Genomic DNA, 134,180 nt, shown 5'->3' on the forward strand with positions numbered 1-134,180 from the left:
AAAATAATAATAAAAAAAAAAAAAGTAAAAGAATTTTTTAAAGTGCAGCAGAAAAAATAATTTTTTAAATGCTATGTGATGCTAATCATCTCCACATGAGCAGTTTATCTCTCCAGTAAATTATGTATTACAGTAAAAAGTGATCTCTTGTGGTTCTCCTGTGTTCTTTATTGTGTTTAGTGCAATACTGTAAGCCTTGTATAACACCATGGGACCCACGTGAAGTGCCAGTAGTAATGCTGGAAGTGCTTCTAAGAAGCAGGGAAAAGTCATGACATTACAAAAAAAAGTTCAACTGCTTGACATGTAATGTGGATTGGGGTCTGCAGCTGTGGCTGCCCACCATTTCAGACAGATGATTCATCTTATAAACATACGACATAAACTTATGGTATGCATAATACAGTACAGTACCATAAATATATTTTCTCTTCCTATGATTTTCCTAATAACATTTTCTTTTCTCTACTTTACTTTGTTGTAAGACTACAGTATATAATATATAAAACATGCAGAGTATGTGTTAATTGACTGTTTCTGTTATTGGTAAGGCTTCTGGTTCACAGTAGGCTATTGGTAGTTAAGTTTGGGGGGAGTCAAAAGTTATATGAGGCCAAGGCCAGGGGCAGTGGCTCACACCTGTAATCCCAGCACTTTGAAAGGCAGAGGTGGGCAGATCACTTGTGGTCAGAGTTCAAGACCAGCCTGGCCAACATGGTGAAACCCCATCTCTATTAAAAATACTAAAATTAGCTGGGTGTGGTGGCGGACACCTGTAATCCCAGCTATTTGGGAGGCTGGAGCAAGAGAAGCACTTGAACCCAGGAGGCGGAGGTTGCAGTGAGCTGAGATCACACCACTGCACTCCAGCCTGGGTGACAGATCGAGGCTCTGTCAAAAAAAAAAAAAAAAAAAAAAGGCTGAGGTGGGAGGATTGCTTGAGGCCAGGAGTACAAGACCAGCCCAGGCAACATATTAAGACCTTATCTCTACAAAAGAAAAATAGTTATACATGGATTTTCAACTGTGTTGGGGTTGGCACCCCTAACCCCCACAATGTTCAAGGGTCAACTGCAGGAAGACTTGAAAATTGAAATTACTCCTTGGCTTATGGGCTGAAGAACAGATACTGCATTAGTAGGCAGGAAAACAGCATTAATTTCCTTGTACATCTCCATTAGAGCTCTTGGATGACCAGAGGAACTGTCATAATATTTTGAAAGGAATCTCTTTTTCTGAGCACTAGGTCTCAACAGTGGGCTTAAAATATTCCATGAACCATGCTATAAACAGACATGTGGCCATTCAGGCTTTTTTGTTCCATTAATAGGGGACAGGCAGAATGGATTTAGCATAATTCCTCAGGGCCCTAGGACTTTCAAAATGGTTAATGAGCATTGGCTTCAACTTAAAGTCACCAGACCAGTTGCATTAGTCCCTGACAAGAGAGTCAACCTGTCCTTCAAAGCTTTGACTTCTCCTCTCTAGCTATAAAATTCCTAGATGGCATCTTCTTCCAATAGAAGGCTGTTTTGTCTACATTGGAAATCTGTTGTTTAGTAAACCATCTTCATCAATTATCTTACTAGATCTTCTGGATAACTTGCTGCAGCTTCTACACAGCACTTGCTGCTTCATCTTGCACTTTTATGTTCTGCAGATGGCTCATTTCCTTAAATCTCATGAACTAGCCTCTGCTACCTTCAAATTTTTCTCCTGCAGCTTCCTAATCCCTCTCAGTCTTCATAGTAATGAAGACATTTAGAGCTGTTGTGGCTGTTTTGATCTATTCAGGCCACTAAAACTTTCTCCATATCAGCAATCAGGCTGTTCCAGTTTTTTTTTTTTCTTTTGAGACAGAGTCTTGCTCTGTTGCCCAGGCTGGAGTGCAGTGATGCAATCTTGGCTCACTGTAACCTCTGTCTCCTGGATTCAAGTGATTCTCCTGCCTCAGCCTCCTGAGCAAGACTCCACCGCAAAAACAAACAAACAAACAAACAAACAAAAAACACTTGCTCAACACAGGGTTGCCACACATCTTCAATTTGTAAGAAATGCAATATCTGTGAAGAGCAATAAAGTGAGGTGTAATAAAACAAGGAGTGCCTGTGTATAATTTTCATTTAAACAATTTATGAAAACCATCACAATTTACTTAACTCATAAGATCAACATAAATACATTGAGAAGGCTTAAATCATGAGGGCCAGGAGCAGTGAGTGGTTCATGTCTGTAATCACAACACTTTGGGAGGCCAAGGTGGGAGAACTGCTTGAGCCCAGGAGCTCAAGATCAGCCTGGGTAACATGTGAGACCCTGTCTATATAACAACAACAAAAAAATTAGCTGGGCATGGTGGTGTGTGCCTGGGGTCCCAGCTACTTGGGAGGCTGAGAGAGGAGGATCTCTTGAGCCCGAAGGTTGAGGCTGCAGTGAACCATGATCATGCCACTGCAGTCCAGATGGGGTGACAGAGTGGGACCCTGTCTCAGAGAGAGAGAGAGAGAGAAAGAGAATTAACCCTGTTCTTGTACAAACCAAAATATCACACTGGCATCATTTTTACATGAGTGAATAAAAAATTTAACTGAATCATGCCAAAAGCTCTTCTTTTGTCTTGGAACTAAGACCTTTTTTTTTTTTTTTTGAGATGGAGTTTTTGCTCTTGTTGCCCAGGCTGCAGTGCAGTGGCAAAATCTCGGCTCACAGCAACCTCCACCTCCTGGGTTCAAGCGATTCTCCTGCCTCAGCCTCCCGAGTAGCCGGGATTACAGGCACCCGCCACCATGCCTGGCTAATTTTTTTGTATTTTTTTTAGTAGAGACGGGGTTTCCCCGTGTTAGCCAGGATGGTCTCGATCTCCTGACCTCGTGATCCGCCCTCCTCGGCCTCCCAAAGTGCTGGGACTACAGGCGTGATAGATCTTTTCTTCTAACTGGAAGAGCAAAGGCTATTACATAAATATACTTTTTAGTGCCTGTATGTACAGACACTATATATATATACGTATATACATGTATTTTTTTTTGTATAGACAGGGTCTCACATGTTACCCAGGCTGATCTTGATATACATGTATATACGTATATATATATGATTTTCTGTTTCTTTTAGCATTTTAGGCATTTCTATTTCTTTTAGGACTGGATTTACCTAGACTGTGCACATACAACTGAAAAATTTTTTGATTAGTTAATCTTTAAAGCTTTCCAAGAGAGGTGAGGAAAAAGAGAATGAAATGGACAGCAGGAAAATGTGAGAAGACAATGAGATACCATCTCACACCAGTTAGAATGGCGATCATTAAAAAGTCAGGAAACAACAGGTGCTGGAGAGGATGTGGAGAAATAGGAACACTTTTACACTGTTGGTGGGACTGTAAACTACTTCAACCATTGTGGAAGCCGGTGTGGCGATTCCTCAGTGATCTAGAATTAGAAATACCATTTGACCCGGCCATTCCATTACTGGGTATATACCCAAAGGATTATAAATCATGCTGCTATAAAGACACATGCACACATATGTTTATTGTGGCACCATTCACAATAGCAAAGACTTGGAACCAAGCCAAATGTCCAACAATGATAGACTGGATTAAGAAAATGTGGCACATATACACCATGGAATACTATGCAGCCATAAAAAATGATGAATTCATGTCCTTCGTAGAGACATGGATGAAGCTGGAAACCATCATTCTCAGCAAACTATGGCAAGGACAAAAAACCAAATACCGCATGTTCTCACTCATAGGTGGGAATTGAACAATGAGAACACATGGACACAGAAAGAGGAACATTACACACTGGGGACTGTTGTGGGGTGGGGGGAGGGGGGAGGGATAGCATTAGGAGATATACCTAATGCTAAATAACGAGTTAATGGGTGCAGCACACCAACATGGCACATGTATACATATGTAACAAACCTGCACGTTGTGCAAATGTACCCTAAAACTTAAAGTATAATAATTAAAAAATTAAAAATAAAACTAAATTCCTAGAAATAAAAGCACTTTGAACATAAAAAAAAAAAAAGAAAATGTGAGAAGAAGCTACTTCAGACAAACATGAAATTATCACTCCAAAAGGCTAAGGTTATATTCCCTCTGCAAGGAGAAGGAAGGCAGTTTAAACATAGGAAAATATATTTTGACATATAAACACTGTCTTAGTCCATTCTGTGTTGCAATAGAATACCTGAGGGGCTGGGTACTTTATTTTTAAAAATTTATTTCTTACAGTTCTGGAGGGTGGGAATTCCAAAGTCAAGCAGCCACATCTGGTGAGGGCCTTCTTTTTTTTTTAGATGGAGTTTTGCTCTTGTTGCCCAGGCTGGAGTACAATGGCACGATCTCAGTTCACTGTAGCCTCCACTTCATGGACTCAAACAATTCTCCTGCCTCAGCCTCCAAAATAGCTGGGATTACAGGCACGCACCACCAAGCCTGGCTGATTTTTGTATATTTAGTAGAGACGGGGTTTCACCATGTTGGCCAGGCTGGTCTCAAACTCCTGACCTCAAGTGATTCGCCTGCCTCAGCCTCCCAAAGTGCTGGGATTACAGGTGTCAGCCACTGTGCCTGGCTGACAGCATTTATTAATATGCAAAATAGGTAAATGAAATATTGCCTATGTTAAACAAAATAATCTTTGTTTTTAACAAACAAGGCAAACAATCTCACAAAGGTTTCTTCCCTTTGTGTTCTGAGGCACCTCCCAAACGAACAATCTTGTTATTATCAAAAGTTCCACCAAATGGCTACGGCAATTACAAACTGTCCCTGGTGAAATTGTGTCAGTTACAGATATATGGGTACAAGTTATTGCAATCGTGAGAAAACATGAAGGGAGCAGGTCTTTGGCCCAATTTTAGTTGTGACTGGGGTCTAAAAGAATGGTGCTTATACAACTTCGTATCTCTAGAATGTGGCCAAACACCATCGCTGATCAGAGGCCAGAGAAAGCCCCCTGATACTGAGCAGAAGAAATGAAACAAAGCAGTTTGCAAGGACATAGACAAAACCAAAGAAATCCTTTTCAAGGCTTTGAAATGGTGACCTGGGGCCGGGCGTGGTGGCTCATGCCTGTAATCCCAACACTTTGGGAGCCAGAGGTGGGTGGATCACCTGAGGTCAGGAGTTCGAGACTAACCTGGCCAACATGGTGAAACCCTGTCTCTATCAAAAATACAAAAATTAGCCGGACATGGTAGCAGGCACCTGTAATCCCAGCTACTCAGGAGGCTGAGGCATGAGAATCACTTGAACCCGGGAGGTGGAGGTTGCAGCTGAGCTGAGATTGTCCTTTTGCACTTCAGCAGGCAACAAGAGTAAAACTCTGTCTCAAAAAACAAAAACAAAAAAGAAATGGTGACCTGGGCAAAGTTTACCCAAAGGACATTAGTCTGAGAATACCTTCCGAATTGTACAGTCTCTGGAGCTGGTTATAGGACACACTTACTGGCTCTTGGTTGCTGGAGTGATTTCTCTGGTTAATTCTGATAACAAATAAGACTCTCGGATGCTAACTAGTTGCACAACCCCTCAACAGTTGGCATCCCTACCTTCCTAGAGGGATAAGTTGTGTTCGGTCACCAGAGATTCAGCAATAATAGGTTTGTGATGCCCTTAGACATCCGAGGCTACACATCCATCCTTTTCTTTTCTTTTTTTTTTTTTTTTTGAGACAGAGACTTTTTTTTTTTTTCTCTGTCGCCCAGGCTGGAGTGCCATGGCACGAACTCGGCTCACTGCAACCTCTGCCTCCCGAGTTCAAGCGATTCTCCTGCCTTGGCCTCCCAAGTAGCTGGGATTACAGGCACCTGCCACCACACCCAGCTAATTTTTTGCATTTTTAGTAGTCAGGGTTTCACCATTTTGGCCAGGCTGGTCTTGAACTCCTGATCTCAGGTGATCCACCCACCTCAGCCTCCCAAAGTTGCTGGGATTACAGGCCTGAGCCACCTCGCCCAGCCTACATCCATCCTTTTTATATCGACTTTGCCTCTTATAGACAAACAATATTCAAAATACTAGACAAGAAAACACCATAGGAATGAGTGTAGAAGGACAGAAAACAATTGCACCAAGGACAAAATAAATATCTGATCAGATAACCAAAAATCCAGTGTGGGGGCCTTATTCCAGGAGTAAAAAAACTGAAAAACCAAATAAACCCAATGCTTGGCAGGGCATGGTGGCTCACATCTATAATCCCAGCACTTTGGGAAACCAAGGTGGGAGGATTGCTTTGAGCTCAGGAGTTTGAGACCAGCCTGGGTAACATAGTGAAACCCTATCTCTACAAAAAAATATATATATAAAACTTAACCGGCATTCCTGGGTGTGGTGGCTCATGCCTGTAATCCCAGAACTTTGGGAGGCCAAGGCGAGCAGATCATGGGGTCAGGAGTTTGAGACCAGCCTGACCAACATGGCGAAACCCCATCTTTACTAAAAATACAAAACTTAGCCAGGTGTGGTGGCGCATGCCTGTAATCCCAGCTACTCAGAAGGCTGAGGCAGGAGAATTGCTTGAACCCGGGAGGCAGAGCTTGCAGGGAGCAGAGATAGTGCCACGGCACTCCACTCTGGGAGACAGAGCGAGACTCTGTCCCCCGCCAAAAAAAAAAAAAAAAAAAATTAACCGGCATTGGTTAATTTTAGTGCCAGCTACTCAGGAGGCTGAGACTGGAGAATCACTTGAGCTGGGAAGCAGAGGTTGCAGTGAGCTGAGTCGTACCACTGCACTCCAGCCTGGTCAACAGAGTGAGACCCTATCTCAAAAAGTAAAAAATGAAAAATAAAAAATATGGCCAGGCATGGTGGCTCACGCCTGTAATCCTAGCACTTTGGGAGGCCGAGGCGGGTGGATCACCTGAGGTCAGGAGTTTGAGACCAGCCTGACAAACATGGAGAAACTGTCTCTACTACAAATATAAAATTAGCCAGGTGTGGTGGTGCATGCCTGTAATCCCAGCTACTCAAGAGGCTGAGGCAGAAGAATTGCTTGAACCCAGGAGGCGGAGGTTGCGGTGAGCCGAGATCGCGCCATTGCACTTCAGCCTGGGCAACAAGAGCGAAACTCCGTCTCAAAAATTAATTAATTAATTAAAATAAAAAGTAAACCCAATGCTTAAGGGTATCAACACAATATCAGAACTCAATTAGCTTCCAACCATCAGCAGGTTGGCACCTCAGCGACATAAGCAGTTTCAGGTGTGCATACAATGACGAGTCAAGGGTCCCAGTCCCAGGCAGTGAGGGCTTCAGCTGAATCTTTGTTGCTCCTCCATTTCTGATAGTACCCTCCAACCAAGGACCACCAGGAAGCACCTGTAGTTGAACAAGGGAGGCTGAACACCAAGGACATCTCAGCAAGAACATGTGTGAAAGGACTTATTACAGGATTGGAACTTTCGTTAGGGGACTTCCTAGGCGGGTCCAAAAAGGGGGGCATTTGCTCTGGGTTGGATGCTATCAGGAAGTAGGGATAATTCTTTTTGGTTATCTTAATAATTCTTATCTAGAAGATGGGAGGAATGAATCAAGCTAAAACTGTACTTGGTAAAGAAGCAGCAGTGGCCAGGTGCAGTGGCTCACGCCTGTAGTCCCAGCACTTTGGGAGGCCAAGGTGGGCATATCACCGGAGGTCAAGAGTTCGAGACTCACCTGGGCAACTTGGTGAATCCCCATCTCTACTAAAAATACAGAAATGATCTGGGCATGATGGTGGGTGCCTGTAATCCCAGATACTCTGGAAGCTGAGGCAGGAGAATCGCTTGAACCTGGAGGTGGAGGTTGTGGTGAGCCAAGATTGCATCACTGCACTCCAGCCTGGGTAACAGAGCAAGACTTCATTTCAAAAACAAAACAAAACAAACAAAAACAACAACCAAAAAAAAAGCAGCAGTAACTTACGCTGTGGGAGAGAGGATTGTGTTGGTAATTTTTGTGGTTTGGACAATGTTCTTGTTTCTGTATTGAGGCTTTATTATGGAATGGTCTTTTTCTAGATAATCAGTCAGAGAGTGACCTTGTCTGATGTTTTTTGTGAAATTATTTTGCTCAACAGGACACCACCATGGCCGCGCTGTTGGTGCCAGGCCAGCTCCTAGCAACATCAAGGCTTCTGGAGTGAGGGTGCAAACCAGCTCCCAGCTGGCAGCAGTTGCTTTTCTCTTTTACACCGCCACACTCGAAATCAGAAAATTGGCAACCCCTTTGGTAGAACATGAGCTCCCGGTCACTACAGGCCCATTTATACCCAGTAACAGGCCCACGTCACACATTTACACTCCGACCTTCCTCCTGCGTGTGCATCCCTTACACCAACCACGCCCAGAGAAAAGTCACTCGTCTAGCATCTCCCAGGGACCTGCTGGCAGGGCTGAAGATAGAACTCTGACTCTGTGTTTTCCCTCCAGCAACCCCCCTTGCTAGACATTAAGGCAGATTGTTAAATCCCTGATGTATCGGCTTCTAAACTGGATGCAGATCGGGTCAGATAAAAACACTTCTCAGTGCACCTTCTTGTCAACAGTGGGTTCCTATCTATTCTTCTTTCTTTTGGGATTGGGTGCTAGGTCCCACGACATTAGCTGGGATTCTAAGACCTTTGCTCAGCTGCTGCGGCCACCACTGACACGCCCTCTGCTCCTCAAATACGGAGAACAGTTCAGTGTTCCTGCCTGAGGATCTCTGCATTTGCCTTCCCTCTGCCTGGAACTCTTCCCTCACATCCGCTTCCCAGCTTCAGCTCGGCATCACCTCCTCAGAGAGGCCTTCCATCCTTGGTGCCCGGGCACCACTGCTACCCGTTTTGGCCTCTGTTTTTTTTTTTTTTTTTTTTTTTCAAAGGACGTTATGTTGCCCAGGCTAGAGTGCAACGGTCCGATCACGGATTACTGCAGCTTCCAACTCCTGGCTTCAAGCGCTCCTTCTGCCTCGGCCTCCCGAGTAGCTAGGCTTACAGGCTGGGGTTACAGGTGTGAGCCACAGCGCCCGGCCGCTTTGGCCTCCTTTAGGAGCTTCCCTCCGCGCTTTGTTCGCAGTTCTGGTCACGGTCTGTTCAGTGCGCGGGGCTGGGAGGCGGGAAACTGCCCAATGCCCAGACCTCTCTGTCTGTTTCCCCTCAAGCTCGTGAAGCTCTCTGACAGCAGAGACCCAATCACGAGGTGGAGACTTCGCTTTCCACATCGGGCAGGGGGTCGGCCGCATCCTCGATCTGGTCCTGGTGACTCGAGACCAGAGAGGAGCGCACGTCGACGTGCCCGGGGAACCCGCAGGCCACACGCCAAACCTCTACGGGATCCCCCCCAGCAAGGCCACTGCGCATGCTCCATACTCGCAGCCCCGCCCCCATTCAGGGGCGGGGCCGCGCCTGCGCAGCTGCCCGGCGCCGGTTTCCGGGTGGTGCGAGCGAGATGGGGCGGAGGGCAAGTCTTGCAGAGTAGCTGCGGTGAGTGGGCGTGTGCGCCGAGCGGTCTGGCCCAAGGGCTGGGGGCCGGCCGAGGGTCTTCGGGAGCAGGCCGCAGGGCGCGGAGACATCCTGGGATCGCCGTCCGCCGCTGCTACCCGGCATGTCGGCGGAGGCCTCGGGCCCGGCGGCCGCCGCGGCGCCGTCCCTGGAAGCCCCCAAGCCCTCGGGTCTCGAGCCTGGCCCCGCCGCCTACGGTCTCAAGCCGCTGACCCCGAACAGCAAATACGTGAAGCTGAACGTGGGCGGCTCGTTGCACTACACCACGCTGCGCACCCTCACGGGACAGGACACCATGCTCAAAGCCATGTTCAGCGGCCGCGTGGAGGTGCTGACCGATGCCGGAGGTACGAGCGGCGCCCCTACCGTGCCCCCATCCCCAGACCCCCAACTCCCGTTCCCCGCAGTCTCTCACCACCGGGGCTCCTCATGCCCCTTCTCTCTGCCCGCTACTGTCCAGTCAACTCATTCTCAGCTCCCTCCAGCCCCCACATCCCATCTCCTCCCCTTTCTCATTCATAATTTCTCTTCTCCTCCCCCAATCCTTTACCCCCAGCAATAACCAACACTTACGGAACCCCTAACTGCCAGGCGCTGTGGTAAGTGATTGAACGTGTCAGTTCATAATCCTCATGACCACCTCTCCCACCCTTCACCCCTCAGCTCAAGACTTGGGAACCAGCCCTGCTGCCTGCATTACTACTCCTGGCAGCCTTCCTCAGTTTCTTCCGACTGCCCAGCCTTTTGTTTCCCTCTCTGCTTCAGAACTGCTCACAGCCAGCCAGGAGAGCTGGGAGATCTTGTCTGCCTCTGTGTTCCCCTGACACAGGTCCCTGTACACTCTAGGAATCCACCTGTATACACACATTGCAGAAGGAGGCTGCTTTGGGTTTGCCAGGGACACCAGAGTGGAGGGTGGACAGGTCTCCTTGGCAGGTGAACCTTACCTTCTTGGAGTGTTGCATTCAAGTATGGACCCTTCGTGCCCAAGTGAGACTTTGAAGTTTTGGAGTTTGGGAGTGGGAGAGTCTTAAGGGAGGGGTTAACGAGGACTGTGAGAGCAGGAGAATAAAAATTTGGGAGGCGGAGATCTGCCTTCAAGTATCAAAGGTGAAGAATTCGGCCAGGTGCGGTGGCTCACGCCTTTAATCCCAGCACTTTGGGAGGCCGAGGAGGTGGATCACCTGAGGTCAGGAGTTCGAGACCAGCCTGACCAATATGGCGAAACCCCGTCTCTACTAAAAATACAAAAATTAGCTGGGCGTGGTGGTGTGCGCCTGTAGCCCAGCTACTCAGGAGGCTGAGACAGGAGAATCGCTTGAACCTGGGAGGCGGAGGTTGCAGTGAGCCGAGACAGCACCACTGCACTCCAGCCTGGGCGACAGAGAGAGACTGTCTCAAAAAAAAAAAAAAAAAAAAAAAAGGGAAGAATTCATTTGTCCAATAAGTATTTGTAAAATATCAGTTAGTGCTGGAGATAGGTAAATGAACCTGACAAAATTATGGAAATTCCCTTTTTTTAGGGAAGTGGGAGATCAGAACACCAATAAGCAAGTAAACAAAATGTATATGCATATGCAATTGCAGATAGTAGTAAGTTCTTTCTTTTTTCTTTTTTTGATAGTAAGTTCTATGAAGAATATAAAAGTTAAAATGGCAGTGAACTGGACGGGGGGAGGTAGACATTTTAATTAAATAGGATGGTGAGAATTAACTTTGGGGGTTAGCAGTTTATTGATAAGGTAATTCTGCAAGAACTTTCTCATGGTGAGAGCCTTCTGACTGTAGACCAGATATGGATGAGTTAATTATCTGGTTGAATATGTATAAAAACTTAAGGGAGAACTCGCTGGAGATGTTTTAAAGAGATTTCTTGGCTGTGGCACAGGTTTGAGACAGATCAGTATTCAGACTTTTTTGTGGCTTTGGAATCCTTTTTCTTTTCTTTTCTTTTTTTTTTTTTTTTTTTTTTTTTTGAGATGGAGTTTCACTCTTGTTGCCCAGGCTGGAGTGCAATGGCACGATCTCGGCTCACCGCAACCTCCACCTCCCAGGTTCAAGCAATTCTCCTGCCTCAGCCTCCTGAGTAGCTGGGATTACAGGCATGCGCCACCATGCCCGGCTAATTTTGTGTTTTTAGTAAAGACGGGATTTCTCCATGTTGGTCAGGCTGGTCTCCAACTCCTGACCTCAGGTGATCCGCCCACCTCGGCCTCCCAAAGTGCTGGGATTACAGGCGTCAGTCACCGTGCCCGGCCTTCTTTTCTTTACTTTTCTTTTTTTATTTTTTTGTTTTGAGACGGAGTTTCCCTCTTATTACCAGGCTGGAGTGCGATCTCGGCTCACTGCAAACTCCACCTCCCGGGTTCAAGCGATTCTCCTGCCTTGCCCTCCCGAGTAGCTGGCACGAGCCACCAAGCCCAGCTAATTTTGTATTTTTAGTAGAGATGGGGTTTCTCCGTGTTGGTCAGGCTAGTCTCAAACTCCTGACCTCAGGTGATCTGCCTGCCTCAGCCTCCTAAGGTGCTGGGATTATAGGCATGAGCCACCGCGCCTGGCTGGAATCCTTTTTTCTTATAATTTAGGCCAGGTTTGGTGGCTCACACCTATAATCCAAGTACTTGGGAGGCCGAGATGGGAGGATCACTTGAGCCCAGGAGTTCAAGACCAGCCTGGGCAACATAGTGAGACTCCATCTCTACAAATTTTTTTTTTTAATTTAGTAGCTCCAGGTCCCGCAGCAAAGCCATCTTTCCCCCTGCCTCTCCCCACCCCACTAGGTTGGGTGCTGATTGACCGGAGCGGCCGTCACTTTGGTACAATCCTCAATTACCTGCGGGATGGGTCTGTGCCACTGCCGGAGAGTACGAGAGAACTGGGGGAGCTGCTGGGCGAAGCACGCTACTACCTGGTGCAGGGCCTGATTGAGGACTGCCAGCTGGCGCTGCAGGTGAGGGCCTTCGGAGTCCCCATGCCTATGTTCCTGGGAGAGCTGCCCAAGCAGGTATTAGAGCAGAAAAAAGGAGATATGGGGTATGGCTTGGAGAGCCTGGCTTTGGCTGGCCATAACCCCAGAGAATTTGAGGTGCCATCTTCTGCATCCCTGCTGCCTCAGGCAGCACCCCCACCCCAGCCTCATGCCAGGACCTTTGCAATGGTTAAATAGCTGCTCTCTGCTTCCCACTGTTCTTATGCAGCCAGTCCAGCTGTTACACTCGCACCTGAGTAATTATCTTTCAGCACAACCCCGATCTATTCTCTCTCTTGCTCAGAAATCCTAAATAGCTCCCTCATGTCACTAGGGAAAAACATCTAAATTTAAATTGAAATATAATAACCTCTGCGATCTGGCCCTATCCTGGGAGGCAGCATTCTCCCATGGCTTCCGCCCCCCAGGGGCTTTCTAATTCTTTTTTTTTTTTAAAACAGTGAAATTCTTTATTCAAATGAAATCTCACAGAAGCAGGGCCACTCCCAGTAAAACAGGGTTGGGGATTCTAGAGACCCCACCTGCTGGGCTCCACTTTTGTGGACCCCTTAGGGTTCTGAGGAGCAGAGCTTGGAAAGTGAAGCCAGGACATAAGGGTTCTGTGTCACCTCTGTCACAGCTGACTCAGTGACCTTCAGTGAGTCCATTCCTACCTCTGGGATTCTGTCCTCGGGTTCTGAAAGACAGGGAAGGGAGAAAAATAAGTACAAAGTAGTGAGTTTTACATAAAGCCTGTTATTCTGTTCTATTTTTACAATGTTAAAAATGTCCTTTCTTTTATGTTACAATAGTAAGAGAAGATTATAAAAGTTTCTTTTTGAATGCCCTTTATAGATTAAAAGGTGGCCTCCCTGAACAACTTTTGTCTCAGGGAATACTTACTGGTTCTTGAAGCCCAAAGGTGTAGAACTCCTTTGGACAATATCCATGTTTTTCAAACTTTTTGATTGCCTGCCATAGGGAAAAAATGCATTTTAGTACTCATTATATATAACTGAAATAACAGTTCTATAAAAAGATACTTTTAGTGAAATGTACTCTGATAATCTTTCTTTTTAATGCTGTTTGGGACCCATTACTTATTTCATGACCCATTAATAAATTACCACTTGCATTTGAGAAACATTCATTGTACTAGATCTTGGAAGTGCATTCCTGCTCTGTAGCATTTTTGTTTTGTTTTGTTTTGTTTTGTTTTGAGACAGAGTCTCTCTGTCGCCCAGGCTGGAGTGCAATGGCGTGATCTTGGCTCACCGCAACCTCTGCCTCCCAGGTTCAAGCAATTCTCCTGCCTCAGCCTCCCAAGTAGCTAGAATTACAGGCGCCTGCCGCCACGCTTTGCTACTTTTTTGTATTTTTAGTAGAGACGGGGTTTCACCATGTTTGCTAGGCTGGTGTCGAACTCCTGACCTCACGTGATCCATCCGCCTTGGCCCCCCAAAGTGCTGGGATTACAGGCGTGAGCCACCGGCCTGTAGTTTTAAATTTACTAATGTTAAAACTAAAGTTTTAAAACCTGGCCTGTAGTTTTAAATTTACTAATGTCATCATGTACCCACTGTGTGTCAGGAGCAATTCTGCTATCTGCTTGTGTATACGTCTTGTATCCTTGTTTGACATAAAAAGAAACGCGAGGGAGCTTGGAAGACGTGTCCAAGGTCAAAGAGCTGGGAAGCAGCAGAGCTCAGATTTGACCCCAGGCTACCTGACTATCTGACCTTCAGCCTCCCAAGAGCTGTACTTTTCTATACTCCTGCTCTGCACCTCACACAGCTCAGCACACTCCTCAGTGTGTGGCGCTTCATCAATATTGGTCTATGCAAACCTTTTGTCTTTTAGTTTTATTTCTTTCCCTCCATTCCCAGTCCCCTGCCTACTTTCCTTTTCCCCAGGGGCACCCATCCAATTTTAATGTTTTGATACATATGCTCGAAAAGCTAAAGCATTGTTCTGCATATGTGTGCATTTTAAATGTCCATAAATGGCATTGAAGCTGTGAATCAGTTTCTGTTGCATTGTGTTTTTTTAATTCAGCACTTTTTTTCAAGATCTATTCATGCTGCTCCAAGTACATCTAGTTCTTTGCTTCTAACAGCTGCAGAGAAATCTGCGGTGTTCATTCACCATATTTTGTTCATACATTCCCCTGAGGTTGGAGACATAGATTGCCTTCCAGTTCCTGCCCCTACAAACCGTGTCACCATGAGCATCCTGGTACATGCTCCCTTCTGATTCTGTGCCAGTCTCCTGTCATTGTAGCTGGGAGTAGAATTGCTGGATAACAGGACACCTGCAAACGGCGTTTTAGTAAATATCATCTAATTGCTCTCCCGAATGGTTATAATACTTTATCCTCATAATGAGCAGTGCATAAGAGATTCCATTTCTGCATGTCCTCATCAAAACATGGCATCATCCAGCTTTCTAATTTTGCCAATCCAATGAGTGTAGCGTGATCTCATTTTCATTTGCATGCCTCTGATTACTAATGAGGTTCAGCATCTTTTCATATACTCACTAGTGTTTTTTTGTTTCCCTTCCTGTGAATTGCTTATTCATGTTCTTTACCAGATTTTCTGCTTTTTTCTTTTTCATGTTGCTTAGCAGGAGATCCTTGCATATTTTAGTTTAGTTCCTAGGGATAATTAAGCCCTACTGCATATGGGTATGTCTTATACATGCCCTAGGGCATGGATTATACATAACAAATTAACCTCTAAGCCTGTAGCATGGGACTATTTACCTACTGTTCTCAGCAAAGTTCAGAAAACACTCAAATTATTTGCTGTTTTTTTGTTTTTGTTTTTCTTTTTTTGAGGTGGAGTCTTGCTCTGTCGCCCAGGGTGGAGTGCAGTGGCGCGATCTTGCCTCACTGCAACCTCCCTCTCTGGGGTTCAAGTGATTCTCCTGCCTCAGCTTCCCGGGTAGCTGGGACTACATGTGTGCACTACAATGCCTGGCTAATTTTATCATATTTTTGGTAGAGATGGAGTTTCGCCATGTTGGCCAGGCTGGTCTCGAACTCCTGACCTCAAGTGATCCACCTGCCTTGGCCTCCCAAAGTGCTGGGATTCAGGCGTGAGCCACCGTGCCTGGCCATATTTGCTGGTTTTTGAGATTCAGATTAGGAACTTCAGTTGAAAAAGTCTGTTCTAGATAAAAATTTCTAGTCAATGTAGATATTGCCAATATTTTTTCTTAGAATGTCACCCGCTTGTGGCATCTAGCATTGAATGGAAATCCTTGATTTTTTAAAATTACAAATAACCATTGATTATTTTAAAGCAGTATTTTTTAATTGTAGAAATTTCAGAAACACAAATAATCTAAAAAATAAAAGCACCAAATATTCTTCCAGGTCGTTTCCTGTGTGAGAGTATGTGTGTGTGTGTGTGTGTGTGTGTGTGTGTGTGTTTGCTTGCCAAAATACAATCGTGTTGTATGAAATGTTTTATAATCTGTTTTTTGTTGTTGTTAATAATTGCCATCTTTACATGTCAATAAATTTTTATTTAATATCCAGTCCAGGGCATACTCCGGTTTCTCCAGTTGTTCCAGAAATGTGTTTTTACAGCTGGTTCATCAAACCAGGGTCCAGTCTAGATCTTCACGTTGCATCTGGTTATCTGCAAGTTAACAATGGAAAGCATGACTTTACAAATAGTTTCATGTAATAATGTTGAAGAGATGTTAAGAGTTATAGGTATTCTATGGCACGAATGTAATTACTGGTTCAGGTAAGGATTATCATTGATAGGTAACTGCCTTAATACAGTGGCCAAATAATACCATAAGCATTACTTTATTACAATCCAAGGGGTCCCTTTTTCCTCACGATGCTGGCTTGTTAAAGAGACTGCCAGTTGTCCTGCACAATGACCCGCTTTCCAACTTTGCCTGGTTGTTTACTCCCGGTATCGTTTGGTTTATTACCCAGCCTTATCCTTAATTTCCTGTAAACCAGACTGTAGATTTTAAATGACTGATATTGGGTGGGCACGGTGGCTCATGCCTATAATCCCAGCACTTTGGGAGGCCAAGGCAGGTGGATCACTTGAGGTCAGGAGTTTGAGACCAGCCTGGTCAGCATGGTGAAACCCCATCTCTATTAAAAATACAAAAATTATGCCAAGTGCGGTGGCTCATGCCTGTAATCCCAGCACTTTGGGAGGCTGAGGCAGGTGGATCACAAGGTCAGGAGTTCAAGACCAGCCTGGCCAACATGGTGAAACCCTGTCTCTACTAAAAATACAAAAAAATTAGCCAGGCCTGGTGGTGGGCATCTGTAATCCCAGCTACTCAGGAGGCTGAGGCAGGAGAATCGCTTGAACCTGGGAGGCAGAGGTTGCAGTGAGCCGAGATCGTGCCACTGCACTCCAGCCTGGGTGACAGTGCGAGACTCCATCTCAAAAATAAATAAATAAATAAATAAATAAATAAAAAATTACAAAAATTAGCTGGGAGTGGTGGTGGGTGCCTGTAGTCCCAGTTACTCAGGAGGCTGAGGCAGAAGAATTATATGAACCTGGGAGGCAGAGGTTGCAGTGAGTCAAGGTTGCACCACTGCACTCCAGCCTGGTCAACAGAGCAAGACTCTGTCTCAAAATAAATGAATAAATAACAAAATAAATAAAATGACTGATATTAAACATTTTGTTTAGAATACATTTTAGGTAATATTATGTATGTATTTCACGTTGGGCCACATCAAGCAACCCGTAATATTGTTAATATGACTCGTCATTAATGACGTTCATAATTGGCCCCTGGATCTAGGGGATGGTGGTTTGATTTCTCTATCATTGTTACATTTCCTTGTTGCTAACTATAAAATAATGCATATGGTATTATTTGGCCACTGTATTAAGGCAGTTACCTATCAATGACACACAAATTGATAATCCTTACCTGAACCAGTAATTACATTTGTGCCACAGAATACCTATAAGTCTTTTCTCTTCAACATTATTACATGAGATTATTTGTAAAGTCATGCTTTCCATTGTCAACTTGAAAAATTCTTGATTTGGATGTAGTCCAATTCCTCACCATTTTTTGCCTAATGCTGTATCCTTATGGTCTTGTTTTAAAATGTTTTTCTGATTTTCTATTACCTGTGAGCTTTGTAGTTTTATTTTTATTTTTTGAGGCAGAGTCTTGATCTGTCACCCAGGTTAGAGTTCAGTGGTGTCATCTCGGCTCACTGCAACCTCCACCTCCCAGGTTCAAACAATTTTCATGTCTCAGCCTCCCGAGTAGCTGCGATTACAGGCGTGCACCATGACACCTGGCTGATTTTTTATTTTTCTAAATGGAGTCTCACTCTATTGCCCAGACTGGAGTGCAGTGGCATGATCTCGGCTCACTGCAACCTCTGCCTCCCGGGTTCAAGCGATTCTCCTGCCCTAACCTCCTGAGTAGCTGGGATTACAGGCGTGCACCACCATGCCTGGCTAATTTTTGTATTTTAGCAGAGATGGGGTTTCACGACGTTGGCCAGACTGGTCTCGAACTCCTGACCTCGTGATCCGCCCGCCTTGGTCTCCCAAAGTGCTGGGATTACAAGCATGAGCCACCACACCCGTCTAATTTTTGTATTTTTTGTAGAAAGGGGGTTTCGCCATGTTGGTCAGGCTGGTCTCAAACTCCTGAGCTCAAGCGATCTGCCCACTTCGGCCTCCCAAAGTGCTGGGATTACAGGTGTGAGCCGCTATACCTGACCTATAGTTTTAAATATGGATTTTTTTCATATATGGGTATTTTAATCTAAATGGAACTCACTTTTGTAAATATGATTGTGAAGGGATTTAGCTCATTTTTGTCTTCCATAGGGTGAGGTAGTTTTCCCAGTGCCAGGTATTAAACAGTCCAGAGGTAGCCAGCACCCAAGACAGCCACCAGGGGTTCTTGCCTCCTGGTTTCCAGGCTCTTGTTCAGTCCCCTCCCACACCAAATAGGGCAGACCTTTTCAGATCCTCACCAAGGAGACCCTTGTGTATGACCAATAGGACATTGCAGAAATGACAGCATGTGACTTTGAAGCTAGGTCATAAAAGACATTACAGCTTCTGCCTCTCTTTGAGATCACTCACTCTATGTGAATGCTATGTGAGGACACTCAGGCATCCCTAAGCAGAGGTCCACTTGGTGAGGAACTGAAGCCCCTGCCGACAGCAAGCACAGACTCCCCGCCATAGTGGTGACCTGTCTCAGGACCAGAGCTTCTAGGCCCAGGCAAACCTTCTGATGACTGCAGCCCTAGCCAAAATCCAGACTGCAGCTTCATGACAGACTCTGGGCCAGGGCCACCCAGCTAAGCCCATCCCAAATTCCTGACCCACAGAAACTATGTGAGATAATGTTTATTTTTATTTATTTATTTTTAAATAGAGACAGAGTCTTGCTCTGTCAGCCAGGCTGGTCTCGAACTCCTGACCTCAAGCAGTCCTCCAGCCTTGGCCTCCCAAAATGCTGAGATTACAGGCATGAGCCTCCACACCTGGACTGTTGTTTTAAGCTGCTGAGTTTGTAGTAATTTGTTACCCAGTAACAGAGAACAGACTTTGGTTTCTGGAATGGGGGTCTGCCATAACAGAAACCTCAAATGTAGAAATAACTTTACAACTGAGAAGTGGGAAGAAGCTGGAAGGACTTTGAGGAGATTGTTAGTAAAAGCTTAAGGAGTGTTAAAAAGTATTGGCTGGGCACAGTGGTTCACACTTGTAATACCATAACTTTTGGAGGCCAAGGTGGGAGGATCACTTGAGTTCAGGAGTTCGAGACCAGCCTGGGCAATATAGTGAGATCTTGTCTCTAAAAAAATTAAAAGAAAAAAGGTGAGAAAGTCTGTTAATAAGAGTCCAGTGACCTTTAAGACAGCTGCAATAAGGGCTTGAAGAACAGTTAGGAAAATGCTATTGGAAACTGATGGAAAGGAGATCCTTGTGTAGCGGCAGAAAGTTTAGCAACACTGTCTCCTGCATTAGTGTGGAGGGTAGGAAATATACCTAAGGAACGGATGGTCTAGCTAAGGAGCTTTCCAGACAGAATGTTGAAGGTGCCACCTGGCTTCTTGCTGCTTATAGTAAAACTGAAGAGGAGAGAGTAAGTTAAAGAAAAAAAACACTTAAATGAAAAGGAGCCTGAAATTGTTGGGTTTGAAAATTCCCAGCCTTTCCAGATAACAAGTGATGTTAAAATTAACAAATGGCTTCCGTGCAAAGATTAAATACAAGGCATTAAATACAGGAAATGTGGTCTAAAGGTCAAGCTGAGGATGTGATGAAAAAGTCCTTTGTTAAGACCTCAGAAATACCAACAAGATGCCTCAGAGGGGACTTCCAGTCGAATGAAATACTAATCACGCTTCTGAGAAGGTTAAAGGTGTTGTCTTTCAGCATCTCAGCACAAGCCCAAAGTAGAGAAGGGCTTACCTTGCAGAGATTTTCTTTTTTCTTTTTCTTTTCTTTTTTCTTTTTTTTTTTTTTTGAGATAGCTCACTGCAACCTCCTCCTCCTGGGTTCAAGTGATTCTCCTGTCTCAGCCTCCTGAGTAGCTGCGATTACAGGTGCCCACCACCACGCCCAGCTAATTTTTGTATTTTTAGTAGAGATGGGGTTTCACCATGTTGGTCAGGCTAGTCTCAAACTCCTGACCTCAGGTGATCCACCCGCCTCGGCCTCCCAAAGTGCTGGGATTACAGGCGTGAGCCACTGTGCCTGGCCACTTGCAGAGATTTCTAGGTGTGGCTTTTTTCTAATGTAGTGAACCCTAAGACATGCAAGATACCCAATAAGTTATGAAGAGAATTATATTGGCAGAGACACTGCCAGCTTGGACTGAAAGGGACAGAGCCAGTGCAAAAGGACAAGACGGCTTTGCACACCCAAACTTTTACAGGCAGGAAGCAGGCAGATGAAACTGTGGAGCTGCAAACATCTTTCATGGAAGAGGTAGGACGACTCAGGGAGAGCCATGGAGAATCATTCATGAACAGGAGTAGGCATCAAAGAGTTCCTAGCATTTCTCCAACTGGATTACAGAATTTCCACACACCAGTGACTTATATGTGCGACTTATATGTGCCTCCTGTCCCCTGCCCCACTTTTTTTTTTTTTTTTGAGACAGAGTCTTGCTATGTTGCCCAGGCTGGTCTCGAACTCCTGGGCTCAAGTAATCCTCCCACCTTGGCCTCCTGAGTAGCTGGGATGACAGGCACACGCTACCACGCCCGGCTTCCCCTGCTTTTGAGCAAGAATGTCCTTACTGGTTATCCTGTGCCTGCCTCTACCACTGCACACTGGGAGTGTGGAGATTACCTGTCTCTTTAGCTCACAGGTCTGCAGATAGGAAATGCACTTAAGGGCTGGATGCGGTGGCTCACGCCTGTAATCCCAACACTTTGGGAGGCCAAGGCAAGTGGATCACCTGAGGTCAGGAGTTCAAGACGAGCCTGGCCAACATGGTGAAATCCCGTCTCTACTAAAGAAAATTAGCTGGGATGGTGGTGCATGCCTGTAGTCCCAGCTACTTGGGATGCTAAGGCAGGAGAATCACTTGAACCTGGGAGGCAGAGTTTTCAGTGAGGTGAGATGGTGGTGGCTCTGCACTTCAGCTTGGGAGACAGAGCAAGACTCCATTTCAAAAAAAAAAAAAAAAAAAAAAAAAAGAAATGCACTTAAGGAGCCATAGTTACGGAACTGCATGCTAGAGCCACATCCCCACCTGGACCTGACTGAGATGATGAGATTCTGTACTTTGAGCTGATGCTGTAATGGGATGATGGGGGATCCTGGAAGGTGGTGAGTATATTTGGCATGTGGGAGGGGGGAAATCACTGAGGGCCAGCGGTGGCCTGTGGAGCCAGCCACCAAGGCAGCCTGATGATTCTCGTCCCCTGGTGCTCGTTCCTGTGTGTCATCTCCTTCCTCACTGGATAGGACCAACAGACCTAGGTCATAAAAGACAATGGAGGGGCCCGGCGCTGTGGCTCACGTCTGTAATCCCAGCACTTTGGGAGGCTGAGGCGAGTGGATCACCTGAGGTCGGGAGTTTGAGACCAGCCTGGCCAACATGGTGAAACCCTGTCTCTACTAAAAATACAAAAATTAGCTGGGCGTGATGGCACACTTCGGTAATCCCAGCTACTTGGGTGGTTGAGGCAGGAAAATCGCTTGAACCTGGGAGGCGGAGGTTGCAGTGAGCCGATATCACGCCACTGCACTCCAGCCTGGGCGACACAGTGAGACTCCATCTCAAAAATAAAAAAGACAGTGAGGCTTCCACCTTGCCCTCTCTGGAATTATTTGCTCTGGAGAAGCCAGTTGCCATGCTGCGAGGATACTCAAGCAACCCTGTGGAGAGATCTACATGGCAGGGATTTGTTGTTTCCTGCCAGCAGCTAGTGCGAACTTGCCAGCCACATGAACAAGCTTTCTCAGAGTGCATCCTCTAGGGGCGGTCATGCCTTTGATGCCCACAGCCCCACTGACATCTTGGCCACAGCCTCAGAAGAGACCCCGTGCCGGAGCCACCCAGCCGAGCCACTGCTGAGATCCTGACCCTCAGAAACAGAAGTAATAAATACTGTTAATTTAAGCTCCTAAATTGGGGGCAGTTTGTTACACAGTGATAGATAACGAATTCATACTCCGTAATTCCCCTCGCACATTTGTGGTGTCTTTTTAAAAATACCAGTTCTCATATACACAGTGGCCTGTTTCTGATCGTTCTGTTGTGTTTCTCAGGTATTTTTGTTTCTGTGCCCGAACTGATACCGTTCTCACTGTTGTGGTTTTGCAGCCTATCTTAATATCTGGCAGGGTCGGCCTTTCCTCTTTGCTCTTATTTTTAAAAACTGACCTAAGTTTGGGAGGATGGCTTGAGCCCAGGAGGTCAAGGCTGCTGTAAGCTGTGGTCACGCCACTGCACTCAGCCTGGATGACAGCAAGACCCTGTCTCAAAAAAAAAAAAAAAATGGCCTCAGTAATTGTAGACTTTTATTCTTCTCTGTTAATTTTAGAGAGTCTTATGAGTTTCTGCAAAAAACAAATCTGGAATTTGTATTAGAATTGCGCATTGAGTTTTCAAGGTTGGGAGAAGTGAGAGGGATTTTGGCATGAAGATTCTAGAAGACAGAAGAGAAAGAAGCCCATGGGTTTGCTTCACATTTCTTTCTCCAACGTCATCCCACCCAATGAAGTTCATTCACTCAACAAATATGTTCATTCATTCAACAAATACAGAGCATCAGCTATATACTAGGTAGTTATTCCTAGGTGGGAAGAGACAGATCATAAACAAATACAAAAAGTTAGAAAAAGTCAGGCACTAACTGCTGTGTAGAAAATGAACTGATAGGCCTGGTGCAGTGGCTCACGCCTGTAATCCCAGCACTTTGGGAGGCTGAGGCGGGCTGATCACCTGAGTTCGGGAGTTCACGACCAGCCTGACCAACATGGAGAAACCTCGTCTCTACTAAAAATACAAAATTAGCTGGGTGTGGTGGCACATGCCTGTAATCCCAGCTACTCAGGAGGCTGAGGCAGGAGAATTGCTTTAACCCAGGAGGTGGAGGTTGCAGTGAGCCGAGATGGCGCCATTGCATTCCAGCCTGGGCAACGAGCGAAACTCTGTCTCAAAAAAAAAAAGAAAAAGAAAAAGAAAAAGAAAACTGATAACACAAAAGGCAGGATGTAGAGGAGGCTGTTTTAGCCAGGGGGGCTGGGGAGGGCTGGCCCTGAGGAGGCACTGTGTGACCTGCGATCTGAATGGATGACGGACACGCCACGCTGACAGCTGAGCAAGGAAGCATCCCGGGCAGGGGCACAGCCAGTGGCCGGGGCAGGCACGAGCTGGATGTGTGAAGCAGCAAGGTGTCCGTGGGACCAAGGCCCAGCAAGCAAAGGGAGAGTGGCAGAGAGGTTGGCGGAGCTTGGAGCCTGCAGAGCCCTGCGGACCACTGAGGAGTCTGGAGTTGTTCCCAACCAGCTTTTGAAGGCTTTTAAGTGGGGGAGTACGTGGCCTTTGGTTGTGCTGTTAACCACCTTCCGCTTCTTCCCCAGCAAAAAAGGGAGACGCTGTCCCCGCTGTGCCTCATCCCCATGGTGACATCTCCCCGGGAGGAGCAGCAGCTCCTGGCCAGCACCTCCAAGGTGAGGCCCCCAAGCCCTGCAGGGTGGAGGCTCACTGGGGGGGCCTCTCCCTGCAGCCTCACCCCTCTCATCCATCCTCTCTCCCCCGCCAGCCCGTGGTGAAGCTCCTGCACAACCGCAGTAACAACAAGTACTCCTACACCAGGTGACCGCCGGGGTGCGGGGCACTGGGCGGGACCCTGGGATGCAGCACAGCCCTGCTTCTGCCCAAGGCGAGGGCCACGGCCACACGGGGGGCCTACAAGAACATCTGTGCCTGCTCGCAGATTCGGCTTCACCTCTTACCCCTGACACTCTAGGCAGGTCCTTTCTGCTTCTCAGCTTCAGCTCAGTCATCAGTAAATGGGTTTGGGTGAGGACGAAGTGATAGTGGCGAGCCTGTCCCAAGTGCTCTCATTCTAGGAACTGGCAGAGTCCTCCCCCTTGAGGTCAGTACTGTTGTGAGCTCCATTTTACAGATGAGGAGGTCGGGACACCAAGAGGTGAAGTAACTTGCCTAGTGTCACCCAGTTAAAAAATGGGGACACCAGGACCCCCGGGGAGGCGGCCTGGCTCCCGGTCCCTCACTGGAGCTGCTGTGCTGTGCTGTGCTGTGCTGTGCTGGGATTTGCTCAGCGCATGTGGCTTCCCTTCTGAGACCCGTTTAGCCTGGCCCCAGGGGTGGAGGAGGCTCTCTGTTGAGCACCAAAGCCCTGGGCAGGAGCAGAGGACTGGGAATGCATCCAGGCCCGTGTTCTGGGGGTACAGAGGGAGGGGTGCCAACTGCGCTGAGGCCTCCTGGTCCCCTGGTCCCCAGCACTTCAGATGACAACCTACTTAAGAACATCGAGCTGTTCGACAAGCTGGCCCTGCGCTTCCACGGGCGGCTACTCTTCCTCAAGGATGTCCTGGGGGATGAGATCTGCTGCTGGTCTTTCTACGGGCAGGGCCGCAAAATCGCCGAGGTGTGCTGCACCTCCATTGTCTATGCTACGGAGAAGAAGCAGACCAAGGTCAGAGGGGCTCCAGAGCCTACGTTGGGGGCTGGGGTTGGCCAGGACCAGGACCCTGGACAAAAGCAGGTTGGCAGGGGAAGGAGCCCACCACCAGGAGGCAGGAGCCAGATCCTGGGGTCTGGGGTGCACAACAGTGGGCAAGCCACCCTATCCCTGTGGGTCTCTGTTTCTCTGTGAAATGGGGGTCATGGGTTAGAGCAGGGTGCTTAGCCTAGGCCTGTTGGATGGGTTTCAAGGCTGTTTGCAACTCCTGAAATGGGGGTGTATGCATTTTTCTGTATAGGAGGTCCATAGTTGCCATTAGAAACTCAGAAGGGGTGAGGCATAGTGGCTTACGCCTGTAACCCCAGGACTCTGGGAGGCCAAGGCAGGAGGATCACTTGAGCCCAGGAGTTCGAGACCAGCCTGGGCAACATCGTGGGACCTGATCTCTGTAAGAAGTCAAAAAATTTAGCCAGGTGTGGTGGCTTGGTGACATGATGGCATGCACCTGTAATCCCAGCTACTCAGGAAGCTAAGGCAGGAGGATTGCTTGAGCCCAGTAATTTATTTATTTATTATTATTATTATTATTTGAGATGGAGTCTCGTTGTGTCACCAGGCTGGAGTGCAGTGGCACAATCTCCGCTCACCGCAACCTCCACCTCCCAGGTTCAAGCGATTCTTCTGCCTCAGCCTCCCCAGTAGCTAGGACTACAGGCACGTGCCACCATGCCCAGCTAATTTTTGTATTTTTAGTAGAAACGGGGTTTCACCATGTTGGCCAGGATGGTCTCAATCTCTTGACCTCGTGATCCACCCACCTCAGCCTCCCAAAGTGCTGGGATTACAAGCGTGAGCCACTGCCCCCAGCCTATTTTTTTTTTTTTTTTTAGACAGAGTCTCACTCTGTTGCCCAAGCTGCAGTGCAATGGTGTGATCTCAGCTCACTTAACCTCCGCCTCCCAAATTCAAGTGATTCTCCTGCCTCAGCCTCCCAAGTAGCTAGCACTACAGGCACCCGCCTCCATGCCCGGCTAATTTTTGTATTTTTTAGTAGAGACTAAATGTAGTAGAGAAGTCTCTTTAGTAGAGACTTCACCATGTTGGTCAGGCTGGTATTGAACCCCTGACCTCAAGTGATCTGCCCTCCTCGGCCTCCCAAAGTTCTTGGATTATAGGTGTGAGCCACCGGGCCCGCCCTAGCCCAGGAATTTGGGGCAGCAGGGAGCTATGATCATGCCACTGCACTCCATCCTAGAAGACAGAGTGAGCCCAAACTCTAATTAAAAAAAAAAAAAGGAAACTCAGAAAGGCCCATTGCCAAAAATAGATTCTTAAAACCTCAGAATCAGATGTCTCTTAGAACATCCTCTGAGTTTGTAGATCCTGAGTCATTAATGTGGCAATCATCAAGATATTCCCCAAGCCCCTGCTCTGTGCTAAGTACTGTACCGGGCTGGAAATCAAGGGGAATGAAGTGCTGAGCAAAATACAAGCCCTTCCTCATCTGGTCCCTTCCGAGCTTACTATGAGCCACATGCCTCAGGTACACCACAGTCATCACAAGTCTCTAAGCACTCAGTGCTATTTCTTACCTCTTACCTCTGCACACACTGTTGCCTCTTGGAATTCTTTCCTTCTATCTGCCTAATGAACTTGTACTTAATCTTAAGACTCAAGCTAAGCATCACTTTCTTTGGGTCACCTTCACTCATGAACTTTCAATCCAGCAACCCCAAAGTTGGTCACACTCCCTTCATAGCTAAAGACAGTGTTTTATCATGTGTGGTGGAGGGGAGGGGGTTTGCATCAGCAGTGAGGTGTTAGTTCCTTGAGGGCAGGGCCATGTCTTTTTCTTTCCTATCTCCCATTAGCTGGGCCCTTTTCACACAGTGGAAGCTAGGAAACATTTATTGAATGAATGAATGAATGAATCAGTGACCCAGCTTCCAAGAAACATCCTCTAATTGGGAAGATAGGAAGATAAACCAATAATTAGAGTACATGGCTCACACCTGTAATCCCAATACTTTAGGAGGCTGAGGCAGGGGACCATTAAGGCTAGGAGTTTGAGGCCAGCCTGGGCAACACAGCAAGACCCCATCTCTACAAAAAATAAAAAAAAAATTAACTGGACATAGTGGTACACCCAGGTACTCAGGAAGCTGAGGTGGGAGGATCACTTGAGCCCAGGAGGTTGAGGCTGCAGGGATACATGATCACACCACTGCTCTCCAGCCTAGGCAACAGAGTGAGATCTTGTCTTAGAAACAAACAAACAACGATTAAAAAAAAAAAAAAAAAAAAGGCCGGGCATGGTGGCTCACACCTGTAATCCCAGCACTTTGGGAGGCTGAGGCGGGCAGATCACGAGGTCAGGAGTTCGAGACCAGCCTGTACAACATGGTGAAACCCTGTCTCTACTAAAAATCAAAAAATCAGCTGGGCATAATGGCACATGCCTGTAATCCCAGCTACTCCGGGAGGCTGAAGCAGGAAAATCGCTTGAACTTGGGAAGCGGAGGTTGCAGTGAGCTGAGATTGTGCCATTGCGCTGCAGCCTGGGTGACAGAGCAAGACTCTGTCTCAGGAAAAAATAAAAAATAAAAATAAAAATAAATAAAAAATTAAAAAAACAGTTTGCTAAGAGCTGTGTTAGATGCTTCCAAGGCCACACAAGGGAACACCCCAGTCACCTCTTCGACTTCATCCCTTTCCATTCCCTCTCATCTCTGCCTCAATTGCATTGGCCTCCCTTTTGATCTTCCAGTAAGACACTGGGTGCACTCCTGACCCACAGCTCTCACGCTGGCCCTGGCCCTCTCCAGGCTGCTCTTTCTGCTCTGTGTGCCTTGTCCCCTCCCCAACTCCTTTGGTCAAATATCACCTTCTCAGTGAGGCCTTCCCTGGAGTCCTTCTTAAAGTTGTAACACTCCTGGCTCTGGCTATCACATCCCCTTTTCCTGATGTATCTCTTTCTCTCTCTCTCTCTTTTTTTTTCTTTTTTAAATAGATGAGGTCTTGCTACATTGCCCAGGCTGGCTTTGAACTTGAACTCCTGGGCTCTAACGATGCTCCTGCCTTAGCCTCCCAATGTGCTGGGATTACAGTCAGGAGACACCACACCCAGCTTATATCGTTTCCTAAACATCATCATTTGACTGCATTTATATTTTATTTTATTTATTTATTTATTTATTTTGAGATGGGGTCTCACTGTCACCCAGGTTGGAGTGCAGTGGTACAATCTTGGCTCACTGCAACCTCCACCTCCCATGCTCAGGTGATCCTCCCACCTCAGTCTCCCGAGTAGCTGGGAACACAGGTGTGGGCCACCACACCTAGCTAATTTTTTGTATTTTTGGTAGAGATGGGGTTACACCATGTTGCCCAGACTAGACTCAAACTCCTGGCCTCAAGCTGTCCTCCCACCTTGGCCTCCCAAAGTGCTGGGATTACAGGCGTGAGTCACTGCGCCAGGCTAGTTTATATTTTCTTAAGTGTATGACTGAGTCCTCCCACTAGAATGTAACCTCCTGAGGACAGAACTCTTGTTTTGTTCACTGCTATTTTTGCAGTGCCTAGAACAATACCTGGTGCAGTGCACTCACTCAGTATTTGTCAAATGAAAAAATATACCAAGAGGCTAGGCAGGGAAGGAGATGAAGGAGAGAAAACAAATAATTCTGCCTGCCTGACTTCAGAGCTGAGCCTTGAAGTATGACTTTGCTGAGTAAAGGAGTGGCAGAGAGGCCAGGCCAGGCCCAAGGACCTGACTGCAGGGCTAGGAGGTGTGTTGGTGCAGGGGCCCTAGGCAGGGGGATGGCCCTGCGTGACTGCACCAGAAGGAAGGAGCTGGGGCCGGCTGGCCTTTTGCAGGTGGAATTTCCAGAGGCCCGGATCTTCGAGGAGACCCTGAACATCCTCATCTACGAGACTCCCCGGGGCCCAGACCCAGCCCTCCTGGAGGCCACAGGGGGAGCAGCTGGAGCTGGTGGGGCTGGCCGTGGGGAGGATGAAGAGAACCGAGAGCACCGTGTCCGCAGGATCCATGTCCGGCGCCATATCACCCACGACGAGCGTCCTCATGGCCAACAAATTGTCTTCAAGGACTGACCTCTGACCCTCCCCCTGTCTTCCTCTTGCCTTGGGACCCAGTCCCTCTCTCTTTCCCTCCCCTTCCCAGACTTTTGCCCCGGCTCTGCTGGCCAAGTCGTGGGTCCTCCTCTGTCCCTTCATTGCATGGCACAGCTCACTTTGGCCCTTCTCCACCCATCCCAACCCCATTGCTAACAACATGGTACATTCCGGCCCCACCGCTCAGAGCCTTCCGAAGCCAACACTTGTCCCCACCCTGGCCCTGCGTCCTTCCCTCTCCAGCTGGTTAAGAGGGATTTAGAATTCCCTTTCTCTTTTTTTAGTGCGTCGTCCATGCCAAAGTGTGCGGCCCTTCCTGACATCACCACAGTCTGAGCCGCCTCCCGCGTCCTGCAGGGTAGTCCGCCCCCTCCTCCCCACCATCCTCCCTACCTCCTTAACTTTGTACTAGACTGGCCTGGGCCTGCCCAGCTCAGCGTTATCAGTCTGTTTCATATTATTTATTATTTTAATTTTCTATTAAATTATTGAAATAAAGTTAAGTTGAGAAACTGGTGCTGGCTCCTGGGGAGAGGGACGGGGAGATGCCTGTGTTAGGAGGTATCTGGCCGGGCGTGGTGGCTCACACGTGTAATCCCAACTACTCAGGAGGTTGAGGCAGAAGGATCACTTGAGCCCAGGAGTTCAAGACCAGCCTGGGCAACAAAGCAAGACCCTGACTCTACAAAAAAAAAAAAAAAAAAGAGAAAAAAAAGGAGGTACCTGTTTGGTTGTACTAGGAGAAGACATAAGGCCCTGCCCCAGCCTCTGCCTGCGAAGGAAGTAGTCAGGAGTTAGGAGAGGATTCAGAATTTATATTTCAGTGCTCACTAGCCAGTTCCCATCCTCCGCCCCCGCCCACCCCCCGCAGTAGAGAGGAGGTCCTGGCTACCATCAAGCCGTCCCTGAGCGCAGTGTCTCTCCAGCCTGGGTGTGTGAAGGGAGCACCTTCCTTCAAGGGTCTGGTGCGAAGACAAAGTCGAGGGCCTGGCGCTCAGCCCCTGCCACGTTGGGGTGCCAGAGGTCCACGATGAAGACCACTCGAGGCCCATCTTCGGGGGAGCCTAGGGCACATGGGACAGGAATAGCAGAGCCGCTGACATTAGGTACTTGCACACCAGAGCACTCACCAAACACCATAAAAGCAAACAGTAAATAAGTGGCAGGCCTTGTTCTAACCCTTTAAATGTATCAAATCTTTTTTTTTTTTTTTTTTTTTCCTGAGATGGAGTCTTGCTCCGTCACCAGGCTGGAGTGCAGTGGCGCAATTTCGGCTCACTGCAACCTTGGCCTCCCAGGTTCAAGCAATTCTCCTGCCTCAGTCTCCCTAGTAGCTGGGATTTCAGGTGCTCATCACCACACCTGGGTAATTTCTTTGTGTGTTTAATAGAGACAGGGTTTCACCATGTTGGCCAGGCTGGTCTCGAACTCCTGGCATCAGGTGATCCGCCCACCTCAGCCTCCCAAAGTGCTGGGATTACAGGCGTGAGCCACCATGCCCGGCCGATATGTATCAACTCTTAATCATCAAAACAAACTGTGGTATTACCATAATTATCCCTATTTTATACAAAGCAACAGAGGCATAAGGAGGTTAAGTCCTTTGCCCAAGTGCAAGAGGTAGGACAGGAACCCAGAGTCCTGTGCTGGTAACCGCTTTTCTGTGTACGTAATATTATCTAATTTAATCCTTGCAGTTACTTGATGAAGAAGGTGGTGGTCCTAGGGCATTGGAGAAGTTATGTGGCTTGTTCAAGGTCATGCAGCTGGAAGATGGTGGTGGTAGGACAGGAAGTCCGTTGGGCCTGATTCTGCTGCCTTCTAGTCAACGCTCCTTTGCTCCTGAGTCCCTCATCCCCCCTGCAGAATGGGCACCCCGTTACCATTGTGAGCCACTGTGTGTAGAAAAGAGTCGTCCACCAGTAGACAGTGCCCCTCAGCCCAGCACTGGGGCTCACCGCCGACCACCAGCTCACAGCCAGGAGGGATCTTTAGGCCTGTAAGAAGAGACGCGGGCATCCAGCACTCCTGCCTCCATCCCAGGGGCCCATCCTGGCCAGTCAATTAGCAACTAGCTCTAAGTGTCTTAAATGCCAGGTTTTGTGGTCGTCCTCCTTTCTTTCCAGAAAGTGGCCACAGTATAATTACAATACAGTCCTGGAGGAGGGAAGTGCTAGGAGATTAGGGAAACGCTGCTGTGGGTAGTGTGACCCATCTTTTTTTTTTTTTTTTTTTTTTTTTTTTGAGACAAAGTCTCACTCTGTCACCCAGGCTGGAGTGGAGTGGTGTGATCTCAGCTCACTCTGCTTCCCAGGTTCAAGTGATTCTCGTGTCTCAGCCTCCTGAGTAGCTGCTGGGATTACAGGCATGTGCTACAACGCAGGGTTAATTTTTTGTTTTTTTTTTTTTGGAGATGTAGTCTTGCTCCGTCGCCAGGTTGGAGTGCAGTGGCATGATCTTGGCTCACTGCAACCTCCGCCTCCCAGGTTCAAGCAATTCTCCTGCCTCAGCCTCCCGAGTAGCTAGGATTACAGCTGCCTGCCATCACGCCTGGCTAATTTTTGTATTTTTAGTAGAGATGGGGTTTCGCCATGTTGGCCAGGCTGGTCTCGAACCCCTGAGCTCAAGTGATCTGCCTACCTCAGCCTCCCAAAATGCTGGGATTACAGGTGTGAGCCACTGCACCTGGCCAGACCCGTTATTTTATTTTATTTTATTTTATTTTATTCTTATACAGACAGTGCTGGTCTTGAACTCCTGGCCTCAAGCAATCCTCCTGCTTTGGCCTCCCAAAGTGCTGGTATTTCAGGGATGAGCCACGGCACCTGGCAGCAACCTCTCATTTCGAGAAAAGAGAAGGCTTCCTGGAGGAAATGGCTTTTCCTCCTGGGCTTTCTGACAGTTTGACTCAAGAGCTTACTGTGTGATAGGCACTGTCTCACTGAGAGGTATAAGATTAAAGACGATCCTGGCCCAAGGACCACATGGCTGAGTGCTGTGAGGAAAGTGAGCAGCCAACTCAACTGATGGGGGAACAGGAAGCCAACCCAGAGGAAGTGTGGCACTTGAAAACTTGAGTACTGAAGGCTGAGTAGGAGTTTTTCAGGAGGTGGTACGGGGGAAGGGGATTCTAGGTTGAAAAGAACAGCACATGTGGCATCTGTCAGGATTGGCCAGAAGGCTTTCATGATTTAGAGCACAGAGAGAGGGAAGAGAGGAAGGATTGGGAACTGATCCTGAGGCTAGTGTGCCCTGAAGTGTCGGACACATCCAGCTGGCAGCACAGGAGATGACTGGGGGCAAAACAAGGTCATGGCATGGAATAACAGAAAATTATTTCCTTTTCCATTTTCTTCCAGTCTTTAAGACATCAAAAAGTGCCAGGTGCGGTGGCTCACGCCTGTAATCTCAGCACTTTGGGAGGCCAAGGCAGGAGGATCACTTGAGTTCAGGAGTTCAGGTCCAGCCTGTCTTTACACAATTTTTTTTTCTTGTTTTTGAGATGAAGTTTCGCTCTTGTTGCCCAGGCTGGAGTGCAATGTTGTGATCTCGGCTCACTGCAACCTCCGCCTCCCGAGTTCAAGTGATTCTCCTGCCTCGGCCTCCCGAGTAGCTGGGATTACAGGCATGCGACACCACACCCAGCTAATTTTCTGTAATTTTAGTAGAGACGGGATTTCTCCATGTTGGTCAGCTGGTCTCGAACTCCCAGCTTCAGGTGATCCGCCCGCCTCGGCCTCCCAAAGTGCTGGGATTACAGGCGTGAGCCACCGCGCCTGGCCTACGTAAATTTTTAAAAAATCAGCCAAGCATGGTGGTGGGCACCTGTGGTCCCAGCTACTCAGGAGGCTGAGGTGAGAGGATCCTTTGATCTCAGGAGGTTAAGGCTGTAGTGAGCCATGTTTGTGCCACTGCACTCCAGCCTGGGTGACAGAGTGAGACCCTGTCTCAAAAAAAGAAAAAAGAAAAAAGAAAAAAAATCTCAGTTTGGTGCTGCTGTAACTTTGACACCCCACCAACCCTTTTAAAAAAGAAAGTGTAGGGCTAGGCACGGTGGCTCATGCCTGTAATCCCAGCACTTTGGGAGGCTGAGGCGGATGGATCACGAGGTCAGGACATGGAGACCATCCTGGCTAACATGGTGAAACCCCGTCTTCACTAAAAATACAAAAAAAAAAAAAAAAAAAAAAAAAAAAAATTAGCCGGGTGTAGTGGCGGGTGCCTGTAGTCCCAGATACTCGGGAGGCTGAGGCAGGAGAATGGTATGAACCCGGGAGGTGGAGCTTGCAGTGAGCTAAGATCGTGCCACTGCACTCTCGCCTGGGCGACAGAGCGAGACTCCTCAAAAAAGAAAAAAGTGTAGGCTTCAGGATCGGAGAGACTAGAGCACTTAACTAGAATGTTCTAGACTGTTGAAAGCTTTCTTTTTAAAATTTCAGCTTGTGTTTATGAGTACTTTCTTGTCACCCAGGCTGGAGTGCAGTAGCACAATCTCAGCTCACTGCAGCCTCAAACTGCTGAGCTCCAGTGAACCTCCCACCTCACCCTCTCCAGTAGCTGGGACCATAGGCATGGGCCACCGCGCCCGGCTAATTGTTTTATTATTTGTAGAGACAAGGTCTCACTGTGTTGTCCAGGCTTTTTATGAGTACTATTTAGGGCAAGTAATACTGATGATAGTGCTATAAATATTTCTTTTAAATACGTAGAACAAAAGGTCGGGGGGAGAGCCAAGGTGAAGAAACGCAGTACAGATGGGAATGACCACGGCAAAGCTTATGAAGGTGGTGTGCAGATAACCGAGGCTGAGGAAATGCTGCTGTGGGTGGCAACAGGGAGCCATGGAAGAAGAGAGGCACAATGAGAACCAGACAGCAGACGGCTCTGGCGGAGAGAAGGGTCTGGGGGGGAAATCATCGAGGCAAGGAGGTTGTCAGTAGGCGGCAGCTACTTACCCAGATGGCATCTGACCCGGGCATTGGTGGGCCCACAGCGGCCCTCGAGCCGGGCCCCAGGCAGGAGAACGGAAAAGCCGGCATTGCCGAAGGTGTTGGCACTCATAAAGCTTCGAAGCCCCCTCAGTGCCCGATAGGCCCCCGGGCACCGGCGGCAGTTGCTGGGTTGGCACCGGCCTGCTTGGTACAGCAGGAGCTGGTAGCACCCGGGGGCCAGAGGTGGGGACCAGCCCCGAGGCGGAGGGGTAGTCCCTGAGAAGTCCCAGCTCACAGCCCCGAAGTCCCGCAAAATGGCAGGGAAGCTGCTTTCCAGGAGCTCCACGTCGTGCCGCTGGGCGTCCCGCGGCACAAAGGGGGCTGAAGGCAGGTCTGGTAGGAAAAGCAGGCCTGGGCGCTGAATACCTAGGACCCCTGGCCGTCTCCCAGGGCCTGGGCCACCCTGAGCTGCCCGCCTCACTCTACCCATCCCAGCCCAGGAGTAGCGCCTTGCGTAGGCCCGAAGCCGCCGGCTCACTAGGCCTTCCGTCCTAGGTCCTTCCCCGGGATCCCCAGGACCCCCTGGGCTTGGCCCGCCGGCCTCCGAGCATCCCACAGGCCCACCACGAACACCCCCAGCTCGGCTCCCAGCCCCTAGGGCCTGCATGTCTTGGGAGCCCAGGCGGTAGCAGTACCAGAGGAACAGGGAAGTGAGGGCCCCGAAGAGCAAGGTGAGGGCCGAGGAGGCCAGGGGTAGTGGCCACGGGAGCATGATCAGGGAGGCCCTGGCCAAGAGGCCTGGGGCGTCCTCCGGACCCCAGTTCCCCTGTCCCCCCAGCTCCCCACCTGTCCCTTCCATGGCTGCCCCCTGGCTCCCCGCTGGACTGTTTCCCTTCCACATTTCACTCTGGGCTGTCTCTCTCTCCTTCCGCGCTCCTCTCTCCACGCTGAAGCTCCCTCTCCCCTCCTTCATGCACCTCCAACCCTCCTCTCTCCTTTCTCTCCCCTTTCTCTCTCCTTCTACCTCTTCTTCCTCCTCTCCCTCTGTCGCCTCCTCACCCTCTTCTTTCTCCTTCCAGCAGCCTCCTCTCTCTCGCTCTGCTTCTCTCTCCCACCTCAATCTCCCCCTTTCCTCCCCACCCCCGCTTTTCGCTCGCTCTCTCTCCCCGCTTCCTCCTAGCTCCCCTGGGCAGCGGTTCCTACCCTGCCTGGACCTGCAGTCCCGGGAACCCGCAGCCTGTCTTCCTCCGCGGCAGCTTCTTTCTCTCCGGCCTCACTGCTCTCTCCTTGCCCTCGCTCCTCACTAGCCCCGACCCTGCGGTCCTGCCTGGCTCTCGCTCCCTCTCTCCTACTCGCTCCTTCCTGGGCTCCCACTCACCCTGACGTCACTCCTTCCCGGAGCCCTCTCAGCTCAGCCACCCCCGAACCCTCCCAGTGGCACAGCAAATCAGCCGGGGGCCGGGGGAGGGGGGAGAGTCGTCGCTGGAGGTGCCTCCCCACCCCCCCCGCCCGGAAAGGGCGCCACGTGGGGCGCAGGGGCCACGGTGCCAGCCTCCAGCCGTCCCGCAATGCGAAAGAAGGGGCGGGTCGTATCGGGCGGGGCCTGAGGGGCGGGGCCTGAGGGGCGGGGCGAGCGCGGACTGACGGCTGGGCAGGCGCCCGGGATTGCGGGCAAGGATGCTGAGGCCAGTCCGTCGGGCGGCTGGTCCGTCGGTCGGTCGGCCTGTGACTCCCGCTGGCCCTAGGCAGCCCGGGAGCCCGCGAGCCCGGCAAACACCGAAAGCGGCCTCAGCCAATCGCGGGCGGCGTCGGGCCGGGCCCGCCCCGGCGGGGCGAGGGGAGCTGTCCGCGCGCCGCTGGTGCTGAAAAGGGCGCTCCGGAGGGAAAATCAGAGCCGAGGCCGCTTGTTAGCTGGCCGGGGTCAGGGTTTATGGAAGAGGAGGGGTCTGTCTCTCCTCCCCAAACCCCGGCCCGTCACCCACGAGACTTGTCACAATCGTGGAAGCTCGCCATTCCCCTGGAGGAGGGAGAGCCCATTCCACTCGAGCTACTGTAAAAGGGGAAGGGAAGCCCCTTGGGAGGTCTGAATGTGAACAGGGGGCATAATGGGGGGCCTAGCAGGCGCGAACCAAGCTATGCAGCCCCTTGGCACCCTGGGAAGAGGAGATTCAGATTCCAGATGTGCTGGAATAGCAGGCGGAGGGGGCTAATTACTGCTGGGACCAGAGAGTTTCCTTTGCCTCCCCTAGGGGCCGCGGGAGTGAGGATTACGGCCCTGGCTCGTAAGATCCCTCCCTCCTCCATCTGCACTTCCTCCTCCTCCCTCCCCGTCAAATAAATCCCAGGCCCCTCCCTCCGCCCGTCCCCAGGATCTGACGTGGGCTCGATACCTTTCTCAGCTTCTCCCTCCCGCAGCTCCAGTGCCCGAGCTTCGGCTCTCCCAGTTCCCCAACCCACCCCTTCCCCTCCCCGACAAGCCCCGCTAGAGCCCAGTGGAGACCCCCTCGATCCTCGACCCCACCCTAAACCCCCAGAAGCTGCCTTTCTCCTCCCCAGTCCCCTAGCTTGGGGTCCAGACAGCCCAGTGGACCCAGGCGCCTGAGCAGGAGGGTAACCCAGGCCACCCGGCCCCTTCGGCCCTCTCGGCCCCACCCCCTGCAGCCGGAGCCGCGCCCCCTCCACCACAGAGCCGGGAGAAGAGGACAGAGGAGACTGAGCAAAGGGGGGTGGGCTCCAGGCGACCCCTAGCCCAATTCTGCCCCTCCATCCCAAGGGGCAGAGAAATTGTCTTTCTTTGCTGACTCCTACGAGGAAAAAAAAAAAAAAAAAGAATTAAAGGGAAAGATAAACGGAGACCGAGGAAAGGTGGCAGCCAGATTACTTAGAGAGGCACAGAGGAGAGAGATCGGGGTGAGTCGCCATGGGGACTCCCAGGGCCCAGCACCCGCCGCCTCCCCAGCTGCTGTTCCTAATTCTGCTGAGCTGTCCCTGGATCCAGGGTAAGGACATGAGACTGTGGGGGTGGGCCCCAGGAAGGCGTCCAGCGGGGTCCTCCACCCTCCTTTCTCTTAACATCCTGGGTCTTCCGAGCACATGGGGGAGGGGAGAGGCACAGCTGATGGGGAAGGGGCAAGCCAGAGCTTTCAGGCTTGAACCCGAAGCCCCTTAACCCTCAATATTGAGAAGGCAGAGAAATGAATGAGAGAAGCTTTTAGCAGTGTCTCAGGGGCTAGATCCAAGAAGGAGGGCTGGAAAAGTTGGGGGGATGTCTGCGGAGGCGGCAGAAGCACGGAGGGACCTGGGTGGGAGATGGAGGTGCTGAGAGAGATGCCAGGCGCTGTACACACAACTGTTCTTGGATGAATGGACAAAGACAGATGAGCAGAGGCAGGGCTCAAAGACCAGATTTTCAGTCCCCCACTCTGACCCCCAGCCAGACTCCAGGGAAGGAGGCAGAGACTGCAGAGGACCAGAGAGAGAGAGGGTTGGGGGGGGGGAGAGAGAGAGAGAGAGAGAGAGAGAAAAGACAGCCACACTGCAGAGACAGAAACCCAGAGAGAAAGCCAGGCACTGCGGAAGCAAGGGCTGGGAGGTGCGGCCAGACCCTCTGCAGAGCCCCAGGGTTGGGGGGAGATCACCACTGAGGTGAAAGGGAAGGCAGCACCGGCGACCCCTCTGCCTTGCTGGCGCTGTCCAGGGTCCATAAGAGCTAAGGTGTTCAATGAAGGCCCACACAGCCCAGGGAGAAGGGAGAGGGGAGGGGAGAGAAGAGGTGTGGGAGTGGGAGTATGAGGGCAGCTGGGAGCCCCTCCTCCGATCTTGGCCCTCAGTCGAGCCTGGGACCATCTGAGCCCCTGCAGGCCCAGCTGATGGAGGAGGGAGGAAGAGTTCTAGAAAATATCTCTCTGGAGAAGGAAGGGGTGTGGGGAAGTGGAGAAGCTCACACAACTTCACCTCCTAGGTCTGCCCCTGAAGGAGGAGGAGATATTGCCAGAGCCTGGAAGTGAGACCCCCACGGTGGCCTCCGAGGCCCTGGCTGAACTGCTTCATGGGGCCCTGCTGAGGAGGGGCCCAGAGATGGGCTACCTGCCAGGTGAGGCCCCAAGAGTGGCAGGAGTGGCCTAGAGGCAGAGGGAGGGATATGGGCTCAGGGAGATGGGGAGCCAGGCTAGAGAAGAGCAGGCAGAGAGAGACTGCAGTGGAAAGAGCCTGCATTCCTGTGAGATTCAGGGAACACAGAACGAGACTGTCAGAGAAAGTCAAACCTGGGCACAGACAGAACCAGAGAGACAGAGACAGAATGATTAGGCGACGGTCAGACAGAAAAACAGACACATAGAAACAGAGATGGAAATTCAGAGAACCAGACTCAGAGAAATGGTGGAAGACAGAGACAGAGAGAATGAAACACAAAAACTAGTGGATCTCGAATCATGAAATCAGAATGCAATCAGAATACTAAACAGGGAAATGGGGAAATAAAGAGTTCCAGAGAGAATGAGACAGAGGAGAGAGGAGATAACCAGAGAGAGAACGTGATCTGAGTGAGGAGGCAGAGAGAGAGGCTCAGGGAGAGGAGTATCAGGGTGGAAGGGGCTGGGTGGAGAGAAGGGACCAGAAGAGAAAGAGGGGGGACTCAGGCTGTGGAAGCCTTGGGAGGAGGTAGGGGCTGGGGTGGGGAAGGGAAAGGTGGGGGGTGCTGTACCTTGTGCGGGAGGCTTTTGTGGTATGGCAGGGGAACCCCTAGCTTCCCTCAGCCCTGCTCCCCACCCAAGGTCCTCCATGTGCTCCTCCTGTGCTCTGACATTCCCTGCACTGTCCCAGGATCTGATCCGGACCCCACGCTAGCCACCCCTCCGGCCGGCCAGACTCTCGCAGTGCCCTCCCTGCCACGGGCCACTGAGCCGGGGACAGGGCCTCTGACAACAGCCGTCACCCCTAACGGGGTCAGGGGGGCAGGCCCCACCGCGCCAGAACTGCTGACCCCGCCCCCAGGAACCACAGCCCCACCCCCACCCAGCCCTGCCTCCCCAGGGCCTCCCCTTGGGCCTGAGGGAGGAGAGGAGGAGACGACGACCACCATCATCACCACGACAACTGTTACCACTACGGTGACCAGCCCAGGTGAGGCGACAGCAAGGGGATGGGGGTGGGAGGACCGGAGAGGTACACGCTGGGGATGGATGGGAGAGAGGCTGCTGGGAACTGTGGAAGGAGTCCTGGGTACAGATGGGAGAATAATAATAACAAAGGTAGCATTTCTGTACCCTTACTATGTACCAGGCAGTGTTCCAATTGTTTCAGCTATATAACAGTTGGGAAAGGGAGTTCTGGCTCAGGTGGGAGAGGGAGCATTGCTTAAAGATGGTGACGGACATGGTGGCTCTAGCTTGTAATCCCAGCACTTTGGGAGGCCAGGCGGACGGATCACCTGAGGTCGGGAGTTCGAGACCAGCCTGACCAACATGGAGAAACCCTGTCTCTACTAAAAATACAAAATTAGCCAGGCGTGGTGGCGCATGCCTGTAATCCCAGCTACTCAGAAGGCTGAGGCAGGAGAATTGCTTGAACCCGGGAGGTGGAGGTTGTGGTGAGCTGAGATCCAGCCATTGCACTCTAGCCTAGGCAACAAGAGCAAAACTCCATCTTAAAAAAATAAAAATAAAAAAATAAAAGATGGTGAGGGGGGCACAGCAGCGCACAGCTGTAATCCCAGTGATTTGGGAGGCCAAGGCAGGGGGATCGCTTGAGGCCAGGAGTTTGAGTCCAGCCTGGGAAATGTGGCAAGACCCCATTTCTACAAAAAGTTTTAAAAATTGTCTCACCATGGTGATGCGCACCTGTGGGCCCAGCTACTCGGGAGGCTGAGGAGGGAGGATCACTTGAGCCCAGGAATTTGAGACTGCAGTGAGCCATGACTGCACCACTGCACTCCAGCCTGGGTGACAGAGCGAGACCCTGTCTCAAAACAAAACAAAAAGATGATGAGAAGTGCTAAGGAGAAGGGAGATGAAGGCCTTCAGAGTTGCTTGGCTGGGAGGGCAAGAGCACAGGCATTCCTTCCATCCCAGCCATTTGTATCTCCTCAGTTCTGTGTAATAACAACATCTCCGAGGGCGAAGGGTATGTGGAGTCTCCAGATCTGGGGAGCCCCGTCAGCCGCACCCTGGGGCTCCTGGACTGCACTTACAGCATCCATGTCTACCCTGGCTACGGCATTGAGATCCAGGTAACTGGACCAAAGCATGTGACTGTGCAGCTTCCAAGCCTTTTCCTCTGGGCTGTGGGTGTGCACGGGTTTGGCCTGGGAGCCAAAGAACCTGTCTGATGACTTAGGTGACCTCAAAAACTCTTCTAGATTTCTACAACTTGGGCAGCAGCGTGGTGCCTTTTGGGCTGCTACACACAGGGCAAAGGCACAGGACAGGGGCTTTGGAAGTCAAACACCTGGCTGACTTGCCCTGGCGGGTCTGTGTCTGGCTTCTCTAGGTACAGACGCTGAACCTGTCACAGGAAGAGGAGCTCCTGGTGCTGGCTGGTGGGGGATCCCCAGGCCTGGCCCCCCGACTCCTGGCCAACTCATCCATGCTTGGAGAAGGACAAGTCCTTCGGAGCCCAACCAACCGGCTGCTTCTGCACTTCCAGAGCCCACGGGTCCCAAGGGGCGGTGGCTTCAGGATCCACTATCAGGGTGAGGAGTTTGAGGGTGCTGCTGGAAGGGCAGGGGCCATACTGCATACATGGGACATCTTTTTTTTTTTTTTTTTTTTTGAGACAGAGTCTTGCTCTGTCGCCCAGACTGGAGGTCAGTAGCGTGATCTCAGCTCACTGCAAGCTCTGCCTCCCAGGTTCACGCCATTCTCCTGCCTCAGCCTCTCAAGTAGCTGGGACTACAGACGCCCGCCACCATGCCCAGCTAATTTTTTGTATTTTTAGTAGAGATGGGATTTCATCGCGTTAGCCAGGATGGTCTCGATCTCCTGACTTTGTGATCCACCTGCCTCAGCCTCCCAAAGTGCTGGGATTACAGGCAAGAGCCACTGTGCCCGGCCTATAGAGGGGACATCTTTAAGAACCATCGAAGCACAGGGTGCTGAAGGGGGCTTTTCCTCCTGACTGCGACCCTGGGGGGCAGGGCCCTCAGAGGAGACCCATGCATACTTATCTCACACACTCACAGATCTGTGCACACATCCGAGGGACAATTCATCCATTGAATCCAACAAATGTTTATCAAGTGCTTGCTTCATACCAGGCCCTGTGTTAGCCTTGAAGGAGGAATGAACAAACCAGGTGTAAATCTGGCTTCAACGAGCTCAGAATCTAGGTAGGAAGACAGATGAGTAATCAGGATGGTTATAATTCAAGGAGATAAGGAATATGATGGCGGAAACGCCAGCGGGGGCAGCACATAGCCAAGGGACCTAAATTTCTCCCAAGGAATATGGGGACATCTTCTTGGAGGAGATGATGACTAAGCTGAGACCTGAAGGATAAATTCGCCAGGGAAAGGGTGGGAGGGAGGGAGAGAAGGAGGGAGGCAGATGGCTAAGTGGATGAAAAAGCACACTCCAAGACCCAGAGAGAGAAGACGTGACCCCCAGATGAGGTGAAGGAATTCAGCATGGAAGATAGAATTGTCCTAGCTGTGTGACCTGGGACAAGTTACTTAACTTTTCTGTGCCTCATGATCTCATCTGAAAAATAGGGATCACAATACTTGGTATTATGGGGAAGATCAAATGAATTAATACATGTCAAGTGTTTAAAACAGTGTGTGGCCTGGCGTGGTGGCTCACGCCTATAATCTCAGCACTTTGGGAGGCCAAGGCTGGTGGATCACCTGAGGTCAGGAGTTCAAGACCAGCCTGGCCAACATGGTGAAACCCCATCTCTACTAAAAATACAAAAATTAGCCAGGCATGGTCGCAAGCACCTGTAATCCCAGTTACTTGGGAGGCTGAGGCAAGAGAATTGTTTGAACCCAGGAGGCGGAGGTTGCATTGAGCTGAGATTGCGCCATTGTACTCCAGGCTAGGTGACAAAAGTGAAACTCTGTCTCAAAAACAAACAAATAAAAACACAAACAGCGTGTGGTACACAGTGAGAGCTCAAAACTGTCAGTCACTGCTATTACTTTCAAAGCACAGAAGGGGGTGAAGGGGAAATGGGCCAGAGACCAGGCTGGGAGGCAGGTCAGATTCAGACCATAAAGAGCCTTATCTGCTTCAGTAAACAGTCCAGACTACTTCAACCTGCAGGTGTGACAGGGAGATATTTGAATTTTTTTTTTTTTTTTTTGAGACAGAGTCTCACTTTGTTGCCCAGGCTGGAGTGCAGTGGTGATGACCTCAGCTCACTGCAACCTCTGCCTCCCAGCTTCAAATGATTCTTCTGTCTCAGCCTCCCCAGTATCTGGGATTACAGGCACCTGCCACCACGCCTGGCTAATTTTTGTATTTTTAGTAGAGATGGGGTTTCACCATGTTGGCCAGGCTGGTCTCGAACTCCTGACCTCAAGTGATCCACCCGCCTTGGCCTCCCAAAGTGCTGGGATTACAGGCATGAGCCACCATGCCAGGCCTCCTAATTTGAATTTTATTTATTTATTTATTTATTTATTTATTTATTTTTTGAGATGGAGTTTTGCTCTTGTTGCCCAGGCTGGAATGCAATGGCGCAATCTTGGCTCACCACAGCCTCTGCCTCCCGGGTTCAAGCGATTCTCCTGCCTCAGCCTCCTGAGTAGCTGGGATTACAAGCATGTGCCACCACTCCCGGCTAACTTTGTATTTTTAGTAGAGACGGGGTTTCTCCATGTTGGTCAGGCTGGTCTCGAACTCCCGACCTCAGGAAATCCTCCTGCCTTGACCTCCCAAAGTGCTGGGATTACAGGCGTGAGCCATGGTGCCTGGCCTGAAATGTTTTAAGCAGGAAAGTGAAAGCCTCAGATTTGCAATTTAGAAAGATCCTTCTGACTTCTGGGGGCAGGAAAGGGGGGCTGTATTCACGGACGACTGCATTTGTTAGGACCTATGACAGATGACCTGCACATGTGTGTACATCCATGCTTACCTGTGTGTGCGGGAACCTTCCCACAGTACAAGGGTGTGTTCTAGCAGACATGTGTGCATGAGGAAAGGGGCCCAGCCAGTGCCCTGTTCCAGACCCCACTGTCTTCCTATGCTTCATGGAGACAGAGAGAACTGTGTGTCGGGCCAATGCCCCCTTCACATCACCGCATGGCCTTGGCTGGTGTCATGCACTCTGCCCTCCTTGAAAGCTCTGCTGACCGCAGATGCCTTGTGTGCCTCATGCAGGGTACACCCTGAATCCTGTTCTCACGTCCTCTCCAGCCTCTTTTGAGGCCTCTGCTCAGGACCTGCCTTAGGGGCTCATGTGTGCATAGCAGAGGTGCCTATTCATCGGGGGCCAGCAAGCTGGGGGACGTGTATTTGGCAGTAGGGACCTGGTTATTGGGGAGCAAGAGCATTCCTGGAGGGCCTGGGCCAAGTGCTGGATTTCAGATATTGTGAAATCTGAAGATATGGCTCCCCACTGGCTCCTTTAAGCAGCCACTTCCCCAGGGTACTGAAAATAGGACTCCTTAGGCTAAGTGGAACATTTGGGGAAGCAGGACTATTGCACAAATTGGCCTTCATTGCTCAGTCTTCCCTGCTTCGCAGCTGCACTGGGTACCTTTGGGACCGAGGCCCTGTTTCAGCCCTTCCCAACCTGCACTAGCTGGGGCCTCTGGTCCTGAGTGGCCTCATTAGCTTCTCTGAAAAGCCAAAGTCTCCTTCACCCCTCACCCCAAGTTCAGCAAACTTTCCCATTACAAAGCCCTTTCACCAACCTTAGTTTCATTTGCTTCTCACAGAAACCCTGAGAGTGGCCATTGTCAGTTCTATCTCTCAAAGGAAGGAAAAGACTCAAAGGTTATGTAGATTGCTCAACCATCTGCACGTTTATTGCAGCCAGACAACAGATCCCCGAGTCCCTGGCTCCCAGTCATTCATTAATTGAGGCTGAGGGGTGGGTGATTAACATTTTCTCAGCAGCTTCTATGTGCCAGGTGCTTTGCGTGTTTCTTTTATTTAATTTTCAGGCCAATCTTCCCTGATAGGAATTATTATTGCCGTTAATAGGTGAGAGGCCCCTAGAGATGAAGTCACCTGCTCAAAGGCATGTAGTTAGTAAGTTCTGGAGCTAGAACTGGAACTCAGGTCTGCCTGATGACAAATCCAGTGGTCTTTGCACCGTTCCATGCTGCCTCTTGGCTGCACCCATTGATCAGCCGGGCTAGCCCTTTTTTTTTTTTTTTTGAGACGGAGTCTCACTCTGCTGCCCAGGCTGGAGTGCAATGGCACAATCTCAGCTCCCTGCAACCTCCGCCCCCTTGGTTCAAGCGATTCTCCTGTCTCAGCCTCCTGAGTAGCTGGGATTATAGGCGTGTGCCACCATGCCCAGCTAATTTTTTGTATTTTTATTAGAGACAGGGTTTCACCATATTGGCCAGGCTGGTCTGGAACTCCTGACCTCATAGACTAGCCTTTTAGGACACAAAATAAATAAGGCTTGGGCCAGTGTAGACAGTGGTTAGGCCAGGTATGGTGGCTCACGCCTGTAATCCCAGCACTTTGGGAGGCCAAGGTAGGTGGATCACCTGAGGTCAGGAGTTCAAGACCAGCCTGGCCAACATAGTGAAACACTGTCTGTACTGAAAATACCAGCACAGTGGTTCACGCCTGTAATCACAGCACTTTGGGAGGCCGAGGCGGGCAGATCACGAGGTCAGGAGTTCGAGACCAGCCTGACCAACATGGTGAAACACCGTCTCTACTAAAAATACAGAAATTAGCTGGGCATGGTGGCACATGCCTGTAATCCCAGCTACTCAGGAGGCTGAGGCCGGAGAATTGCTTGAACCTGGGAGACGGAGGTTGCAGTAAGCCAAGATCGTGTCACTGCACTCCAGCCTGGGTGACAGAGCAATACTCCGTCTCAAAAAATAATAATAATAAAATAAATAATAATAAAAATACCAAAATTAGCCAGGAGTCGTGGCACACGCCTATAACCCCAGCTACTTGGGAGGCTGAGGGAGGAGAATTACTTGAACCCGGGAGGTAAAAGTTGCAATGAGCTGAGATCAAGCCACTGCACTCCAGACTGGGTGACAGAGTGAGACCCTCTCAAAAAAAAAAAAAAAAAAAAAAGACAATGGTTAATGTGATGACAAAATCATGCATGCAGGACTGTGTATAGGTAAGAGAACAAGTAACTGTTGGAGAGATGTAGAGTCAGGAAGGCTTCCTGGAAGAGGTGGTACATAAGCCCCCCAGTCTGATCTCTTAAAAGATGAGAAAGTAGGGGGAGAGCACAAGCGAAAATATGGAGGTGGAAAATTAAGGAGTCACAAAACTGTGTTGTGTAGGCTATATCGGTCTTGGGAGATCAACCCTGAACCTGGAATGTGCTGGGCTGCATTTAACTGTGGAAGGGGCTTGAATGTCAAACTAAAGCATTCAGACTTGATTCTGTTGGGCATGGGCAGCCATTCCCAAAGCTACCATTTATTGAAACCACTTTGTTCTAGAAGGTTGTTCTTATGTTCATCTCAGTAGACAATGGACTCCTGAGGACAAGGCCTGGGTCTTTTTCCTGACCTCAGGTGATCCACCCGCCTCAGCCTCCCAAAGTGCTAGGATTACAGGTGTGAGCCACTGTGCCTTTAAAGACTATTTTGTCTTTAAAGATCTTAATACTCAGTGGCCTGTAAATGAATCCCCCAGTGAAAGTGAAGTCAGGAGGTCTGAAGAGATCAGGAGTTCGAGACCACCCTGGCCAACATGGTAAAATCCCATCTCTACTAAAAATACAAAAATTAGCTAGGCATGGTCGCACACACCTGTAATCCCAGCTACTTGGGAGGCTGAGGCAGGAGAACCGCTTGAACCCAGGAGACGGAGGTTGCAGTGAGCCGAGATGGCATGCCATTGCACTCCAGCCTGGGCAACAGAGACTTCTCCTCAAAAACAAAAACAAAAAAAATAAAGACAAAATAGTCAAATTTCCTCAACAAGTTTCATGTTTGCTTGAGGCCAGGAGTTCAAGACCAGTCTGGGCAACATACTGAGATGTCATCTCTACAAAAAATTTAAAAATTAGCGGGGCATGGTGGCACAAACCTGTAGTCCCAGCTACTTGGGAGGCTGGGTCAGGAGGATTGCTTGAGGCCAGGAGTTCAAGGTTCCAGTGAGCTATGATCACACCACTGCACTCCAGCCTGGGCAACAGAGTGAGACCCTGTCTCAAAAAAAAAAAAAAAGAAGTTTCAAGTGGTTCTTCTGGATGGAAGCTGAGGAGCTGAGGGTATACCACAGGGCACCTTGGTGGAAGAAAGGCTGTGTGTGTGGAGGGAAGAAAAATCAAAAGAGACATTTAATAACTTGGAGCCTCAGTGTTCACACCTGCGAAACAGGCCACATAATCTTTTTTTTTTTTGAGACAGAGTTTTGCTCTTGTCGCCCAGGCTGGAGTGCAATGGGACGATCTCAGCTCACTGCAACCTCTGCCTCCTGGGTTCAAGTGATTCTCCTGCCTCAGCCTCCCAAGTAGCTGGGATTACAGGCACCTACCACCATGCCTGGCTAATTTTCGTATTTTTTAGAGACGCGGTTTTACCATGTTGGCCAGGCTGGTCTCGAACTCCTGACTTCGTGATCCACCTGCCTCGGCCTCCAAAAGTGCTGGGATTACAGGCGTGAGCCAGCATGCCTAGCCAGGTCACATAATCTTTGTCTGCTGACCTCAAAATCTCTGTGTGGACTCACTTTGGGAGCTGAACAAGCTCTGCAAATACTATCTGTTATTACAGCTGGATGAAGTTCAGAGTAGTTCATTGATTTGCCTGAAGTCACACAACAAATGAGTAGCGGGGTCCAGAATAACTTGTTTGAACCTCAGATACCTCATCTATAAAATGGGGGCCAACGAGGGTGAATTACAATGAGTGGGGGAGATAAGGGGTGTTGGAATTTCCTGTTCGCGAGGCAAGGTGCCTATGTGAGGAGCTCTTATTTCTCGGTATGTACGCCAGTATGGAGCCAGTGTGTGCCCCTGGAAGGTTGGCCTGAAAGGAGAGGGGGGAAGTGCTGGGGGATCAGTACGAGAGGGTGGCATGGGAAAGTGAGCCCTGCTACCCGCTGTCTGTCTGGTGCAGCCTACCTCCTGAGCTGTGGCTTCCCTCCCCGGCCGGCCCATGGGGACGTGAGTGTGACGGACCTGCACCCTGGGGGCACTGCCACCTTTCACTGTGATTCGGGCTACCAGCTGCAGGGAGAGGAGACCCTCATCTGCCTCAATGGCACCCGGCCATCCTGGAACGGTGAAACCCCCAGCTGCATGGGTGAGTCTCCTGCCACAGTGGGTGGGGCATCTGTTCTGGGAACCCCATTGGGAGGGTCCTATCTCGGGGGTGTCCAGGTGTCCACCTTTGGGGAAAACCCATTCTGAAGGGGTGTTTACCCTGAGGAGTCCCCATCCTGGGGTCTGCAGCCAGAGCTCTTTGTGCGGAGGGTCTCTCTCCTTGGGGTTTCTCCATCCTTGGGCGGTCTCCATCTCGGGGTGTCCCATTGGAGATTTTATTTTGGGAGTCACCATTCTGGAGGTCCCTTCTGTGGTAGCATCCTCATCCTAGAGGAAGCCATTTTTAGGGTTCATGTCCAGAGGGCTTCTATCCTAGAGAGCCTCTTACTGGGATTCCCATCCCGTGGTGTCTTCACTCTGAAAGTCCTGTCCTGAAGATTTCCCAGCTGAGGCTTTGAATTTTAGGGATCCTTGTAACTCCCCATCCTAGAGTATCCGCAGTTGGAGAGTCTTCATTTTAGTGGTGTCTCCATCCTAGGAGGTGTCAATCCTGGGGTTCTCCCGTACCGGGGCTGGTTTCTCTCCTGGCTCATGCCTGGAGAAGGTCCCGTCCTCTGGAGTGACTCCATGGGACAGAGGCCAGCCCTGGGCCGGGTCCCAGCCAAACGTGTGAATGCAACAGTTCTGAAAACGGGCCGAGGCCCCGAGGAGAAGGACAGTTCACCTCAGGCTGGCCTTAACGTACCCCTCCTCTGCCCACAGCATCCTGTGGTGGCACCATCCACAATGCCACCCTGGGCCGCATCGTGTCCCCAGAGCCTGGGGGAGCCGTAGGGCCCAACCTCACCTGCCGTTGGGTCATTGAAGCAGCTGAGGGGCGCCGGCTGCACCTGCACTTTGAAAGGGTCTCGCTGGATGAGGACAATGACCGGTAAGGGTCTGGGTCTTGGGTCAGAAGTCCCCACCTTGGCTGGGCATGGTGGCTCATGCCTGTAATCCCAGTACTTTGGGAGGCCGAGGCAGGCGGATCACAAGGTCAGGAGATCGAGTCCATCCTGGCTAACACGGTGAAACCCCATCTCTGCTAAAAATACAAAAAAAAAAAAAAAAAAAATTAGCCGGGCATGGTGGTGGGCACCTGTAGTCCCAGCTACTCGGGAGGCTGAGGCAGGAGAATGGCGTGAACCCGGGAGGCGGAGCTTGCAGTGAGCCAAGATCGCACCACTGCACTCCATCCTGGGAGACAGAATGAGACTCCGTCTCAAAAAAAAAAAAAAGAAGTCCCCACCTCAGGGAAGTAGGGAGGCTAAGTGGGGACTTGGACACAGCTGGGGTGGATCCTGGTTGAGATATGCATCACAGCTTAGTCCTAAGCCTTTTTTTTTTTTTTTTTTTTGAGACAGAGTTTCACTCTTGTTGCCCAGGCTGGAGTGCAGTGCCGCAGTCTTGGCTTACCGCAACCTCTGCCTCCCGGGTTCAAGTGATTCTCCTGCCTCAGCCTCCTGATTAGTTGGGATTACAGGCATGTACCACCATGCCCAGCTAATTTTGCATTTTTAGTAGAGATGGAGTTTCTCCATGTTGGTCAGGCTGGTCTCAAACTCCCAACCTCAGGTGATCTGCCCACCTTGGCCTCCCAAAGTGCTGGAATTATAGGCGTGAGCCACCACACCCAGCCAGTCCTAAGACTTTCTTAGGAAGTGTAGCTGTGCAACCTTAGACAAATCACTTAACTTCTTTGTGCCTCAGTTTCCTCATCTGTAGAATGGAGATAACAGTACTTCCCTCTTCAGGTTTCTGTGAGGATAAGTGCTGAAATTATATAAAGTCCTTAGAATGGCGCCTGGGACAATAAGCACTATAAAAGTGTCTGCTATCCTCTTTTTTTTTTTTTTTTTTTTAAGATGGAGTCTCACCCTGTCGCCCAGGCTGGAGTGCAGTGGTGCGATCTTGGCTCACTACAACCTCTGTCTCCCAGGCTCAAGCTATTCTCCTGCCTTAGCCTCCCGAGTAGCTGGGACCACAAGCGTGTGCCACCACGTCCGGCTAATTTTTTGCACTTTTTTTTTTAGTAGAGTTGGGGTTTCACCGTGTTAGCCAGGATGGTCTCGATCTCCTGACCTCGTGATCCACCCACCTCGGCCTCCCAAAGTGCTAGGATTACAGGCATGAACCACCGCACCTGGCCTTATTTATTTATTTATTTATTTTTGGAGACAGACTTTCGCTCTGTCACCCAGACTGGAGTGCAGTGGCACGGATTCAGCTCACTGCAACCTCCACCTCCCAGATGCAAGCAATTCTCCTGCCTCAGCCTCCTGAGTAGCTGGGATTACAGGCATGCACCACCATGCCTGGCTAATTTTTGTATTTTTAGTAAACATGGGGTTTTACCATGTTGGCCAGCCTGGTCTTGAACTCCTTGACTTCAGGTGATCCACCCGTCTTGGCTTCCCAAAGTGCTGGGATGACAGGTGTGAGCTGAGCCACCATGCCTGGTCAAGCATCTGCTATCTTCATCATCATTATCATCCTTTACCTAGCAACTTGGTATCTCAGCCCTGCCACTACTTGCTCTGTGACCTTGGACAGGTTACTTGATCTTTCTATGCCCTAATATCCTCATCTATAAAATAAAGGATAATAATAGTGTCTGACTCAAGAGTTCTTGTGAAAATTAAATGAGATAGAATGTGTAAGGGCTTAGAAGAGTGCGTGGCATATAGTTATGTGTGATGATAACAGCTATAAAAATAAGTTAGGAAAGCAGGCAAGGGGTGAGGCAGCTTGTGAGGGAGATTGAGCTCCTGGTCACGTTTCTGTCCATCCCAGGCTGATGGTGCGCTCAGGGGGCAGCCCCCTATCCCCCGTGATCTATGATTCGGACATGGACGATGTCCCTGAGCGGGGTCTCATCAGTGACGCCCAGTCCCTCTACGTGGAGCTGCTGTCAGAGACACCTGCCAATCCCCTGCTGTTAAGCCTCCGATTTGAAGGTAAGTGACCCACTCCCCCACCAGACCCCAACCGCCACACCTTCCCCTCTTCCTGACACCAAGCATAGTCGGAAGCACAAACTCTATGCCTGTTCATCTCCGTGCTGGGTTTCTTGAAACGTGACTCGCTTCCCTGCCCCAAAACTGCAAGGATCTCTTCTAGGGACCCCTTCTCCTTCCCCCAGGCAGCCTTCTCTGTTTAAGCTTCATGAATGTCTGGATCCAGGTACATAGCCCAGAGACCAGTTATCTCAGTATCTCGGTTCTTTCCTCTGTGCTGGCTTCATCCTCAGGCACTTTCCCTGTGTGATGGACATAGCTGCCGACTTACATACCACCAACTTAATTTTTATTTTATTTATTTATTTATTTATTTATTTATTTTTTGAGACGAGTCTCGCTCTGTCACCCAGGCTGGAATGCAGTGGCGCCATCTCGGCTCACTGCAAGCTCCGCCTCCCGGGTTCACGCCATTCTCCTGCCTCAGCCTCCCGAGTAGCTGGGACTACAGGCACCCGCCACCGCGCCCGACTAATTTTTTTGTATTTTTAGTAGAGACGGGGTTTCACCGTGTTAGCCAGGATGGACTCGATCTCCTGACCTTGTGATCCGCCTGCCTCGGCCGCCCAAAGTGCTGGGATTACAGGAGTGAGCCACCGCGCCCGGCCTTTATTTATTTTGAGACGGAGTTTTGCTCTTGTTGCCTAGGCTGGGGTGCAACGGTGTGATCTCGGCTCACCGCAACCTCTGCCTCCCGGGTTCAAGCGATTTTCCTGCCTCAGCCTCCCGAGTAGCTGGGATTACAGGCATGCGCCACCACGCCCAGCTAATTTTGTATTTTTAGTAAAAATGGGGTTTCTCCACGTTGGTCAGGCTGGTCTGGAACTCCCGACCTCAGGTGATCTGCCCGCCTCCGCCTCCCAAAGTGTTGGGATTACAGGCGTGAGCCACTGCGCCTGACAGTTTTTAATTTTTATTTATTTTTATTTATTTATTTATTTTGAGACAGAGTTCCTCTCTGTCGCCCAGGCTGGAGTGCAGTGGCGCGATCTCAGCTCACTGCAGCCCCCCTCCTCCAGGTTCAAGCGATTCTCATTCCTTAGCCTCCCGAGTAGCTGGGATTACAGGCATGCATCACCACGCCCAGCTAATTTTTGGGTTTTTAGTAGAGACGGGGTTTCACCATGTTGCCCAGGCTGGTCTTGAACTCCTGGGCTCAAGTGATTCGCCTATGTGGGACTCCCAAAGTGCCAGGATTACAGGCGTAAGCCACCTCCTCCAGCCCATACCATCAACCGAGTAACCTCATCAGAGAGAACACTCATATATTTCCTGAGAGCTCAGCAAAAATGCCAGGAGAGGCGTTCATTGACCTGACTAAGATCCTGGTTGGCCTTAGCCTGAGCCAATCACTGAGCTAGGAGAAGGGAGTATTGGGATTGGCTAATCTGCCTCACGTGGCCTTCCCTGGTGGGCTCCAACTTAACCTAGTGGACTGGGAGTGGGGAAGGCCTGCGTCCCAAAATTAAAATTGGGATGCTGTTACCAGAAGAAGAGGAATGAATGTGAAGGGGTAGAAACAAGGAAGTGATCATGGAGGAAGAGGCATTTGACCTTGGCCTTAAAGGATAGAGGGTATTTTATTATTATTATTATTATTATTATTATTATTATCATCATTATTATTATTATTGAAATAGGTCTTGCTTTGTCGCCCAGGCCGTAGTGCCGTGGCCCAATCATGGTTCACTGCAACCTCAACCTCCTGGGCTCAAGTGATCCTCCTGCCTCAGCCTCCCTAGTAGCTGGGACCACAAGCGTTCGGCACCGTGCCTGGGTAATTTTTACATTTTTTGTAGAGACAGCATCTCACTATGTTGCCCAGGCTGGTCTCCAACTACTGAGCTGAAGTGATCCTCCCACCTCGGCCTCTCAAAGTGCTAGGATTACAGGCGTTAGCCACCCTGCCCAGCCAACAGAGGATATTTTAAAAGAGGAAGATTGAGGCCAGTTGTGGTGACTCGTGTCTCTAATCCCAGTACTTTGGGAGGCCAAGGTGGGATGATTGCTTGAGGCCAGGAGTTTGAGAACCAGTCTGAGCAACATAGTGAGATCCTGTGTCTACAAATTTAAAAAAAGTAATAATTATCCAGGTGTGGTGGCACACACCCTTAGTCCCAGCTACATGGAAGGTTGAGGTGGGAGGATCACTTGAACCCCACTTGAACCCCAGAGGTTGCAGTGAGCTATGATTGCACCACTGCGCTCCAGCCTGGGCAACAGAGCAAGACCCTGTCAAAAAAAAAGAAGAAAAGAAAAGAAAAGGAAAGAGAGGAACTTTGAGAAACAGCAAGTAGGGAAATGCCTGGTATGTCTGGGAAACAGAATTTCATTGTGGCTGAAACAGAGGAGTTGTATAAACAGTAGCAAGAGAGAGACCAAAAAGATGAAATGCTTAGAGATAGGAGGGTCTAGTGTTTGATATGAATCATGGGAGAAATGGAATTGGCACTCGGCTGTGATGGATGGGTAGGATTTGGACATGATACCTTGCAGGTTAAGTAACAGTGAGATAGAACAGTGGATCTGCAAAAATCAATTGCGGGATAGATTGTGGGAGTGTTAAAGTGCAAACGGCACAGATCTTTTACCGAAAATAGCAAGTTGTGAGTCCTGACTCCAGAGTTGTAGGCCACTGCTGTTCTATGAGTTTAAGATTCTTCACTGTGGCCAGGCACAATGGCTCACGCCTGTAATCCCAGCACTTTGGGAGGCTAAGATGGGAGGATCACTTGAGCCTGGGAGTTGGAGACCAGCCTGGGCAACATAGCAAGACCTTTGTCTCTACAAAACAAAACAAAACAAAAAATTAGCCAGGTGTGGTGGTGCACACTTGTGGTCCCAGCTGCTTGGGAGGCTGAGGCAGGAGGATCGCTTGAGCTCGGGAGGTCAAGGCTGCTGTGAGTTGTGATCCCACCATTGCACGCTCCAGCCTAGGTGATTGAGCAAGGCCCTGTCTCATTTTTTTCTTTTTTTTTTTTTTGAGATGGAGTTTCGCTCTTGTCACCCAGGCTGGAGTGCAATGGCGCAATCTCAGCTCACTGCAACCTCCGCCTTCCGGGTTCAAGTGGTTCTCCTGCCTCAGCCTCTTGAGTAGCTGGGATTACAGGCATGTACCACCACGCCCAGCTAATTTTTGTGTTTTTAGTAGAGACGGAGTTTCACCATCGTGGTCAGGCTGGTCTCGAACTCCTGACCTCAGGTGATTCACCTGCCTCAGCCTCCCAAAGTGGGGAGATTACAGGTGTGAGCCACTGCATCTGGCCTCATTTTTAAAAATAAATAAAATAACCCGGGCACAGTGGCTCATGCCTGTAATCTCCGCATTTTGGGAGGCTGAGGCAGGTGGATCACTTGAGCCCAGGAGTTTGAAACCAGCCTGGGCAACATGGCAAAGCCCCATTTCTACTAAAAACACAGAAATTAGCCAGGTGTGGTAGTACGTGCCTGTAATCCCAGCTACTCAGGAGGCTGAGACATGAGAATCGCTTGAACCTGGGAAGCCGAGTTTGCAGTGAAGTGAGATCATGCCACTGCACTCCAGCCTGGGCGACAGAGCGAGACTCAGTCTCAAAAAATAAAAAATAAAATATTAAAATAAAATTAAAAATCTCAAAAAAAAAAAAAAAAAAAAGGCCGGGTATGGTGGCTCACGCCTATAATCCCAGCACTTTGGGAGGCTGAGGCGGGTGGATCACCTGAGGTCAGGTGTTCGAGACCAGCCTGGCCAACATGGTAAAACCCCATCTCTACTAAAAAAATACAAAAATTAGCCGGGGGGTGGTTGTGGGTGCCTGTAATCCCAGTTACTCGGGAGGCTGAGGCAGGAGAATCACTTGAACCTGGGAGGCAGAGGTTGCAGTGAGCCGAGATCACACCATTGCACTCCAGCCTGGGCACAAGAGCGAAACTCCATCCCAAAAAAAAAAAAAAAAAAAAAAAAGAATTCCTCATTGGTATCATAGGCACCTAAATCTTAACTTACAGGGAGTTTTGCAGCTAAGATCCGATCAGGTGGGCAGAAACTCAAATGCTCTACAAATGTTCACTTTTGCTGACTTGAAGTAAAAACTGAGTAGTTTTTGCATTAGCTGAAATTTTGGGTTTCAGCAACAGCATGGATGATCAGAATCCAACTGTTATTTCTGAGGAGAGAATACACCTACACCAGCCAGTTCTCTGAAGGCACCCCTCCCCTTACCCGCTATCTCTGCTGTTTCCAGAGCCAAGTATCTGTGGCTGGGAATCAAACCATCTGGATTTGAGACCTGCTTTTGCCATTGTCTTTTGTGTGACCTTGAGCAAGTGGCTTTTTGGTCTATGGACCTCCGCTCTGTAGAATGGTGGCTGGGATTTGGCTAGCTCAGTGGCTTCCCTCCAGAGGCCAGGGAGGCAATATAAATATGTGAATGAGGAGTGTTAGAACTTTTTTTGACAGTCTAGAGAGTGAATGCTAAACCCAGTGGCATTCAGTTTTTAAAAACCCACCAATGCCAGGGCAATGGCTCATACCTGTAATCCCAGCACTTTGGGAGGCCGAGGCCAGCGGATCACCTGAGGTCAGGAGTTCGAGACCAGCCTAAGTAACATGGTGAAACTCCATCTCTACAGAAAAAAAAAAAAAATCAGAAAATGAGCTGCTGGGTGGGGTGTGCATGCTTGTAGTCCCAGCTACCAGAGAGGCTGAGGTGGGAGGATCGCTTGAGCCTAGAAGATCTAGGCTGCAATGAGCTGTGATCACACCACTGCACTCCAGCCTGGGCAACAGAGTGAGACCCTGTCTCTAAAAAAATAAAAAATAAAAAATAAAAAACCCAGGCTGGGCGCAGTGACTCATGTCTGTAATCCTAGCATTTTGGGAGGCTGAGGCAGGCAGATCACTCGAGGCCAGGAGTTCAAGACCAGCCTAGCCGACATGGTGAAACCCCTGTCTCTACTAAGAATACAAAAATTGGCCAGGCACGGTGGCTCATGCCTGTAATCCCAGCACTTTGGGAGGCCGAGGCAGGCAGATCACCTGAGGTCGGGAGTTTGAGACCAGCCTGATCAACCTGGAGAAACCCCGTCTCTACTAAAAATACAAAAAATTAGCCAGGCGTAGTAGCACATGCCTATAATCCCAGCTACTCAGGAGGCAGGAGAATCGCTTGAACCCAGGAGGCGGAGGTTGCGGTGAGCCAAGATCGTGCCATTGCACTCCAGCCTGGGCAACAAGTGTGAAATTCCATCTCAAAAAAAAAAAAAAAATAGCTGGGCATGGTGGTGCACGCCTGCAATCCCAGCTACCTGGGAGGCTGAGGCATGAGAATTGCTTGAACCTGGGAGTCAGAGGCTGCAGTGAGCCAAGGTTGTACCACTGCACTCCAGCCTGGGCGACAGCACAAGACGGTTTAAAAAAAAAAAAAAAAAAAAAAGCCCAGTGAGTGGCCAAACAACACCCCAATTCAGCCCACATCCCCAATTTAAGATCCCCTGAGGCCTGTCCTAATGCTTAATTGTTATGACTGACTCCTTCCCAGCCTTTGAGGAGGATCGCTGCTTCGCCCCCTTCCTGGCACATGGAAATGTCACTACCACGGACCCTGAGTATCGCCCAGGGGCACTGGCAACCTTCTCGTGCCTCCCAGGATATGCCCTGGAGCCCCCTGGGCCCCCCAATGCCATCGAATGTGTGGATCCCACAGAACCCCACTGGAACGACACAGAGCCGGCCTGCAAAGGTGAGCCTTCCTTGTCGCAGGCATGTCCTTCAGTCCACGTTGCCCCCTGAACTGGGGATCCCAGCAAGGCCGTTCAGAAAGGAAGGCTGCACATCCAGACTTAATCCACCCAAGCCTTGGGTAAATCCCTGTCCCTTCAGAGGCTGTTTTCTTAGCTGAATAACTGCTGGGCTTGTTACTGAATGCAGGGGTCACAAACCCAAATGTCTTCAAGAGCGAGAACTGCTGTTGGGTTAAGTCACAGATTGGGCAGGCTGGAGAGTGGGCAGGGTTTGTTAAGAGCAGGACTGGATATTGAACACAACAGGACCTAGATGCGGCAAGAAACAGGTAGATCATGGCTGGGCACCGTGGCTCACGCCTGTAATACCAGCACTATGGGAGGCTGAGGCGGGCGGATCACCTGAGGTCGGGAGTTCGAGACCAGCCTGATCAACATGGAGAAACCCTGTCTCTACTTAAAATACAAAATTAGCTGGGCGTGGTGATGCATGCCTGTAATCCCAGCTACTCAGGAGGCTGAGGCAGGAGAATCGCTTGAACCCGGGAGGCGGAGGTTGCGGTGAGCCGAGATCGCAGCACTGCACTCCAGCCTGGGCAAGAAGTGTGAAACTTCGTCTCAAAAAAGAAAGAAAGAAAGAAAAAAGAAACAGGTGGATAAAGCCGGGAGCGGTGTCTCACGCCTGTAATCCCAACACTCTGGGAGGCCCAGGCAGGCGGATCACCTGAGGTCAGGAGTTGGAGACCAGCCTGGTCAATAGAGTGAAACCCCGTCTCTACTAAAAATACAAAAATTAGCCGGGCATGGTAGTGCGTGCCTGTAATCCCAGCTACTTGGGAGGCTGAGGCACGAGAATCGCTTGAGTCTGTGAGGTGGAGATTGCAGTGAGCCGGGATTGCACCACTGCACTCCAGCCTGGGTGACAGAGTGAGACTCTGTCTAAAAAAATAAAAATAGGGGCTGGACGTGGTGGCTCACGCCTGTAATCCCAGCACTTTGGGAGGCCAAGGCGGGCAGATCACAAGGTCAGGAGATCGAGACCATTCTGGCTAACACCGTAAAACCCCGTCTCTACTAAAAATACAAAAAAAAGAAAAAAAAATAGGGCGTGGTGGCTGCGCCTGTAGTCCCAGCTACTCAGGAGGCTGAGGCAGGAGAATGGCGTGAACCAGGGAGGCAGAGCTTGCAGTGAATCAAGATCGCGCCACTGCACTCCAGCCTGGGCGACAGAGAGACTCCGTCTCAAAAAAATTTTAAAAATAAATAAATAAATAAAATAAAAGAATAAAAGAAACAGGTGGATCATAGGTAATAGGAAACAAGCGAGGTGATGTGGTGCACGCATCACGAGTGGTGAGGACTGTGGAGAAATGGAGACAGCATGTCCACCTGGGTCCTGAACCTGACACCCCTTTTTCCCTAGCCATGTGTGGAGGGGAGCTGTCGGAACCAGCTGGCGTGGTCCTCTCTCCCGACTGGCCCCAGAGCTATAGCCCGGGCCAAGACTGCGTGTGGGGCCTGCACGTCCAGGAAGAGAAGCGCATCTTGCTCCAAGTTGAGATGTATGTTTGGGTCCTGCAGAGGGTGCGACGGGTGTAGGCCCAGCAAAGTGTGGTATGCCAATGCAGTAGCCTGCATTCTGAGCCTGTCTGGCTCTTGCGTATCTATCCAGAATTCGGTGGATAGGCTGGTGCACTAAGGGTACAGGATAGACGTGAGAGAGCTGGGCTCAAATCACATATTAGCCAGGCAACCTCGGACAAATAAATAGGGCAATGCAGCCTTCCTTAGGGGCCACTGTGAACAAGGGGCTCTGGCCTGGTGCCTCTCACTCTTTGGAGGTTTCTGAGGCTTCCCCTGGAGCTATTTCCACGGACACAGACCCAAACTGTTGCGTTAACACCAGCAAGTTGGGGAGGTCTGGGGAGAATCCAGTGAGCTGAATTGGTATGAGAGTGTCATGAGATGGCACAGAAGCTGAAGTGGGCGTGGCTTCAAAGCAGGTACTCAGGCGGGGCCTAGAGTTGTGTAAGGTGTTAGCGAATTTGGTCTGTGATTGGCCAGAGCTGGAGGTGGGCTAGGCTGTGGATCTCATGGTGATGGAGGAGGGAGTGGACAGTGGGCGGAGTTAGTAATGAGCAAGCTTAGGGATTGGGTAGTAGGACATGGGAGGAGCCATAGAATAGGGGAACCCTGAGGCACTAGCATAGGAGAAACCATGGTTGGTCAAAAAGGAGGCGGCGCCAGACCCGGGATAGGAGAATATGGGCGGGGCTGGAGAGTAGGAGGGGCTACCAATGAGCAGAGTTGAGGATGGGCAGAGCTGGATGGGAGGGGCCAGTCGCAGCCCCGCCCCATTGCCTGGTCTCACCCCCTGCAGATTGAATGTGCGGGAAGGGGACATGCTGACGCTGTTCGACGGGGACGGTCCCAGCGCCCGAGTCTTGGCCCAGCTGCGGGGACCTCAACCGCGCCGCCGCCTTCTCTCCTCTGGGCCCGACCTCACACTGCAGTTTCAGGCACCGCCCGGGCCCCCAAATCCAGGCCTGGGCCAGGGCTTCGTATTGCACTTCAAAGGTACTGAGGGATAGAGTCCCGGGATGGGCAGGGGTCGGGCAGGCCAGAGATCCCGGGAGGTGGCCGGTCGTGGTGGCTCACGCCTGTTATCCCGGGGCCTTGGGAGGCCGAGGCGGGAGGATCGTTTGAAGCCAGGAGGTTGAGGCTGCAGTGAGCTATGCTTGTACCACTGTACTGCAGCCTGGGCGACAGGAAACCCTGTCTCTAAGAGAGAGAGAGAGAGACAGATCCCGGGAGGGGGCACAGAGCAAAGCCTCCGAGGCTGGAAGGGAGCCCGCAGTTAAAACGCAGCCTCCAAACTCGCCTTCCCTCCCCTGCAGAGGTCCCGAGGAACGACACGTGCCCCGAGCTGCCACCTCCGGAGTGGGGCTGGAGGACGGCATCCCACGGGGACCTGATCCGGGGCACGGTGCTCACCTACCAGTGCGAGCCTGGCTACGAGCTGCTAGGCTCCGACATTCTCACTTGCCAGTGGGACCTGTCTTGGAGCGCCGCGCCGCCCGCCTGCCAAAAGAGTGAGTCGGCCCCGCCCGCGTCCTCTCGGCCCCGCCCCTTCCCTGTGGGCCCTGTCCTCGGCCTGTCCTGTCCCGACCCCCGTGCTTTCTGGGTTCCATCCCTTCGCTCGGGGTCCTTCCTGGATCTTCTTCAAGGCCTGCCCCCATGCCCTTTAGTTCTCACTCCTCCGCCCGGTTCCCCGAAACTGTCCCCTCTGGGTCTCCCTCTCATCTTCTCCGGGCTGCATCCCTCTTTCTTGCACCGACCTGGGCTCGGTCCCTGTTTCCTCGTCTCATGGCCCCGCCCCGTCCCCTCCTGACCCCTCCTCTGCGGCATCTGAGTTTGGCCCCTAAAAGGGCTCCGACCAGGTTCCCACTGGGCTCCCCGGGTCCACACTTGGCTCCACCTTCCTGTCCTACGCCCCGCCCCAATCCCGCAGTCCTCTCAGTTGAAATTGTAGGGAGCCACTTTGCTAGGACCAAGGCTTGTCAGAGCACTTGGTTTATTTGAATGCCATCATTGAAGCCCCGTGCTGGGTTGGGGTTAGGCGAAGGGGGTTCAAGCCCCTCCATACTCTTATGGAGCTCGCAGTCTGGGAGGGATACGCAGGGTGGTGATCACTGGGTGACTTTGGGCGAGGCGCTTAGCATTTCTGAGGCTTGGTTTCCCCATCGGCGAAGTAGGACTGAGGTTATGAAGCGCAGATGGAAAGTTCACAGGGCGCATGCTGCCCTGGGCGTGGCGAAGGGCTGTGGGGACAGCAGTGGGCTAATTTTCTCAGGGCTGGGGCAGGAGATTTCACAGAGGAGGTGACATTTAAAGGAGCTGGGAGTGTGTATCTTTTAGAAGAGCAGAAAGGGCCAGGTGCGGTGGATCACCTGAGGTCTGGAGTTCGAGACCAGCCTGGCCAACATGGTGAAACCCCGTCTCTACTAAAAATAAAAAACTATCTGGGCATGGTGGCATACGCCTGTAATCCCAGATACTCAGGAGGCTGAGGAAGGAGAATCGCTTGAACCTGGGAGGTGGAGGTTGCAGTAAGCTGAGATTGTGCCATTGCATTCCATCCTGCGCCACGGGAGTGATACTCCATCTCAAAAAAAAAAAAAGAAAGAAAGAAAGAAAGAAAAAGAAAATTGAAGAGCAGAAAGGAATGGCAGCTGGTTACTTTCTCCAAATTTTAGGAAGCCAGCCCCCAGGACATGGGGCTGTAGTTCCATGTGGCATCTGGAAGCAATGGTGGGACCAAGGGGAGAAGCTTCAGGTAGCCAGATTTGGGCTGGACAAAGCTCCCCGCCCCTGGAAGGATTCACAGGATATCAGGCCTGGATGGGGCTGAGAGTTCGGCTGGCCCCGCTGCCTCGGTCTCAGGAGGGAACCTGCCCAAGGCAGCAGATTGAGCCTGAAGGTGTGCCAGGACCCACATCTCTGAGTCCCTGTCCAGTGCTCCATGGCTGTGACCCTGGGCAGATTCTGGCTCTGCCACTCCCTGGCTGAATGACCATGGGCCAAGTCCTTTGACCGCCCTGAGCCCTGGGCTCCAAGGGAGATGACAGTGACATTGGCCTCTCAGGATAATCAGGATTAAATATTATGTTTGTGCCAGGTGTGGTGGCTCACATCTGAAATGGCAGTGCTTTGGAAGGCCAAGGTGGGAGGATCACTTGAGCCCAGGAGATTGAGAACAGCCTGGGCAACATAGTGAGACCCTGTCTCTACAAATAATAAAAAATATAGCCAGGCATGGTGGTATATGCCTGTAGTCCCAGCTACTCAGAAGGCTGTGGTGCGAGAATTGCTTAAGCTCAGGAGTTTGAGGCTGCAGTGAGCCGTGATCTCACCACTGCACTCCAGCTTGAGTGACAGAGCAAGTTCTCGTCTCCAAAACAAAGAATTATATTTGGGGCCAGCCGTGGTGGCTCACACCTGTAATCCCAGCACTGGTGGAGGCTGAGGTGGGTGGATCACCTGAGGTCAGGAGTTCGAGACCAGCCTGGCCAACATGGCGAAACCCTGTCTATACTAAAAATACAAAAATTAGCTGGGCATGGTAGCGAATGCCTGTAATCGCAGCTACTCGGGAGGCTGAGGCAGGAGAATCTCTTGAGTCCAGAAGGCAGAGGTTGCAGTGAGCCAAGATGCGCCACTGCACTCCAGCCTGGGCGACAGAGCGAGACTCCCATCTCAAAAAAAAAAAAAAAAAAAAAAAAAAAAAAAAAAACAAGCACACACACACAAAGAATTATATTTGTTTGTAAAACATTTAGCAGGGTATGTAGCTCAGGCTTATATACAAGAAATGGCTATGATTATGATTCCTTCACAACAGGGTTGTAAACTCAAACGCCTGAAGGCAGGCAGTGTATGTGAGTGAACTGGGCTGGGCATAATGAGAATACTGGGGACAGGAGAGCTGGGCCCCCTCTAAAGAGGGCAGCTGCTGTTCCACAGACTGCAAGCCATGTTGGGCTCACCCTGCTGGGATTTGGCTAGTATGCTCTGGTATGGTGGTTAAATATTTTGAATTTCACCCCAGGATAGGGGCTTGGGGTTTCCCCAAGCAAACTGTTTACTAAACGAAGCCTGAAATATAACATACGTTGAATTTTGAAAAAAATTAAGCCTGTCATTCTGGCCTGAAAATAGATGCACTGCATTTTAAGTTTTTCCAATTCATGCTCTCTTCCTTCTGAGGAATTGGTGGGAAGTGCGTGTGTGTGCAGAGGTGTTCAGAGGAAACAGCCTGAGGCTCAGGCCTCTCCCAGCCCTAAGCTTCTGGGAGATTTTCTTTTATTTTTTTTAGACTGGGTCTCACTCTGTCACCCAGGCTGGAGTGCAGTAGCGCGGTCACCATTCACTGCAGCCTCGACCTGCTGGGTTCGAGCGATCATCCCGCCTCCAACTCCTGAGTAGCTGGAACCACAGGAGTGCGCCACCACTCCTGGCTAATTTTTCAATTTTTTGTAGAGATGGGGTCTCTCTGTGTTGCCCAGGCTGATCTTTGAAGGCCCTCGCTCCCCCTGACCTTGTTCTTCTGCCACCAGTCATGACTTGTGCTGACCCTGGCGAGATTGCCAACGGGCACCGCACCGCCTCGGACGCCGGCTTCCCCGTTGGCTCCCACGTCCAGTACCGCTGCCTGCCAGGGTACAGCCTCGAGGGGGCAGCCATGCTTACCTGCTACAGCCGGGACACAGGCACACCCAAGTGGAGCGATAGGGTCCCCAAATGCGCCCGTGAGTCTGGGGCACACCCTGGGAGGGTGGCTGGGTAGCCCTGGGAGAGCCCGTCTGCCCCATGCACAGTAGTGCAGCTGGCACGTGACTGGCATGCTCCCCGCAGTGAAGTACGAGCCGTGCCTGAACCCGGGGGTTCCCGAGAATGGCTACCAGACGCTGTACAAGCACCACTACCAGGCGGGCGAGTCTCTGCGCTTCTTCTGCTATGAGGGCTTTGAGCTTATCGGCGAGGTCACCATCACCTGTGTGCCCGGCCACCCCTCCCAGTGGACCAGCCAGCCCCCACTCTGCAAAGGTGCCTGGCCAGACAGGGCAGGAGGGGCACACCAGTGTCCGGGAAGTGACAGGGCTGGGAGAGTCAGGTAGCACATTTGAGACCAATGGGCGACCCCACAGAGCTCCTGGTTCTCCTCCTGTGGCCTCGTGTCCTCACGGGTGTGTCCAGAAGCCCTGGGTCGTGTGAGGTCATGGGATTGGCTCAGGGGTGTAGTAGAGGGGGCCTTGGCTTGGAAGTCCCTTGCTCTCTCTGAATAGGCCTCAGTTTCCCTATCTCTGACAAGTTCTAGTTTGGCTCAGACTGTCCAGGAACCCTGACTTTTTAGGGGTCTGGAGAAAGAGGACAAAGGCCCTGTGCTGGTCACTCCTCTCTCTTCCCCACAAAGGGAGAGAGAAAGTTGAGGTTGAGCAGAGGGCAGAGAGAACCAGGCTGTCCAGCCCAGCCCCACCGGGCTCCCGGCCCCTCCCAGCCTCCTCCCCTCCCTGGCTCAGACCCCATCCCCTCCCCCTCCTCTCCCTGCAGTTGCCTATGAGGAGCTCCTGGACAACCGAAAACTGGAAGGTCAGTGAGAGCACAGGTGGAGACCCAGGCTGGCCAGGTTGGGAGGGCAAGGCAGAGGCTGGGGCAGGAGGCCAGGCCTTGGAGGGATGAAGCCCAGGGTTTGAGGCCCAGGGCAGGAGGCTGGGAGAGCCCAGGACCGGGCCCAGCCACAGCTCACCGGCCTCTCCTCCTCCTGTAGTGACCCAGACCACAGATCCATCACGGCAGCTGGAAGGGGGGAACCTGGCCCTGGCCATCCTGCTGCCTCTAGGCTTGGTCATTGTCCTCGGCAGTGGCGTTTACATCTACTACACCAAGTAAGTAGCCTGCTTGGGGACTGCCGGCCAGGGCAGACGTCTTGCGGGCCTGGCACTGGAGCCTGGGTCAGGGGAGCTCAGGGGCTTACCTGTTGATAAGCTCCTCTGTCCTCTCCCTTTCCCAGGCTTCAGGGAAAGTCCCTTTTCGGCTTCTCGGGCTCCCACTCCTACAGCCCCATCACCGTGGAGTCGGACTTCAGCAACCCGCTGTATGAAGCTGGGGTAAGCACCTCGCCTGCCCCTGAAGAGCCACCACTTGGCTCTCCCAGGACTCCATAACCTTCTCGCAAGGTCTCTGGAATCTCTGTCTTGGGAATTTCAAACTCAGCTGCCCCCAGAGGCCATGTCAAAGAGCACAGCAAGCCATGTGTGTATACAATAGGGAGTGGTGAGGACTGTGGCTAAGTGGAGGACTTGTGCCCCATCTCAAGAATACGGCTCTACCCCATAGTCGAAACTGAGGCACAATTGGCAGATCTTCCAATTATTCAAGACAAGCCAGAAATTCAGATTTTTGTGTCATTTTACGACACTGTAGGATGAACCAAACACATTCACTGGCCCCCCAGCCCCCAGAGGTCAATGTTACTTTAAAACCCAGGATCGTTGCCCCTCCTCCCATTCGGCTGCCTCTTCCACCCCTATCAGACTCCAACAACTGACCTGATCTCTCTGTCTTCAGGATACGCGGGAGTATGAAGTTTCCATCTGAACCCCAAGACTACAGCTGCAGGACCCAGGACGCCCCTCCCCTCCTCATTCGGGCAGAGGGAAATACGGGACCCGGTCTCTGCCTCCTGGCTGCCCTCCTCCTTGGCTGTGTAAATAGTCTCCCTATCCCACGAGGGGGCTTTGATGGCCCTGGAGATCCTACAGTAAATAAACCAGCATCCTGCCGCCCAAAGCCGCCTCTTCTCAGTTGCCAAAAGAGGGGCCTGCCCCCCGCCCTACCGGCTTTTGGATTCTGGGAGGGGAACTCTGCCTCCCTGCAAATCTTGCAGCCCCTCCTGCCCAGGGCACCCCTCAAGGACTGCCCCCGATAGCTCTACTGTTCCCTTGGCCACGAAGGTGCCCCCCTCCCAGATGCCCTGGCCCTAGGCCTGACTCCGGCCAGGAGGGTCAGAAGAAGGACAAAGGGGAGAGCTGGGACAAGGCCTTGCCCCCTTTCTGCCATCTCCCCAACCCACAGTCTCTCCACCTTTGCTTCTGAATTCTTGTTTTTGAGCAATAAACAGAAAATCACCACTTGTAATTGGGCCGGTGGAGTGTGGGGAGGTGGTCACCGAGCACTGGACCACTTCTCTGGAGAGAGGGCTGGGGAAAGGGGAACAATTTGAAAAAAAAAAACAAAAAAACGGAAATGCGAAAGTGGGCAGAGGGCAGTGTCCGGGAGCCTGGCCTGAGGTAAAAAAGCCTGGCTTTAGGCTCAGCCTCTGTGAAGGCCTCCCTGCGACCAGCCTCACTCCAGGACGCAGTGACCTCTCCACCAGGCCTTCCTTGACCTTGTGGGCCTCTTCCAGATGGGAGAGAACTGACAGGAGCCACCCGTCTTCTCTCGCTGCTGGGCAGGAGGCAAACAGCTTTCAATTTCTTTCTTTTTAGAGACAGGGCCTGGCTCTGCCGGCCAGGCTGGAGTGCAGTGGTGCCATCACAGCTCACTGCAACCTCAAACTCCTAGGTTCAAGGGATCCTCCCGCCTCAGCATCCTGAGTAGCTGGGACTACAGATGCAAGCCATGGTGCCTAATTTTTAAATTTTTTGTAGAAATGAGATCTTGTTACGCTGCCCGGGCTGGTCTCGAACACCTGGCCTCAAGCAATCCTCCTTCCTCAACTTCCCAAAGTTCTGGGATTACAGGCATGAGCCACCAAGCCTGGCTTTTCAATTTGTCTTATGACCAGTTTGCCTAAAATTCACCCCCCTTTGGAGAATTTTTGTATCCATTCAAGTACACCATTTCTTCCCCCCACCCCAATCTTTTTAGTATTTTAGGCGTATCTGCTGTGACCCATCTACCAATTTGAACTTGTTTTATATCCTTGGGGGTGTCCTTTTCCACTTTATCTTTTTTTCTTTTTTTCACTCTTGTCACTCAGGCTGCAGTGCAATGGCGTGATCTTGGCTCACTGCAACCTCCACCTCCTGGGTTCAAGCCATTCTCCTGCCTCAGCCTCTCGAGTAGCTAGGATTACAGGCACCCATGCCTGGCTAATTTTTGTATTTTTAGTAGAGACCGGGTTTTGCCATGTTGGCCAGGCTGGTCTCGAACTCCTGACCTCAGGTGATCTGCCTGCCTGGGCCTCCCAAAGTGCTGGGATTACAGGTGTGAGCCACCTTGCCTGGCCTAATTAAAATTTTATATTTAAGCCAGGCACGGTGGCTCACGCCTGTAATCCCAGCACTTTGGGAGGCCGAGGCGGGTGGATTACGAGGTCAGGAGATCGAGACCATCCTGGCTAACATGGTGAAACCCCTTCTCTACTAAAAATACAAAAAATTAGCTGGGCGTAGTGGCGGGCGCCTGTAATCCCAGCTACTTGGGAGGCTGAGGCAGGAGAATGGCGTGAACCCAGGAGGCGGAGCTGGCAGTGAGCCGAGATTGCACCACTGCACTCCAGCCTGGGCGACAGAGCCAGACTCCGTCCCAAATAAAATAAAATAAAATTTTATATTTAAATGCAATTAAACATTTTTAGGATACTTGAAAGGATGCTGAAATATTCAGAAAGGGGTGGACTTTTAGGAGAATGTGAGGCAAACTGATCTCAATAATAGCAAGCACTTTGTATGCATTGTTTTTTTTTTGTCTTTTTTTTTTTTTTTTTTGCGACTGAGTCTTACTCTGTCACCCAGGCTGGAGTGTAGTGGTGCAATCTCAGCTCATTGCAATCTCTGCCTACTGGGTTCAAGTGATTCTCCTGCCTCAGCCTCCCCAGTAACTGGGATTACAGGAGCCTGCCACCACACCCGGTTAATTTTTTTATTTTATTAGAGACGGGGTTTCACTATGTTGGCTAGGCTGGTCTCGAACTCCTGACCTCAAGTGATCCGCCCGCCTCAGCCTCCCAAGTGCTGGGATTACAGGCATGAGTCACCACGCCCGGCCTATTTTTTTTTCTTTAGAGACGGTGTCTCTGTAGTGTAGGCTGGAGTACAGTGGCACCATCATAGTTCACTGCAGCCTCAACCTCCTGGGCTCAAGTGATCCTCCAGCCTTAGCCTCCTGAGCAGCTGGGACTACAGGTGTGCTCCACCACACCTGGCTAACTTGTTTACCTTTTTAGAGGTGGGGGTTCACTCTGTTACCCAAACTGGTCTTGAACTCCTGTCCTCAAGTGATCCTCCCGCCATATTGTCCAGTGTGTCTCTGGGATTACAGGCATGAGCCACCATGCCTGACTCAATTATGTCTTTTAACTCTCTAAAGGACCCTACGGGACAGGGATCATTTATTAATCCATTTTTTCAGATAAGGAAACTAAGGCTCAGAGATGAGAATTGACTTCCACAGGAGGCTCCAATAAATGGCCAAACTTTGTGCAGTTTGCATTTAGCAATGCAAATGCTAAATGCTAAAATGAATTTAGCCTACTGCAAAGCCTACTGCACTGCTTTCTGGCTAGTAATGAGTGTGATATGTTCTCACAGGCATGAAGCCCAAAGCTCAGAGGGGCAAGGCCATAGCTCAGTGTCCCCATCCCCAATGGTGGTGGCAGAGGTGGCTCCTCAGAAGCAAGAGGAGTCCTGCCAGATGCCACAGACCTAGACCTTAAGGTGCTGGCGTGTGGCCAGGAGGCTGGATTTGGACCCATGAGCTCATCTGTGTCAACAGGCCGGGTGCGGTGGTTCACACCAGTAATCCCAGCACTTTGGGAAGCCGAGGCAGGAGGATCATTTGAGGCCAGGAGTTCAAGACTAGTCTGGGCAACACAGTGAGACACCATCTCCACAAAAAAAAAAAAATTTTGAGACGGAGTCTCATTCTGTCGCCCAGGCTGGAGTGCAGTGGTGCGATCTCAGCTCACTGCAACCGCCGCCTCCCAGGTTCAAGTGATTCTCCTGCCTCAGCCTCCCGAGTAGCTGGGACTACAGGCACGTGCCACCATGCCCAGCTAATTTTTTGTATTTTTAGTACAGACAGGGTTTCACCGTGTTGGCCAGGATGGTCTTGATATCCTCAGCTCATGATCTGTGCTGGGATTACAGGCGTGAGCCACCATGCCTGGCCACAAAAAATTTTTTTAAAAACTAAACACTCCAATCGTATGCCCACATCCAGCACCCACATCTAGAAAAAAAAAATAAAAGCCCCCCGTCCTGCTTCTCTACCCCAGAGAAAGCACACATGAGCAATGCACACCCTGTCTCTTTATTAAAGCACTTTCATTCCTGGTGGTATCCTTGCTGGCTGAGGCTGGAGGGTCCTGTGATGAATCCAGAACACTTTGAAGGCTTCGGGATGCTGCTGCTCATGACCAGGAGGTCCCCACAAACGGAAGTGGTTAACGAGTGGCAAAAGAGTAGTTTTGAGGCATGTTCTAGGGACAAAAAGGGGGAGGCATGAGAAGCCAAGAGCATCAAAGAGGGGTGGGCTCATCTTCCAAACTGACTGTTAGGAAGAGCTCCATAAAAGAGACAGAGCCTTTTCACTCTTTAGACCCAAGGCTCATGTCTTTTTTATTTTTCTCGAGACAGGTCTCCCTCTGTCAGCCAGGCTAGAGTGCAGTGGTGTAATCATATCTTCCTGCAGCCTCAACCTGGGCTCCAATGATCCCCCCACCTCAGCCTCCCGAGTAGCTGGGACCACAGCTGTGCACCACCATACCCGGCTAATTTTTTAAACCTCTTGATAGCAGGAACTCTGTTTCATTCACTGCAACACCCCAGCCCCTCGAGCAGTGCTGGCACATAGTAAGTGCTTAATTTTTTTTTATTTAATTTTTTGGAGACAGAGTCTCGATCTGTGGCCCAGGCTGGAGTGCAGTGGTGCAATCTCAGCTCACTGCAACCTCCACCTCCCGGGTTCAATCGAGTCTCTGCCTCAGCTTCTCAAGTAGCTGGGATTACAGGTGCGTGACACAATGCCTGGCAAATTTTTGTTTTTGTTTTTTTTTTTGAGAAAGAGTCTTGCTCTGCAGCCCAGGCTGGAGTGCAGTGGTGTGATCTCGGCTCACTGCAACCTCCAACTCCTGGGTTCAAGCGATTCTCCTGCCTCAGCCTCCTGAGTAGCTGGGATTAGAGGTGCATACCACCAACCCGGCTAATTTTTGTATTTTTAGTAGAGACAGGGTTTCCCCATGTTGGTCAGGCTGGTCTCAAACTCCTGACCTCAGGTGATCTGCCCGCCTGGGCCTCCCAAAGTGCTGAGATTACAGGTGTGAGCCACCGCGCCTGACCTAACTTTTGTATTTTTAGTTAAGACAGGGTTTCACTATGTTGGCCAGGCTGATCTTGAACTCCTGACCTCATGATCCACCCGCCTTGGCCTCCCAAAGTACTAGGATTACAGGTATGAGCCACTGCACCCAGCTCCTCCTACTATTTCTTTCTTTCTTTTCTTTTTTAAAAATTTTTCTTTTTGAGACAGGGTCTTGCACTGTCACCCAGGCTGGAATGCGGTGGCATGAACATGGTTCACTGCAGCCTCAACCTCCTAGGCTCAAGTGATCCTCTGGCCTCCGCCTCTCAAGTAGCTGAGACCACAGGTTCGTGCCACCACACCTGGCTAATTTTTTTAACTTTTTATAGAGATGGGGTCTCTCTATGTTGCCCAGGCTATTCTTGAACTCCTGGGCTCAAGCGATCCTCCCACCTCCCAAGTAACTGGGATCACAGGCACATGCCATCATGCCTGGGGTATCACCATGTTGCCCAGGCTGGTCTCAAACTCCTGGACGCAAGCGATCCTCCTGCTTCAGCTTCCCAAAGTGCTGGGATTACAGGCATAAGTGACCACACCCAGCCAGGAAAGTGTGTAAGGCTCTAAACAAGGCACATAAAGTCTCTTGAGTCCCCTCTTACCTTGCCTGTAGACTCCAGCTGCTAAACTGCTTCTCCCTGCCCTAAATACACACAGATGCTCACACTGGCTCTGCGAAGACTGCTCTTTGCCTTTGTTCATGCAACCCCAACTGCTTGAAAGACTCCTACTAACCTCTTTTTTTTTTTAACCTGGAAAATTATTTCTTTTTTTTTTTGAGATGGTCTCACTGTCGCCCAGGCTGGAGTGCAGTGGTATGATCTCAGCTCACTGCAACCTCTGTCACCACGTTGACCAGGCTGGTCTCAAACTCCTGCCCTGAAGTGATCAGCCCACCTCAGCCTCCCAAAATGCTGGGATTACAGGTGTGAGCCACTGCACCTGGTGGAAAATTATTTCTTTAGGTGCTACCTCCTTCAAGAAGCTCCAAAGCCTGTAATCCCAACACTATGGGAGGCCAAGGCGGGCAGATCATGAGGTCAGGAGATCAAGACCATCCTGGCTAACACGGTGAAACCCTGTCTCTACTAAAAATACAAAAAAATTAGTCGGGTGTGGTGGCGGGTGCCTGTAGTCCCAGCTACTTGGGAGGCTGAGGCAGGAGAATGGCGTGAACCCAGGAGGTGGAGCTTGCAGTGAGCCGAGATCACACCACTGCACTCCAGCCTGGGCAACAGAGCAAGACTCCATCTCAAAAAAAAAAAGAAGAAGCTCCATGGCTCCTGTCCGTCCTGTCCAATTGAGGCTGGGATAAGAGTACTATCCCACTGTGTCCATTTCTATTATGGAAACTTATCCAGACTGTATTATAATTGGCCATTTCCTTGTCTGTCCCCACACTGAACTGTGAACTCTTCAAGGGCTGAGACTGTACCATTCATTTCAGTGTCCCAAGCTCCTAAGACAGGGACCAACATATAGTGCAAACTCAAAAGGTTTGGTTAATATCGAATAGCCTTGGCAGCCATGGACCCTGCATGTACCTTTTCACCAGGAGTTGGCAGGAGGTATGCCTTGCTGCAGGTACGGTTTCTGTCGGAGCAGGAGATGGTGGAAGAGAGGGGAGAGGGCTGAGAATTCAGAATTTGAGGATCAGGGCAGAATAGAATGGAAGTGCACGGTTCAAAAATTCCCCTACCCTGCTGGGATATTGTGAAACCCTCACTCTCTCCCCTCCAGGTTCCTCACCTCTCTCCCAGGACAAAGAGCATCTCCCTTGAAGCCTCACTCACCAGGTGTCTGTGCCTCAGGTGTTGGTGAAGAATGCTGGAAGTAGAGGACCTAGTCAGACAAAGGACTATCCCTGTGGCCAGAAGAGATGCGGCCAGGGCAGACGGGGCTAAGGGGATTCTCGGCCAGCAGTGGGTTAGCGGGTGAGAGGGGCACTTCACAGGTCCTAGGGCTGGCTGTGAGATGGATGAGATGGGCACAGACTCCTGGAGAGTTCAGCTAGGGGTGGGAGGGGTCAGGGACTGTAACCAGGCATAGTGGGGGCAGCGGTTCTCTAGACACGGTGGTCCTGAGGCAGGGGGTTACCGCGTTTGGATATCTGAGTCGCTTGGTCTTGTGACTGCTTTTTTTTGATGGGCACAGGGTTCAAGTGGCAGCAAGCAGTGCACAAAGCCTCCTCCATGAGTTCTGTACTGATCCGGGACAGGTATTCCTCAGAACGAGACAACGAAGCCTGGGAAAGGAAAAGCCGGAGGGGTTCAGCCTGGGAGCTCCCACATGGGAGTGCTGGCTGTGGGAGTTCCCAGGCTGGGGCCTGTGGGTCCAAGGAGCTTGCTCCTGAAGGACTGGGCCTTGAGATTTAGCTAGAAAGCTCTGGACCTGGGGGAGGGGGGTTTGGTGGGGGTTTAGAGTCAGGGCCTAGTGCTGAGAGCTATGAGTCGGGGCTTCAGGACTCAGGGTTGAGGCTAGAGTCTCAGGGCTTGTGGCTCAGACCTGGCACGGGGTGCCTCTGCCTGGGAGGCCTTCACTTCATTACATTCCCACCTCTAGGGTTCCCTGCAGTGCTCACCGGACCTCCTCTCAAGGAGGGTGCAGCTTGAGATGGCCAGCTGCTCTTCTTCTCCCCCTCATTCCCCATCAGAGTGGACGCCATCCCCCTGGGAACAGTCGAAGCCTGAGTTGACCTGAGAAACCAGCCCGCTTTCCCCCAGAACCCAGCCCACCACCATTCCCCGGGCCCAGGTTTAAACAAGGCCTTTAGAGGAAACATCCCGCTGCCTCATTCCCTCTCACAAGAAAAATAATAATAATAATAAAGGTTGCTTTATATCTTCGGGAGTGAGAGGGAACTCCCGCAACCCCCTACCCCTCACCCCTTCGCCTGGTGGGCCTCTCCTTCCTTCTTCCCTCCCAAGCACCTTCCCAAGCCAAGGCAGCCGACTTGACGCCCCAGACCTGGCAGATGGGTGGAAACCTTGGGCTACTCGGCAAAAGGAGAGACGTGGAGGCCTAAGGACCTCTGGTATAGGTCGTGGGGGACGGGGAATGGGAGATGGGGAGGAAGGCTGGAAAAGGGGGAGCCGGCTCCGTGTCGCTACCGGACGCTATAAAACCCTTGGAGTCTGCAGAGGTTTCGCAGCCTCGTTGCTAGGAGATCAGGGGTTCTAGAACTAAAGACAGAGGAATTTCCTAGCGCGCCCCGTTTGCTCCTCCAGCCTCCCCTCCGTACCCCTCCAGGTGCCTCCTTGGGGGCAGTGACCCCAAGCGCCAGACGCTTGAGAAGCTTGGGAGGATGACGTAGGGTGGAGCCTGCGACCTAATCCTCCCATCACAAGGGGCACGCGAGAAGCAACCCAGCTGCAGGGCGCTCTGGGGCCTCTCTAGCCGCCTGGAGCCTGCGAGAGCAAAGGAGGCTGGAGACTTAGGGGGCGGGGAGTAAAGTGAGGACTGCACCAAATCTCCTGGCCTCTTGGGGACGCAAAGACTCAGGAGGAGGAATTTTATCGCCTTATCTTTGCCTCCAGGAAGTCATACCCTCCACAAAAGGAAAGCAGAGATTTTTATTCGGTCTTCTCTTTTACCCTTTCCTTTTCCGTTTCTAACTTTGCTTGACGTTAATGGTTCCTTCCTCCCTCTCCTCCTCTGCGCTTTGGTAAGAGCCAAGGGAGAGGGGCGGAGGGAGGAAAAGGGAAAGGAAGCCGACAGGCCTTAAAGGGGCCGCAACTATTTTTTTAAGCCACTTTTTCCTCTCTCCAATTTTGCAACGACGGGCGCGGAGGAGGAGGTTCCCGGAAGCCACGCGCAGCTGGAGCAGCGGCGACCGCAGCTGGAGGCCCGGAGCGCCTGCGGGGCTGGCAGAGGCGAGGGAGGTTGCGGGTAGGAAGGGCGGGCTGCGCGCGCCCCCTGCGTCCCGCGCACCTCGGGGCCGGTCCATGCTCCCGACGGCTGCGGGCTTCAGCATCTGGGGCCAGGTTGGGGCGGCGGGGTCCAGGGCGCAGGTGGTGCGGCCGATGCGCCGGGCCGGAGGCTGAGGCCGCGCGGCGGGGCTGGGACAGCACTGGCATCTCCAGAGCAGGCCCGGGGCAGCAAGGGAGGCGCCGCGATGCCAGACGAAAATATCTTCCTGTTCGTGCCCAACCTCATCGGTGAGTGCTGCCCGCGGCCCCGGGCCGAACGAGAGGGCGAGGGGCCTTGGCGGGCTCCCTGATCCTGCCCTGTCTCCCCGCGTCCCGTTCCAAGGTTATGCCCGGATTGTCTTCGCCATCATTTCTTTCTACTTCATGCCCTGCTGCCCCCTCACGGCCTCCTCCTTCTACCTGCTCAGCGGCCTGCTGGACGCTTTCGATGGACACGCTGCTCGCGCTCTTAATCAAGGTGACAGACACCCCTCTCAGCCAGCCTTGGGGTTCAACAATCCCCTCCTCCCTTCCCTTGCCTCCTCGGGACCTCAGAGTCAGAGGGCTGTCATTCCCATCTCTGGAAAAAGCAGAACAGGATGGCCTGGGGTTTTTTGTTTTGTGTTTTGTTTTTTGTTTTTGAGACAGGGTCTCGCTCTGTCACTTAGGCTGGAGTGCAGTGGCGCGATCATGGCTCACTGCAGCCCCCATCTTCTGGGCTCAAGTAATCCTCCCACCTCAGCCTCCTGACTAGCTGGGACTACAGGAGCGTGCCACCACACCCGGCTAATTTTAAAATTTTTGTAGAGACTGGGTCTTGCAGTGTCGCCCAGATTGGTCCCCAGCTCCTAGCCTCAAGCGATCCTCCTGCCTTGCTCCCAAAGTGCCGCGCCCAGCAAGAATGGACTGATTTTGTAGCAAAAGGAATTTAAGCTAGCTCTTGAGAACTCACTGCTTGTGAGAGGTGTGGATTAGCAAGACATGACATGGCGGTGGCGCTGCTGGAGGTCTCTCTGAATACAAGTCCATTCAGGCCAGGGGCGGTGGCTCACACCTGTAATCCCAGCACTTTGGGAGGCCGAGGTGGGTGGATCACGAGTTCAGGAGTTCGAGACCAGCCTGGCCAACATGGTGAAACCCTGTCTCTACTAAAAATACAAAAATTAGCGGGCTTGGTGACGCGTGCCTGTAATCCCAGCTACTCCGGAGGCTAAGGCAGGAGAATTGCTTGAACCCGGGAGGCGGAGGTTGCAGTGAGCCGAGATTGCGCCATTGCACTCCAGCCTGGGCGACAGAGCAAGACTCTGTCTCGGAAAAAAAAACAAAAAAAAAAAACAAAAAAAAAAAACCAGTGTATTCAACAGGTGTTTACTGGAGGCCTACTGTGTGCCCTGCATAAGCAGTTGGGGTTCCAGAAGGCATGCTTAGAGGGAGGATGGAGAGGGAAGGGTGATGGCTTCTGGAGGGTTGACTAGTTTTTTAATCTGTTCTCCAGACCCAACTGTAAGGCTTCCCCTGAGGCATCAAGTCTCTATCTAGCCCTGGAGTCTTGGTTCTGGGGTTGATGAGTTGCAGACATAGCTTTCCTCTCCTCCTACCCTGTTCCCTCCACTCTCATGCCTTTCTCAGTTCATGCCATGGTGACCTTTGCCCACTGACCTCACACACAGCCTGTTTTCCAGCCTGCGTTCCTCCCCAGGCAGGCGGACACTTCCAGTCTTCGTTTACACCCTGCATCAGAGTGATAAACCAAATATGGGCACCTGTCCTGCATCCACTGCGCCATAACAGCCCTTGCCCACCTAATCTTCCAGGAACCCGGTTTGGGGCCATGCTGGACATGCTGACGGACCGCTGCTCCACCATGTGCCTGTTGGTCAACCTGGCCCTGCTGTACCCTGGAGCCACGCTGTTCTTCCAAATCAGCATGAGTTTGGATGTGGCCAGTCACTGGCTGCACCTCCACAGGTCTGCTGCGATTCTGGGGGCCTGGGCCACTTGGAGACACTACAGTGGGGTGGGCTGAGCCTAGATGGAAGGGTGTCTGGGATGGCACTAGGCATCCTGGAAGGGCTCCTTTTTAGCTCTGCTTTGTAGAAAGACCTCAGGCAAACCTGCCTCTCTTTAAAGCTTCAGTCATGTTTACAGTTGCATTAAGCAATTCTTAGGACTCTTCTGGCTGGGTATTCTAGGATTCCATATAGGTGACAGCTTATAGGAAGGGGCATGGGAGCTTTCAAATGTGGCATTTGAATCCTGACTCTGCCCCCAAATAGGTAACTGTGGCTTTCGGCAGGATACTGGTCCTTAGCCGTGCCCAGTTTTCCATCTGTACAATAGGTGTTAACGTGAGGATTGGATGCATGGTAGTGGTCATGAAACCTCGTGGGTTCCCCTGTTTTCTCCCCAAGTTCTGTGGTCCGAGGCAGTGAGAGTCACAAGATGATCGACTTGTCCGGGAATCCGGTGCTTCGGATCTACTACACCTCGAGGGTAAGCATTTCCTGCACACCCCACCCCTCAGGCTCTTGGCTGTGGGAAGCCCTGGGCTGAATCCTGGTCCTAGCCTAGGAGAAGGCGAGGGCACAGAGCAGGGCCTGCCCAGTCACTCCAGGAGGAGGGGCCTGTAAGCTGAGGCATGGAGGAGGAGGATTGGTGGGGAAGGCCTGTGTGAATTACTCCAGGGAACAAGTGGGAATGAGGCCTGCAAAGAGAAGGGACTGAAAGCGGGAAGGGAGATAAGCCAGAGAGGTCTGCAGGGCTGGAGTGTGGACTTGATTCCAGGAACACAGGCAGCCTCTGGAAGGATTTTTAAAAAGATAATGGCTGGGCATGGTGGCTCATGCCTGTAATCCCAGCGCTTTGGGAGGCTGAGGTGGGAGGATTGCTTGAGGCCAGGAGTTTGAGGCCAGCCTGGGCAACAAAGTGAGACTCTGTTTCCACACACACACAAAATCTTGAATTAGCTTAGCCAGGCACAGTGGTACACGCCTGTAGTCTCTACTTAGGAGGCTAAGGTGGAAGGATTGCGTGAGACTAAGGGTTTATTTATTTATTTATTTATTTATTTTGAGACAGAGTCCTGCTGTGTCACCCAGGCTGGAGTTCAGTGGCGGGTTATCGGCTCACTGCAACCTCTGCCTGCTGGGTTCAAGCGATTCTTGTGCCTCAGCCTCCTGAGTGGCTGGGACTACCGGCGCGTGCCACCACACTCGGCTAATTTTTGTATTGTTAGTAGAGAGGGGTTTCGCCATGTTGGCCAGGCTGGTCCCAAACTCCTGACCTCAGGTGATCCGCCTGTCTCAGCCTCCCAAAGTGCTGGGACTCCAGGCATGAGCCACACGCCTGGCTGAGACCAGGAGTTTTGAGGCTGCAGTGCTATGATCATACTACTGCATTCCAACCTGGATGAGAGAGCGAGACCCTGTCTGTAAAAAAGAAAAAAAAATAAGAGAAGTAATATGCCGAGTTGTGCCTTCATTAGTGCTGGGGGGGGCAGGGGGTGGCACACGCCTGCCTCTTGCTAACGTGGCCTGTTTGCTGTGTGTGCAGCCTGCTCTGTTCACCTTGTGTGCTGGGAATGAGCTCTTCTACTGCCTCCTCTACCTGTTCCATTTCTCTGAGGGACCTTTAGGTAGGAGATGAGGGGCTGGGCAGGAGGATGGGAGGGGGATCTGGCCTGCCCAGGGAGATGGAGGCCCCCTCCTTCGGGCCCCAAACTTCCCTGCTGCCTTCCTGCAGTTGGCTCTGTGGGACTGTTCCGGATGGGCCTCTGGGTCACTGCCCCCATCGCCTTGCTGAAGTCGCTCATCAGCGTCATCCACCTGATCACGGCCGCCCGCAACATGGCTGCCCTGGACGCAGCAGACCGCGCCAAGAAGAAGTGACGCTGGAGCCCCGGGTCCTGGCTGCCCACCTGCCCTGGGAGTCTTGCTGTGCCACACAGCTCCCCACCCCCTGCTAGGAGGTCCCAGTCTCACGCCTTCCTCATGTGTTGTTCTACCTGCTGGGATGGGGGTCAGCCTCTCTTTGGTGACGTCACGTTCTCTGGGATCCCGAGGACCCGGGCCTCAAATCAGGGAGGATACGCGGGAGGCCCCATCCATCCAGGTGGTGCTCCTGGGGTGCCAGGACCGGGTAGTGTCACACCCTGCCTGCTCAGTCCTGGGGTCCGAGATGCTAGGGACGCTTGAGTGAGGGAGGTGGTGTGAGGGCCAGGTTTCCTGAAAGGTGGGAGTCAGACCTCCGCCCCCAGCCAGAGCAAGCTTGGGGCACCATGCCCAGGAGGGAAGAAGCCATCCACAGCCTTCCCTGTCACCGGCTCCTCTGTCCTGCCTACCCTGGTCCTGGCGGGACTTCACTATTTGACTTGCTTTCCTTTCAGATATTCTTGGCTCAGGGCCTGGGTTGAGGGAGCTTAGGGAAGGACGTCCGTCTGGGTGCTTTTCCTCCAGTTTGCTGGCTGGCTTCTCCGTCTACCCACAGTGACCTCACAGAGAGGCCCTCCTGCCACCCATGCTCATGTGGTGTCCCCACCGCCCACTTGTTTGATGTCACTGACTGTCTACATGTATTTATATTCTTGATATTTTCTACCCTCACTAGAATGTAAACTCCATGAAGGCACAGACTTTTCTTGTTCTCTTCTCTATCCCTAGAGTAAGACCAACTTGAACCTGGCATATAGTAGCTGCTTAATAAATACTCGTCTGTCAATGAGTTGGTTTCTCAGAGTGTGGTCCTTAGACCACCTGTGGTATATTTCTATTTCTCTTTTTTTCTTTTCTTTCTTTCTTTCTTTTTTTTTTTTTTTAGAGACAGAGTCCTACTCTGTCGTCCAAGCTGGAGTGCAGTGGTGCAATCATAGCTCACTGCAGCCCCAAACTCCTGACCTCAAGTGATCCTCCCACCTTAGCCTCTCAAAGTGCTGGGATTACAGGCATGAGCCACAAAGCCTGGCTGGATATTTCTTTAAAATGCAAATTCAAGCCAGGTGTGGTGGCTCATGCCTGTAATCCCAGCATTTTGGAAGGCCAAGGTTGGGTGGATTTAGTACAGGAGTTCGAGGCCAGCCTGACCAACATGGTGAAACCCCATCTCTACAAAAAATAACAAAAATTAGCCAGATGTGGTGGCACATGCCTGTGGTCCCAGCTACTCAGGAGGCTGAGGTGGGAGGATGGCTTGAGCCTGGGAGGCAGGAGGGAGAGGTTGCAGTGATCCATAATGGTGCCACTCCAGCCTGGGAGGCAGAGCCAGGCAGTCTCAAAAAAAAAAACAACAACTTTGGCCCGTCTTGGAGGCTCACGCCTGGCCTGTAATCCCAGCACTTTGGGAGGCTGAGGTGGGAAGATCACTTGAGCCCAGGAGTTCAAGACCAGCCTGGGTCACATGGCAGGACCCCGTCTCTACAAAAAAAAAATACAAAAATTAGCCAAGTGTGGTGGTGTGTGCCTTAGTCCCAGCTACTGGGGAGGCTGCAGTGAAAGGATTGAATGAGCCTGGGAAGTCAAGGCTGCAGTGAGCCATGATCATGCTACTGTACTCCGGCCTGGAAGACAAAACAAGATGTCTCAAAAAATAAAATAAATGCAACTTCTTGGACCCTGCAGCCAACCTTCAGAGTTAGAAGCTCTAGGGATGGGCTCAGAAACCTGCAACTTGAATGCCGGGGAATTCTTCCAGTAATGTTGAGAAACACTGTTCCCTCTTTTTATGGGCTCCTATCATATACTAGGCACTGTTCTGGGCATCTATCCCCTGCCATCTGTGGTTTTTAAACTACTGTACCGTATGCCAGAATCTGTGCTGCGGGTTCTTTGCAGATGTTACTCATTCTATCTGCATGATAGCTTAGCCAAGTGGCCCAAGAGGCCCCCGTGTCCAGGAGAGCAGAAATTTACCAGACATGTACTGAGCCTCAACTCCTGTGCTAGGCCCAGGGGATTCACTGGGTACTGGGCAGCTGGCTTCCTCTACAATAACATAGGAAAGTGCTCGTTGGGGGTGGGAGTAGAAGACACCTAGGACCTGATTTAGGGTTTGGTGAAGGGGCTGGGTATCCCATGTAGAAGGCTGGTAGGGATTGGAGAGGAAAGGGTTAGTACAGAGGAGATTGGTTCTTAGCTGAGGGAATGGCATGGGAAGGCAGGGAGGCCAGAGAGGCCCCTGGGCTCTGCACCTCTTTCTCCTTCCTGTCAGCTCTTCTTCCGGCATGGTGGGTCCTCTGAGCACTCTCCAGCCCCAGAGCATGGAGCCCTTGGTCGGCCTGGGTCCCACATCCCTGACTGGCTCCTGGGCTCCTTGGTTCTAACCATTTACAGTGACATCAGAAATTGGAACAGATCTAGGCCGGGCACAGTGGCTCACACCTGTAATCCCAGAACTTTGGGGGCCCAAGGGGGTGGATCATTTGAGGTCAGGAGTTAAAGACTAGCCTGGCCAACATGGTGAAACCCCATCTGTACAAAAAATATAAAAATCAGCCAGGTGTGGTGGTGCACGCCTGTAGTCCCAGCTACGCAGGAAGCTGAGGTGGGAGAATTGCTTGAACCCAGGAGGTGGAGGTTGCAGTAAGCCAAGATCATGCCATGGTACTCTAGCCCAGCGACAGAGCGAGACTCCGTCTAAAAAAAAAAAAAAAAAAAAAAATTGTGCACAAAGCAGGTGTGTTTCAAGCGCATCAGGCACCCCCACCATCCCTGCCAACCTGGCCTGCTCCAGTCAAGGTGGGGAAAAAAAAAGAAACAGATCTAGGTCACGGGGCCTGGAGCACCAAGCGCTCCAGGGAGGTTGGGGGAGTGGGGGTTGGGGGCTGGGAGAGCTGGTGAGAGGCGACGCAGAAGCCAGCTGGGGCGGCCTAGGAGCCCAGAGGACTTTTTAAAATTTTACTGTGGAGACAGGGTCTCTCTCTGTCACCTGGGCTGGAGTGCAGTGGCATGATCATAGCTCACTGCAGCCTCGACCTCTCAGGTTCAAGCAGTCCTCCTGCCTCAGCCTGCTGAACAGCTGGGACTACAGGCATGCACCACCATGCCCGGCTAATTTTTATTTTTTTCTGTAGAGATGGGGGTATCACTGTGTCGCACAGGTTGGTCTCAAACTCCTGGCCTCAAGTGATCCTCCTGCTTTGGCTTCTCAAAGCGCTAGAATTACAGGTGTGAGCCACTGTGTCTAGCCCATTTCCATATCTTAACATTCATTTTATGTATGTGCTGTTCTGCTAACACAAGCTACCCTGCTCTAAGTGCTATTTGCGTGCATTATCTTATCTCACAATTGTACAGTTGCACACAATACGACAACCCTGTTACTGTTCTCATTCCCCAGAGAGGAAACAGGCCCCGAGAGGTGGCAGCCTGGCCAGTCTGGTTCCAGAGCCTGTACCTGAACACTTAATTGTACGCAGTACTTTCACACCAGCGGGCTTCTGAATGGTTGCATAGAACGCCAGGCGTGGTGGCAGGCGCCTGTAATCCCAGCTACTTGGGAGGCTGAGGCAGGAGGATCGCTTGAACCCGGGAGGCAGAGGTTGCAGTGAGCTGAGATCGCACCACTGCACTCCAGCCTAGGTGACAGAGTGAGACTCTGTCTCAAAAAAAAAAAAAAAAAAAAAAAAAAAAATTCAGTTTAACCTGGTCCTGCCACTGTGAATGGTGCTGTGGTAAATCATCTCGCACTTTTTGGGGGACACGTATAGGATGAACGTTGAGGGGCTTAAAGCAGGACAGTGGCAGGGACAGACCTGTGCTTGAAGAAGCTATTGGTGCACAAAACTGAGGTGCGGTGGGTGTGGTGGCTCATGCCTGTAATCCCAGCACTTTGGGAGGCCAAGGTGGGCAGATCACGAGGTCAGGAGATAGAGACCATCCTGGCTAACACGGTGAAACCCTGTCTCTACTAAAAATTACCTGGGTGTGGTGGCACGCGCCTACTGTAGTTCCAGCTACTCGGGAGGCTGAGACAGGAAAATCGCCTGAACCCGGGAGGCAGAGGTTGCAGTGAACCAAGATTGTGCTACTGCACTCCAGCCTGGCGACAGATGAGTCTCCGTCTCAAAAGAACAAAAAACAAAAAACTGAGGTACGTTTCCAGCTGTGGGCACCCCACTACCTGGCCTGCTGCAGTCAAGGTAGGAGACTGGGTCAGGGGCTGTCCCTGTGCCTGCCCTGCAGCCCTTTCTCCTTCCTGTTGGCTCTTCCTCCAGCCTGGTGGGTCCTCTCTCTCCAGCCCCAGAGGACAGAGCCCTTGACCTGCCTGACTCCCATGTCCCTGGCTGGCTCCTAGGCTCTAACCATTTACAGTGACATCAGAAGGCTGACTGTGTAAATCCAGCTACATTGAGTTGTTTTGTTTTGAGACAAGGTCTCACTCTGTCACCCAGGTTGCAGTGCAGTAGCTCCATCTCGGCTCATCACAACATCCGCCTCCTGGGCTCAAGTGATCCTCCAGCCTCAGCCTCTTGAGTAGCTGGGACTACAGGCGGCACCACCACCCCCAGTACACTATTTTTGTATTTTTTTGTAGAGATGGGGTATCCTTATGTTGCCCAGGTTGGTCTTGAATTCCTGGGCTCAAGTGATCCTCCCACCTCAACCTCCCAAAGTGCTGCAATTACAGGCATGAACCACCATGCCTGGCCATATGTGATTTTTTTTTTTTTTTTTTTGAGACAGAAGTTTCGCTCTTTAGCCCAGGCTGGAGTAAAGTGGTGCAATCTCGGCTCACTACAATCTCTGCCCCTGGGGTTCAAGCAATTCTCCTTCCTCGGCCTCCTGAGTAGCTGGGATTACAGGCACCCGCCACCGCACCCGGCTAATTTAGTATTTTTAGTAGAGATGGGGTTTCTCCATGTTGGCCAGGCTGGTCTCGAACTCCTGACTTCAGGTAATCCACCCACCTCGGCCTCCTAAAGTGGTGGGATTGTAGGCGTGAGCCATTGCACCCGGCCATATGTGATCTTAAAAAAGAGAGTTGGGGAGGAGAGTGTGAGCACGGGCAGTCTAAAAGAATCTGCACCCGAGCATCCTGAGGCTTGTAGGGTAGCACTGAAGACTCACAGGAGGGCTTCTAAGTCCCCTTGGCCTACAGGGACGTGGCTCGCAGTCAGTCTGGTGCCTGCGTGCCATGTCCAGTGGCTGGCCTGGGCTCAGGAAGAACCTGCAGAGCCCTTGATCTGGAGGTGGGGAGTGGGGAAAGGCTGAGCTGACCTGGGCCCTGGAGTATCTATATTTGATCTAGGGAACATAGTGGAGTCACGTTATATGTGCAGTAATAGCCTTCTGGAATTCAGCTATATGCCTTCAGAATAAATGAATGATCACCACGCCACTGTGTAAGAAGTTTCATTTGTTTGTTCCACTCAATGACTGCGCCTCGGAGGGCAGGAGATCAGTACCCGTACATTTGCTGTTCCTCTAGGCAGTCTCAGTCTTCAAGGCTTTCCTTCTGTGATTAAAAATAACCCTAACTACTGTAACAAACTTCAAGATGTGTAGTGCCTCAAACATGATAGTTTATTTCTAGACTGGTTGTGGTGGCACATGCCTGTAATCCCAGCACTTTGGGAGGCTGAAACAGGAGGATTACTTGAGGTCAGGAGCTTGAGACTAGCCTGGGTAACATAGCAAGTCCCCATTGCTACAAAAGAGTTAAAGAGTTGGCCAGGCGTGGTGGCTCACACCTATAATCCCAGCATTTTGGGAGGCCGAGGTGGGGGATCACCTGAAGTCAGGAGTTCGAGACCAGCCTGGCCAACATGGTGAAACCTCATTTCTACAAAAAATACAAAAATTAACTGGGTGTGGTGGTGCACGCCTGTAGTCCCAGCTACTCGGGAGGCTGAGGCAGGAGAATCACTTGAACCAGGAGGCGGAAGTTGCAGTGAGCCGAGACCGTGCCACTGCACTCCAGCCTGGAGGCAGAGCAAGACTCTGTCTCAAAAAAAAAAAAAAAAAAAAAAAAAAGAAAGAAAGAACATTATTTTATTTCTAACTCATATTAAATCTTAATCAGATGCTGCCGACTGGGAGACAGCTCTCCTGCAAGTGGTGATTCAGGAATTCGGGCATCTCCTGTTCTGTGATTCTGCCATTTTCAACACGTGGCTCCTGGGACTGCCCGGCTTGTTTGCATCATGTAGGCAGATGATGTGTATGGAGGTTGCGGGAGCCAAGTTTTTATGGAAAGACAGGAAATTAGCACTTATTACTTCCACTTCCATTCCATTGGCTACAACTCGGTCACACGGCAGTGTCTAAGGACAAGGGAAGCTGGGACACAGATTAGTTGTGGGCGTAAGTGGAAGAGGAAACTGATTCGGTAAACAGCATCTTACCATGCTGAATGTGTTCGCTGTTGAAAGACACAGATTTTTCTTATAAAAGGGGTCCTTCAACACATCAATTACTTTGGTATTCAACCAAAGAAAAGCCATTTGTTCTAGTGCTAGAGAAAAACAGGCTGTGTTGAACTTCTTCAGAGAGCACACTGTTCTCTATGTATGTTTTTGAGACAGGGTCTCACTCTGTTGCCCAGGCTGGAGTACAGTGATGCCGTCATAGCTCACTGCAGCCTCAAATTCCTGAGCTCAAGTGATCCTCCTACTTCAGCCTCCTGAGTAGCTGGGACTACAGGCACATGCTACCACGCCTAGCTAATTTAATCTAAAAACACTTTTTTTGGATTAGACATAGGCCTAATTTTTAAGATATAAAAAACTAGGGCCAGGCGCTGTGGCTCATGCCTGTAACCCCAGCACTTTGGGAGGCCAAGGCGGGCAGATCACCTGAGGTCAGGAGTTCAAGACCAGCCTGGCCAACATGGTGAAACCTCATCTCTACTAAAAATACAAAAATTACCTGGGTGTGGTGGCAGGCACCTGTAATCCCAGCCACCTGGGAGGCTGAGGCAGGAGAATCGCTTGAACCCAGGAAGCAGAGGTTGCAGTGAGCCGGGATCGTGCCATTGCACTCCAGCCTGGGCAACAGTAGCAAAACTCTGTCTCAAAAAATACAAAAATTAGCCAGGCGTGGTGGCGCACGCCTGTAATTCTCGCTACTCAGGAGGCTGAGGTAGGAGAATTGCTCGAACCTGGGAAGCAGAGGTTGCAGTGAGCCGAGATCATGCCACTGCACTCCAGCCTGGGCGACAAAGCGAGACTCTGTCTAAAAAGAAAAAAAAATTCAATGTATATTTCAGGCTTCTTTCAGTAAACAGGTTGCTTGGGGCAACCCTAAGCCCCAGGGATGAAATTCAAAATATTTAACCACCAAGCCAGAGCAAGACCCTGTCTCAAAAAAAAAAAAAAAAAAAAAAAAAATTTGAGGTTAAACCTAATAATTAAAATTTTAAAAATGTAAAGTTAAAAAAAATTAATTTTTTTTTTTTTTTTTTTGAGACAGAAGCTCACTGTATTTCCAGCAAGTCCTATCTTCCCCACTCTATGGCCTGTGCTGGGCCCCTCTTCGTGCATATAATTTTTTTTTTTTTTTTAAGATGGAGTTTTGCCCTCTCCCAGGCTGGAGTGCAGTAGCACGATCTCGGCAGACTGCAGCCTCCACCTCCGGGGTTCAAACGATTCTCCTGCCTCAGCCTCCTGAGTAGCTGGAATTACAGATGTGTGCCACCACGCCTAGTTTTTTTTTTTTTTTTTTTTTTTTTTTGTATTTTTAGTAAAGACGGGGTTTCACCATGTTGGCCAGGCTGGTCTTGAACTCCCAACCTCAGGTGATCCACCCACCTCGGCCTCCCAAAGTGCTGGGATAACAGGCGTGAGCCACTGCACCTGGCCCCTTGCATACAATTTAGAGGAGTTTCCCCTATGACCTATGAGATCTTACAATCCTGTGAGGCACACAAAGTAGTCAGGATAGGCTAGGTTATGCTGTGGTAACAAAACCCCCCAAATCTCAGTTGCTTAATACAGCAAACATTTCTCACTCCTGCCACATGTCTGTTGCAGGTCAGCTGTGGCTGCACCTCATGCCATTTTCTCCCTGGGACCCAGGCGGTTGGAGCAGCCTCCACTTGGAACATTGCTGGTCACCCATTTATATGGAAAAGGGAAGAACAGGCATGTGATGTCATTTCCCCTTGTATTTCATTGGCAAGAGCCAAAGCCTGATCACCAATTGAGGTCCACGTGGAGACATCAAGGCATGGATTGGAAATGAGTCCAGAGCTCTTGGGTGAGGTCGGAGCTGGAGTAATGGATGCTGAGGTCAGTGGTATAGAGACCATCTGAGGTCATGCGATTGGACAAGAATGTCGGCATGAGAAGCGGGCCTTAGGGAACCTACTGAGAGAAGTGAGAAAGAAAACTAGAACAGGTGATGTCAGGAAAGCCCAGCATGGGAGGAATGGCCAACTGTGCCAAGTGACCGATCAACTACTGGATTTAGCAACGGGACATTACTGGTGATGCCGAATAAAGCAGTTTCCATAAAGTAAGGGGGCAGAGACAGAAGCAAACTGGGGTGTTTTTTTGTTTGTTTTGAGTCGGAGTTTTGCTTTTGTTGCCCAGGCTGGAGTACAATGGCGCAATCTCGCTCACTACAACCTCTGCCTCCCAGGTTCAAGCGATTCTCCTCCGTCAGCCTGCCGAGTAGCTGGGATTACAGGCACCCACCACCACACCTGGCTCACTTTTGTATTTTTAGTAGAGACAGGGTTTCACCATGTCGGCCAGGCTGGTCTTGAACTCCCGACCTCAGGTGATCTACCCACCTCGGCCTCCCAAAGTGCTGGGATTACAGGCGTGAACCACCACGTTTGGCCCTATCTGGAGTGGTTTGAAGAGATAATGAGAGATGAGGAATGGAAAGTGAGACCACAGAGAACTCTGGAAAAATTTGGCTGTGATGGAAAAAGGAGAGGTGGAAGTTAGAGGGGCTCATAGGGTTAAGGGAGTTGTTTTATATGGACAGAGTAGACATGTCTATATCCTGATGATGATGATGCAGGAGAGATGAAGAAATTGATAGCATATCAGCTGGGTACAGTGGCTCACACCTGTTATCCCAGCCCTTTGGGGGGCCAAGGCAGGCAGATCATGAGGTCAGGGGTTCATGATCAGTCTGGACAAGATGGCAAAACCCCATGTCTACTAAAAATACAAAAATTAGCAGGGCATGGTGGTGCATGACTGTAGTCCCAGCAACTCGGGAGGCTGAGGCAGGAGAATCACTTGAATCCAGGAGGCAGAGGTTGCAGTGAGCTGAGATCACGCCACTGCACTCCAACCTGGGTGACAGAGCGAGACTCAGTCTCAAGAAAAAAAAAAAAAAAGAAAAAAAAATTGACAGCACAGGAGAGGACGGCAATCAGTGAAGGAATGCAGCCCTCTCTCCTAGAGCCCAAGGGGAGGAGCCCAGGGTGGGAAGAGGAGGGAGGACAGAGTCTCGATGCCAGCAGTTTGTTAGGTTTGTTGCTGGGAAGGGCCTTCCTACCCAATTTGCTTCTATTTTCTCAAAGAGGTGAGAGAAAGTGGGCAGGGGTGTAGGAGGCTGAGAGGAGAGGTGGTGTGAATGGTTGTTTCAAAGCGGATCGCACACAAGACAGAGCAGCACAGTCAGAGAAGCTGCACCTCCCTCAAAATTTGTTCCCATGAGTTTAAAATAAGATCTGTCAGCTCCGTGGGGTGTTCCTCCTCCAGCAACGGTCAGGGGCAGGGCAGAGAGGGAGGGAGGTGGTTTAAGGGGGGATCGGGCTTTTTCCACTAAATATTACACGAAGGTGAAAATGAGGGCGTAAGGGAGGCTTTAAGGGTTTTTTTTGTTTGTTTTGTTTTTTTTATAGAGACAGGGTCTCCCTCTGTCACCCAGGCTGGACTGCAGTGGTATGATCATAGCTCACTGCTGCTTCCAACTTCTGGGCTCAGGCAATCCTCTCACCTTAGCCCCCCGAGTAGCTGGGAACACGGATGCATGCCATAACATCTGGCTTTTGCTTTTTTTTTTTTTTTTTTTTTTTTGGTAGAGATGGGGGTCTTGCTATGTTGCCCAGGCTGGTCTCGAACTCCTAGTCTCAAGTGATCCTTGTGCCTTGGCCTCCCAAGGTGCTGGGGTTACAGGCCTAAGCTCTTGCACTCGGCCCCTGGGATCTTTTTACTTCCTCGGCAGAGACGGGGCAGGCCTGGCACCTACAACTGTTCCTGGCCCCAAAGGGCTGGTGCACCCAGGCCGACTGCACCTGGATCCTTCTCTCAAATGAGGACCCCTTACTGGTTGTGGGGAAGGTGGGATAAGGGCACTCCTCCTTCAGTGCTCCCAAACAGCCCAGACCGGAAGCTCAAGGAGATGCCCAATTCCTACTGCCCTAGGCAGGGTCCTCCTCCCCAACCTGACACCCCCACCTGGGAAGGGACAAGCGCACAGCACTGGGTGCAAGCCTGACACGTCTGCTGGTGCTGTGGGTGCTCCAGCAGGTGGTGCTGGAGGGCGCCTCCCGGATGGGAAGCTGGGCTGCATCTGCAACAGCTGAGAGCTACCAGGCAGCTGGGCTCCTGGAGAACCAGTGGTGAGATGTTGCCATTGTGGGCCCCATGCCCCCACCCATGGCATCATCACCCCTATCTGGGCTCTAGGAAGCCCAGTGCACAAGGCTTTGGGGCCACATTCCTACTGGGTGACTTCTAGCTCATCCTTCCCCTGCCTCGGGGTCCTCTCCCCTTTATGGAGGAGAACAGTCTCCTGTAACTATCTAAAGATGTTGACTGGGCGCAGTGGCTCACACCTGTAATCCCAGCACTTTGGGAGGCCGAGGCAGGTAGATCACCTGAGGTTGGGAGTTCAAGACCAGCCTGGCCAACATGGTGAAACCCCATCTCTACTAAAAAATACAAAAATTAGCTGGGCGTGGTGGCACGTGCCTGTAATCCCAGCTACTCAGGAGGCTGAGGCAGGAGAATCACTTGAACCTGGGAGGTGGAGGTTACAGTGAGCAGAGATCACACCACTGCACTCCAGCCTGGGTGACAGAGCAAGACTCCAGCTCGAAAAAAAAAAAAGATGCCAGGGGCACCTCCCCTCCCCACCATTAAGCTCCCTGGTAACCCCAACCAATGTCAGACAAGAGAAAAGTGTTGAAATTGTAAATGCCCAGAAACTTCCATTGTATTAATCAGGAGTTAGCGCAGTACAGGCACCACGTGGTTGTCTCCAGGAGCTTGAGGGGCCTGAGCAGACTGGGGGGATATCCCCTCCCCGGGGCTGGGCCCACTGGCCACCCTTCTGCCCAGGGGCTGACCCTCGGGCCCCATCCCCAGCAGCCCAAAGGCTGTGTTGAAGAGGTTGATGGGAGTGGAGCCATCGGTGATGAGGGTTGATTTCAGGCCCAGGGACTGGAGCAGTTTTACCTGGAGGGTGAGAACAGGAGGAAGTTGAGATGGGCGTCAAACCCTGGCCACTTCAGAGTGACCCTCCTTAAGTCAGCTGGTTTGAAGGGTCACCTCCCCTGCATCTGACCACCCTGCTTGACTGCCTTGGAAATGCCTGTCAGACTGGCGTCCCATCCATTTCCTGTCTCCTCCGGAGCTCTGGCTCACTGCTGGATCTAGTACAGTGCCTGACGTTGATGCAGCATGACACTGTGTGAATGACCCACGATGCAGGGACAGGTCACTCACCCCTCCCTTCCCCACAATCTTTCCAGATGTTGTGTTTTCCGCCTTGGCTCTGCCTTCCTGGTTTCAAGGTTGGTCCTGAAACCAACACACCTTCCCCAACTCTCACCTGCATCTCAGGCCCAGCCACAGCAAGGTCCCTGATGGTGCTGGGGCCTATGGCCTCTGTCATCTGCTTGAACTTCTTCACCTCCACCTCAGCCAGCTGCTGAGCCTTGCTCACCTCCAGCTCCAGCTGGGCCCGGGCATAGACCAGTTCCAGCTCTCGGACCTTCTGGACCCTCTGGAGCTCAGCCTCCTGGAAGGGGAAAAATCAATCATTCTTTATTTTTTGACCCAGGCTGGAATGCAGATCAAGACTCACTGCAGCCTTGAACTCCTGGCTCAAAGGATCCTCCTGCCTCAGCCTCCTGGGTAGCTGGGACTACAGGCATGTGCCACCACACCCAGTCAATTAAAAAATTTTGTTTTTGTAGAGATGAGGTCTTGCTATGTTGCCCAGGCTGGTCTTGAACTGGTCTCGAACTGACCTCAAATGATCCTCCCATCTCAGCTTTCCAAAGTGCTGGGGTTAGAGACCTGAGGCACCACACTAGGCCTCTTTTTACATTTATTTTTATTTACTTTATTTTTGAGATGGAGTTTCACTCTTGTTGCCCAGGCTGGAGTGTAGTGGCACAACCTCAGCTCACCGCAGCCTCCACACCTCCTGGGTTCAAGCAATTCTCCTGCCTCAGCCTACCAAGTAGTTGGGGTTACAGACACATGCCACCACACCCAGCTAATTTTTTGTATTTTCAGTAGAGATGGGGTTTCACCATGTTGGCCAAGCTGGTCTTGAACTCCTGACCTCAGGTGATCCACCCGCCTCAGCCTCCCAAAGTGCTAGGATTACAGGCGGGAGCCACTGCACCCGGCCTCTTAATGGGATTTCAAGCATTAAATAAGATCATGCCTGTGAAGCATACACAGCACTTGTGCCAAGGTGGCCAGTGCATGAGCGCCCAGCTGCAAAATGGGTGTTCTAATCCTTACCTTCCAGCAATGGAGTCAATGAATCCTACAAGGCAAAGGACTTTGCAAATGCAAAGTACTTGGATAGGGCTTTATGTTGGGGGACCTGGTGTCCTATACAGTCTCAGGGACTGTAGGGAATGGGCCTTTTCCAGGACTCAAGGCCACCCTCTTCTTAATGCCTCCCCCCACTCACCGTTTCGATGGCCAAGGCCTGTGCCTTTAGCTTGGCCTGCAGCACGGACCCTTCTCCCTCAATCCGGGCTGCCTCTGCACGGGACTCGGCCTCCGCCTTGGCAGTCCCGGTGCTCTCCACGGCCATGCTGGGGAGAAGGCAGAGTCAGGTAAGACCCGGGAGACAGCCCAGTCCCCCCACGGCCTTGACTTATGATGTAGCCGTGCACTGTCTCATCGACACCCCACCCAGGCCTGCTGCCCACACCAGCTGCTGTCCTAAGACCCTTGGCCCCTGCCAGTCTCCTCCTCTAGTTCTCAACCCACCTCAGAGCCTCCAGCTCCAAGAGTTCCTTGCGAGCTTTCTCGGCTTCTGACTGGTCCAGGATCTTCTGCCGCTCAAGCCGGCCGCGGGCTTCCTGCTCCAGTCTCTGAGCCTCATGCCTGGAGGAGACGGAGCGCAGGTGAGAGGCTGGCATGGGGCCAGAGCAGGAACAGGAGCGCCAAGGGCAGCGACCACCAACCAAACCGGTGCCCAGGACAGACCCCAGCCCCTAGAAGGCACCCAATACGCAACTCAACCCAGAATGGTATACGCGCCACAAGCCAGTGTCACTCTAGGCCAGACAAATGCAGGCGTGACTGCGGCCCCCTACTTTCACGCCACTTGAGTGGGAAAAGAACAAGTATACAAGGAGGATTTCAGACAGTGACAAGTGTGGGAGACACCAGGCAAAGAGGGTGCTATTCAGCTGTGAGAGAAAGAAAAGTGTTCCCCAAGGAGGGGATCTTTGGGCTGAAGCCAGAAGGAGAAGCCTGCCTGGAAGGGAGCTCAGGGGCGGGGGGAAAGCTTTCTGGGCAGCAGGAACAGCCATTGCAAAAGGCCTTCAGGTGGGTCCAAGCTGTGCATTGAAGGAGCAGAGGAAGCCAGTGGGGCTGGAACATGTCAGCTGGAACATGTTCCAGGGACGAGGAGCATGGAAGGGGGAGGCTAGAAGGCAAATCGGGGGAGGCCGGCTGGAGCTGCAGGAAGGAGTTTAGGTTTTATCACATGCAAGGTGGGAGGCTGCAGGAACCGCATCTGATACGTGCTTTTTTTTTTTTTTTCTTTTGAGACAGGGTCAGTCTCCCAGGCCTGTTGCCCAGGCTGGAGTGCAGTGGCGCAATCATGGCTCACTGCAGCCTCAAACTCCTGGCTTCAAGTGATCTTCCTGCCTCAGCCTCTCACAGTGCTGGGATTACGGGCATGAGCCACCGCGCCCAGCCTGATTCACATTTTAAGTGGGTCACCTGATCTATTGGGTAGGGAATAGATCTTTGAGGGTAGGGATGGCAGCAGGCAGTCCACAAAGGATGCCAGGTTATCCAGTTCCCGGCAGTGGCCTGCCATGGGCATTATAGGCAGCCGAGCTCCCAGCCTCACTTACTTGGCCGCCGCTTCCTGGGAGTTGGTGGTGATCTCGATGGCCAGCTGGACGCTGCGTTGCAGGGCGTCCCGGGTCCTCTGATCCACAGGCTCCACTGACTGCACGTCCACACTGCTGACCACCAGCCCGTTTTGGGGGAAGACAGCCTGGTCCCGGGGCCTGGGCAGGGCCATGCCATCGGGGCCCTTCGCTTCCGAGGTCTCAAAGCCAAAGACAGCAGTGCGAATGATGCGGGCTGAGTTCTTATGGAAGTCATCGAAAGTGACAGAGGCCACGGCCCCCCGCACCCGGGATGCAATGGCTTTGCAGGCATCACCTACAAAGTCTGGCACTGAAAAGAGCTTGGCCGTCTCTTGGGGGTCCTTCCGGTCATTCACCTCAAAGTGCCTGTGAACAAACAGGCCCAGAATGGGGAAGCTGCTTTCACCCAGGAATCTCTCTTTAGAAGAGACAAGGTCTTGCCATGTTGCCCAGGCTGGTCTTGAACTCCTGGGCTCAGGCAACCCCCCAACCTCAGCCTCCCAAAGTGCTGGGACTACATGTGTGATCACGCCCAGCCAGCAACTCTCTCCGAGAAGAACTTCAACACCCATCCTGTGTGGCCGGGCAGGGTCTCTCACAATAGAGAATGCTAATGTATGCCTGGTAAGGTCCTAAAAACTTAACACATGTTCTCCTTTAATCCCACTCAGCCACCCTATGAGATGGCAATGATCACCACCCCCATTTTACAGATGAGGAAGTAGAGGTCCAGGGAAGTCAAGTGGCTGGCCCAAGACTTGCCATATAACATGTGACAAGCCAGAAAGCTGAACCAGGCAGCTGCTTCTGGGGCCTGTGCTCTTAACTATGATGTTGTAGTGCCTGGGAATATGTCGGCAGCCCTGGGAATATGTCGGCAGCTGTCTGCCGCCATCAGGGCACTGGCTGCTCTCAGCTAAGAGGTGAGGGACATGCTTGGGAGTATTGAATATTCTTTTTGGAGACAGTCTTGCTCCGTCGCCCAGGCTGGAGTGCAGTGGCGCAATCTGGGTTCACTGCAACCTCCGCCTCCCGGATTCAAGAGATTCTCCTGCCTCAGCCTCTTGAGTAGCTGGGACTACAAGCTGGGACTACAGGTGCCCACAACCAGGCCTGGCTAATTTTTGTATTTTTAGTAGAGGCAGGGATTCACCATGTTGGCCAGGCTGGTCTCAAACTCCTGACCTCAAGTGATCTGCCTGCCTCAGTCTCCCAAAGTGCCGTGATTACAGGCATGAGCCACCACACCTGACCCTCCCTCCCTCCCTCCCTCCCTCCCTTCCTCCCTTCCTCCCTCCCTCCCTCCCTCCCTTCCTCCCTTCCTCCCTTCCTCCCTTCCTCCCTTCCTCCCTTCCTCCCTTCCTCCGAGACAGGGTCTCTGTGGGTCTCTGTTGTCCAGGCTGGAGTGCGGTGGCACAATCATAGCTCGCTGCAGCCTCAAATTCCTGGGCTCAGGCAATTTTCCCACCTCAGCCTTCCAAGTAGTTGGGTCTATAGACATGTACCACCATGCCCAGCTAGTTTATAAATTTTTTTTTTTTGAAACAGAGTCTTGTTATGTTACCCAGCCTGGTCTCAAACTCCTGGCCTCAAGCAATCCTCCTGCCACAGCCTCCCAAAGTGCTGGGATCACAGGTGTGAGCCACAGTACCCAGTCATGAACACTGTTTCTGTACATGACTTATCTCACCCAATCCTAATAGCTGCTATTGAGCTCTGACCAATAGAGGCACTGTTCTAACACTCATTGCATCTTTTCAATGGCCTTGTGAAGGAGAAAATGCTGTCTTCCTCATGTTACAGATGGGGAAACTGAGGAAAGCACCCTGTCCCTTGCCCAGGTCCACAGGCTGCAAACAGCAGGGCGGGGGCGCAGGCCAGGGCAGTCAGTTTCCGAGCTTGAGTTCTCACCGCCCCCTCGCACTGCCCACTCCCGCCAGCTGTGTCCCATGCATCTTTTAACAGCCCGACAGTTACGCATTTGGCTGCACGCGCACTGGGAGCTTAGTTGGGGTAGTGTCCTGCTACTGGATCCCTGAGTCCTGACCCCAGGAGGTGAGCCCACGCCTTCCCTGAATTTGCGTGAACTCCTGGGTTCCCTCTTGACCTCAGCACTGAATGAGGTGTCCTGCCTTCATGAGGAGCCCAGCATCAGCACTTGAGCAGGACCCTCCTTTTCTTGGGGTTCCTAGGCTGCACCCAGCAGGAACCCTCACCCACTGCTTGCCACCCAGTTTGTTTTTTTTGTTTTGAAACAGGGTTGACCGGGTGCAGTGGCTCATGCCTGTAATCCCAGCACTTTGGGAAGCCGAGGCAGGCGGATCACCTGAGGTCAGGAGTTCGAGACCAGCCTGACCAACATGGAGAAACCCCATCTCTACTAAAAATACAAAACTAGCTGGGCATGGTGGCACATGCCTGTAATCCTAGCCACTTGGGAGGTTGAGGCAGGAGAATCGCTTGAATCCGGGAGGTGGGGGTTGCAGTGAGCCAAGATCGCGCCATTGCACTCCAGCCTGGGCAACAAGAGTGAAAATCGGTCTCAAAAAAAACCAAAAAACCAAAAAACTAAAAAAACAAGAAACAAAGAAACAGGGTCTTGCTCTGTCACCCAGGCTGGAGTATAGTGGGGCCATCATGGCTCACTGCAGCCTGGACCTCCTAGGCTCAAGTGATCCTCCCACCTCAGCCTCCCAAAGTGCTGGGATTCCAGGAATGCACCCCCATGCCTGTCCCCGTTTTTACCAGTTGTAGGCCAGCTGCAGTTGCAGCCTGGCATGATCCGCCGTTTCGATGGTGATGACGTCTGTGAAGAAGTCAGGCCCCAGCAGCAGGCAGAGCGCACGGCGGGCATGGGGACGCTTGGGCCGCCCAGCTGAGAGGGACAACACTGTGAACTGCTCCTCAGGACCCAGCGACACCAGCTCAGGCCCGAAGACCACGCTGCAGAGACAGCCGAGGGTCAGAGCCAGACCCATGGAGAGCCACCCCCTACACCCTGCGCTGCCAGCACTCACCGGGCTCGCTTCTCTCGGTAGTCGTACACCTGCACCGCAGCGTTGTGGGGCACGCGGTAGCTGACCACACGGGTCTTGTTCCGGGGCGCCAAGGGCTGGAGGCTCTTAGCTGTGTCCTTCTCACCCCTGTCTGCCAGAGGGTCCTGCCCCTTGTTCAGCAGCTCCTCCACCCCGGGAGGCAGCTCCTTCTCCCACAGGACTTCGTCCTGGGTCAGCATGTAGGTGCTTCCAATCACAGCGCGCACCTTGGGATGAGGACAGGGAGGGAAGCTGCCCGTAAGGGTGGAAGGGAGGAAGATCCGCCCAGCTGTCCCGAAGCAGAGCCCATCCAGGGAAGGCGCGCCACGAGGTTAAACACCTTCTCTACGGGGAGGCCAGGCTCCACCCCGGGTTTGCCATCTGCTGGCCCTGTCATCGTGGGCTAACTACCTCACCCCTTGGGCTTCAGTTTCCTCATGTGTCAAGTGGACTTGACGGTGGCTACCTTGCAGGGTCTGGGGTGAATGACATCTTCACATGTCTAGCTCAAACAGCTCTTGGCATAGAGAAGGTGCTCAATGTTATTTCTAGAATCTTCCTTCATGGGGCAGTTTGGAGGGTACCTCGGGGATGGTGAAGTAGGCTGTGTACACGGATGCTCCCTCGGATTCCAAGCTGGACTTCCAGCTTGGATTCTTAGAGAAGGTTGGAGACGTGGCCCGAGGTCAAATCAAGGTCGAGGTTTTAGGTGAAGCAGAAAAAAATGAAAGATTCCACCGGGATATGGGCATGAGGGAGGAGGTCCTTCCTGTTCCCTGGCCACCCCATCAGACCTTTATGCTGGGAACCAGGTCTGCTGTGGGAAAGGGTCCCTGTCCTAAACCCCCACTTGTCCTCTCAGTGGACATGCTAATATTTTTTTTTGACATGGAGTCTCACTCTGTCACCCTGGCTGAAGTGCAGTGGTGTGATCTTGGCTCACTGCAACCTCCGCTTCTCAGTTCAAGCAATTCTCCTGTCTCAGCCTCCCAAGTATCTGGGACTACTCAGACCACCACCACGCCTGACTAATGTTTGTACTTTTAGTAGAGACAGGGTTTCCCATGTTGGCCAGGCTAGTCTCGAACTCCTGACCTCAGGTGATCCACCCGCCTCGGCCTCCCAAAGTGCTGAGATTACAGATGTGAGCTACCGCACCCGGTTGGTTCTAACATTTCAAATGAGATATTTAAGGCAGAAGGATGGCAAACACTCCACGTAGTGCCCTCCCCCAACCAGACAGCCCAGCTGATATGGCTCTCCATGCTGCTGAAGTCCCTGCCCACCTCTTCCACACACCCAGAGGAAGCCGCCACCAAGGCCAAGGCCACGTGGCAGCACTGCCACTCACTCCCAGCCATTACCTTTCCGGTCTTGACATCCTGCACATAGATGCCCTCGTTCTCGTCCAGAGGGATGGCCTGACGCTCCTCCACCACCTCCACTTTGGCAGATGGCACATACTCCAGGGGTCCGCGGATGAGCCAGTGGTCCCCAGCCTGGTGTGAGACCTTCTCCTCATCCTCCCCCTCCTCCAGGGGCTGCAGGGCCCTCAGCAGCAGCCCCTGCTGCTCCGACAGCACATACACATCCTGGATGCCTTGTTCCAGCTGCTCTCCTGGCTGGAGGAAAAAAGACTTCTCTCCCTAGTGGGGAGATGTGAGGTTAGGGTCAGTGCCTTTAGGGTTGCGGGTGCTTCCAATGGTACCTCCCCAGTCCTGTGCTGTCTCAGGCCTGTGTGGAGGACAAGAGCACCAGAAGCCCGCCCCCACCCCCACATCATAATACGGTGAGGCACTGTCTGGACTGTGAGGCTCTACACAAACGCCTGCCAAATCTCATCTGGTCAAATGTGTCCTTGAAAGATTCCATAACTGTCAGGACCTGGATCCATGCAAGCTAAACCATTAAAAATCAACCTGTTTTTTCTTCTTTCTCCCAGGCTTTGTTTTCTAGAGATGGTGTAACCTAGGGCTTGACAAACTCTGGTTTTCAGGCCAAATCTGGATTCTGCCTTTTTTTTTTTTTTTTTTTTTTGAGACAGTCTTCCTCTCTTGCCCAGGCTGGATAGTGCAGTGGCATGATCTCAGCTCTCTGCAGCCTCAACCTTCCAGGCTCAAGCAATCCTCCCACCTCAGCCTCCCAAGGAGCTGGGACTACAGATGCGCATCACCACACCCGGCTAATTTTTGTGTGCTTCGTAGATGATGGGGTGTTGCCATGCTGCCTAAGCTGGTCTCAAAGTCCTAGACTCAAGCGATCTACCCACCTCAGCTTTCCAAAGTGCTGGGATTATAGATGTGAGCCACCACGCCCAGCACCCCTGTTTCTTAAAAAAATTTTGAGATATAATCCACATATGAAATTTTCCCATCTAGAGTATACAATTCACAATTCAGTTGTTTTAGTATACTCAAAGTTGTCCAACCATCACTACTATGTTAAGTCTAGAGTATTTTCATCATCACCCTGAAAAGAAACCCTGTACCTAGAAGTTACTGCCACTCCCCATCTACCCCACCCACCACTAGTCTATTTTCTTTATGTGTTTACCTATTCTGGACATTTCACATAAATGGAATCATGCAATATGTGGTCTTTGATGTCTGGCTTTTTTTTCTTTTTCTTTTTTTTTTTTTTTGAGATGGAGTCTCGGCTCAGCAGCCCAGGCTGGAGTGCAGTGGTGGGATCTCAGCTCACTGCAACTACTGTCTTCCAGGTTCAAGAGATTCTCCTGTCTCAGCCTCCCGAGCAGTAGCTGGGATTACAGGCACCCGCCATCATGCTAGCTAATTTTTGTATTTTAACAGAGACGGGGTTTCACCATGTTGGCCAGGCTGGTCTTGAACTCCTGACCTCAGGTGATGTGCCCGCCTCAGCCTCCTAAAGTGTTAGGATTACAGGCCTGAGCCACTGCGTCCAGCTGGCTTCTTTCACTTAGCATAACATTTTCAATTTTATCCATGTTGTAGCACGTATGTCATTATTTTTTGTTTTTCCTAGAGACAGGATCTCACTCTACTGCCTCAGGCTGGAGTACAGTGGCACAATCATAGCTCACTATACACTCCACTTCCTGGGATCAAGCGATTTTCCCACTTTAGCCTCCCAAATAGCTGGGACTACAGGTGTGCCACCATGCCTGGTCAATTTTTAAAAGTTTTTGTAAAAATGGGGTCTCACTATGTTACCCAGGCTGGTCTCAAACTCCTGGCTTCAAGCAATCCTCCTGCCTTGGCCTCCCAAAGCACTGGGATTATAGTCATGAGCTGTTGCGCCTGGGCTGCCATTTCTTTCTTATGGCTGAATGATATTCCATTGTATGGATATGCTACAATTTTTTATCCATTCATTATATATGTACATTTGGGTTATTTCTACTTTTTTTTTTTTTTTTTTTTTTGAGACAGTCTTGCTCTGTCACCCAGGCTGGAGTGCAGTGGTGTGATCTCGGCTCACTGCAACCTCCGCCTCCCGGGTTCAAGCAATTCTCCTGCCTCAGCCTCCAGAGAAGCTGGGATTACAGGTGCCTGACACCATGCCCAGCTAATTTTTTTGTATTTTTAGTAGAGAAAGGGTTTTGCCATGTTGGCCAGGATGGTTTCCAACTCCTGACCTCAAGCGATCCACCCGCTTTGGACTCGTAAAGTGCTGGGATTACAGGTGTAAGCCACCATGCCTGGCCTATTTCTACTTTTTCTGCCTCCTGTTTTTGCAGATAAACTATTCCAGGAGCATGGCAGTACTCACTTGTTTACGTAGTGCCCAAGCTGCTTTCCTGACATAACAGCAGAGTTGAAGAACTTCCACAGAAACAATGACTCACGGAGCCTGGAGTATCTACCATCCAGCCCCCTTTACAGAATGAGTTTGGCAACTGCTGGTATTCCCACATATAGTTCAGAGAGGGGATGAGGTAGGGGGTGGGAGAGGGTAAACCAAGAGGTTTATTTTACAAAAGATGACAAAGCAAAGTGAACACCAGGATATTAAAGATGTGAAATATAGTCACTGCATGATAGTTCAGTCCATTACAGACTGCACATGGTGGTCCCGTAAGATTATAATGGAGATTTTTTTTTTTTTTTTTTTTTTTGAGATAGTCTCACTCTGTCGCCCAGGCTAGAGTGCAGTGGCACGATCTCGGCTCACCGCAGGCTTGATCTCCAGGGTTCAAGTGATTCTCGTGCCTCAGCCTCCCGAGTAACTGGAATTACAGGTGCGTGCCACCACACCCGGCTAATTTTTGTATTTTTAGTAGAGACAGGGTTTCCCCATGTTGGCCAGGCTAGTCTCGAACTCCTGACCTCAAGTGATCCACCTGCCTCGGCCTCCCAAAGTGCTGGGATTACACGTATGAGCCACTGTGCTGGCCTATAACGAAGCTTTTATATTGTATTTTTACCTTACCTTTTCTATGGCTAGATACACAAGTACTTGCCATTGTGTTCAGCTGCCTGCAGTATTCAGGACAGTCACATGCTGCACAGGTTGGCAGCCTAGGGGCAGGCTACGCCATCTAGACTAGGTGCCATCTAGGTTTGCATAAGTGCACTCTTTTGCACAAAGACAAAATCATCTAAGGACTATTTCTCAGAATGTATCCCCATCGTTAAGTGGCGCATGACTGTATCAGAGAGAGTTTCAGAGTCTCAGGCAGCGGGTAGCCAGGAGGCCTTCCCAGAAGGGGAATTAACTTCAGGTCTGAGGGGTAAGTCAGAGGCTGCCAGGAATCAAATGGGCCAGTGTCTCAGGCGTGTAAGAACTAAGCATGCAAAGGCACAGAAGGTGTTCCTAGAACGTGCATCTGGAGGAGAGAAGGCAGAGGGCCTCATGCCACTAGAGGGCATACATCTCCCAGGGCAGTCCTCTGTGGGGGTGTAGGGACCTCACCTTGACCACGCGCTTCTGCCCCAGCTGATTCTTGCCATCCGGTCCGACAGGGTCGAGAATCACGCAGTAGTTGTGGGGGCCCAGGGTGGTGATGGGCACAACCCCCAGCACCTCCTCGTGGACATCTGGCACGTGGGCCTCTGTGTCCTGCACTGTCACCAGCCACTCCTCCCCAGTGCGGCGGGACACTCCCCTGAAGTCCCGGAAGTTCCGCCGAGCCCGGAGGTGCAGGGCTGTCTGCAGAGCAACGTGTTGGGTATTTGAGTGACCTGCCTCCAACTTCAGGGGATCTGCGAGCCCCATTGGCCACCAAATGCTCCCAATGCTCCCAGATCTCAGAGACAATTTCTACCAATCCAGGGATTTTTTTTTTTTTTTTTTTAATCGGAGTCTCACTCTTGTTGCCCAGGCTAGAGTACAAAGGTGCGATCTCAGCTCACTGCAACTTCCGCCTCCTAGGTTCAAGTGATTCTCCTGCCTCAGCCTCCTGAGCACACCTGGGATTACAGGTGGGTGACACCATGCCCAGCTAATTTTTGTATTTTTAGTAGAGATGGGGTTTCGCCATGTTGGCCAGGTTTGTCTTGAACTCCTGATCTCAGGTGATCCTCCCGCCTCAGCCTCCCAAAATGCTAGGATTACAGGCATGAGCCACTGCACCCAGCCGGCTTTGTTTTTTTTTTTTTTTTTGGGACAGGGTTTCGCTCTGTTGCCCAGGCTGGAGCACAGTGGCATGATCATGGCTCACTGTAACCTCTACCTCTGGGGTTCAAGCGATTCTCCTGCCTCAGCGCCTCTGGAGTAACTGGAATTACAGGCATGCTCCACTACACCCAGCTAATTTTTAAATTTTTTGTAGCGATGAGTTCTCACTGTGTTGCCCAGGCTGGTCTCAGACTCCTGGCCTCAAGTGATCCTCCTGCCTCAGCCTTCCAAATTGCTGAGATTACAGATGTGAGTCATTGCGCCCAGCCCCAGAAAGACTATTTAACCCTTCAGATGATCCAGAATACTCAGGCAATCTGATCTCTGAATTTTTTTAAGTGACCCTAAAATTATTGCTTCTCTTTTACTCTCATGCCATTCTACCACCATTCTCTGCCACTTGGAGGGTTCCCTAGCCCCAGGTCCCTTAAACCACAGCCCCCAGAGCACCAACCTTTTCCGTAAGGATGACGGCGTCCACCAAATCCAGAACCTCCTCAAACACCGCTGGGAGGTACGCCCCTACTGTGGTGACCAGCCATTCTTCCCCTGGGCCAAGAGTGGAGGGTAAGGGACAAGGGCCCCCCAGCCTGCTCCCCACCTACCCCTCCCCACAGCTTAGACACAGGGGATTGACAGATTTCATAGGCAAAAAGATGGCAGTGACCCCAGGCTCAAGGTCCTGACTGCGGTCCTCTTATTCATTCTTTTGAGGCCAAACCCCCACCCCAGTTGAATTTTAAAAGCTTTTTCTATTTTTTTTTTTTTTTTTTTTTTTTTTTGAGACGGAGTCTCCCTCTGTTGCCCAGGCTGTGATCTCAGCTCACTGCAACCTCAGCCTCCTGGATTCAAGTGATTCTCATGCCTCAGCCTCCCGAGTAGCTGGGATTACAGGCACGTGCCACCACACCCGGCTAATATTTGTATTTTTTGTAGAGATGGTGTTTCATCATGTTGCCCAAGCTAGTCTGGAACTCCTGGCCTCAAGTGATCCGCCCACCTTGGCCTCCTAAGATGCCCAAGTTGCTGCTATGCCAACAGCCTGTTCTGCCTTCTCTAAGCTCCAAAGACCAACTTTTGTCCTTCTGCTAAAACAGGCAGCAGAACTGCCTCTGTTAGAGTTGTGGATGTCCTTTGGTTTATTGGAGAAGCCAGAGTGCCTGGATGCAGGTCCCAGCCTCGCCCTGCCTGGCCACACCCCAGGGCAAGCAACCTGCATTCTGCATCCCAGTTTTGATATATAGAAAGTGGGAATGGCCGGGTGCGGTGGTTCATGCCTGTAATCCCAGCACTTTGGGAGGCCGAACCTGGTGGATCACGAGGTCAGGAGATCAAGACCACCCTGGCTAACACAGTGAAACCCTGTCTCTACTAAAAAAAAAAAAAAAAAATACAAAAAAAAAAAAAAAATTAGCTGGGCGTGGTGGTGGGCGCCTGTAGTCCCAGCTACTCAGGAGGCTGAGGCAGAAGAATGGTGTGAACCCAGGAGGCGGAGCTTGCAGTGAGCCGAGATCGCGCCACTGCACTCCAACCTGGGCAACAGCAAGAGAGCAAGACTCCGTCTCAAAAAAAAAAAAAAAAGTGGGAATGGTAGCACCTCGGGGTAGTACCTCTGTTGCCCAGGATGGAGTGCAGTGGTGCAATCACAGCTCACTGCAGCCTCCACCTCCCTGGGCTCAAGAAATTCTCCCCCTTCAGCCTTCTGAGTAGCTGGGACCACAGGTGTGTGTCCAAGGCCAGGCTTATTTTTAAATTCTCTGTAGAGATGGGGTCTCACTGTGTTGCTCAGGCTGGTCTTAAGCTCCTGGGCTCAGACGATTCACCCACCTTGGCAAAGTGCTGGGATGACAGGTGTGAGCCACTGTACCTATTGGCCTACATTTGTCAATTGTATTTGAACATCTTCTTTGTTGATCCAGAATCAGGTAAGTCATGGCCACTGCCCACCGCTCATGGTGAAGGTGGGGGAAGGAAAAGCCACATCCGCATGGTCATGGTCACATTTTCCAGCCCAAGTGGAAACAGCATGAAGCGGGCGTGGGGAAGGAAGAGCAGTGGGTGGCCCTCAACAGCTTTCAAAAGATACCAGGAAAGCACCTCTCTGGGGCTACAGGAGGCTTTCCTCAACCTTCCCCTGCTTCCCCTGCAGTGGGGACCCCTCCTGCCCACCCACCATCATCGCCCCTTGGTAACCCCACCTGTCACCCTCTCCTTGCCGTCCCGGTCCCAGCACTCCTTGCGGGCCCTGAGCCGCAGAGCCTGGTTCTGCCTGATGATGGTGGCCTGAATGATCTCCACGACCTCCACTTCCTTCCGGGGGATGTACGTGCCTGGGGAGGGAAGGTGATGGTCAGAAGGTATCAGGGCTATGACAGGAAGGCAGGGAGCCCTATGGAGACAGAACTCACCAGGTCCCTCGAAAAGCCACTCATCTCCTGCCACCACCTTGTCTCCATCTTTATCCTCAAAATCAAGCAGCGCCTTTAGATGGAGGGCAGTGTTGGGCAGAACCACCTGCAGGGGTGTGATGTCCTAGTGGGGAAGAAGGTGGGGACACAGAACCATCAGTGCTGTGACCCCAGGGCCAAGCCTGATGCTCTGGAGGCGGGTCCACAACATCCATCTCTGTATGTCCTGAAATAAGACTGGGGTGGAGGCCAGGCACAGTGGCTCACATCTGTCATCCCAGAACTTTGGGAGACTGAGGTAGGAGGATTGCTTGACCTCAGACATTCAAGAACCAGCCTGGGCAACATAGCAAGACCCCATCTCTAAAAAAAAAAAAAAAAGTGTAGCCAGGCATGGTAGCGGCGCACACCTGTAGTCCCAGCTACTCGGGAGGCTGAGGTGGGAGGATCACTTGAGCCCAGGAGGTTAAGGCTTCAGTGAGCTATGACTGCACCACTGCACTTCAGCCTGGGCAGCAGAGCAAGACCCTGTCTCAGGAGTTCAGATGAAGGAGAAGTTAGAGAAGGCCCTTTGAACTGAAACTGGGGCTCAAAGGAAGAGCTGGCTTTTTTTTATTTTTGGAGATGGGGTCTTCCTATGTCATCCAGGCTGGACTGCAGTGGTACAACCATGGCTCACAACAGCCTCAATCTCCCAGGCTCATGTGATCCTTCTGTCTCAGCCTCCTGAGTGGCTGGGATTACAGGTGTGTCACCACCCCCAGATAATTTTTTTTTTTTTTTTTTTTTTGAGACAGAGTCTTGCTCTGTCACCCAGGCTGGAGTGCAGTGGCGCAATCTCAGCTCACTGCAACCTCCGCCTCCCAGGTTCAAGTGATTCTCATGCCTCAGCCTCCCAAGTAGCTGGGATTACAGGCGCATGCCACCACGCCTGGCTAATTGTTGTATGTTTAGTAGAGATGGGTTTTCGCCATGTTGGCCAGCCTGGTCTCAAACTCCTGACCTCAAGTGATCTGCCTACCTTGGCCTCCCAAAGTGCTGGGATTACAGGCGTGAGCCACTGTGCCCGGCTGAACATATTTAAAATGAAAGCTTAGGCAGGGCTTGGTGGCTCACACCTGCAATCCCAGCATTTTGGGAGAATGAGGTGGAAGGATCGTTTGAGCCCAGGAGGTTGAGGCTGCAGTGAGCTATGATCACCCCACTGCACTCTCGTCTAGGCAACAGGGGGAGATCCAGAAAAAAAAAAAAAAGGCCAGGCGCGGTGGCTCACGCCTGTAATCCCAGCACTTTGGGAGACCAAGGCAGGTGGATCATGAGGCCAGGAGATCAAGACCACCCTGGCTAACACGGTGAAACCCCATCTCTACTAAAAACACAAAAAATTAGCCGGGTGTGGTGGTGGGCGCCTGTAGTCCCAGCTACTCGGGAGGCTGAGGCAGGAGAATTGCGTGAACCTCGGAGGCAGAGCTTCCAGTTAGCCGAGATTATGCCACTGTACTCCAGCCTGAGCAACAGAGTGAGACTCCATCTCAAAAAAAAAAAAAAAAAAAAAAAAAAGGTACAAGAATCCCTATATACTTTTCACTTGGATTCCTTAAGGGTTATTGTCTTAATCATTCTTCATTTTCTCTCTACACACACACTTCTTCCCCCAAACTGTCTGCACCTAAGTGGACATGAATGTCTCTAAAAGTTCCCCATGTCCTGCTATTATGCTTTCAGGATCAAGCAGCACTGGTTAGTAAAGTCAGTAAGAAAACCATTAAATGGTGCTGGACACGGTGGCTCATGCCTGTAATCCCAGCACTTTGGGAGGCCGAGGCAGGCGGATCATGAGGTCAGGAGATCAAGACCATCCTGGCTAACACGGTGAAACCCCGTCTCTTTTAAAAACAAACAAACAAACAAAAAACCCAAAACCATTAAATGGCCAGAAGGTAAAGGTGGAAGAACAGGTAAAGGAATGAAGGTGGGACACCCACCTGCTCAGGCCCAGGCCTGACGCCAACGGGGACAAGAGCCTGGCTGTAGGTTCAGGCCTGTGATGGCTTCTCCTAGAACAGGCACAGCCTGGGGCCTGGGCTTGTTACTGCTGCTTTGGCACTGCCCACCAGTGTCTGGCACTGGGTGAATGAACTGCTTAACCTTGGCACATGTCATTTAATGCCAGACTGGCTGGGCACTTCTGGTAGGCTCTGGAGCCTGGGAAGGTGAGATGGGCCAACAGTTCTCAGAAAAGAGGCAGGTGTGTTTGGGGCAAGTGTGGAGGATGGGGGTGGCTGGAGGTGAGTGGAGGTACAGTGAGTCAATTCCACCCTTGGTGAGAGCCAGCAAGTGTCTCTCCCCACCCCTCCCACTGCCCTGGTTTGTTTTCCCTTTAGAACTCAGTACAGGCCGGGAACGGTGGCTCATGCCTGTAATCCCAGCACTTTGGGAGGCCGAGGCAGGTGGATCACCTGGGGTCGGGAGTTTGAGATCAGACTGGCCAACATGGTGAAACCCTGTCACTACTAAAAATACAAAAATTAGCTGGGCGTGGTGGCGGGTGCCTGTAATCCCAGCTACTGAGGAAGCTGAGGCAGGAAAATCACTTGAACCCAGGTGGAGCTTCCAGTGAGCCGAGATTATGCCACTGCACTCCAGCCTGGGCGACAAGAGTGAAACTCTGCCTCAAAAAAGAAAAGAAAAAAAGAAGAAGAAGGCAGCAGTATAGAGCCCAAGGCAGGTGGAGGACAGGTAGGGTGGGGCATAGGGAGTGAGGAAACCAGGTACCTTTTCCAGCACCTCCCCTGGGTACAGGGGGAAGGGGTCCTGGGCCAGCCGGATCTCGAGGTCAGCGTGGCGAAGCCGAACTTGCCCTGTGACATCAAACAGCACCAAGCCCTGGGCATCCTGAGACACAGGGTTGGCCACTGTGCAGTAGTGACGTGGGGGGACGGTCACCATGCGCATGGGGGCAAACAGTACCCTGCAGGAAGATGAGAAGAGGTGTGAGGACCTGGGACCAGGTCTCCACTACCAAAGAGGACACCAAATGAGAGAGAAACCTCTCTATCGCCCAAGCGAGGGCCACTCCTGCTTGGGAACAGGGAGGAGGATAAGGACCATCATGCCAGCCAAACAGGCCCCCACATCCCCAAGGATCTCCCACAGCCCAGCCCCCACACCCACCTCTCATTGTCCTGCCGGATGTAGGTCTTTGGCCCGACCTCCACACGGGACACGTTGCTGTTCTGGTCCAGCACATGGATATAGTGGTATGGGGGGATGCGGATGATGAACTCTTCAGTTGCCATGGTGACTCCTAAGCCCAGGGCTCACAAGAAGATGACTGGTAGGTGGGGGAGAGGACACAGGATGAACCTGGGGAGCCTGGGGTGGGGCAGGCATGAATCTGGAGACAGACTCTGGGTGGGATACGGCCCTACCTCCTCCAGCCAGGCCACTGCACCCTTCCCTGTCTGCATCTGCATGCCCACTGCTCCCTGTCTTCACCCCACCCAAGACGACACAGCCCATCCTGACCTTACCTTTGCCAAGAACTGCTTGATGCAGTGAGCCACAGAGGCCCAGGGTTCCTTGCCAATTCCTTTCCCTCACTCCCATCAACTACTTCCCCCTACACTGCCACCAGCACTGCAAAGAGCTTCAGATCAAGGTGCTCCCAGTCTCTTAAGGTGGAGAGATACAGCAAGCTGGGAAACTGGGGAGCCATGGAGGTGGTGACATGGCCTTGTCCAGCATGCAATGGGCAGCTGCTCTGAGGAGCTGCCTGGCTCCTCCAGAGGGAGGCAGCCCTTTATTTCAGAGAATCCTGAGGCCCCAGCTGTATTCAAATGTCAGCCCAGAGCCAAAGAATATCTGTATGCCTCAGGTAATCCAGTGGCTAGGATTCGGCCATAAACAAACAAAAGGAATGTTTACATGAGCTGTGTCTATGTTCCCCCCCTCTTTCCTATGCTTTAGTAATCCTGGGCTGAATGTGAAGACCTAGTCCACTGCTCATAAAGGGATCCCAGATGGAACTGAGCCTTCCATAGAAGCAGCTGCATTAGTAACACTGCAAATCACTCTGGCCCCCTCCTCCCCAGTTCTCTCCCATCCTCAGCTCCTGCAGTTGTGAGCAAGGGTAGGGTGGAAAGGAAGGAGAAGGGGGATGATTATCATGTTCCACCCACCCATCCCACCTGCTTCTGAATCCTGAGTAGTTTCACCCAGTGCTTGGCCTGTTCAGGAATGTCACATGCCCTACCTAAGCCCCACCCCTGCCCCCAGCACTTTGGACTTTGGACATGTCCCTTTGAGTCACACAAATGGGACCAAGTTTATTAGGTGCTCCAGAGCCTCATCCTTAAGAGACTCAGGTCAGACTTTTTTTTTTTTTTTTTGAGACGGAGTCTTACTCTGTCACCCAGGCTGGAGTGCAGTGGTGCAATCATAGCTCACAAAAGCCATGCCTCAGCCTCCTGGGTAGCTGAGACTACAGGTGCATGCCACCATGTCTAGCTAATTTTTTTTTTTTTTTTTTTTTTTGGAGAGATGAGGTCTCATTATGTTGCCTAGGCTGGTCTCGAATTCCTGGCCTCAAGCAATCCTCTTGCCTCTGCCTCCCAAAGTGCTGAGATTATAGGTGAGCCATCACACCTGGCCGATGAGGAGCCTCTTTTGTCTGGTGGTGGCCTCAAAAATGTCTGGCCAGGACAGGTGCAGTGGCTCATGCCTGTAATCCCAGCATTATGAGAGGCAGAGTGAGACTCCATCTCAAAAAAAAAAAAAAAAAAAAAAAAAAAAAAGTGGTTCCTCATCAATTCCACCATCTACCCAGCCTCCAACCCCAGGTGAAAAATATAAGTGAGGGGAAGAAGGGAGTGGCCTGGCCGAGGAAAAACAGGCAGGAGCCACAGATTACAGAATCAAGGCTGGATACAGCCCAAGAGGAGTTATACTTGAGCCCCACGATCTGTAAAACTTCAACTTTTTGTTTAGAAATTGTGAGTCTTCACAAAATCCCAATTCCTCCTTCACTTGAAGAATTAGAAGACCAGCAATACAGCCTACAGTCAAGCAGCAGCTGCCCCATTTAGATGGAACACAAGCTTTCCCACCTACCACAGTCCCCACCACCCCCTGCTGCCTTACAGCTATGCCATTGCACTGCCCGGCTCTTGTTTAAAAACCCTTTAACTTGGCCAGGCGTGGTGGCTCACGCCTGTAATCCCAGCACTTTGGGAGGCCGAGGCAGGTGGATCATCTGAGGTCAGGAGTTTGAGACCAGCCTGGCCAACATGGCGAAACCCCGTCTCTACTAAAAATACAAAAATTAGCCAGTTGTGGTGGCGGGTACCTATAATCCCAGCTACTAGGGGGGCTGAGACAGGAGGATTGCTTGAACCTGGGAGGCAGAGGTTGCAGTGAGCAGAGACCGTGCCATTGCACTCCAGCCTGGGCAACAGAGTGAGACTCCAATCTCAAAACCAAACCAAACCAAAACAACCCTTTTACTCAGCAGCGTCCAATAGAGCTTTCTACAATGATGAGAATATTCTAAATCTGTGCTGTCTTTGGACTAGCCACATCCACATGTGGCTCCTGAACACTTAAAATGTGGCTAATGGCCGGTCATGCTGGCTCACACCTGTAATCTCAGCACTTTGGGAGGCTGAGGTCGGCAGATCACAAGGTCAGGAGTTTGAGACCAGCCTGGCCAACATGCAGAAACCCTGTCTCTACTAAAAATACAAAAATTAGCTGGGCATGGTGGCACGTGCCTGTAATCCCAGCTATTTGGGAGGCTGAGGCAGGAGAATTGCCTGAACCTGGGAGGCAGAGGTTGCAGTGAGCCAAGATCTCGCCATTGCACTACAGCCCTGGGCGACAGAGCAAGACTCTGTCTTGGAAAAAAATAAAATAAAATGTGGCTAATGCATCTGAGGAACTAAATTTTTAAATTATTTTTTGAGACAAGGTCTTGTTCTGTTGCCCAGGCAGGAATGCAGTGGCACAATCATGACTCACTGCAGCCTCAACCTCCAGGCTCAAGTGATCCTCCCACCTCAGCCTCCCGAGTAGCTGGGATTACAGGCATGTGCCACCACGCCTAGCTAATTTTTTCATTTTTTTTGCAGAGACAAGGTCCTGCTATGTTGCCTAGGCTGGTCTCGAACTCCTGGGCTCAAGCAGTCCTCCCGCTTCAGCCTCCTAAAGTGCTGAGATTACAAGTGTGCGCTACCATACCCAGCTAATTTTAATTTAAATTGCCAAATATGGCTGGTTGATCCCATACTGGACAGTAGAGCTCTAAATAGTTGAGACCCAGAGAGGGACAATGAATCCTTTAGGGCCACAAGCAAGTTAGTGGTGCTGTTGGGACTAGAACCCTGGTGGAATGCCTGGTCCTGTCTTTCTAGAGAGGCATCATGGTCCCGTGGCTCGGGGCACCCATTCCAACCCAGACTGCCTGGGCTTACAACTCTGATCGGCTGCTTTCGTGTTTTCACATAGTTTCCTCACTGCCTTGCCTCATTCTGAAAGAGGTTACAATTTGGGTCTGTTTTCCTGGCACACTTTCCACATCACAGGGAGGTTATTCTGCTGCTCATTCTTTCATCTTGCAACTTTGTATGAGATCTGACCTTGATCTCATTTTCTGTTGCTCATTTTTGCTCAAAGTTACTTTCCCTTCGCTTGTAGGAGGGTGGCTTGTCTAACATCAGAGCTCCCTCTTCTGCGGTTTGGGAACACAGGGGCTTGCTTTCCGATGTCCTGGCTCTGTTCCTCTCGCCACTCTTATGGGGACCTTGTCTTTTCTTCCTATAGCCCTGTCCTGCTCACCTTTGATTCCACCCCCCAGTTGCTCCACAATACGGGGCTCTGTTCTGGAAAGACGACTTCCTAGAGTCCAGAGGGCTGGGACTGCCTAGATCTGGATTTTTTTTTTTTTTTTTTTTTTTTTTTTTTTTTTGAGATGGACTCTCACTCTGTCGCCAGGCTGGAGTGCAGTGGCGCAATCTCGGCTCACCGCAACCTCCGCCTCCCCAGTTCAAATGATTCTCCTGCCTCAGCCTCCCAAGTAGCTGGGACTAACAAGCGCCTGCCACCATGCCCAGCTAACTTTTTGTATTTTTTTTTTAGTAGAGACGGGGTTTCACCATGTTGACCAGGATGGTCTTGATCTCTTGACCTTGTGATCCACCCGCCTCGGCCTCCCAAAGTGCTGGGATTACAGGCGTGAGCCACCACGCCCGGTCTTTTTTTTTTTTTTTTTTTTTTTTTTTTTTGAGATAAGGTCTTACTTTGTTGCCCAGGCTGGAGTGCAATGATCACAGCTCACTGTAGCCTTGAACTCCTCAGCTCAAGGGATCCTCCCATCTCAGCCTCCCGAGTAGCTGGGACTGTAGATACGTACCGCCACACCTAGCTAATTTTTAATTTTTTGTAGGCATAAGGTCTTTGTTGTCCAGGCTGGTCTCAAAATCCTGGTCTTAAGTAGTCATCCAGCCTCAGCTTCCCAAAGCACTGGGACTACAGGTGGAGCCACCGCACCCAGCCAGGATGCCTGGATCTTGGCTCTCACCCTTATGGGATCAGTGATTTGAACAAGTCCCTTGACCACCCCGTGCCTGTTTCCTCATCTACAAAATGAGAATGGATAACATCATCAACCGAGTTAGCACATAAAGCACTGGGAACAGAGCCTGGCTCTTCATCTGCACTGTTTGACTGCAGAGGAGGGAAGAGGGCCTGAGGCCCAACTTTCCTATCCAGTGAGGAATCTAGGGAATATAACCAGTGCTGGGGGCTCCCCACCTGACCTGGCATGCTGGTTTAAGCCTCAGTTGTTTACTGGTTAGTGGCTTATTTCACCCCAGCTGCAGGGATGGAACAGCAAGTAGGGGCTTTACTGCCAAGTGAAGCTTTTTCCACTGCTCCCATTGAGGGTTCTCCGCAGGGCCGAAACCTGGCCAGGAAACCAGATGGGAGAAGAGGAAGGGCTGGGGCTGTGAGCGGAGGTATGGACAGGGCTCTGAGACCCCCCCAGGAAAGATTTGAACTCTAGAAGGCCGTGCAAGGTTGGAAGCAGGCTCTGGGAACAGCCTCCATTTGGTTCATCAATGGATAATCTCCCCAACACCCCCCACAGCTGAGGCCTCTCCACCATCTGCCGCCCCAGCTGGGCCCAGTCAGGGGGTCTGAATGCCTCGCCCAGCTCAGTGACTCAGCAAGAGTCATCCTCATGGCTGGACTCCTGCCTTGTTCTGAGGCCAAGCCCTCGGCAACTGCCCCTGCATCAGCACCAGGACCCCACCTCACCTCCCTGACCACCCACCTGCCATGCCCTAAACCTGGGCCTTCTGCCTAGACCACCCACGACAGGTCTTGCCTTCTACCCTCGCCATCTATGGAGGTGAGCCAGGGAAACCCTTTGACTCAGGCAGCACATTGGTGACAAGTCTCAGATTGAGTTTTTTGTGGTTTCCTTCCAGATGACATGCGCAGTTAGAGCATTTTACTTAAAATAGATCAGGGCCCTCAAAAGACAATAGCAAGGACTGTGTTGACCTTTGGAAGGCTCTGCCCAGCCCTCAGGCTTGGCCCCTGCTCCCCAGATCCACTCATCCACCCAACTTCCTTCAGTCTCTGCTTCTGAGACCTGCCCTAGTCGGCTCTCAGTGTAGAAGCCCAGTCTTGCTTGATCACACCTCCCTCAGGTGTCATGAGGCTCCTGCAAGAACCACAGCCAGCTTTCACCCCAAATCCCACCAGGGTCTCTCCCACCATGAGGGTAAATAAGCAGGAACTAAATAGCCTGTCCAAAGCAGAAACCAGGTTCATTGTCTAGTTAAAAGAGGGGCTCTTGCCTGAGAGAGGTGGCTCACACCTGTAACCCCAACACTTTGGGAGGCCGAAGGTGGGAGGATGGCCTGAGGCCAGGAGTTCAAGACCAGCTTGGGCAACATAGCAAGGCCCCATCTCTTTAAAGAAAGAAAAAAAAAAAAAGAGGGAGACCGGATCAGACTCTTGGCTCAAAAGTAAACTTCTGCTACAGCAAAACTTAATAAACGAGTCATGAGTCACTACTTCCCAGAGATCTTCAGGGTCAACTGTGAGTAGCTGATATACTGAATCTCTTTTTTTTTTTTTTTTTTTTTTTGGAGACTGTAGCCCAGGCTGGAGTGAAGTGGCACAATCTCGGCTCACTGCAACGTCCACCTACCTCCCAGGTTCAAGCAATTCTCGTGCCTCAGCCTCCCGAGTAGCTGGAATTACAGGCACATGCCACCAAGCCTGGCTAATTTTTTGTATTTTAGTAGAGATGGGGTTTCACCCCAGGGTGGTCTCAAACTCCTGAGCTCAGGCAATCTGCCTGCCTCAGCCTCCCAAAGTGCTAGGATTACAGGTGTGAACCACCACACCTGGCCCCTAGTGAGTCTTAAATGGCAATTGACCAAGTGACCACACTGCCTACGGGGTCTGCAGTGAGTAGAGTGGTACCACCTGGAGGCTTGATAGCAACACAGCCTGGGGCCCCACCCCAGAGCCACTGAATCTACTGGCATTTTAACTTGACCCTCAATGACTTGCATGCACATTACAGTCTGAGCAGCTCTGGTCTAAAGCAGACTCTCGGCTCGGGCTGCACACTGGTCATCTGGAAATCTGTTTTTTTTTTTTTTTTTTTTTTTTTTGAGATGGAGTTTCGCGCTTGTTGCCCAGACTGGAGTGTAGCCATCTCGGCTCACTGCAACCTCTGCCTCCCGAGTTCAAGCAATTCTCCTGCCTCAGCCTCCCAAGTAGCTGGGATTACAGATGTCCGCCACCACACCCAGATAATTTTGTTTTTAGTAGACAGGGTTTCGCCATGTTGGTCAGGCTGGTCTCGAACTCCTGACCTCAAGTGATCCACCCACCTCGGCCTCCCAAAGGGCTAGGATAACAGGTGTGATCTGCCGCGCCAGGCCTTCTGGAGACCTTTTTTAAAAGCCACCCATCTCCAGTGATTCTATTTAATTGGTCTGGGTGAGGTTCACCCATTGCTATTGTAAAAAGTTCTCCCTCATTTTTTTTTTTTTTTTTTTTCGAGACGAGTCTCGCTCTGTCACCCAGGCTGGAGTGCAGTGGCGCGATCTCGGCTCACTGCAGCTCCGCCTCCCGGGTTCATGCCATTCTCCTGCCTCAGCTGGGATTACAGGCACCCGCCACCACGCCTAGCTAATTTTTTTGTATTTTTAGTAGAGATGGGGTTTCACTGTGTTAGCCAGGATGGTCTCGATCTCCTAACCTCGTGATCCGCCTGCCTCGGCCTCCCAAAGTGCTGGGATTACAGGCGTGAGCCACCGCACCTGGCCTCTGACTCTTAATATATATCCAGGATTGAGAGCCAGTGGGAAAATGTCACTCCAGCAGGTTTTATCACTGCCAGCATGCTCCTGGGCCACTTACTAGCCTCTGAGCCTTCCTCTCCAGTGAAGTGAGAATAAAAGTGACTGTTAACTAGGCTTGGTGGCTCCCACCTGTAATCCCAGCACTTTGGGAGACCAAGATGGGAGGATCACTTGAGGCCAGGAGTTCAAGACCAGCCTGGGCAACATAGGGAGACCCTGTCTCTATAAAAACCATAAAAAATATTAGCTAGGTGTGGTGGTTCACACCTGTGGTCCCTGCTACTTTGGAGGCTGAGGTGGGAGGATCGCCTGTGCCTGGGAGGTCAAGGCTGCAGTGAGCCGTAAATGGAGCACACGAGTGCGCTCTAGCCTGGGCAAGAGTGAGGCCATCTCAAAAAAAAAAAAAAAAAGAAAAGAAAAGGAAAAAAAAAAAGACTGCTCTTCAAGTCAAAGGTATTAGAGACTGGAGGGTCTCTGGTGCACAGTAGGAACTGGGAGGAGGATAAAGATCAGTTTCAGGCCGGGCGCAGTGGCTGTAATCCCAGCACTTTGGGAGGCCAAGGCAGGCGGACTGCCTGAGCTCAGGAGTTCGAGACCAGCCTGGCCAACATGGTGAAACTTCGTCTCTACTAAAAATACAAAAATTAGCCGTACATGGTGGCAGGCAACTGTAGTCTCAGCTACTCGGGAGGCTGAGGCAGGAGAATTGCTTGAACCAGGGATGCAGAGGTTGCAGTGAGTCGAGATTGCGCCATTGTACTCTGGCCTGGGGGACAGAGCGAGACTCTGTCTCAAAAACAAAAACACAGCTCCGATTGCAGGCTGTGAAGGGCAGGGAATTGCACTCATTCTCCTCCAGCCCCTTCCCTTACCCAGGTCCAGGCAGCCTCCTTTGTCCCCAACCCCAGGGCTCTTGCTCCAGGCAGTCCTGAGGTTGGACGTAAGGTCGGCGACGCGGCCCTGCCCCCAGACCTTCCCACAGCTTCAGGTTCAGGAAAAGGCACGTGAAGTTTGGTATAAACAAGGACACAACTTCACAGAGTTTCTCACTGATTTAAGTTAAATATTCTAGTCTTTAGAGAATGGGTCACATGACTCAGGAATTGCCAACAGCCTGTTTTCACCCAGCGGCTTCCTGGTTTACCCCCTTTAGGAGATGATTAATGGAAATTGAGAATGTGTCTCATAAATTACTTTTTTTTTTTTTTTAAAGCAGCACAGTTTTAGGAACTTTTCTTCCCAAGGAAATTGTAACTGAGCTCCAGTCTAACTGGGCCACTTTGTGGGAAGGGGAGCAGCCTGGTGGCCTTTGGGAGGTGAGGGGGAGACAGAACAGCTCAGCCAGCCTAGACTTCCACTTGTCCTCCCTACTCCTGCCAATTAACACCAGTCACCAGAGGCAAGAACCGCCTAGATCAGAAGCGACCCCAGGAACCAGGCTTCAGAACCCCTGATCTTCATCAATATTTTCTCAACTTGCCTAATCATAGGACTGAGCTATAATTCTTTAAAAAAAAAAAAAAAAAAAAAAAACCCCAACCACACACACACAAACAGAGACAGGGTCTCGCTATGTTGCTCAGGCTGGTCTGGAACTCCTGGCCTCAAGCCATCCTCCCACTCGGGCCTCCCAAAGTACTGGGATTACAGGCCTGAGCCACCGCATCCAGCCCTAGGCTGGAATTCTTAACCCCACTCCTGCTGCTTTTTGCAGGCCTCACTTCTGACTCACTGGGTCTAAGTTTCCGGGAGAGAGCCTCTGGACCCTGTGTTCTAGGCAAACGCCCCTAAGTAACAGCTCCCACTTCAGATGAGCTTAATCTGTGCCAGGTAGTGTTAAGTGCCCTCAATTAACTCATGTTATCCTCACAAGAACCTGCAAGTTAAGAAATTTGCCCAAGAGCACACAGTTATCAAAGGACGGAGCCGGAAGTCCAACCTGGCTATAACTGTAGAGACCACAAACTAGGAGGCAGTGGCTTCTCAGGCAGAAACACAAAGATTCTAAGCCGAGAACAAGAACTAGAGGACCTGGGTGGGGCTGTGTACTGCCCAGATGGTGCCAATGGCAGTTCAAAGGTGTTTCCTGTAAGTTGGGCCAGCGCCCAGCCTCTGCTCCCCCAGAACCTGGGAGGGCAGCACCCAAGATAACCTGAGCACCCCGTTACCTTGGAGCCCTGAGGCTGTCTCTGGGCCACCCACTCAAGGTGGCCCCCCTACCTGCTCAAGGCTACATACAGAGGGCTGTCCTGCCCAAACAGCCACACCCGAGGGCCGACCCAGTGCTCTGTGTGCCAAGGGAGTTTCTGGCAGAGCCACCTGATACCCCACGTGACAGCTGGCCTCTCCCCCATCACCCAGGGGCTACCCAGGCAGAGAGCTGAGAACACAGTGGCCATCAGCCTCGCTATCACCTCCACCCCCAAAGTGCTTGGCTCCCAAAGGACAGCTCTAAAATCCCCAGAATCTCAGGCTGGTGGGTCCAGCTGAGCATCCTAGTTTTCACTTTCTCCTCCCAAAAAGGAAAGAACCTTGGTCACTAAATTCTACGCCTTCTGGAAATCACTCTAATGACTTCCTGAATGATCGACTGAGACCAACAGCTGGCCCAGCCCTGCATGGAGCAGTAAGAAACCCTCATCTGTCAGAGTTAAGGGGCCTGAATGGGTACAGGTCACATTCTTGGAGCTCAAGGTGACAGGCCAGAGCCCAGATCCCCAGGACAGTGCAGGTGAGTAGAGCAAGCACCGATCTAGGGCTAAGATGGGGTCTGAATGACCCTGTTAAGATTCCCCACCTGATTTCCCAGGTGGGGCCCTGAAGTCAGAGAGAGGCCTGAGAGTTGCAGGGGGGTGGGGGACCGGTGTTGGTGTTAATCTGCCTTTACTTCAAAACCCAGAAGACTCCAACTACTGGAAAGTGAAACCTCCAAAAGCAAAGCCACCACCCATCCTCCTTCCCCACTCTGATTCAGACATGTTTTCCCTGCCCCAGCAGAAGCAAGGCCCTTCAAAGCAAAGACAGGACTAAAGAGAGCCTCAAGGGATACAAAGATCTGCCCCTGATTTGGGGTTTGGGGGGCCAGTACAATGTACTCACATCTAGAAGTGCAGGTAGCTGCAACAAACGCCTCAGATGGGGAACTCTCACCCTGCCTTGGGGATCACTTCCCGGCAGGGCAAGGCAGGCCAAGCCCAGGGGTGGGGCTTGGGAGTTAAAGGGCCCGTGCAGCTGGTTCTCATTTTATCCTCCGGGCTGCTTCTGCTGCAGCTGAAGGCACACTGCTCCCTGAGTGCTCATGGGTTTCTACCTTGGGGCCAGCTGGCTGCACTGGAGTGGGACTGGGAGGGGTTGGAGGGCCCAAGATGGGACAGGTGCTAACTGAGGGCACCTCTACCCATCTGGCTTTCATTTTCCAATCTGGGTGAGTACAATTCTGCCTCTCCCTTCAAGTGGGGCCTAACTGTTGAGCTACAGCTACAGCCCCTCCTTTTAAGAGATGATAGCTCTGCATCTTTTATTTCAGACTCAGAAAATTCAGTCCAGGTCTCTGAATAGGTGTTCAATAGAAAACACACACTCACACACTCTCTCTATATAGATGTTCAATAGAAAACACACACACACTCTCTCTATAGGTGTTCAATAGAAAACACATACACACACTCTACAGGTGTTCAATAGAAAAAACACACACACACACTCACACTCTCTCTTCCTCTTTCCCGCAACGTGCTGTTTAGGAGCTTGAGGTTTCTCTCTTCTTCCCAAGTTTCTCAGTGTCTGGGCTGGGAAAGGAGGGCCCAGGCTCCAGCAGGTACGGACACTGCACCCTAGAGGCAGGAGCAGTGGGAGTCAGTATTTCCGCTGCCGAGGGAAGAGACTACTCCCGGAGGATCGGAGTGGGGGGCTGGCGGGGCTGGGGTCCTCCGAGTCCAGGCTGAAGAGGTCCCTCCCGGTACGAAGGATCTGCTCCTCCAGCTTCTTGTGTCTCTTCATGTCCGACAGCACCTTGTCCAGGCGGGCCTCCCGTTTCTGGCTCCGGGCTGAGCTTCCTGGAGAAGAGGAAGGTAAGATACATGGAAGGGATGGAGGTGGTGTGCATCATACCTGCCTGGACCTCACTCATCACTTGGGGAGCTGGTTAAACATGCAGGTCCCCAGGCCTCTGTCTTGGAGGACCTGAGGTTCAGGGTTGGACCTCAGAGAGGGTGAGAAGCAAAGATCTTGATTGACAGGAAGGCACAGGTAATGTGAAGAACAGGGAGGAACATACTGGGCAGGGGAATGGCAAGGGTAGAGGCCCCAGGACAAGAACAGAGTTCTGTTCAAAGAAGAGTGCAGGCCGGGCATGGTGGTTCACGCTTGTAATGCCAGCACTTTGGGAGGCTGAGGTGGGCAAATCACGAGGTCAGGAGTTTGAGACCAGCCTGGCCAACACAAAAAATTAGCTGGGCGTGGTGGCGGGCGCCTGTAATCCCAGCTACTTGGGAGGCTGAGGCAGGAGAATCGCTTGAACCCGGGAGGTGGAGGTTGCAATGAGCCAAGATCGCGCTACTGCACTCCAGCCTCGGTGACACAGCTACACTCTGTCTCCCCTACTTGCCAAAAACAAAAACAAAAAAAAGAGTGCAGAGAACTGGAGGTGGCGGGAAAAGCGCTTGGATTCTCCTTTGACATGCTCTTCCCTGGCAAGATGGAATCCCTTGGAAAATTTTAAGTGGAAAAGTGACACGATTTATGGCTGGGCGCAGCAGCTCACGCCTGTAATTCCAGCACTTTGGGAAGCTGAGGCAGGCACTTTGGGAAGCTTTAGGTCAGGAGTTCAAGACCAGCCTGGCCAACATGGCGAAACCCCCTCTCTACTAGAAAATACAAAAATTAGCTAGGCGTGGTGACGTGTCCTTGTAATCCCAGCTACTCAGGAGACTGAGGTAGGAGAATCGCTTCAACCCAGGAGGTGGAGATTGCAGTGAGCCAAGATCATGCCACTGCACTCCAGCCTGAGCAAGAGAAAGACTTCGTCTCAAAGAAAAAAAAAGTGATATGATTTATATTTTAAAAGGTTCATCTGAATTGCAGAAACTGGAAGCAGAGAGCCCAGTTAGGAGCTACTACAACTATCCAGGCAAGAAAGACAGTGGCTTGGATGGGGATGTGGTATTGAAAGTGGAGACTAGCAGAGGTACTTGGAAATGTACATCTTATAGCTACCAAGACTTGCTGCTGGTGTGAATGTTCAGGTAAAAGAGAGAGAAATCAAGAATGGCTCTAGGTTGGGTGCAGTGGCTCATGCCTGTAATCTCAGCACTTTGGGAACCGAGGCGGGTGGATCACTTGAGCTCAAGAGTTCAAGACCAACCAGTCTGGGCAACACAGCAAGACTCTGTCTCTCCACCCCTCAAAAAAAAGAAAAAAGGAAAGGCATGACTCTGAGGGTAAATTCTAGGAAGGCATGTGGGTTGGGAAATGGGGCCAGTGGTGTGATTAGAGAATGTACATGGTAGTAGAGGGATGCAGATCTAGATAATATTGAAAGGCCAGGACTTGGACTTCTGGGAATGGGAAACATGATAGAATTATCTGTAATTTTCCAGAATCAATGACTAGTTGTTTTTTTAAAAAAAGAATTATCTGTAATTGTGTTTTTTGAGACGGAGTCTCACTCTCTCGCCCAGGCTGGAGTGCAGTGGTGTGATCTCAGGTCACTGCAACCTCCACCTCCCAGGCTCAAGCAATTCTCCTGCCTCAGCCTCCTGAGTAGCTGGGACTACAGGTGCCCGCCACTATGCCCGGCTAATTTTTTGTATTATAATTGTCTCTTAAAGGAAGACAAGGGGCCAGGCGCATTGGCTCATGCCTGTAATCCTAGCACTTTGGGAGGCTGAGGTGGGCAGATCACAAGGTCAGGAATTCAAGACCAGCCTGGCCAACATGGTGAAAGCCTGTCTCTACTAAAAATACAAAAATTGGCCCGGAGTGGTGGCATGCGTCTGTAATCCCAGCTACTTGGGAGGCTGAGGCAGGAGAATTGCTTGAACCCAGGAGGCGGAGGTTGCAGTGAGTCGAGATTGTGCCATTGCACTCCAGCCTGGGGGACAAGGGCAAGACTCCATCTCAAAAAAAAAAAAAAAAAAAAAAAAGGAAGACAAGGTAGTAATCTAAGTCATAAAGATGGTGCTACTGGGTGAATACTCTCTCCTGCAGCTATAAGTTGTGTGGCAGCTGAGGCAGCAAGCAAAGGCCTCTAGGGGAGCCGATCTTGGGTAACTGAGCCGAGGCCCTTCACCTCCCCCAACTGTTTCCTCTTCGTTTGTACCTGGGGTGCGTCTCCGGTCAATCAGGGAGTCCTTTGGTGTCACTGGCTCATCATCAAAATCAAATTCCGTGGGCATGTGTGGTCTGGGACAGGTGAACATAGTTAAGGGTGAGGGCGGTCCTCCCTCCCACCCACACGTGTGCTTCTCCCCTGCCCGTTCCTCCTCCCCCGCTGGCTTCCCTCCCTCCACTTTCAAAGGTTCCAGGGTCCCACATTTTCCCCTCTCTATTTCCTCCCGCCATCAGGGGAGCAGCCCCGGGACAAGGTGTAAGGGTGTGCCTTTACTTTTCCTCTTCCTCTTCTTTGGCCTCCGGCTCCTCATCGGATCTCTCCTCTTCGCTCTGGGCCTCCGGCGTGGGAGGCCGGCGGGGCAGGATCTCGGCTTGCAGCTCCAGAGTACCGTGGGCAGCCAGCAGTTCATAGAGCCGCTGGATTTCGGAGGGCGGGGGCATCCAGGGCTGCCCATCCGCAGGCAGCTCCACCTCCTCGTCGCTGCAGGGCACGCACCAGTCCTCGGAGTCCTCCTCGGCAGGCTCTTCTCCCCCCGCGCTGGGGACTTCTCCCTGCGCCTCCTCGCCCCCGGACCCCTCACGCTCGGTCTCCTCTCGGCCTCCTTCCCCCTCGTCCTCGGCCTTACCGGCCGAGGCAGAGGGGCCTCCGGTATCCTCCACGGCCAGAGCCTGGAGGCCGGAGGTCACTTCCCCTTCTTCAGACAGAGGCGCCGCCGTACTGGCCGCAGTGTCTCCATGGCCCCGAGCAAGGGACATAGGCCACTAGGGCAGGGACCCTGTGACGACAGATGCTGGAGTCCGAAGCCAGGGTCCCCCAGGGATCGGGCTCCCCTGGGGGTTCGGGACCGTTTCCAGCCAATCACCCTCCCGCAGGAGACTCCGCGGCCAGACCGCCCGTCCCCGGGAGGGGGCGCTCAGTCCCCACCAAGGACCCCGCCCCGGAGATCGAGGTTCGGTACTCCGAGGCTCCCGGGCCCCGCAGAAACCACTTTCCGAAAGAGGGAAAGGGGGAAGAGAGGGACGGGCCACTCTTCTCTCTTCCACGCCGCCCCTCTCCACACCTGGACGCGGCGCCCTCTCCCTAGACCTTTCAGCTGTGGGCCACGTCAAGTCAGATGCCGTACGCACCTGGAGCTAAGACCCGCCTCCCAGGCTGCGCAGGGTCACGCTACGCAGGCGCACAGAAATGGCGCGGGAGGCTCCGCTCTAGGCAAGGCTACTTGGAAGAGGAAAGCGAGGGAAGGCTTGCACATGCGCGAGTAAGCGCACAGGCTTCAGCCCACAGTAAAGATGGCCACCGGGAAGTCGCATGCGTATACCACCCAGTAAGGTTCTGCCAGAAAGGCAGCACCGCCGGGCCGGCGGGACGAACGCAGGAACCAACCGAGATTGGAGGCGAGTCTCATGCAGTCTCCGTTTATTGGTGTTTCAGACTCATGCAGCATCCGGCATACAAAAAGGGAGAAATCAGTTTGATAATAGCCTTTTTTTTTTTTTTTAAGAATTTTAGTTTTTTTCTTCCCCCAGACTTTTTTTTTTTTTTTTTTTTTTTTTTTTTTTTTTTTTTTAGGAAAAAAACCCCCGCCAAATCCGAACCGCGTTGTAGCTCGGTCCCCGCCTCCTCAGCGGGCTGTCGCGTGCAACAAACCTCCCCCATCATCTTAGAAAATAATTATAGAGCGCGCCGCCCCGCCCTCGCTCCTGCCAGTGGGCGCTTTGGTCCTATTTTTTGGATTATTTCGTTACGAAGCACGTGAATGAATCTAGCCCCCACACCTTCAAGAAAGAAACTCGCGGACTGGGGTTGAAAAGCCCAGGTGGGCGGGTCAACTCCAGCTGACCTGGAAGGGTCAGCGCCGCGTCCCTCCCTTCTCCCCTGCGTGCGTTCGGAACCAGTACTCGCCGCCCTCACCCGAGTCCCCATACGAGGCCCGGCTTGCCAACTCTGCGACCTGCCAGGCACCCTTGGGTGTCCGACCCTGGGTGGTCCCAGCAGAGAACAGTCCGAGCCCGGGGTTGGGGAGCCCTCTCCCAACACTGCTCCCCGCCCCCAAGCCTCGTCTAAGTGCTGTCAATTTTGCAGAGTAAACGGTGACGGGAGGTTGGAGAAGAGGATGCTTAAGGGAGATGAGGAGGCAGGAAGAGGAAGGGGGCGGGACGTGGAGAGGAAAGGGGAGATGATAAAGAAGGGAAGGAAGAGAGGACTGAGGGTTGAGAGATGCCAAGACAATGAAAGTTGGGAGGAGGAGGCCAGGGTGGAGGTCCAGAGAATTTGGGGGGCTGGAAGAAGTGCAGGGAGGCCAGGAGAGATGCAGGGAGGCTGAGAGCGCAGAGTTGGGGAGGTGTTCAGGGAGGTTTCCAGAGTGCAGGGAGGTTTCCAGAAGTGCAGGGATAGGGGGCCAAGAGGCCGGAGGGGATGCAGGCATTAGTGCAGGGAGGTTGGAACCAGTGCAGGGATGAGGCAGGCCTACAGTTGGCAGAGGAGCCTGGCAAGATGCAGGAGCAGGACAGAAGCTGTAAACAAGGCCGCTCAGGCTCCCTTGGTCCTTAGGGGTGGGGGCCAGGGCCATCAGTTGGGCTCCCCCCAGGGGAGGGATGGGCCCAAGGCAGCTCCCAACAGGAAGAAAAGTCTTGGGATGCGGGGCAGAGCCCCTCACTTATACACTGTGGGAGAGGAGAGGGAAGGACAGACGGGGGGAGGGGGAGACAAGGAGAGACAAAGGAGAGGTAAGGAGGACAGACAGGAGAGAGCAGGGGCAGGGGTTAGTAAAGCTGCCCTTGCCAACCCTTCCATTCCTCCCCTGCCTGTCCCAAGCCCCCACTCACCGCCTAAGTTGATGACGCAGGAGGCGATGATGATGAGGACTCCCCCCACCAGCGCCACGATGCTTAAGAGCTTGGCTACCCGGCCCAGACGCTGGGCCCCGTCCACGTCCCCCTGCTGCAGGCTGTTCCGGGACTGGGGTTAGGGCGAGGGGTGGAGGCACATGGCCGGGGTCAGGAGAAGCCAGCCCAGAAGGGATCAGGTGGAAAAGTCATCCAGATGAGAGAGAGGCCAGCCCCATAGATGGCGGGTAAGGGAGGAAGGAGGAGTGGAGGGGCAGGGGGAGGAGGGCACAGGTCAGCGAGGCTGTGTGACACGTGTTTCCATATCCCTCCCACCCAAAGGGGCAGGGCAGTGGTGGCTCAGAGGGTTAGGTCCTAGGGAGAGGCGAACAAAGGCCCTGGAATTGGGGAGGTGGGATCCATGCAGAGAGGAGAGGGGAAGGAAGGCATGATTACTCCAGGGGCTCTATTGCAGCGCTGGCGGGAAGCTGGGAGCCACAGCAGGCCTGGGCTAGGGTCCCATGGGGCTCACCATGACAGCATAAGCGAAGGCCACGATGTTGACAGGCCACATTGGGCAGAAGCAGGACAGGATGGCAAGGATGATGTAGTCCCGAGGTTTCTGGGTGCCTTCACCCCCCTCCACCCCAGGACCTGCCAGCTGGGAGCTGGGGTGGCGGCTCAGGCTACCTCGGGGAGATCCTGGATGCCCACTGTGTGCCCTTCTCATTCGATCCTCCTCAACCAGCTGCTGCAGCACTCGGGGGGGGGCCCCATTGGCTGGGGGGGATTTTTTTGAGGGTGGTGAGTGAGGCTCAGGGGCTGGGCCCTCTTCCCCATCGCCAGCCTGCAGGGGCACCACTGCCCCATTCTCTTGCTTTTCCCCTACACTCTCAGACAGAATCTCAGGGGTGGGGTCCTCCTGGGTAGGGAGCTCTGGTTGAAGGGCTGGCTTGGGGGTAGGCTGGGGATCTGGCCGGGGGTCTGGTTGGGGAGCAGGCTCTGGGGCTGGTTCAGGTGGGGCTGCAGACTCCAGCCTGGACCCCTGGTCTGCAGTGGCCTCTTTGCTCACTTCTGGTTTGGACACTGTTTCTTGGCATGGGTCTTCGGGGCTGCAGTTGGCCTTTGATTCCCCTCCTGGGCTTAAGCTGAGGTCTGTGGCCTGGGCTGTTTCTGAGGCCCCAGCCGGGGTCTCTGGGGTTTCTGGAGCCAGCCCAGCCTTGGGCCCTGAGTCCACAGGGGCCGCAGTGGTGTTTGGGCCTGGCTGCGGGGCCTCTGGCTGGTCTGGTACCCCTGCTAGGACCTGGGGAGGGCCAGTTTCAGCTTCAGAATGGCCAGGCCCTTCGCCTGGAACCTCGGGACTCTCCTCAACCCCCTTCATCTCAGAGATCTCAGAGCTGCTGGCTGCCATCTTGAGATGGGAGAGGGGAGAGAGCCCCTATGGGGAGGATGGAATAGCAGAGACAGCGGCAAACCCTGGAAGAGGAGGAGATAGGCTTGGGGTGAGGAGGGAAGAGGGCGCTCAGCACTGCAGGCCCAATTGGGCCACATTCCTGTCTCAGGGCCAGCCTTGCACTGCCTCTAGGGAGAGAAAAAAAAGTTGGGGTTTCCTTTGCCTTAGGGTGGGACATCCCTGGGGGAGGAGTGCTCTACTCAAAGTCTTCTGCTTGGAGAGCCCTGGGGAAGATTAACCCTTTTGTAAACAGGACCTTCTCCAGGGTCTCTCCCTGGGTCCATCCAACAAGATCCAGACTCTCAGATCCCAGCACCCCAAAATCAACGAGCTGTGCAAATAGCACTCCGACAGGCCGACTGGGCAGAGGACCCGACATTCGCATTCCACTCCCTCTGCATCCTCCCCTCCTCCCTGGGCTCCCAGGCGGTGCGGGTTTTCTTGCTGCGCGTTTAGGGCGAGGACGCTCCCGCCCCTTTCTGGGGGACCTGGTTATCTCCTTCGATCCCCTGTCAGCCCCTTTCCCGGGGCTTCCCTCGCCTTCGGTGGGCTGGCGCCTCCTCCCGATGGTTCAGCCCGCCCAGCACCACCACCAGCCCTCCGGACACCCGCATTCCCGTGCAGTCCGCCCGGCGTCAGCCGTCGGTCGGTCCACTCCTACCCGCAGCCTCAGTCTGCCCGGGTCTCACCTCGACGCCGGCCTCCGGACAGCTCCCGCTGCCGCTGCTGGCTTTTGCAGCAGCCGCAGCCCGGGAGGGAGCAAGTCAGCTAGGGAGGGAGGGAGGGAGGCGGCGGGTCTCCCTCCTCTCCCCTCCCGTGTGCTCATCCCCTCCTCTCCGGTCCCCTCCCCTACGCTCCGCCGCCGTCGCCGCCCCCGCCCCTCGCGAGCCTCCAGCCCCTCCCGCCAGCCCAAGGGAGCCACGCGTTACCCAGGCAACCGGCCCGGGGACCACTCGCGCCCCCTCCCTGCCCCTTCCCACGCGCGCCTCCAGGAGGGACGCTTCCTTCTTAAGTCCCCGGCCCCTCCCGCCAACGGTCACCGGGATTCCTGGAAGAGACGGGGATTTGGGGAAAACGGAGAGGGTTCTGCGAGGAGACGGGACCAGTGAGACAGGCAGGACCGGGTGGAGGCGTCCCTACGAGCAGGAGGAGGGCAAGGAAGATGGGGCAAGACGCGGGGAGGCTGCAGAGGAGGAGCAGGGTGGGGTTTGGAGAGAATGGAGCCTGCAGAAAGGAGCGGCAGAAACTGGCGCTGGAAGGCTCAAAAAAGGGGCCCTGGAAAGGACGGAGCGGGGACAGGAAAGGGAATTCCAAGGGGCAGGAGGAGCTGGGCAGAGGAGCCCATGTAAACACGGAGTGGCCCATGCCCAGGATGAGGGACAGGTGCAGCTTTCATTCTCTACCTCGCTGCTCCCAGTCCTAGGGCTCGGACTCCCCAGCCTTTCCGCAGCCGCATCCACCCACCATGGCCTCAGGACCGTGACGCGCGTGGGGAGGGATGCGGCTGGGGGCTGAGCAGCGGCCATGAGTGTGGACGGGGGAGGGCGGCATTCCCGTCTGGCAGCTCTGTTTGGGTTTCTGACGGGGCCTCTTCAAACCTCCAGGGGCTATTCTGGGCCTGTCCGGGTTGGGAATTCCCCGGAGACCTGAAACTTGCTCTCCACAGCCACAGCCTTGGCCCCGCCCTGTATCTGTGCTGCCGCCAGTAAGGCTGCCCCTGGGGAGGGCGGAGCCAGAACCTCACAGCCTCACAGGGCAGAGCAAGGCTGGATTGACGGACACCAGGCCGAGAAGAAACCCTTGGGGTTGGGGGCAGTTATTAGTGAGGGCAATTCATTCAATCCAGAGCCAGAAACAGGATTTTATTTAAAATTTATTGTAATGGGGTCCGCGCAAAAGGAAGGGGTGGAGGGTGGGGTACATGCAGGGGACACAGGAACACGATGACATGGCCAGGGCCACAACTTCTTCTGTCGTGGGGAAGAGGGATGAAAAGACAAGACCAGGGCTGGAGCTGGGGTGGAAGAGGGGAGGGGGACACTGGCTGCATTCCCCCGCCCCCAGGAAGCACCTCTAGGCCCTGGACCCCTCGCTCACCCTGGCCCCTAAGACTCCATCTCTTCTCTGCCTCTGGCCCTCCTGGCTCTTCCTCCTGCTCCCCTTGACTTTTTCCCCTGACAGATTCTCAAGTAGGACGATGTTCAGGGCCTGACCCCAAACCCCCATACCACCTTATGAAGGTAAAACCTTTGCTGGCCCTGCTTCTGCCTCTCCTCAAACCTCACCGCTTTCCCTCTTTGGGACAGCTCTGATCCCCCTCCTTCCTCTCCTCCCTCCCCCTGGAAAAAAAAAAAAAAGGAAAAGAAAGCACCAACTCCCCGGGGAGGGGCTGCAGACAGCAGGGGGAGAGGACTGGAAGGAGAGAAGAGGACCGTCGAGGGAAGAGGCTCACAAATCCCTGGGAAGACAGGGCATGGGCTTACAGAGAGGAGAGGGGGTACGGGCAGTGGCTGCTCGTGTCCTCTGCCACCCCTGCCCACTGTCCAGGGGACTTCAACACAACCGAGGGGACAGGTTTGTTTGGGGTCAGGTCTGATAGAAGAGAGGAGCAGGAGAAACAAATCGTTAAAACCTAGCGAATTCCCCTAAGAAAACATTTCTTCCTTCTTTCCTTCTGGAGGCTCCTTGGTTGGTGGGGAAATAGGAGTTGGTGGGAAAAGAGGGGGGAGAGGAGCTTGTACCAAGGGACTCTACTCCATTCTCCCCTCTCCCCCGCAACCAACTTGGAGCTCACCAGGGTTGGGAGGGAAGTGGCTGAGAGCTCACAGGCACCCCCTCCGCCCCCGAGAGGGAGCCCACAGCTGTGGGAGGGGCTGCTACTGCTGCTGCCGCCGCCGCTGCCGCCGCCGCCGCCGCCATTGGACAAACCTCACCAGTACCTGCACAGGAGAAACACCACGGATCACAGCGCGATCTGAATGGCAAGAGCCTTGCCCTCACCCCGCACCTTCCCAGCCTGCTTCCCCTGGGACACAGCCGTTGCTCACTTCCTATCTGGTCCCCAGAGGCCTCAGCCTGCATCCTCACCTAGACAGAGCAGTTCTCAAGAATCCTCCCTGTGCCCAGAAGTCTCCCTAGCCTGAGTGGTACATGGGCATCCCTCGCCTTCCTGAGATCCCCTATTGGGCCCTTTGAGCCCCGTTGTCCCCCACACCCCCCATCCCGCCCCCCAGCCATGCCCCACGCCTTGCCTGGTGGGTGCGGGGGTCCCCCTCAGCAGGTGGGCTGTGGCTGGGGGGCGTCTCCCGGGACAGGGGGGGCGGCCCCCCCCAGATGGGTCTGCATGTGGCCGGCCAGCTGGGCAGGGGTCTTGCAGTGCACGCTGCACAGCTTGCACAGGATGCGGTCAGCCCGCGGGGCCTGGAGCCCGTGGTCCTTCACCGCGTGGATGCGCAGGTATGCTGCCGTGGTGAAGCCTATTGGGGGGTGGATTGGGATGGGGCGGGGGTCAGCCAGGCGGAGACCCCAGAGACGGGGCTGATCTCCTAGGCGGGGGATGCCCTCCTCAGATGGCCCTGTCCTCCTCCCACGGTATCCTTGGTAGCCTGGGGCCAACTGCTCTGCTGGGGCTGGTAGACACAGCCCCTCCCTGAGCCTGGGGCCTGGCTTGTGTGGTGCCTTGGTACCTACAGAACTCACTCTCCATGGCCGGGAGACCTCTCCCAGGATGACGAGACACTGACTCCTAGCCACTTGCAGGGTTGACCCTCAGCAGAGACGGCTGTGTCCCCTTCCCTCCAGTGCCCCGCGGTCTCAACCCAGTTAACCGGTGAGTCTGACTGAAGGCAGCTTTCTCTGCTACCCGTGCAGGGTGCGTGCTGGTAAAGCCCAGCCCGTGTATTCCACCTGCCCCAGGAGCTGGAGACAAGACCTTGTGGCTGCGCAGCGGAAACCTTGCCTTGTGACCCCTGGAACTCGCTTTCTTGACTACTCCTTCCCCAGAGCAGCCAAGTTCCACTCCTGCTTTCCCCACACATGACCAGGAGGTTCAACCTCTCTGGCAGATCATCTCTTCCAACCAGGACTTCTTAGAGTCTAATGATGTTCATTCAGGTGTCCCCCCGCTGCTCCCTTGACCTCTTGTAGGAATCTAGACGCCACGAGCTCTTGGCTACAGCACCCTTAACCCGTATCCGTGGCAAGGCGTCTGGCCAGGCGCCCACCCTCTGCCCCTGGCCCTCCCGGCAGCCCTCGGCATGTACCTTTGTTGCAGAGCTCACAGACATGGTGAGGACCCTGGCTGTGCACCTTCATGTGGTCCGAAATATAAGCCGAGCTCAGCATCTTGCCACACACGTGACATGGCACTTTCTCCTCGTGTCGTACTGTGTGCGCCCGCAGCCGATCCTTCGTGGCGAAAGCTGCCTCACATTTCTGAGGAGGGGGGAGGGGCGTGGGGGGGTGTCACAGGAGAGTTAAAGCTTGGTGGGCTGGGGAGGGGGGAGCAAGAGATTAAAGGAATCAGAGCCTTGGGGATCTTTGATCTGTAGGAAATGGGAGTGACATGATGAGGCCTTGAAGAAGGGATGAGAAAATGGAGCAAAAAGGCAAAAAGAAGAGAGAGAAAAAGGGAGTCTGAGAGACTGACTCAGACAGCTACCATGAGGATCAAAATCATGAAAACCAGGACAGGAGGAGGCGGGCTTCCTACCTCACATTTGAAGGGCCGTTCTGTTGAGTGCACTTGTCTGACGTGACTGTTGAGGTGATCCGGCCTGGGGACACGTTGGGGTTGGGGTTAGGGCGGAGGTGGTGCGCCCCAAATCCACCAAACTGCACCACAGGCCTTTCCGAGGATCCCTGCGCCTCCTCCCGGAGCCCAGGCCGTCACAGCGCCACTTCAGCAGGAAATCCCTCCCCTGGAGCCCAGCAGCCGCTGCCGCCGCCGCCGCCTCCTCCCACGCGAAGCTTCCGTCAACCCCAAGGCCCACCTCCTCGACAAAGGACCACCCCTTGCTCCCTGGTAACCGAGAGAGGCTTCCTCCCTCCGCCCTGGGAGTGGCTCCCCTTCCCCAGCCTCAGCAGCCGCCTCCCTCCCCGCCAGCCACGGCCAGGCCACCTCCGTCGCGTCCCTCCCTCCCCACGGCCTAGCGGGCGGCCGAGGCCCCGTGCACACCGGGAGAAGCTCTTGCCACAGTGGGAGCAGTTGTAGGGCTTGTGCACAGCGCCGTCATGTGAGCGCACGTGGTAGCTCATGCGGTCCTTGCGCTTGAAGCGCTGCTGGCACACCGGGCACTGGTAGGGCTTCTCGTCCGAGTGCGACAGCTTGTGTCGGTTCAGGTGGTAGACGTCGCGGAAGGCCTTGCCACACATCTCGCAGGCGTGGTTCTTCCGGATGCGCTTCCCCGAGGCGGTCGTGGTCACCACGCCACCGGCGGCCACTGCGGCAGCGCCGCCGCCGGCACCCGCCTCTCCCCCTCCCCCGCCGGCTCCGCTCAGCTGGGGCACGCTCAGGAGGCTCAGGGGCACCATGGTGGGCATCTTCATAGCACCCGAGGGGACCCGGCCGGCCTTGGCTCCCGTGTGGATGGCTTCGTGCCTCCGGAGATTGTAGCCGTTCTTGAACTCCTTGGCGCACAGAGCGCAGATATAGGGCCCCTTGCTCTTTGTCTTCTTCTCCAAGGCAGACGCGACCGGGGCCACGGCGACCGTCGAGGTTGGGGCTACGACGGCGGTGGCTGCCGCCGCGGCGATAGTGGCGGCGGAGGCGGGGGGCGCGGCCTCGGCCGCCGACACTGGCGGGGGTGGCGGAGGGGGCGCCGGAGGCTGCTTCAGGGCCGCTGTGTCCACCGTGGAGGCGGCAGCAGGGGCCGGGGGCGCGGCAGCGACGGCGGCAGCAGCGGCGGCAGCGGCCGCAGCAGCCGCGGCGGACTCCTGGGCGGCGGCGAGCACCGGGAGCAAGTCCACCTGGAGGGGCTCGGCCGCCGGGGCCTGGGGCGTGGGCGGGGGCGCCGGCGCGGCCTGCGGAGACAAGGCGCCGAGTGGGCCGCGGGTGCGGGCGGGCGTCCCCCCCCCAGCCCGGGCCGCCGCGGCCGGCCCTACTCACCTGGAATGGACTCTGGGCGCAGCCCTGGGAGGCAAAGAAGCGGGACTGGAGCTCAGCCCCGACCTGCAGGGGGTTCTGGGCGTGACCCTGAGGTGGCGGGAAGGAGTTCATGAGGCCGCCCACCCCCCGGGAATCCAGGCCCAGCACGGGGAAGGGGGGGGCCAGCAGCGTGCAAGGAAACACCGGGAACATGGCCTCGGCCGCAGCGGGGCCCCCGGGGCTCAGCGGGGGCCGGGGGCGCTGGCCGCGCGGGGCCCGGGCTCGGGGCGCCGCCCCCGGCCGGCCGGGCTGGGCCGCGCCGAACGCATGGCCCGCGGGCCGCCCCGCCGCCCGCGCACCCCGGCCGGCGGGAGGGAGGGAGGGAGGGAAAGAGGGCGCCTTGCGGGCCGCGGAGCGCCGCGGCGACGACGCCCCCTGGGTGGGGGCGGGAGGCCCCGCGGGGCCGGGGCCGGGGGCGGGGGCCCGGGCGGCGGCGGCGGCGGCAGCGGCGGCTGTTGGAGCCTGGCGGGGCGGGGTGGGGGGAGCGAGGGAGCAGCCTCGGCCCCCGCCGCGCGCGCGCCCAGCCGGCGCCTCGGGGAGGGCGGGGGAGGGCGCGAGGGAGGGAGGGGGACAGCTGCGCGCGCACCGGGCGCGCGGAGGGGGGGTGGGACGGGAGGGAGGGCGGGCAGGAGGGGGTGTGGGCAGGGGGGTGGGGGCGGGGGGAGGGGGTTGTTACCTGGAAGATGAAGCTGCTCCAGTTGCTGGGATCCATGGCGGAGGGAGGGAGGGAGGTGGCTCGCGCTCACCCTGGGGCGGGAGGAGGAGGAGGCGGCGGTGGGGGAGGGGGAACCCGGGGAGGAGGCGCGCGGGGCGGGCAGGAGGGGGGAGGTGGAGGGTGGGGGAAGCGGAGCACACTACGCGCGGGGAGGGCGGGCGGGGGGCGCGAGGACACACAAGAGGCTGGAGCGGGCGCGAGCGCTAGCGCGAGCGCGCGCGTGGCCAGCGGGAGGGGCAGGCGCGAGAGGGACTCTGGCGGGAGGAGGGACGGGGGAGCCACCCAGCAGCCCGAGTCGCCCCGAGCGCGAGACCCCTGAGATGGCTGCTGATTGGCTGATGATGGCGCAGGTGGTGGGCGCGCGGGAGACAGGGCGGCTTCTCTCCTCTTTCCCCCGCCAACGATTCCACCCCCCCTCCCTCCGCCAGCGGCCGTTATTTCGCGCGCACGCGCACAAGGCCGCCGTCGTTGCCGAGCGGGAGAATGGGGGAGCGCGCGCCGGGGGCACGGACGGGGCGGGGCTAATCCCTGAGCGCGCGCCCGCCTAACGGTCGCAGGCCTCATGCTTCGGCTTCCGCTTTTTGCGTCCTGCAGGCCACCGTCCTCCCCGCCCCACTCCAGCGGTGTATTTACAATCCTGCGCTGAGTCGTTCCCCGAAGATGGCGCCCAGTGGAGTCGCCGGCCTTGCTCGCGGCCCACCCCGAGGCGGTCACACTCCGGACCCGCCCCCGCAGCCCCAAAAATCAGGCGGAAGCACCGGAGCAAAAACTGTATTTACACAACACGGGGTTATACAAAACTTTGAAAAGGCGGAGTGAGGAGACGACGGTCAGGAGGCGCCACAGCGCTGGCCGGCGGCGAGACCCAGGATGTTTGCCTGCAACACAGGAGGGAGGGAGACAGCGACGTTAGAGAGGGGTGCGGGGCGCAGGACAGGCAGAGGAGGGGCAGGGCCGTGACTTCACCTTCAGGAAGGACTCCATCTGTTTTCCCGTTATGCCCTCCACGCGTTCCAGGTCCTCCACCTGGCGGGACAGGATCGATAGGGGACAGAGTCTCGGGGGTACCCGGTCTCCCCTGCCCCCGCCCTCCCCCAGTCCAGTGGGCTGCTACCTGGCTGAAGGGGCCGTGGAGCTCCCGCCAGCCCACGATTAGCTGGGCCTTCTTCGGGCCAATGCGCTGAAGACTGCGGAGATCTCGGGCTGAGCCTTCGTTCAGCAGATCCAGTATTTTTTGGCGCCCATGAGCCAGTAGCTCCGGGCTGATCTGTAGCTCCCAGCAGTCCTCAGCCTTCTCCTCAGGCTCTAGGGCATCCAGGGACTCCAGCTGGGAGGCAAAGGGAGATGAGTGACACGCAGGGCAGCCAAGTGCTTTGGGCTCCTCTGCCAAAACTAGGAGCCCAGCACCGGCTACCTCCTGCGCTCCAGCCTCTTCCTCTCTTGTCAAGTGTGTCCAAAATCCCGCCCTCAGGTCACTCTCTGGGGTAATTCTCATTATGCAACTAGTGAAAGAGAGGTACTACTCAGTACCCAGTGGTAATATTAGCACCCTTCTCATGGAGTTGCTGTGGAGATCAAGTGAGTTAATGAATGTAAAGCACAAAATGAGCTCTTAAATCTGGTCCCTCATCTCTAAAAGGGAAAGAATAAGCTGTCTTTCAAAAAGTACATGGGAGAAAGTAATATGAATAAATCATACCTCCCCCAACCATCTCAGTTTTTGGGTAGTTCTAGTGGTGTTCGATTCTGGGTATGTGCATATGTGTGGTTTCATGCTTGACTGCTTAGGTCATAGTTCCCTAAGTTTTCCCTCTTAAGCTTGTAGAGGGTAGAAGCCAGGCTACACAGTGGAACATCCGCTCTGCGAGGTACATCCACATCACTGCCTTCCACCCTAAATGCCCTGCAAGGAACCAACCATCACCACATTCCAGGGGTAAGCAAGTTGAGGTCTGTTACTAGCTGGCGGCCATCATCCAGTTCGTTTAACCCCAAGGCCAACGCTCCTCCCCCTAGAGCCTACTCCCCCTTACTTCTGGGCTCCAGGTGTAGCCTAAGCCCCCAGCTACTTTCACCTTTCTCTTCCGGCCTTTATTCTTCAGGATGTGGATCTCGGCATTTGGGGATGCTGCCTGCTCCTGAACTGAAAGTAGGAATTGAGAATTGGAGTCAGGGCAAAGGGTACTTTTCACCCTCCCTGGTAGCCCTTCGGTTCTTCCATTTCTGATTCCCCAGCTCCCCTCCATCCAGAGTTAACCTGTTGTGTTTCCACATGACCTTTTTTATACCCGCATTTAAAGGAATTTCAGTCAGTCTTGCATTATCTTCAATCCTCTACTCGTTTGTCCATCCCACTGTACTAAACACCCGAGGGCAGAGCACCCCCAGCACTGCCTCAGAGCCTCCTCACCCCTCCCTGGGACTGGTATGTGGTGGGAGAATATGAATGACATGGAGACAGCTGCTCCTAACACTTCCTCCCTTATAGGATCTCAGCTGCCTTGGCCCCCCTAGCCCCTGGAGTCAAACTTACTTAGCTGTAGGGGCATCACCACAGCCTTTTTCAGGGGCTTTGCCCCTGTGACTGTGCGATGTGAAAGGGGCCGGAGCATTGTGGGACAATGGTTCTCCTTTTCCTCAGCCTTCTGGGCCAACATCTTGGCCTCCAGTTCTTTTTGCTTCGTCTTAAGCCTCTGTTGGAAAGGATCAGGGAGATGTGATCCAGACCCAACTCCAGGGCAGCCTGAAGGGCAGTGGGTTACCAGGGTGAGTATGCAAGGCTCTGAGCCCCCAGAGGGCAGGGCTAGGACCAGTGGGAGGTTACCAGGAGACAGGTGGAGCCTAACATAATTAAGGGCTTTCTGTGATTAGGGGGCTACCCAGAGGTGGAACAAGCCTCTGCAAGTATTGAAGGGAAAGGCTTTTCAAGTACAGTCCTCAATTAATTGAGCTGGGCTTTAGGAAATGTAATGTTTAACATTTGTTGCTTTTACTTTGAACTTTTTCTTCTCACCCTCACATCTGGTCTCAATTGTCTGTCAAAGTTCAGCCATGTTAAGGACATTCAAGCAGAAGCTGGAGAACTTCCGGTATTGGGAGAAAACTGGACTCTAGTCCAGCCTGAGTGTCCTTCCCTGTCTGAAGATCCAAGGATTGCTTGTCAAGGCCAACAGGAATCCCAGCTCCCACATCCCTAAAACACGTACCTCAATCTCTAGGTCCTTCTCTTCCACTGTCTTCATTAGCACCATCCGCTCTCGCTTTGGGGTACTCAACAGAGGGGCCCCCTGGCTCCCCTGGGAGGCAAGCAGACGGTCCAAGCTCAGGAGGCGCTCCAGCATGGCCGGGTCCATGCTGCTTAGCTTCTGTAGGGGGCTGAGCAGAAAAAGAAGTTGCTCCCCACCTACCTCCTCCCTCATCACCACCTACAGCAGCAGGACTCCCCTCACCACACCTTAACTTGGTATATCCTGTAGCTCCAGAACCTAATGTTAACTTGCTAGGCATCCAGTTTCTCTGGGTGCAGTGTCTTCATCAGGTGAAGTGACTGCTCAGGAATGCCAGGAAATCAGGCGAACACTTGAGTGCCAGGTATGAGAGACCTAAGACACTGCCCTGCCCTGGAGGCACTGTCTACTGAGGAAATCAAGAGACCATAATAAGGTGACAGCCAGGGCAGTGCCTGTCCATTTGGAGGAGCAGTTGCGGAAAACATCACAGAGGATGCCATCTTTAGCAGGGCTTTGAAATCCACCGAAGACCTCAGCTGCCAAGCTTCCCTGCTGTGGGCAGCTGGGAAGGCCTGTTCAAGCAGAGTCCTGACTGACTCTGAGCACGGTAAGGCTTAACATTCTTTTTTTTTTTTTTTTTTTTTTGAGACAGGGTCTTGCTCTGTCACCCAGGCTGGAGTGCAGTGTTGAGATCACAGCTCACTATAGCCTTGGCCTCCTGGGGCTTAAGCAATCCCCCTGCCTCAGCCTCCTGAGTAGCTGGGTCCACAGGTGCATGCCACCATGCCCAGCTAATTTTTTTATTTTTTGTAGAGATGGGGTCTTACTATGTTGCCCAGGCTGGTCTTGAACTCCTGGGCTCAAGTGATCCACCCACCTTGGCCTCCCAAAGTGCTGGGATTACAGGTGTGAGCCACTGCGCCCAGTCAGCAACGTCAAACATTCATTTATTTTGCCTGGAATCTTGCCCCACACCTCCTCACATCTGTATCAATAATCTTTCCAGGTCAGTTTGATGCCACCTCTCCCATGACGCCAAGCTTAACAATGCATCTCCCTTCCTATGCTGTGAACTGGCTCCTGGAGGACAGGGACACTCCTGTGCTTTCCATGCTAGTGCCTTGGAAAAACAGGATCAGAACATATGTGGGCAAACACTAGAAGTCATCTCTTCCTTCCTGGCTCTCACAGCAGCAGCTACTCCTTCC

General features: G+C 52.5%; 11 protein-coding genes and 2 long non-coding RNA genes across 35 annotated transcripts in view; 5 read left to right on the forward strand and 8 right to left on the reverse strand.

Moving 5' to 3' along the window:
- Positions 1–7,199: 7,199 nt before the first annotated feature.
- Positions 7,200–9,311, reverse strand: LOC129137430 (uncharacterized). Its single transcript, XR_008540010.2, has 3 exons — positions 7,925–9,311; positions 7,676–7,840; positions 7,200–7,339 (listed from the first exon to the last, which is right to left on the reverse strand). It is a non-coding gene; the product is annotated as an uncharacterized LOC129137430 (long non-coding RNA).
- Positions 9,312–9,371: 60 nt separating this feature from the next.
- On the forward strand, positions 9,372–29,250 carry KCTD13 (potassium channel tetramerization domain containing 13). 2 transcript variants are annotated; one of them, XM_510914.8, is made up of 6 exons: positions 9,372–9,829; positions 12,263–12,432; positions 23,535–23,624; positions 23,717–23,769; positions 24,421–24,616; positions 28,481–29,250. In XM_510914.8, the coding sequence occupies exons 1-6, from the start codon at positions 9,586–9,588 to the stop codon at positions 28,715–28,717; spliced, it is 990 nt and encodes a 329-aa protein (XP_510914.2). In that variant the 5' UTR covers positions 9,372–9,585; the 3' UTR covers positions 28,718–29,250. The 2 variants fall into 2 exon arrangements, with proteins under 2 accessions (XP_510914.2, XP_054525172.1); XM_054669197.2 differs by lacking the exons at positions 23,535–23,624; positions 23,717–23,769; positions 24,421–24,616; positions 28,481–29,250 and adding an exon at positions 13,677–15,827 and having other exon boundaries at positions 9,393–9,829.
- Positions 13,367–35,125, reverse strand: ASPHD1 (aspartate beta-hydroxylase domain containing 1). 4 transcript variants are annotated; one of them, XR_008540005.2, is made up of 5 exons: positions 33,694–34,731; positions 30,622–30,735; positions 29,631–29,802; positions 29,462–29,510; positions 13,367–13,422 (listed from the first exon to the last, which is right to left on the reverse strand). XR_008540005.2 is itself a non-coding variant. In XM_523334.9 (3 exons), the coding sequence occupies exons 1-3, from the start codon at positions 34,640–34,642 to the stop codon at positions 29,693–29,695; spliced, it is 1,173 nt and encodes a 390-aa protein (XP_523334.2). In that variant the 5' UTR covers positions 34,643–35,125; the 3' UTR covers positions 29,533–29,692. The 4 variants fall into 4 exon arrangements, 2 of the variants coding, with proteins under 2 accessions (XP_016784268.1, XP_523334.2); XR_674896.4 differs by lacking the exon at positions 13,367–13,422 and adding an exon at positions 15,961–16,097; XM_523334.9 differs by lacking the exons at positions 13,367–13,422; positions 29,462–29,510 and having other exon boundaries at positions 29,533–29,802; positions 33,694–35,125.
- Positions 35,126–36,063: 938 nt separating this feature from the next.
- On the forward strand, positions 36,064–64,514 carry SEZ6L2 (seizure related 6 homolog like 2). 5 transcript variants are annotated; one of them, XM_016928741.4, is made up of 18 exons: positions 36,064–36,668; positions 37,631–37,762; positions 38,494–38,793; positions 39,759–39,898; positions 40,159–40,360; positions 46,895–47,080; positions 47,803–47,971; positions 49,873–50,036; positions 55,616–55,816; positions 57,241–57,379; positions 58,198–58,394; positions 58,715–58,909; positions 61,934–62,125; positions 62,232–62,423; positions 62,928–62,966; positions 63,145–63,262; positions 63,388–63,484; positions 63,945–64,514. In XM_016928741.4, the coding sequence occupies exons 1-18, from the start codon at positions 36,590–36,592 to the stop codon at positions 63,972–63,974; spliced, it is 2,772 nt and encodes a 923-aa protein (XP_016784230.1). In that variant the 5' UTR covers positions 36,064–36,589; the 3' UTR covers positions 63,975–64,514. The 5 variants fall into 5 exon arrangements, with proteins under 5 accessions (XP_016784230.1, XP_016784231.1, XP_016784232.1 ...); XM_016928742.4 differs by lacking the exon at positions 62,928–62,966; XM_016928743.4 differs by lacking the exon at positions 62,232–62,423.
- Positions 64,515–67,615: 3,101 nt separating this feature from the next.
- LOC739572 (uncharacterized) lies at positions 67,616–72,627 on the reverse strand. Its single transcript, XM_009430597.5, has 6 exons — positions 72,462–72,627; positions 71,923–72,088; positions 71,263–71,350; positions 70,779–70,926; positions 70,226–70,274; positions 67,616–67,800 (listed from the first exon to the last, which is right to left on the reverse strand). The coding sequence occupies exons 1-6, from the start codon at positions 72,625–72,627 to the stop codon at positions 67,635–67,637; spliced, it is 783 nt and encodes a 260-aa protein (XP_009428872.2). The 3' UTR covers positions 67,616–67,634.
- Positions 71,872–77,308, forward strand: CDIPT (CDP-diacylglycerol--inositol 3-phosphatidyltransferase). Of its 3 annotated transcripts, none has more exons than XM_001145226.7 (6): positions 71,872–72,838; positions 72,933–73,067; positions 74,404–74,557; positions 75,001–75,082; positions 76,142–76,223; positions 76,331–77,308. In XM_001145226.7, exons 1-6 carry the CDS (start codon positions 72,796–72,798, stop codon positions 76,474–76,476), a joined length of 642 nt encoding a protein of 213 aa, XP_001145226.1. In that variant the 5' UTR covers positions 71,872–72,795; the 3' UTR covers positions 76,477–77,308. The 3 variants fall into 3 exon arrangements, with proteins under 3 accessions (XP_001145226.1, XP_009428877.1, XP_009428876.1); XM_009430602.5 differs by having other exon boundaries at positions 72,361–72,838; positions 73,018–73,067; XM_009430601.3 differs by lacking the exons at positions 71,872–72,838; positions 72,933–73,067 and having other exon boundaries at positions 74,087–74,557.
- Positions 77,309–87,671: 10,363 nt separating this feature from the next.
- MVP (major vault protein) lies at positions 87,672–116,111 on the reverse strand. Of its 5 annotated transcripts, none has more exons than XM_054669140.2 (15): positions 115,981–116,111; positions 105,063–105,222; positions 104,664–104,859; positions 101,889–102,012; positions 101,679–101,810; positions 99,935–100,029; positions 98,776–99,012; positions 95,247–95,528; positions 93,865–94,109; positions 93,593–93,790; positions 90,827–91,213; positions 89,727–89,843; positions 89,422–89,548; positions 88,321–88,509; positions 87,672–87,944 (listed from the first exon to the last, which is right to left on the reverse strand). In XM_054669140.2, the coding sequence occupies exons 2-15, from the start codon at positions 105,185–105,187 to the stop codon at positions 87,717–87,719; spliced, it is 2,682 nt and encodes an 893-aa protein (XP_054525115.1). In that variant the 5' UTR covers positions 105,188–105,222; positions 115,981–116,111; the 3' UTR covers positions 87,672–87,716. The 5 variants fall into 5 exon arrangements, with proteins under 5 accessions (XP_054525115.1, XP_016784235.2, XP_063653000.1 ...); XM_016928746.3 differs by lacking the exon at positions 115,981–116,111 and adding an exon at positions 115,373–115,581; XM_063796930.1 differs by lacking the exon at positions 115,981–116,111 and adding an exon at positions 115,373–115,489 and having other exon boundaries at positions 105,063–105,263.
- PAGR1 (PAXIP1 associated glutamate rich protein 1) lies at positions 116,105–119,872 on the reverse strand. Its single transcript, XM_001144010.7, has 3 exons — positions 118,878–119,872; positions 118,593–118,675; positions 116,105–116,328 (listed from the first exon to the last, which is right to left on the reverse strand). Exons 1-3 carry the CDS (start codon positions 119,357–119,359, stop codon positions 116,129–116,131), a joined length of 765 nt encoding a protein of 254 aa, XP_001144010.2. The 5' UTR covers positions 119,360–119,872; the 3' UTR covers positions 116,105–116,128.
- A 131-nt stretch (positions 119,873–120,003) lies between these two features.
- On the reverse strand, positions 120,004–123,662 carry PRRT2 (proline rich transmembrane protein 2). 3 transcript variants are annotated; one of them, XM_003315045.6, is made up of 4 exons: positions 123,572–123,662; positions 121,962–122,905; positions 121,430–121,562; positions 120,004–121,267 (listed from the first exon to the last, which is right to left on the reverse strand). In XM_003315045.6, exons 2-4 carry the CDS (start codon positions 122,838–122,840, stop codon positions 121,257–121,259), a joined length of 1,023 nt encoding a protein of 340 aa, XP_003315093.1. In that variant the 5' UTR covers positions 122,841–122,905; positions 123,572–123,662; the 3' UTR covers positions 120,004–121,256. The 3 variants fall into 3 exon arrangements, with proteins under 3 accessions (XP_003315093.1, XP_009428868.1, XP_009428869.1); XM_009430593.5 differs by having other exon boundaries at positions 120,004–121,562; XM_009430594.4 differs by having other exon boundaries at positions 120,004–121,562; positions 123,544–123,634.
- LOC129137428 (nascent polypeptide-associated complex subunit alpha, muscle-specific form-like) lies at positions 122,847–127,242 on the forward strand. Its single transcript, XM_063796327.1, has 4 exons — positions 122,847–122,898; positions 123,175–123,215; positions 123,339–126,338; positions 126,753–127,242. The coding sequence occupies exons 1-3, from the start codon at positions 122,847–122,849 to the stop codon at positions 124,395–124,397; spliced, it is 1,152 nt and encodes a 383-aa protein (XP_063652397.1). The 3' UTR covers positions 124,398–126,338; positions 126,753–127,242.
- Positions 124,738–130,185, reverse strand: MAZ (MYC associated zinc finger protein). Of its 5 annotated transcripts, XM_054669181.2 has the most exons (7): positions 129,704–130,183; positions 128,989–129,075; positions 128,059–128,903; positions 127,594–127,657; positions 127,145–127,316; positions 126,134–126,358; positions 124,738–125,821 (listed from the first exon to the last, which is right to left on the reverse strand). In XM_054669181.2, the coding sequence occupies exons 1-6, from the start codon at positions 129,737–129,739 to the stop codon at positions 126,156–126,158; spliced, it is 1,407 nt and encodes a 468-aa protein (XP_054525156.1). In that variant the 5' UTR covers positions 129,740–130,183; the 3' UTR covers positions 124,738–125,821; positions 126,134–126,155. The 5 variants fall into 5 exon arrangements, with proteins under 5 accessions (XP_054525156.1, XP_016784263.1, XP_003315094.3 ...); XM_016928774.4 differs by lacking the exon at positions 126,134–126,358 and having other exon boundaries at positions 129,704–130,185; XM_003315046.6 differs by lacking the exon at positions 129,704–130,183 and having other exon boundaries at positions 128,989–129,444.
- Positions 127,433–131,453, forward strand: LOC129137429 (uncharacterized). Its single transcript, XR_008540009.2, has 2 exons — positions 127,433–127,905; positions 130,337–131,453. It is a non-coding gene; the product is annotated as an uncharacterized LOC129137429 (long non-coding RNA).
- KIF22 (kinesin family member 22) overlaps positions 130,498–134,180 on the reverse strand; it is a 20,261-nt gene continuing 16,578 nt past the window's right edge. For 2 of the 3 annotated variants that reach the window (XM_054667979.2, XM_054667978.2), the window contains 6 exons: positions 132,949–133,117; positions 132,276–132,435; positions 131,818–131,885; positions 130,857–131,069; positions 130,709–130,768; positions 130,498–130,620 (listed from right to left, as the gene is read on the reverse strand). In XM_054667979.2, the coding sequence (XP_054523954.1) occupies positions 130,573–130,620; positions 130,709–130,768; positions 130,857–131,069; positions 131,818–131,885; positions 132,276–132,435; positions 132,949–133,117 (718 nt within the window). In that variant the 3' untranslated portion in view covers positions 130,498–130,572. 3 annotated transcript variants of the gene reach the window in all.

Source organism: Pan troglodytes, chromosome 18 (assembly GCF_028858775.2).
Source record: "Pan troglodytes isolate AG18354 chromosome 18, NHGRI_mPanTro3-v2.0_pri, whole genome shotgun sequence".
Taxonomy (NCBI): Eukaryota; Metazoa; Chordata; class Mammalia; order Primates; family Hominidae; genus Pan; species Pan troglodytes.

Coding starts and splice junctions, on each gene's coding strand:
- PRRT2 (XM_009430593.5), bottom strand. CDS start 122,840: ATGGCAGCCAGCAGCTCTGAGATCTCTGAGATGAAGGGGGTTGAGGAG. Junction 121,563..121,961: donor CCTTCGCTTATGCTGTCATG/GTGAGCCCCATG, acceptor CCCTAACCCCAG/TCCCGGAACAGCCTGCAGCA.
- LOC129137428 (XM_063796327.1), top strand. CDS start 122,847: ATGGGAGAGGGGAGAGAGCCCCTATGGGGAGGATGGAATAGCAGAGAC. Junction 122,899..123,174: donor ATGGAATAGCAGAGACAGCG/GCAAACCCTGGA, acceptor CCATCCAACAAG/ATCCAGACTCTCAGATCCCA. Junction 123,216..123,338: donor CACCCCAAAATCAACGAGCT/GTGCAAATAGCA, acceptor CTGCGCGTTTAG/GGCGAGGACGCTCCCGCCCC.
- KCTD13 (XM_510914.8), top strand. CDS start 9,586: ATGTCGGCGGAGGCCTCGGGCCCGGCGGCCGCCGCGGCGCCGTCCCTG. Junction 23,770..24,420: donor AACAAGTACTCCTACACCAG/GTGACCGCCGGG, acceptor CCTGGTCCCCAG/CACTTCAGATGACAACCTAC. Junction 24,617..28,480: donor CGGAGAAGAAGCAGACCAAG/GTCAGAGGGGCT, acceptor GGCCTTTTGCAG/GTGGAATTTCCAGAGGCCCG.
- MVP (XM_054669140.2), bottom strand. CDS start 105,187: ATGGCAACTGAAGAGTTCATCATCCGCATCCCCCCATACCACTATATC. Junction 99,013..99,934: donor CCGTCATCCTTACGGAAAAG/GTTGGTGCTCTG, acceptor GTTGCTCTGCAG/ACAGCCCTGCACCTCCGGGC. Junction 91,214..93,592: donor CTGCAGCTGGCCTACAACTG/GTAAAAACGGGG, acceptor GTTTGTTCACAG/GCACTTTGAGGTGAATGACC.
- MAZ (XM_003315046.6), bottom strand. CDS start 129,180: ATGTTCCCGGTGTTTCCTTGCACGCTGCTGGCCCCCCCCTTCCCCGTG. Junction 127,658..128,058: donor TGTGGCAAGAGCTTCTCCCG/GTGTGCACGGGG, acceptor ACGTGTCCCCAG/GCCGGATCACCTCAACAGTC. Junction 126,359..127,144: donor CTGTGAGCTCTGCAACAAAG/GTACATGCCGAG, acceptor ACCCCCCAATAG/GCTTCACCACGGCAGCATAC.
- CDIPT (XM_009430601.3), top strand. CDS start 74,154: ATGAGTTGCAGACATAGCTTTCCTCTCCTCCTACCCTGTTCCCTCCAC. Junction 75,083..76,141: donor GGATCTACTACACCTCGAGG/GTAAGCATTTCC, acceptor CTGTGTGTGCAG/CCTGCTCTGTTCACCTTGTG. Junction 76,224..76,330: donor TTTCTCTGAGGGACCTTTAG/GTAGGAGATGAG, acceptor GCCTTCCTGCAG/TTGGCTCTGTGGGACTGTTC.
- PAGR1 (XM_001144010.7), bottom strand. CDS start 119,359: ATGTCCCTTGCTCGGGGCCATGGAGACACTGCGGCCAGTACGGCGGCG. Junction 118,676..118,877: donor AAAGAAGAGGAAGAGGAAAA/GTAAAGGCACAC, acceptor CACCTGTCCCAG/ACCACACATGCCCACGGAAT. Junction 116,329..118,592: donor TGACCGGAGACGCACCCCAG/GTACAAACGAAG, acceptor CCTCTTCTCCAG/GAAGCTCAGCCCGGAGCCAG.
- SEZ6L2 (XM_016928741.4), top strand. CDS start 36,590: ATGGGGACTCCCAGGGCCCAGCACCCGCCGCCTCCCCAGCTGCTGTTC. Junction 39,899..40,158: donor GCTACGGCATTGAGATCCAG/GTAACTGGACCA, acceptor TGGCTTCTCTAG/GTACAGACGCTGAACCTGTC. Junction 40,361..46,894: donor CTTCAGGATCCACTATCAGG/GTGAGGAGTTTG, acceptor TGTCTGGTGCAG/CCTACCTCCTGAGCTGTGGC.
- ASPHD1 (XM_523334.9), bottom strand. CDS start 34,642: ATGAAGGAGGGGAGAGGGAGCTTCAGCGTGGAGAGAGGAGCGCGGAAG. Junction 30,736..33,693: donor CCGGGTCAGATGCCATCTGG/GTAAGTAGCTGC, acceptor CTCTTCTTACAG/GCCTAAAGATCCCTCCTGGC. Junction 29,803..30,621: donor ACACACAGTGGCTCACAATG/GTAACGGGGTGC, acceptor CATGTGCCCTAG/GCTCCCCCGAAGATGGGCCT.
- LOC739572 (XM_009430597.5), bottom strand. CDS start 72,627: ATGGACCGGCCCCGAGGTGCGCGGGACGCAGGGGGCGCGCGCAGCCCG. Junction 72,089..72,461: donor GAACCTCCTCCTCCGCGCCC/GTCGTTGCAAAA, acceptor TTGCTCTCGCAG/GCTCCAGGCGGCTAGAGAGG. Junction 70,275..70,778: donor GACTCAGATATCCAAACGCG/GTAACCCCCTGC, acceptor CTGCTCCGACAG/AAACCGTACCTGCAGCAAGG.